Source organism: Solea solea, chromosome 8 (assembly GCF_958295425.1).
Source record: "Solea solea chromosome 8, fSolSol10.1, whole genome shotgun sequence".
NCBI classification, from domain to species: Eukaryota; Metazoa; Chordata; class Actinopteri; order Pleuronectiformes; family Soleidae; genus Solea; species Solea solea.
The window spans coordinates 17,041,442-17,185,376 of record NC_081141.1 but is presented as its reverse complement, the minus strand read 5'-3'; the positions used below and the strand labels follow the sequence as shown (position 1 = coordinate 17,185,376).

General features: G+C 38.9%; 3 protein-coding genes across 4 annotated transcripts; 2 read left to right on the top strand and 1 right to left on the bottom strand.

Annotated features, from left to right (window-relative positions):
• Positions 1-6,568: 6,568 nt before the first annotated feature.
• Positions 6,569-19,828, top strand: ercc6l2 (excision repair cross-complementation group 6-like 2). Of its 2 annotated transcripts, XM_058636774.1 has the most exons (20): positions 6,569-6,845; positions 7,457-7,893; positions 7,999-8,115; positions 8,290-8,483; positions 8,719-8,812; positions 8,963-9,030; positions 9,156-9,363; positions 9,481-9,621; positions 10,052-10,168; positions 10,307-10,426; positions 10,506-10,577; positions 11,272-11,417; positions 11,619-11,714; positions 11,922-12,021; positions 12,151-12,303; positions 12,887-12,970; positions 14,794-15,742; positions 15,830-15,984; positions 16,603-16,760; positions 17,901-19,828. In XM_058636774.1, exons 1-20 carry the CDS (start codon positions 6,818-6,820, stop codon positions 19,195-19,197), a joined length of 4,734 nt encoding a protein of 1,577 aa, XP_058492757.1. In that variant the 5' UTR covers positions 6,569-6,817; the 3' UTR covers positions 19,198-19,828. The 2 variants fall into 2 exon arrangements, 1 of the variants encoding a protein (XP_058492757.1); XR_009241163.1 differs by lacking the exons at positions 15,830-15,984; positions 16,603-16,760; positions 17,901-19,828 and adding an exon at positions 13,051-14,355 and having other exon boundaries at positions 14,794-14,862.
• A 7,911-nt stretch (positions 19,829-27,739) lies between these two features.
• Positions 27,740-37,191, bottom strand: hsd17b3 (hydroxysteroid (17-beta) dehydrogenase 3). Its single transcript, XM_058636532.1, has 11 exons — positions 36,971-37,191; positions 31,697-31,743; positions 31,534-31,609; positions 31,304-31,411; positions 31,121-31,188; positions 30,175-30,219; positions 29,893-29,927; positions 29,701-29,782; positions 29,546-29,611; positions 29,305-29,454; positions 27,740-29,216 (listed from the first exon to the last, which is right to left on the bottom strand). Exons 1-11 carry the CDS (start codon positions 37,188-37,190, stop codon positions 29,067-29,069), a joined length of 1,047 nt encoding a protein of 348 aa, XP_058492515.1. The 5' UTR covers position 37,191; the 3' UTR covers positions 27,740-29,066.
• A 1,584-nt stretch (positions 37,192-38,775) lies between these two features.
• On the top strand, positions 38,776-127,788 carry ipo11 (importin 11). Its single transcript, XM_058636403.1, has 30 exons — positions 38,776-38,881; positions 43,209-43,358; positions 45,800-45,900; positions 47,797-47,869; positions 50,304-50,507; positions 55,524-55,656; positions 56,151-56,209; positions 60,358-60,406; positions 63,793-63,863; positions 64,008-64,200; positions 65,332-65,472; positions 66,214-66,257; positions 68,177-68,267; positions 69,018-69,065; positions 71,094-71,199; positions 77,749-77,875; positions 83,087-83,120; positions 84,430-84,470; positions 84,601-84,717; positions 86,356-86,469; positions 91,152-91,267; positions 93,199-93,275; positions 102,848-102,927; positions 103,049-103,129; positions 104,405-104,500; positions 104,910-105,023; positions 105,532-105,653; positions 107,886-107,981; positions 109,789-109,873; positions 125,812-127,788. The coding sequence occupies exons 2-30, from the start codon at positions 43,221-43,223 to the stop codon at positions 125,974-125,976; spliced, it is 2,916 nt and encodes a 971-aa protein (XP_058492386.1). The 5' UTR covers positions 38,776-38,881; positions 43,209-43,220; the 3' UTR covers positions 125,977-127,788.
• The last annotated feature ends 16,147 nt before the right edge of the window (positions 127,789-143,935 follow it).

Sequence of the window (143,935 nt, the reverse complement as noted above, 5' to 3'; positions counted from 1 at the left end):
ATCTTTCAAATGCATAGATATAGAGCATAATGAGACCCACAAGCCACTTCAAAATAGTCCACCAGACTCACAATGTGTGAGCACACACCAGTAATTGCAAATCAAAGTGAGTGGGTCTTGTCTTTCTGTGTAAGTAAAAAGAGTTCATTAAAGCCTCTTGGAGGAGGTTTAAAGGCATAAATGGCCTTGACCCAGTTGGTCTGACATGGTAGCTGATACTGTGGATAAGGAGGACTGAGCATCGCGCTGGGTGGCACCGTGTGTGCGCTGGGGATTTACAGCGTCTCCAGACCACACACAGACAGAGTGGAAGAGGGAGGGAGGCAGGATATGGAGATGTAACAGAAAAGGGGAGATAGATGGGGAAGTTATGGGTAGCTCGTATTATTAAGTCATTGTGGGCACTGAGGTGCTGTGACTGTCCATGCAGTCACTGTGATGATAGTGCTTGTTCACATGCATGTGTGGTCGAGGTATTGTTTGTTTTGGATCTTAAACTGTTAACATAGTCAGATAACTAGGAGCGTGTCCTCCTTATGGAACAAGAGACAAATCTCCATAATGAAGACACGCTAAGGTCCAGGTAAAGGTTAGGGTGAGGTGAGCAGTTATAATTTATGATTTGTCCATGTAATTTAATGTATTTGATCACACTAACAAAATCTGTGTTCTAAATTGTGGCGTAAAAAGGAGTTATTGAAGCTCCAAGTTTAAGCTCCAATGTCTGTTTTAATGGTCTCTGATGCTGTGTCTATAACATAAATGGCTTCCTTTACACCTGGCATTAGAATGTGATGGGATAGCGCTTCACCACATGCATTTACACTAACGTGCATCCAGGAAATTTTGAGCTGCGTGGTGCAGTGAACAGCAGCAGGTGACAGGCTCTTTTGGTGCCTTCTTTTGGTGGAGAACACATTTTCAATATCGGACAATTACATACATTTTATCCTGAGAAACCAAAATTATGATTGTGATTCAAATACGATTGTTACTGAATGTACAGATTTTAAGTAGTGGAATCCACTTTGAAAACCTGTCATGCGCACTTCTTTCCATTTTCAGCCATTGGCCAGTTGTATGCAGCTGTCTTCCTTTACTAGCGCTATGTAGCTGTTGTGTTTCCACCTACCTTACTGAAGCAGTGTGAGAATGTCACTGGGTGACATGAGAACAAAACACAGGGAAAAACAGAGAGTTCTGTGGCGTTGATAGGCTTAACAAGCATGGTGCGAGCTCATTTGACAATGTTTTAATGTAGCAGACATTTATTTATATTTAAAAGTTACACACTACAGCTTTAATGTTAAAGCAGGTTCTTCTTCTGATTTTCATCATCTGATGTGCTCTCTCTTTTCACTTCTCAGCTGATTTTGTCGATCATGAGTTTGCAAAGAGAGCAATAATCTGGACAAAAACTGTTGTAGATGAATGGTGCATTCATCAAATGCTGTGTACTATGATGCCATAGCCGGCTGATCTTTACATTGTGAATTCAAAGAGTGTTTCTTCCACATTGGTTATTCCCAATTCCATATGAAAAGTTCTAAACAGTTTTTTTGCTTGATGGCCGAACAGTTTGAGTTTAGTTCATCAAAACAAATAATGGGAAATAATGACATACTTTAAATTTGGTATAAGGCCGTCCACACTGCAGTACCACTGACAGATTTAAAAAGATTTTATGCAACAGTATCAGAGTACTTACACAAGGGTGCATGGAAAAATACAGTACATAGAAAAATATGCCAGTAAATACAGATTTGTATATGCTTCAAGCTAGATCCCATTGTGCCTTGTGAGGCTTTTCTCTGTGTAAAATTTTCCATCTCTGACTTGTGTGTTAGAGGGAGTGCAGTGCAGCCATGAAGGAGAAAGCAATGTGTGCTAAATGGTCCATAAGCGTGGCTTGGCCTGGTCCTGCAAGCCCCTCTGGACCCCATATGGTGAATGTGTGAGTGCTACATGCTTGGATGCATGGCCTAGCCCTCAGCAGGACTGCTCCCCACCGGATAACATCCCATAAAACACTGACACACATACGCAAACACAGACACACATGAAAACTTTGTGGATTCCAGTATTTAAAAAGCTCCATATACATTGGTATTGTGTATGGCGTCTCTCAGACTATCTTCAGTTTTTCCCTAAAGTAGGTTACATGGAAATACACTTATGTTTGAATTGTGAGGTCAAATATAAATAAAATATCCGAAACATAAACAATAGCCATACTAAATGCGTATATATATTTATCCATGCACACAAGTGCCCATTCAACAACTTAGGAAAACAAAATCCATCCAATCAAGGCCCTTGTCTTCACATCTCCCTTCTCAGAGCTGAGCCACTACAGACACCGCGTTGTAGAGAGGACCATTATTGCATGCTTAAATGCCTGAGAATCGGACGTCCAGTTTTGATGAGTTGCTGATTTTTGTGTGGCCTCATTGTAGGGACGTGCAGTCATGCAGAACATTGAGTCCTGGTCAGTGTTCACGTTTGGGTAGCGGTGGTTCAGGCGAGTGGAAGAGAGGGAAATATTGTCTAGTGGCCAGATATTTTATTTCAAGACCAAGCACTTTGTGCCTGTTCACCAGGATTATAGTTGTGACCAAAACTGAGTAAAACCGAAAGAGAAATCACCGTCTCTTCTCTCTATCTGTTACATTTACATCACATGATCTAACAATGTCGTTGTCAGCCATTTAATCAGACGCTTTGAATGGCCTGTAAACTACACAGGAACACATCAAGCACAGACATGCATGGATGCCAAAGTCAGTTATACTTGCCGGTTGATGTGCTTAGAGTGGCTGAATTGGACAAACAAAAGGCTCTTCCATGGGCTTGCAGCATAATGAGAGGCGGTTTGAGTGTAAATATGTTTTCCATCTCACTGCAGGACAAAAGGGACGAGTCTTCAAATACAGGTCATGGGGAGCATCCATGTTGAAATCCAACCCACTTAACAGAATCGGTTACGTCGTCATGGCTGTCTCTGAGCATCAGAGGGAGCAGGATTCATGAAATCTGGTGGTTGCAGTTGCAGTGACAGCAGTGAGTAAGAACAAAGCAGTAATTAAGTGAATTCTTAAAATTCCCATCTCTGAATTGCTTGAACCTGTAGATCTCAGAAACTTTAACGTAGAAAAAGCCCATATATTTTTTTGATATTAACAAAAAAAAGGGCCTTTTTTGTTTTTGCATGTATTCCTCATGTCTTTCTCCAGTTTCTCAGTTTCCTCCCACAGTCCAAAAACATGCAGATTTGGGTATTAGGCAAATTGGACACTCGTAATTGACCACAATGATGAATGAATGAACTACACAATTGTCACATTTAAAATGCAAGTTAATCCATTATAATAATGGCCTATATCTACAGTACTGTGGTCTAGTTTGGTGGCAACTGAAACGAGAGGAGGGAAAAGTAGGCAAAGCATCATAACCAATACATTTCAGCCGTTTTGATTAAACTCAACATCAGCTGTGTTGACTTTAAACACGTGACATCGCATTAATCCAACAGACACATTGACAAATTCAATGTTAAAAAGTTAATGACATGGACAGGAAGACAAGTGAATGGGCAAGTGAAAGAAGTCAAGTGAGAATAAAAGAGAAAAGCATGAGTTATCAACCCAATTTTCCATCTCTGCAATCAGTGCATATGAAGCTGAAACTGTCATTGTTGGCATGGTGGTAATTACTTTTGGCCCACGGCAAACCCTGACTCGTGCGTGCGTGTGTGTGTGTGTGTGTGTGTGTAAGAGAGAAAGGGAGAGGAAGAGGTGGTGGAACACAGATGGACTGTTTCAAAAGCTGCTGTGAGTGAGGCAAGACCTCCATTCAGGTTTTTCCTCTCCAAACTCTGATTATGACCAATAACAGAAATTTAGCAAGCGCCTCATCCAAAACAATATTTTATTCAAATCAAATCGTTTCAGCCAAATTAATCTGACGGAGATGAAAGCTATGTCTGCAGAGAAATACATTTGCCTAAGTCAACGCAGGTGGGTTTCAGGAAAGCCAGTGGGGAAATGTTACGGTGAATGCAAGAGAGTTTACCCTCCTGAAATGATTATAATACATTATTAATTAGTTCCCATCCCGAGTATTAAGAGATATCATACAAAAGAGGCATCTAAAGAAACAAAAAACAACCAACCAAATAAAAAAAGCTTACGTAGATGTTTAATGCACAACAGTGACGGTAGTGGATATTTGGCTAAGTTACTCAAGTGCTTACTGCTTTATCCCACAAGTGTTTGGAACACTTGTGGGATAAAGCTTGAGTGTGCTTGTTTGTGCCAGAGTGACCAACACAACCACATTGGTTGGATTGTGACAAATGCAGGTTGAAGAATGGTTATGCCGTTATGCCGTGTGTGACCAAGCTGGTGACAAGTATGAGGAGGAGGTGCCAGGCTGTTGTGGCTGTGTATGGTTCTTCCACATGCTACTGGTGCCTCTGTTTGTAAATGAATAAATTGTTAAATTGCCAATATGTCTTATTACTTCAGACTTCAGTCATCCAATCCAATAAACAACACCAAACAAGAGTCAATAGCAGAATATGATGTTTGGCATTGGCAGATTTGGCAAGTTTTTCATGGGCGCAACCCACCTACTGAACTCTGCTGCTCAACCCACAAGTGCATTGTCCTTACGAATGTGGCACCATTTATAAATAAACAGGCTTTCCAACGGTATAAGATTTATTGCCAAGAAGTATTGTAACAACAAAGAAATAATCATCCAAACACAAATTTCCATTTATTTCTGTGCAATGAAATGGCTGAAAGTGATGTGATATGTCAACAGAAAATGTTTTCTGTCTTATGTGATATTGATTTTTAAAGTTTTTGACCACAATAAGGAAAAACACTGTTTTGTATGGGTGAAATGCTGAAGAGCAGTCACTGCAAATGTAAATACTTTCATAAAAATAAACATACATTGGACAAAACACAAAGCTACATTTAAGTATGAAAACTCAGCTCACACTTTGCTTCGGGAAAACAGAGTTGAAGCCGAACACAGTCCATTTGAGACCGTCACTCAACACAATCAACTAGTCATCTGTGACAATCACTGCTGATGAGAACTTGTTATCTGCAGCCAATGATCTAACTGTATCTGCTCGAGCAGTAATATATTATTGCAAATGAGGCCAGCGAAGGCCCTCGTGGTTCAGTGAGAGAACAAGTGTGTATGAGATCGAGTGCAGTATGTAAACCGTTTGACATCAGTGTTTGGACTTTCTTTATGAGAACATCTGTGGCAGCTGCCCTATAAATTCACAGTGTAGAGAAAACAGGAACAAAAAGCTCCTTTTTTGTATGGCAGCGTAGCATGGCGATAAGCGGACCTTGTCATGCCTCATCTGGAGCGCCACAGCCAACGTTTAGGGAAAGTCAAATCGGGGATGGAGAACTGAGACAGTGTTGCCGTGTGTTTAGAAATGTGTACCAAAGTTTAAAGTGAGCTTACTGATGGCCATCATATCAACCCCAGAGAAGAGAGAAACATAGACAAACTTTTTTACTTCTACAGACCACCAAGACTCAGGTCTCAGGTCACATGTGTTTTACTACTTCTTTTATTTTCACCTTCATATGCAATGAATGTGTGTTATTCTCCTGTCTGTGCTCCTCAAAGTCTCTCTACTCTCCATAATCTAGTACCTCAAACAGCTCTCTCTCCCTCTAATATAACAAGGTTTGAGGTAAATAAATTGACCAAATAATGGACATAGGAACTATGCACAAATGTCAACTGATATTATCTTATAAATCAAGAATAAATGTCTAACATAATCACATTCTTGGAGAGGCCTCCTGGCTTTAACACATTAGTACATGACATAAAGTTAATACTTATAATAACAAACAAACAAATAAACAAACAAACAAATAAATAAATAAATAAATAGATCAATAAATAAATGAAGATGTAACCTCATAGTGTAGCACTCCAAACAGCAACTGCACATGACATTCCAACTGTACTTTGAAGAAATGTATGTATGTATTATTATTGTTGTTATTATTATTATTATTATCATCATATTTACTGTTTTATTTGATTGTTTGTTTTTATTTCATTGTTTTACTATAGTGCTGATGTTACACTAAATTCTCCCTTCAAGAAAGGATTAAAGGATTATTTTTCTCTTCTCTTCTTAAATTACATGTTGATTAGTAAGTAATGAGTAACAATGAGCAACATAACAAAAGATAAATTAAGATAGTATTTGCCTTGAAATTCTTTCTTGTTTTCAAATTGTTGAAATGAGTAAATAACTGCCATATTTTCACACTTTGCTTCTGTGTAACAGGGCTTTGGTAAGGTCATTTAGATTCCACGCAGCACTTTCGTTGCAATGTTTTGACACCAGAAATATTTGACTTTACCATTTTTGACCCACTTGGACGTCAGTAAAGTAAAGAAAATATATCATAAAGTGTTTCGTTGTCTCTATTTTATTTAATTTAATTTAGCTTGAGTCGGTAAAATGAATGGAAAGTGCGGGCGCCGTTGTGAAGATTGATAAACACTCAGCTGAAGGCAGTGTGGCTGCTGCTGCTGCTGCTGTCGGTGTCTGAGGCTTTTTGAGTCTCACTGAACATAAACGGAGGATAAAGAATTAGCGTCTTACTTGTGAAGACATGACTTTTTACACGAGCTTTTTTTGTCTGTTCGCTTCTTTCTGTTGCATTTCCTTACAAGCAAGCTAAGCTAACCAAGCTAGCTAACAAGCTAAGCTCCCCCACAGGAGAAAGCAGAGAGGAGAGTGTTGTCATGTTTCCTGATGGCTTCAACTTCTACAGGTGAAAAAGGTTTGTAAGACGTCCTTTCATTCACTTATTCATCTCTGGTAGTTACGTTTCTAGTTTTTCAAAACGTGAAAACGTCTGCAGCTACTTTATATCTCATATGATTACCTACTCTCTACTCTAAATACTTAGCGACTAACGGATATATTATTCAGTATAATACATGGTAAAATTGTACACAGTTGGAGAATTGTGTCTTTGAAATGACTCAGCACAAATGTGTTGTTTACAGCTTCCTCGTTCATAATTGGTCTAAAATGACTGTATCAGGCTGTATCGGTATTGGTAGATACTCGGGTTTGTGATATCGGTATCAGTATCAGACACAAAAAAGTGGTATCGTCCCATCCCTAATTAGATAAGGGATGCACAATATTACAGGCATGATATTGGTATCAGCAGATATTAGCTTTAAAATGTATTATCGGATATCACCAAACACCAAGATCTGCCAATGTGACTAATGATCAGTATGCAAACTCTGATACATAAGGGTGTGCTGCATATTTAAGACGCAAATGAACAATTTAAAACAGATATTTTACCTTTTACTGTCATCTTACAGACAGAAATCTTTAATTAACATTGACACGATATCGACATTGTGTTCACAGCAAAGTGGCGTGAAGGTGACAGTTGTCTGGCTCCGAACCCAAGAGATGGCACTTTGCAAGAAGCAACCATCCAGAGACTGGAATCCAACTTTCACAGCAATGATTCCACAGCATGGGTGATATTTACTGACCAAAATAAAGATGCAGAGAAGGAGGAAGAGGAAGATGAGGAAATAGCTATACCGGTCTCTAAACTCTCAAGACCAGACTTGAATAACTTCAACCAGGAGAAACCAGTGTTTCCCAGCATCATCACAGACACCAGGCTATGTGTTTCATTAGAGCTGAGTGAAGCTGATGGACACAGAGTCCCTTACACCATCAACAGATACCTGAGGGATTATCAGAGGGAAGGTATACGGTTCATTTACAATAGCTACATCTGCTCCCGTGGATGTATCCTGGGTGACGACATGGGCCTTGGAAAAACTGTACAGGTAAGAAGAAGGCGGTTGCTAGCTGCAAAACATTTTAATAGTTTAAATGTCTGCATTTCTTCTTTATATTTGTTCTCTCTATGAATATTTTTGGCCTTGTCTTAGGTCATTGGTTTTCTTGCTGCTGTGTTGCACAAAACAGGCACATGGGAGGACACGAAGAGGAACAGGCCACAGTTTCTTCAGAGTCAGATCCCCTCGACACATAGTAAACCCAACAAAGTGGGTACTACTGCCATATATGTAACTTAAGATGAATGTTATGAATCGTAAAAATCATGTTCAGGATAGCAAATGCATATTTTTAAGTACCAAGTGCATTAAATCAAGTGCAGCAGTGGTTTAAGAAAATGTGAAAGCACTGAGTTGGATCACTGTGGTTTTTCTGTGATCCAGGTGTTCCTCATTGTGGCTCCTCTGTCAGTGCTTTATAACTGGAAAGATGAACTGGATGCGTGGGGTTATTTCCAGGCTGTGGTTGTCCATGGCCTGAGGAAAGAGGAGGAACTGGCTCGCATTAAGAAGGGACGCATTGAAATTGCTCTCACCACCTATGAGACTCTGCGACTTTGTCTGGATCAGTTTAATAAGTAAGAACCTTGATCAACACACACAAATGATGACATGGTAACATACATGGTTTTTCTGTATACACACATTTAAAAAAAGCGATAAATGTTCTTTGTATTTTCCTGATAATCCTCCTGCTGCCTTGTGTGGGTCAGTTTGACCTGCTCGGTTCAGAATGACACTGTTCCCCCTGGCTGTGGGATATGGAGGAAGCAGGAGGGTTTTAATGAAAATATACCTGTGGTCTGCCTGCAGTATCGACTGGTCTGCTGTGGTTGTAGATGAGGCCCACAAGATAAAGAATCCAAACTCTCAAATCACTCAGGCTATGAAGGAGCTGATATGTAAGGTTAGAAATCTTTTTTCAATGTGAGTGTTATTATTTAAGTATATCAGTGTTGTAACAAAGTTTTTTTAGATTAACAGAAATATTAACTGCTAAGTGAATGGTAAAGTTAGCCTAACATTTGGATTAAGATGTACCTATTTTCACCCTCAGATCAGAATTGGTCTCACTGGCACCATCTTACAGAACAACCTTGAGGAGCTGTGGTGTGTCATGGACTGGTATTTAAAGAGACATTTATATTAACACATTTCAGTCATTTGGTTCTGTGAAGTGCGATGTACATTTTTGCAATTGGCAAATTGTTGAAGAATATAGTCAGCTGTGTATATTATGTTCTGTGTAGGGCCAGACCTGGTTGTCTTGGCAGCTTGGGACATTTCAAGAACAAGTTTTCAGACCCAGTTGAGCAAGGGCAGCGGCACAGTGCAACAAAACGTGCCCTAGCGACAGGGAGGAAAGCTGTCAGAGCCCTGGTAAGGAAGATATCTCATTGCTTCCTCAGAAGGACGAAATCTCTTATCAGAGATCAGCTACCTAAGAAGAATGACAGGGTAAGACTGCTTATTGGTTTATAACGTTAATGACTTTGTGTTCTCCAGAAACTCACAGTCTACATTATGGTGTCTCAAAGCCCCCTCAAATATTTGCTGTGTTGTATTTTTCCGCAGGTGGTGTATTGCTCTCTGACAGACTTTCAGCAAACTGTGTATCAGACAGTGCTGGATACTGAAGATGTTACGTTACTGCTGAGGTCGTCAGAGAAATGTGACTGTGGAAGTGGGCGCACCCGTAGAAGATGCTGCTATGCAGTTAGTGTCCCCTTTTAACACCATGCAAGCTTCTATGCCAAGAAATGTTTTTATTCCTGCAGATTTTAATTTCTATTTCAGGGAATGTGTGAGTGTGAGATAATATCTTTGTTCAAATTATCAAATCTAGTCCACAAACATAGTTCATCACTTACTAATGGTGCTTTGAAGCTATGTTAACCCATTTTTTGTCTGTTAAGTAAACTGTAAAAAATATTTTGAATAATATAGGTAAACTTATTAAACAAGTCCTGGATTTCTGCATGAAATACAGGACTAAAATACAGTACACATTTGAAACTTAGAAGCTTCTTCAATCTGCCAGTTGATTGATAAGCACTTTGAATGCAAGGAGGAACCTTTGTGAACAAATATCAAACCAGTGTGGTTGAAAAAAAACATCCATTATTTACATTTTCTTCTGTTACAGACAAACTCAGATGGCGTTCAAATTAGGGATCTTTATTTTAGTTACTTGGCCATACTGAGGAAGATTGCCAACCATGTGGCACTGCTTCAGTCCACTGCAGGAACCAGTAAGAAACAGGTACAAACACTTATCCCGTAACTGATTTAGCATGTATACTAACTTACGATGGCTATCTCCTGGACAAAGCCTCCAGACTCTATAAGTTCATACCACATTTTCCACATTTGTCTCACTAATTCAGTTCATTTCTTGTAGGAAAAGTATTTGACTGCAATTTGTCAGAAGGTTTTCCAAAAGTTTCCAGACTTTGTGCAAAGATGTAAGGATGAAGCGTTTGAGGCATTGTCGGACCCAATGTACAGTGGAAAAATGAAGGTATGCTTTAGGAACAAAGGCTAAATCACTATTACAGGCTGTTTCAGCTAACGTTAACATCTTTGCATTGTCCTCTCAGGTTTTGCAGAGGCTGCTTAAATATTATCTGCAGAAGAGAGATAAAGTACTGCTGTTTTCTCTGTCAACCAAGGTGAGAGCTCTCTCTCTCTCTCTCTGTTGGTGCCTAATGAATGCTGAAATCATTCATTCATCAAGTCTGTCGATGACTTTGCGAGATTTTTTCCTTTTACCAAAATTATTTCATCCCATGGTGATGTAATCAAAAGAGGTTTTAAATGGTGTCTGATTTGGAACACGCTGTTTTTAGAGATTCATGTCTCTGAGTCACATCCGTTCACCTTAAGTTTCAGCACAGCAAATTGCTTAAACACACTCTCTTAATTCGCAGTTGATGTGTTTACAGAAGAAACAGTTTCAGGAGGCATTGTTTTGTAATGGCACAGATTAATAAATAAGCCCTGGGTTTTATTTGGGAGTGAAATGAGACTTTAATTGACAATTAGACTGGATTGTCTAATGGTTGTGGTCACCTGAGACAGTAAGAAAACATATGTGAATGCCCTGAGGTCATGTTTTCATGTCCTTTGTTTGACTTTTTTATGGAATTAGAGACCATGCAGGGCCAGGCTCAGTATTATCCCTATAGTATATATATAAATATACAAGGGATATTGCTTTTTTTTCATCATGTTTATTTGTCTAGCATCTACATTTTCTCTCACACAGTTGCATTGTTATAGTAGATTTAGAGTTAGACACTGTCTGTAATGTATTGTTGTAAACATTGCTCTTTCGATCGCCTCTTGTATTATCAACGTTTTAAGCTATTAGATGTGCTGGAGAGCTACTGCATGGCAGAGGGACTGGACTACAGCAGATTGGACGGCACCACCAAGTCCAAAGAGAGACTTCAGATTGTCAAAGAATTCAACAGCTCCTCTCACATCAACCTCTGCCTGGTTTCCACCATGTTAGTAGCACACTAAATATTATATAGAGAAGATGTGGTTTGTTTTATTATACTTGTTAACACAGATCGCCTTTTGAGAATGTACTAATGAGAACATTCAGTATCGTGTTTGCGTCTGCTATTTTGATACCAGCATGTGTTATTAATGTATATTTTAGGGTAAACATTCTAAACCTTGTATGTGTTGATTTCTTTTGTCAGGGCCGGTGGTCTTGGCCTTAACTTTGTAGGAGCCAATGTTGTAGTGCTATTTGACCCTACTTGGAACCCAGCAAATGACCTTCAGGCTATTGACAGGTACGTTGGAGCCACAGCTTGACAGACAACTAAAATTTTACACTGTATTTTAGCAGCAGTTGTTGTCACTTTCCCTAGTAGGACTAAAGAAAACCTAGTTATATTCTGTGCTGATTAATGTAACACAAATTCTGGACCAATGTGTATGCTTGTGGATTTGTATATATATGCCCGTGTATGGTGCGTGTGTGTGTTTTCCCCCTTCAGGGCATATCGTATTGGCCAGTGCAGAGATGTGACTGTTCTCAGACTTATCTCACTAGGAACAGTGGAGGAAGTTATCTACCTGAGACAAGTTTACAAACAGGTACCACACAATTATGACCACATGTCCATCATTTAAAGATACTTTCTCTGATAACTTTTATTTTCCACATACAAGTCACTTCAGTGCTTCAATTTTGATACATTTTTAATATTTCCTTTTTTGTTCCAGCAATTGCAGTCCTCTGTTGTTGAGAAAGCAAGCTCCCGGCGTTATTTTGAGGCCGTGCAGGGACATGGTGTCCATAAAGGGGAGCTGTTTGGAATAAACAACCTCTTCAGGCTGCAGATTCAAGGAACATGTCTCACACGCAAGATACTACAGGTTAGCTTGCTCTGCTGTAACGCACTGCCTCAATTTACCTCGTCCCTAATATGTAGTTTGATACTAACTTAATATCAGCAGCATGATAGGTCTGTATTTATATATCGCATTTCTAGTCTTGATGAGCGCTCAAAGCTGCTTTACACTACAGTTTTGCCATTCACCCATTTACACACATTCATACATGAGCTATGTGCAGCGTGTTTTCTATCGCACATATTTCATACCCATTTACACTCTCCCACCACAGCCGCCAGGACCAATGTGGGGTTAAGTATGAGCTGTAGCAGAGCAGGTTGAACCTACAACCTTCAAGGTCAAAACCGCCACAGTTCAATCTGATAGTGGGGTTTTAGAGCACCCTTTGCTGCTGGATCACAAGCTAAACTAAATTAAGCATTCAGTTTTTTAATTTTAGCCTTAAGGTTACAGCTTTTTCCCCCGCATGTTTGAATTTCAAATAAAAAGTGACCTCTCTTTTATTGTTCAATTTTATGTCTACTAAAACTGAAGAGTAATAGTCCAATGTTGATGAGTGGTACCATGCCAAACTGATGTTGGACAATGTGTGTGTCTCTCTCAGCGAGAAGGACAAGTGGAGGCTGGAGTAATGACAACCAGCACACACACAGACGAAGAGAAGGCGGAGGCCAGGAAAGGAGTTAGCGTGAGTAACTCTGCCTTTCTCAGGGACCCCGAACATGGGGCATTCATCTTTCCCATCCCTCACTCCATCTTCTTTCCCAGGCAGCCCACTCATCCTTCTATTCCCATGTGAAAGGGGGATACCTCCTACAGGGATCTTCCTGTCTGTCAATCAACCAACCAACCCACAAATTCTAACTTTAAACTTTTCTTTTGATTTTGTCGTCTCTTTTTTTTTTTTTTTTCACAAAAAAAGGTTCTATACCCAATTAGAGGGATAATGTCTAGAGATGTCTATCTGTATGACTTTTTAGATGCTAAATAGAAATACCTCACTGCAGCTGTCGTTAAAGTACTATCCAGAAATGGACATACAACACTATGTGCCCTCCTGTATGCCACTGAAAAAACATCAGTGGCTGACTTCTACCGAAACAATGAATAAGCAAGTGAGTTGTTTTAGTTTTCGTTAATGGAGGCTGCTAATATCAAGCAACGACTAACTCCCAGCACTGCAACAGGAACCCTCAAAAGCATAAAAAAAAGCAAAAGATAGTTTTATTAAGAGCAGCCAGTCAGGCTGAACAGGGAAGTGACTGACGCCAAGCAAAGACGAGAATGTTGCTTTAGTTACCTCATCAGTGTCTATCTTGTTCATTGGTAATGTTTGGCCAGAGCCCAAGATGCTCGTCTGATCACGGCTGCAGTTCACTCACAGCCACACGTGTCAAAGAGAATTGTTTTTGAAACTTAAATTTAGCCTCAATCTCAAAATATTGAGTATTTGCTGCTTCTTATTATTTTGGCTTCTCCCTTTAGGGGCCTCCACAGTGGATCATGTGCCGCCATCTTGCCCTGTTCCTTGTGTCTAAATGTTAGTTTTTCTTTTTTTGCTATGAAAACTGTAGCAGACAATAAGCTCCTGTTCTCCGTATGTGTAAAAACTCCAAATTATATACAGAAAACTCTTGGGGCGTAAATATTTACTACTCTTAAAATGTTGTAGTTCAATGGATCTTGGGTTGAGTACCTCTTTAAGGCCTTGGCTCACAGAAAACTTTTTTACACTCTGTTCTTGGTAGTTCAGCGAAACTAGAGGATTGAGTTCTCTTTGTGTGCCTCTCACTTTCTCACTGATGCTGTGTGAAACAGCTGGATATAATTACTTGCTTGTCCTAATGGAAGGGGCAGACCACACCGAAGTCTATCATCTCCTCTTAGATATTTATTTACACAGTGATACCCCTTATCATCATGTTCCCAGCCAGGCCTTTGCTGTGCAGCACAGCACAGCACAGCACAGCACACTGTCCTTTGTACAAGACTGACTCTCCTCTGAGGGCTATTCAGATTCCTGCAGTGCTGAATACACTGGAGTTCCTAAACATGCACAGAATGGAGCTTTAGGTATGTAAGCTCTGCAGAAGACTTATTTGGTAACTTTTGTCAAACTGCAATCACAGTTGGTGGCCTTTCCAATAAAAGCCCATTCATATTACTTCAGGAAATGTTGTGACCCCCTTGTTTGCTTCATATTACATTATGATGGAGGGCATATGTTGCACTGATGTCTATTATTTTGATTTACTGTTGCAAACATCTGTTTCGCGTTACACAGTGAAATGTCACATGGGTTTGTCCACTGAAAGATGGCATAAACAAGGGTAGTAAAGCATTTACAGGCTTTTGGTGGAATTTTGTGGCCGTGTCTGTCTATTGCAGTGTATGCACGGTTTATTTACAATTTTTATGCCAGTTTCTTGTTCTCGTACTACCCACCCCAAACTACATGTTATGCTTAACACCCTCTTTTTTAATCTGTTTGTTTCAACTGTTTCATTTCAGGAACCTGGAGATTCTACACTGAATTGTGAAGCTATCAAGGAGAACAGAGATGCATCAAAGGTCTCTAGAGGGTTGCTGGATTTTAGTAGTGGGAGTGAGGAGGATGGTGATGGACAGCTATTTCAGAGGAAGGTCTCAAGCTCAAGCGCAGAGGATGGGAACAGGGGTGGGAATGCTGCCATCGGTGCTGGCCAAATGAATCTCCTCCAGCATGGTTTCTCCAGATTCTTGGAAAGGGTGAAAGGAACACCAGAGGTCGAAGGTGACAGTAGTTCTGATGAAGAAATCCTCTCTGACACAGGTGCTGGGATTCCTGAGAAACTGGAAACAAATGACTGCATGTACAAGAGCTCCAAAACAGAGAATAGTTCAGGCTGTCTCTCCAAAGTTGGGACAAAACCCTTGAACGTCTCCAGGGATGCAGACAGAGACGATGAAGACAATGGAGCCAGGACGCGACAAGAGAATGATGAAGCTGTAAAAAAGCGACAGGGTCTGAAAGGGTGGAGAGATAAGAAAAATGCAATAGATTGGGAGAGTGATGAAAACTCTTCCAACAAGCCCAAAACCACAGGGCACTGCTTTGAGGGTTACTCTGAAGAATCTGAAGATTTTGACCTGGAGAAAATAGCATGCTCCAAGAAAGGAGCCTTGAATTCACAGAGAAAAGGTCAAGATAGAGGGAGAGTCACTTTTGAGTTAAACGAAGTTAAACGAAAAAGACAAACGACTAGTGCAAGGAACCAGGCCAGATCCAAGTACACTGAGTCCATAGAGACATACGCATCTTCAGAGGATGAACACACTCCTAAAAAGAAAGGGAGGTTCACGGGAGGTCACTTCACATCTCCACGCACAGAACAATCGAGAGTAGATGGAAAAAGATCTGCAACAAGTATGAAAAGTCCGACATCTCAAGGGAAATATGGAACAATTGATAGTGTCCTAGGTCAGATTCAACGTCCATTTCATATGCCTTTTAACAACTTTTAACAAATAGAATTTTAAAATGAATGATGCCTGTTTCTGTCTGAAGGAGGCGTGCAGGAGGTGGTGTATACCCACTCCAACCAGCGTGTGGTGGGTGGGAGCAAAGCCGAGGAGCTGATCAGCAGAGCTGCAGTACGAGACGTGTTTGAACGCAAGATGTACTCTCAGCTCCCAGCCAATCAACTTCTAGGAACCCAAGAGGTACACAAAGCTGAAACACTGGTCTAGCTCTTCATGTAACAAACATTGAGAAATTCTTTCTTCCAAACTCTGTGTGGCAACTGCATGTTAGCATGCACGCACAACAAGGCTATCTGCACTATCCTGTGATCACGAGAGTGGATGTAAACACATAATATTTAAAGATCGACTATAGACAGCTGGTGAGCAAACTGATTTTTCCATTAAAGTTGAGTCGTGATGCAAATCACATGTCGCTGCCGAACTCTGCCATACAGTGGACTTCTTCAAATTGAGCATGTTTTCAGATAATATGGCTGGGACAATCCCTTAAAAGCTGGGGTAGGCAACGCTGTCTTCTGCCGTGGGGAAATTTAGATAGGATACGGATAAAGAGAGTCGGACAATAAACACAATAAAACGTGTCAGTCTTACAGATTGGGAGATTGACTCAGGTCATCTGATGACGCTGTAGATGTTCATTTCAGTACAGAGAACATTGGTACCTATTGACCTGGGAAAGAGCCTCTTTTCTACTTTTCTAGTTACCCTGTTTTTACTGCAAAAACAAGCCGAGATATGAGCAGGTCACTCACTACTGCCTAAGTACATAACTTCTTTCTTGTGTGATTGTACCAGAGCCTGTCATCAAGCCCGCCAGACAGTCCACCATACTCTGCCACTGTCAGGCTGGAGAGGCCCAGTGTGGACCATCCAGTCACCTTCACCAGCAAGAGTGTGCACCACACCAGACACACCACTGTCATCATTGGAGAGACTCCTCAGGCCATATGCAGGTACTGGAAGCAATGAACAGGGATAACAGCAGTTAATAAAGATGTATACATTGGGAAAAAAAAAACCTTATAATTTGACTTACCATGAGAGAAATACAAGCGTAAAAGAGCTCATAGGCACATCATGAGAAAAAGACCAGTAAAGGGAGCCTTCAACAAGAGGAGAAAAGGAGATAGGAGTAATGAAGGCAAGTTGATGGATGGCGTTATGGGGCAGTGATAAAAAATGAGTAAAGTAAGAAATTCCTGGCAGTGTAGGGAGGTAAGCCAAAACCTGCGTGGATACAGTGTTGAGCGCCCCCTCTTGCCCTCAGGGAATGTGTGTGTGTGCATGTGTGTTTAGCAAGGGACCACCACTGAGCTCTTCCTACCTATTTCCCTGCACCACGCTGAAGATTGCGAGTGCAGCAGTTTTCCCCGCCTTAACCACTCCGCCTCCTGAGGTGAACCAAAAATGATCACCTTCTCTATATGTATGTATGTATGTATATATATACATATATGTATGTGCATATATTTGTTCTACTGCCTCACTTCCACCCTCTGCCTTTTAAACACTCGCTCCCCAAGGGGAAGTTAGTATTTTTGCCCAGAGGCTCACCAGGAAGTGAAAATGCACACTAGTTATATTGATTTCCCCACAATTAACCTTGCTGTTTAATGATTTGAATCCACATGCACGTCGTGTTTTACTGCCATTGCGTTTATTTATTGTTTTTCCAGTGAAAGCCACAAACGGTAATAACACCTTTGTAATGCTGCTCTACCACCACTGACTTTGAAGTATGGCTGTGCCCGATTCTGGTTAGACGAAAAATTTAATGACTGCCTCGGAGCTCAGGAAAAACACCCCAATACTGCACGGCTGTCTGGATATGAGCATGAATACATGGAGAACTATTCATCATAGCCTGCTGGGCCTGATGGAGCCGCAGAAAGTTTGATTAATAGTATATGTTTTATGTGTTATTTAAGTTGCACTGCAGTGGGCACACATCATACAGTGACTGTACCCATGTTAATATGATGTCCATTCACAGGAAACTGGCAGAAACTATTTCAAAACATATTTGATTTAACACATTTTTGTACAAGGATGTTTTCGTTTTGTTTTTACACAGTTGTGTGTTTTGTTTGCAGGCAGCACCTGGAGGAAATGGCAAATAAATTCAACTTTCCCTCCGTTCGTCAGTTTGCAGTGGAGGTTCTGAGAAGAGACTCGAGCCAGAGACTGGGTTGGCTGCGACAGTATTACACTTCACTGAACCAGCCTGACCTCGCTAATATAGTCGCAAAGAATTTCCCGCAGTCTGATTCAGCACCAACCTCCTCCACTTCCACAGCAACTACCTCCTCAACAGCCACCAGAACTGCTATAACAAAATCCTGCACAGAAACCTTAACCAGAACCCCACAAAAGGAATTTTCAAATACTCCCCAGAAGCGTAAATACACTAAAAAGAGTCGAGGGCCCAAGACTGATCCTGAAATCCCACAAAACAATGTTTCTGCACCACAAAAAAAGTCCAGACTTCGCCAAAATGATATTCCAGATCCACAGAGAAATCCCAAAAACCCACAACGCACTGTTCTAGAACCCCAGAAAACGCAAAAGGTCTCACAACAGAATGTTCTAGAACCTCTAGGTAACATTACAAGCCATGAGTCAGAGGAGCAGGAGGAAACGGTTTCCAGTGCCAAAGGACACAGGAGGACAAAAAGGGGTAGTGTTTCTTGTTCTGGAGCTCACAGAGCCGGTGGTGGTCTTGGCGTGGATCATGCCGGCAGCAGTGGTCTGGGGTCTGGGAAGCCTGCTGCTGTCCTGAACCGCACAGACAGAGATACCCCTTCTTCCCCGGACCTCAGCCATGGCAGGTCCGCCATGTTATCCAAACCCACAGCACAGGAAAGGGAGCGAGAGCAGAAATCATCATCAAGGACTAGAGAAACCGATCAAGGACGGAGAGAAAATTCCCAGTCTGCTTCCCCTCCTCAACAGGCCCCTTCTGCCTTAAGTAATCACTCCCTCCTCACAGATCTGATAGGAGACACTTCAATCCTCGACGATTTATTAAAACCCAAACCAAGGGGTGCCCAGCAGAGAGGCCCCCCAAAAACACCACCACCTATGCTCTCACGGTCAGAAAACGCTTGTCTGACCTCCCCTTCTTCATCCAGAATCGCCCTCAGTTCTGATTCTGCTTCAACACGACCATCTCCTGGTGCACTCGTGCAGGTTACAAGAGGCAGTCGCAAAGACTTCTGGGACATCCTCAACGAGGGTAACGAGGAGAGTATTAACAGGTTAACGGACTTGGCAGAAGTGCAGAGAGTCTGTGTCAACACGAAACTTTCAGCGAGAAGTCGATCTGGAGAGGAGGAGGAGGAGAGCAAGAGTCTGTGGAAGACTAATGAAAAGTTCCTATGGAAGAAATAATACAGAGGAGACATTGTTGTATTGTGTTTTAAGTTCTCAAATTAATTGAAGCAAATGCTTTTTACATACACTATTTTATTATTTTAAAGTTACATATCTTTTTCTTTTTTTAAAAAAACTAGTCTTATTTACTGTACTGTAAAAAAATCAGGTTTGTTAAATCAGTGAGTTTCCAACAAAATGACCGCTGATTTAAAATTAAATTGTGTTAATGCCTTATATTCATCTCGTCACCTCTGCTTTATTGCTGTTTTCATCTTAAATGAATCTTAATGAAATATTACTATTAATTCATTATCTTAGTAGTTTCAGATTTATCGCCTGTGGATCAAATACTTTTTTTCAAATCCAATGTTCTATTAATACATAGTGGAAGCTGTTTCACTATTAGTGCATAACAGTCTTTAATTGCTTTTTCTTCTTGTGTTGGAAATGATTAGAAGAAGAAAAGGAAGCAGTGAAAGATGGTGAAGCTGTCCGAGGCAGACTGATCCCACTGATCTAAAGAATGGGCAATATATGAGTTAATTATGCATTAAAATAATATGTATCATGATTAAAAGCACTCCGTAAGGAGTTCATGATGTATTTCCATTATCAAAATGTTTCATTAATGAGAAAAATAATGCTGTCTTTCTAGTCCTAGTGATTTGTCATAAAGGGCATTTGCATTTTCCCATTCATTCCAGGACCTCATTATTTATAATTATCATATTCAGATTCTTGTTTTTCACTGTAAAATGTTCAGTAAGAAATAGGGATGGGTATCGGTATCAGTCCGATACTGGTCAAAATGATTTGAATCGGATGTCTGAATCCGAAACTCCATTTTAGCATTTTAGCTGAGGCATGTTTCTTCTTTTTGTTGATCACTATGATTGTTAACAGTTTCATAGTTCAGCAATAGTCCAAAATGACCATCTCACTAATACCGCCATCGCTAGATACTCGAGTTTGTGATATCGTATCGGCATTGAACACGAAAAAACTAAAAAGTGGTATTGTCCCATCGCTAGTAAGAAATATGTATCTATCATGATGAAAAAAACCAAACCAAAAAACCTCTGTAAAATGTAAGAGTTATTTTACTGCCATTTTAATACCATAAATTGTTGCCAACTCTCATTCATCCCTTCACTGTTGGTTGATATGTGTGTCAAAATGAACCATCGTGATGCGCCACTCCCCGAAACAAAACATTTTTTATTTTACTTTTACAAACAGAGTTTAGTTATATGCACATAAACACATTCTTGTGAGTGTGCATGCACAGCTGTGTTTAACCTCTCTCTCTCTCACTCGGCCGCCGCACTGCAGTGAATAGAAAAGCCAAAGAGAGCTGTTCTGTGCAAGTGTTGTGTTTTCTTAAACAAGAAATGAGAAAGTGCTGATAGCTATCAATAAACAGGAGAGAACGCTACGTGCCTCAACAGAGCATGCAGCTCGGTAAATAGCATGTGTGGGAGTGTACACATGTCGACCTTGTGGGTGGTAGACCTTAAGTATCTACACACACACACACACACACACACTGTGAGACCACACATCAGTCACACCTGTTCAAATCAGAGAGAGAATAAAAAGCTCTTTCTCTTATCCAAACCCCAAAACCCTTCCCCGTCTACTTGTCTCTGTCTGTTTCAGCCACAACTGAGATTTGGAGATTCCAATCTGTCTTTTTGTTGTCACAGTCTGGTTGAAGTGAGACAGCAGACAGGCTTCAGTGTGTCACTGACAGTAGGAAGAAAGAAAAGCTCACCTATACTGACTGACTGACAAGGGTTGGAGGCGGCTAATGGAGGCCAGCGAACACGGCTCAGTGGCACACAAAGGTCTCTTATCCTCAGTGCTAACTAAAGTGGGTCATACATTCACAGTGAGTGATGAGTGACATGTCTTAAATTAGTCTGATTATTGTATTTCTGTTTTATTGCATGCTTATGCTGTTCAATTTCCCGTCCCACGAGGAGCGACGGGCTCTTAATTCCACTTCCTCAGTCTCGTCTCCTTGTGTCAAAGTGAGGGTTGAAAAGTCTGTTTATATGTCCTGACACTTAATATGTGACTCTGTTATACACTAGACAGAGACACGGCGACAGAGGAACAGCTCGGGCCGTGCAGGTTTATTTGCAGAAATCAGGCTGCGACACCTAGTTTGATTTGATTATTGAAAAGCTGCGAATGAGCGTTGACCCGCGGCGACCTGGGCCTCCGGGCTCAGGTTTCTAGTCATTCACTCAGCGTCGTGTTGTGAAGGTTCTACACACACCGGTGCTGATTAAGAACTGGCTCTGGTACAAATGCATTAAAGGTTAAAGTCGTGGAAAAACCTCGGTTTCGGAGTTTATTTTCAAATTTGTCTACAAGAAGCCCGTCCGTGATTAGGAACAAGAAAAGTTCGACAAATAAAAGTTTAATTTCTTTCTTACTGTAAATATATATATCTATATACTGTATATATATACTGTACATATACATATATATATACTGTATATATATGTATATGTATATGTATAAAAACACAGACAGGACACTTACTGTAGCTTGTTGGTTGAGCCGTGTTGTAACGCAGTTGATCAGAAGAAACTGATTCTCATATCTTAATCAATCAGCAAAACTTCCAAAGACTTTGGTTGAGATCTGTTTGATTCATCTTCTCTTATTTTGCCCTTTCTAAATAATAATAGTAAGCAACAGATAGAGAGAAAGACTTTGACTTTTAAACGCACACTTTAATGTTCGTGGAAGATGAACAGATATGCTCCCAAACTGACAGTTTAGTGTGTGTAATTTAGAGGGATCTACATTAAATGTAGTATTTAGTCATTTATTATCACCTGAAAATTAAAACTGATGTTGTATTTTCATTACCATAGAATGAGCAGTTTACATTACATAGGAGCAGTTCCTTTTCAATTGAGGTGAGGACTAGAAAGACAAAAGTTCAAGTTGTTGCAATACGCAACTTCACCCCTAGATGTCACTAAATCCTACACATGGGTCCTTTAAGGCTCAAGAACTCACATTTTATTATTAGGGTCTGAGTGCACAAGGTGCGGGGGACCCTATTGTAACTGAAGGAGCTATTCCACTATTTTTATTCTTCTTTAAGATGAATACTTTGGTGTTTGTTTGTGTAAATGTAACATAGCCATTGTTGTTTGGTCTGTTTCTAACCAGTGCTTGAAGTGGGCCAGTACTACTTCTCCATTTTACTACATTGCATTAAAAAGTATTGTTCAAGAAGAACAATATCTATCAGATGTGTTGTTGTGTTCTGGTATCTTTTATTCACTTTAAATCTCACAAAGGTTTTCTTGGTTATTCAAGAAACATTGTGTATAAATATCTTCATGTTGACTGTCATTGCATAACCATCATAGGTGTTGGAACATGTATGGCCCACAAAATAAACTTTTAGATGAGTCAGCAAACAAACAGCTATGTAGTGCGGGGGTACAGTGTCCTTCGGGTTGTTACGGTAACAGTCTAAGGAGGTCTCTAAATGTAAAAAAAAAAAAAAAAAGAAGAACCCCCCCTTCATTAAGAAATTACGCACCATTTGCCCCTCATTCCTACCCAGTTACCCAGGCAACTGGAAGCTGTAATTTGGGTTATTTCACTGGCTCCCGGGCCCTTCCGTTCCCCATTGTGCCCCATCATAAAAGCCATATACCACAGATGCACACACACACACAGAGAAAGTTTCTTAGGGCAGTAATACTCTCAGTAAGAGAGATTAATCCTCATTTTCTTTGCTTCTCCTCAACATGGCCAGACACAGGCCCGTGCATGTGAATATCAATGAGCGGCACTGAAGGAGCGTGCTGTGCCACACTAAACGTAAATGTATTCATCCCCAAACACCTGTATGGCGCTCCAGCGATGACTAAGTGATTAAATCCCAGACAGAGTCGTCTCACTCCCAAAGTTTGCACAAAAAGACACTTGTCCTCTCAGACCCTGTCCTGTCCTGAAAGTGGGAGGGACAGAGACGGGCAGGGCTGGGGGGTTGGGAGGTTGGGGTCTCCTCTTTTGCTCCCTACAGGACAAAAGGAATGGAAAATTGTGTGTTTTCCCAAGGGGTAAATATTGAGAGAGGAGCGATATAAACGTAAGGAGGAAAGACATCTCTCTGACCCGCCTGCGTCTCTGTTGCGCTGCCAAGGGCCTGTGCGTCACTTGATCCATTGTTTAGTGTACAGAATTCTCGGGTAAGCAAGCGGCTGCCTCCCCGCTCCAGCTGCAGCCTCTCCACTGTTTATGTTTGCAGGGCCCATCGCCTTGAAGTGAGGCTATACAAGCAAAGCCTGGCCATATGTGAGCACTGGGCTGTCAGAGAAGTCACTGGCCTTTTCTTTTCCCCTTCCCATACTGTCTCTCCCTCTCTTCAACTCTTCCTTTTTCTTCTTCCTGACCATTTACTCTCTTTTATCCTCTGTTCCTCTTCTGTAATCTTGTTTGCTTTCCCATGCTGACAGTGCAGCCTGGCCCTGACAAGCACACTCTCTTTTTGTGTGGGGGGGATGAAGGGTTGGAATTAACTTCTTGGGTTTCAAAGACCTCCATCCTGGACAGGGGAGAAGTGGTAGGTATTAGTCGTCCTGTGAGAAATAATTACCCGTACAACTCCTCGGTAAGAAGGTATATCTGTGTGCTCAGCAACATCGCCGGAGAGACAAGGTGGTAATTATGTCACAGAAATATTTCAAGTAGTATAATCATCATCTAGTGTAAATATTCAAACATTTATGCTGGGGTGTCACGCTGGCAAGCGCGGCACATTCAGGGGATGGAAAACACGCAGGGAGAAAGCCACTGAAGGAAACATGGAGTCAAGGAATGCACACTGTATGTAATTGACTATTGAGGTTTTAATATCTTTCCAATAATTATCCAGAGTTGGGCTATCTTAACTTACACTTACTTACATGTTTGACTGGATGGTGTGGTGTGTTTTTTTTTTTTTTAATCATCATTATTATTATTTTTTCCAAGCATGACCGTGAATGAGTTTCAGTTTTAATCTAAATGTCCAGGTTCGACCTGGAAAAGGATTTGTGTGTGTGTATTGTGTTGAGTTGAGTTGAGTTGTGTGTCTGCAGGTTAGTGGTCCTGACCTTGGCTCCTGGGTGGGCTGCAGTGCCTGCGTGCTTGTCTTGGACCGTCGCTGGACCCTTCTGTTTACTGAAACAACAAGCAAGCAGTGTCCAGGGAGGAGAGGGGAATCATACAGGGAGCATCCTCAAAGACAGCACCTCTCCCCCCCCCCTCTCTCACTCTACACACACACACACACTGCACATAGAGATCATCCTCTGAGTCCCGACCACCCACACGAGGAGCAGACAGCCACTGAAATTAAAACAATGACTTTCCGCTGACCTCCTCCTTAATGAGTCTCTCATCTGTTTGAGGTGTTGAGGCCACTTTCACCTCATATTTGGGCTAAAATATGATCCCACCGATGGTAAAACCATTACTGTGCACATGCAGAAGAAAAGCTCTCCCACTCTGGTGCTGTGTGAAGTGAAGAGCGCCGCCTCGGCTCTCCCACACAACCTGCTATTATCAGAGTGCAGTGCTGACATATCCATACGAGAGCCTCATTTGATGTTCGAGAGACTTTGAAAGTGGCAAGTTAAAAGTGGTCTGTGAAGTGTTTTCACTGCTAAATTGCACAGCACCTCGGGTGAGGAAAGTCCCAGCTCTTGAGCAATTACCGGTAAACAACTTTTCATTTCTGCAGCGGGTGAAGGAACAAACACACACACACACACACACACACACACACACACACACACACACACAGACAACACAGCTCCTGGAAATCCCAAATGTTGCAAAGTAGTCACGTTAGATTGAATCACTCCAGTCGTGTGTGTGTGTGTGTGTGTGTGCCGAAAAACATTTAGATACAAATGCATTTTGATGATTTGTGATAAGAATTGGGAATGTTGTGCGACATTCATCAGTTTATTGAAGCAGTTGTGTGCAGCGGTATCTCTTTGCTGTAGTTCCACAATGTTGCCTGACATAATTAGTCACAGTTCTGGCTCTTTTGATAGACTTTGGGCTTTCATCACCTCATCAACCTCCCTCTTTCTCTGTGTGTGTGTGTGTGTGTGTGTCTTCTGCAGCAGATGCACAGAGAAAAGCACACAGAAAAGCACTATGAAACTGTTGTGCCCTCTAGTGACTGTATTGGATGCTGCTATTAGGTAGAACGGAGTATTTCAGAAACTGCTGATCAACTGTAATACTTTAACAAATACTTTGTTACTGTACTGAAGTACAACATTCACACATCTGTACTTTACTTCGCTATTTGTATTCATTCCTTTTCCTCTTACTATCTTTGTTACTTGTTAATACCAAATAAAATCAGAAGAAGAAGAGTTGGTAATGGTCTGTGTGACAAGGAAAAAAAAACAAAAACCTTTTTTTTAGTAAATAACATCCAGGTTTGCATCATTCAATTATTTCAGAAAGAAAAAGGGAGAACAGTTTTTCAGGTTTACATGTTGGTTTAACGGTCTGTAATTATATAGAGCTTTTCTGGTCTTGATGAGCTTTACACTATAGTTTTGCCATTCACCCATTCACACACTGCGACATGGGCGACAAGTAAATGTCATATACTTTAAGACTTTTACTTAAGTAATATTATAAGAGGTGACTTGAACTTCTACCAAAGTCATTTTCTGGTAAGGTACTTTTACTTTTACTCAAGTGTCACTTTTAGATACTTTGTACAAGACTGATTTCCACACACTATCATCTCTGGTGTTTAGAGAGAGCAGCAGTTCTCTGGGTGAAAAATACCTTGTTGATGCCACAGGTCTGAGGAAAATGACCAGACTGGTTCAAAATGATAGAAAGGCAACAATAATTCTAATAATCACTTGTTACAACCAAGGTTTAAAGAAGATAATGCGGAACACACCAAACCTTGAAGCAGGTAAACTACAGAAGAAGAGCAGACCACATATAATAGAAGTGTATTTCTCTCAGTACATTGTAATATATCCTCATAAATCTTGTTTTGATGACTGTAGCCTCTTCAGCGGTCGAAGAATATAAATGATGTGTTGAAAAGAGATTATCCGCGAACACTCTGACCAAGCAGAGATGAAATGTCTGCGTGATTAAGGTGAAATGGATTTTCTTTTTTAATTATAGCTGTAAATAACAGAAACCATACCAGCTGTGGGTCATTAAAGTCTATAAAAACAGAGCTGACACTATTACAGTCTATACACTGCATTTTAATGGACTCTGGAATCATTGATTTGCTCAAGCACTTCAGTGATTAAGGAATAGTTTAGTCTCGGGCCGTTCATTTACGATATAATTAGGGTAAATGAGTCGCATATAAAACGAGAGTCTTTGCCACCTGACCCCATAATCTCATTCTCAGTCAGTATGAATACATGCTGTACAGCCGTACCCTCCTCAATGAGCTTAATGTTTCCAAAAACATATACTGTACATGTTTAAAATGGTGCAAAAAGAATTATATACTGTATGTACTTTAGGCATGGGCCCAATTTTCTACAAGAAGATCAAGCGTTTCTCAGTGGAAACCGAGGTTGGGATGCACAATTTTTCAAAAACACTAGCCCTGTTCTAGTAATACACAGCTAAATGCAAACCGGTGAAGTATTCCTTTAAGATCAATAGAAAGAACAGACACTGTGCCATGATGCTGAGTCAGTTGAAGCCAGAGATGCAGGATTACTGCACAATCGTGGTTCACACGGCGGAGTAGTGGCTAATACTGTTGTCTCAGAGCAAGAAGGTCACCGGCTCAAATCCCTATTCGACCAAGGACCTTTCTGAGTGGAGTCTGCATGTTCTCCCGCGTGTGTGAATGTGAGCGTGAATGTTTTGTGTGTTTTCTCCGTGATGAACTGGCGACCTGTCCAGGGTGTCACCTGGGATTGGCGCCAGCAACCCTGCGACCCTCATGTACAAGATAAAGCAGTAGACAGTGAGTGAGTGAGGGTTTACAGTAGATAGTGGATTGCCTTAAAGTTGTGTATAGCTGTCAGTAATCATCAGATAAAGTAAGACGTCCATTCATATGTGACCAGTCTCCGTCCAGGCATGAATCATCTAAGCTCAGGGTCACTCTGACCTCCTCGCTCTCTCTCTCTCTTTCTCTTTCTCAAGCTGTGTTTCCCTCTGCCTGAACTATCTCTCATGGGGAGGATCATTCATCACGGGTGTCAAAACAGCCTGGTCGCCCTGTGATTAGTGGCTCTTTTAGGTCAAACATCACGGTAGCACACACTAACTCAAACAGCCGTGTGTGTTTGCGTCTGCATGTGTGCGTGCACAGATAGGGAAACGTTTGTAAGCATAAAAAAGGCTGTACATCATCCTGTGAGGGGCAGGATATCAAATCCAGCTCTTCTGTGTATTCCAGTTCCTCAGGGACCAGGGAGAGGCTTCCACCTCCGACTGGTTTTGTGGAGATTACAAACTGTGACTGACACCATAGCGAAGACGCCTGGTGGTGTACTCATCTGATCAAATGTTTCCTCCATCTCACAGGGGCAAGAGTGGCTGTTAATGGCATTAGCAGGTGTGTTTCTGTGTGAGCGTGCCTTACAACCGAGGATCAGGCTCCAGACTCATTAATACTCATTCTCTTCTGCAAGATTCATGACTGCAGGGAGCTGGGCACACGCACATTGTGATTAATCCCATTCATCCAAGAACAGTATTTTCATTTAAACACCTGAATTAATATTAATGTTATTGTAAATGCAGTGTTAAATCATGATCTCATGTATTAGGTGTACATGCTTATTTACACATGTAGTACATCAGAATATGATTTGGAGGTGTTTGGTGATTTTGTCTATACTGGAAAATGGATAACGCGTGCACCATTAATTCATCAGCAGCTTGCAGTTACAGTGGAACTCATATTTCCTATGGTACTCATTTTACATTTACACTGACAGACAGCATGTGAAAGGAAACACACACAAATATAGGCGAGAAATGATATACAGTATATAATAGTTCACTCACACACACGTGTAAAACTGGCAAAACAAGGAAATAATCAGAATAAAATTGAGGGAAATGTACAAATCATCACTTCCTTGGCGACATGATACTCCATAATAAGAATAAATTATGTTTCATATAAACAGGTTTTAAACTCCCTGTACATTAAGAATAAAAAAAATACATCATCAAACATCAACATCAAGATCCTGGGGTGCATTACTTATAATGTGTCCTGAAATTTAGACAATACTTGTCATGAAATAATATTTTAACAAGCAAATAAAGTAGTAAATAAAAAAAAAACGTGTCAAAGAATAATTGATAAAATTGAGTGAGCTTCACGGAAACCCAGATTATAGCGTTAGTGGAATCTCAAGACACAGACCAGGTCGGTATTTGCTTTGACTTTTAACGTGCACCTACTTTCTATTGTCGAGGGTTAATATCTGACGTGATCCCTGTCACCAAACAGCCGCTTACACCGGAGCGTGTCGAGAATCTTCTGGGAGACGTTTAGCCAGAGATGTTTCAAGGGACTTTAGGGGCTCCAGGCACCTGGGAGTCCCAACATCGAACCAAAGCAACTCCTTAACTGATTTACTGACAAACTAGATATTGCTAGCACTGAATTGACTACATGCACGGACCATGGTCTCTTCCTGGTATTCAATAAACTATTTTTGGGTTAAGATTAGATGTATGCAACGCCCCTGGATCTATCTACAATGTTACAATGGCTCCTAGCATCGCTAATGATAATAACAAAACTACTCTAAGAAGTTACAACATATATATTCTATTTATTTATCATTTACTTGCCAAATTGCAACTAAATTTCCTGTTTATTTCTTTCTACCATTCTCAAAAGTTGCACTTGGACTCGCAACGATGGACGCTGCAAGTGCGGTTTTCTTCTTGACGTAGTCTCGTAGGTTGTGTAACATAGACTCTGCATGGAGGATCTTCAGAGGAATAGACTGCAGTAACCATCCCTGTTGATGTGCACACACACACACATGTTAGTCAGTCTCCGATGACACTAAGCATTATGGGACATTATGAGATGTTGTTGAGTGTTACCATGATTGCGTGACAGACGCTGCCGTGTGTCTTGTCTCCAGCTCTGAGGTACTGCAGGGAGCTCTTCACAAAGTCTTCTGGTGACAAAGTCACGATATTGGTTTGCTGGTAAGCGGCCATGCGAGTGGAGACGCCAAATGGGGCGACTGTCTGGGGAAACGAGAGGGGGGAAAGAAAATCACTTTAAAAATAAATAACTCGCTCTCTCTTTTGTTGATTCAAAGGTGGATGCTCATATCACCTGTATAATAATCCCTTTATCTCTGTATTCGGCATGAAGACCTTGAGAAAATCTTTCCACAAACACCTACAGGAACACACATTTTCAAAAAAGGATGAGTGATCATACATCATAATTTATGAGGATTAGAGCTCTACCAGTGATACCACACTCACCTTGGAGGCAGAATATAGAGTGTACAGGGGAAATGGAATACAGGCAACTCCAGACGAAACATTCACGATCACCCCTCTCCCCCTGTTGAGGGCAGAAATCAGTTGAAACAGTTGAAACACGTCGTTAATCAATATGTTTTGTTTTTATTGTATTATACATTACATCTAATGAAGAAAACATGGGTAGGAAACCTGTTCTCCATGCCCGGAAGGATTATTTTGCACATCTGGGGGAAAAATGAAAATACTTTCAGAGGGTTGTCTGTGAGGAATACAGAGCAGTTCATGTTTCATTAACCATCTTTCAGCCCTGACAAGTATGATGAATATACATGTTCGGCCTGATGGAGCTCTGAGGGCTGAGTGGGTGCAGATGGTGCAGGGTTATTTGTTCATACACGCCTTTCAAATTCAAATATTATATTGCACAAGAGCCGATTGATAAAATATGAAAAGAGCTCATTGTTTTCTTACCTTGGCCAAAGTCTTCACATTGCAGTTTATCACCTTTGTAATTGTCTGAAAGATTGAGAAATTTGGTTTGGTTTTCTGTGAGACAAATAATTTGGTGAGGACATACGATGTGAAACTTGTTTATCGATCACACAAGTGATGATATAATACAAAAAGGACAAGTGGTGTAAAGCTAGTGTAGCTACGGAGTGTCTTATAGTTGTGTTTATCTTGTCCATGTGGGTCTCACACCATTACACCGATGCAGGAGGCAGAAACAGGTTATGAGATGCATCAACGTGTGACATCCTGAGTAGTCTTGTGTTCTGTTTCCTGTTTTATTTTGAAATAATTACCATTGCCTCTCATTTCAGAGCCTGCTTCCTGTAAAGTTTCCCTCCTCTGTGATTACCTGATGTGTTTCACCTGTTCATCGTTATCCCTCCACCTGTGTATTTAGCCTGTGCCTTTCGCCAGTTTGTCTTGTCTGCTGACCAGTAAGTGTCCTTATCAGTTACTAGTAGCCTTTTGACCTGTTTTGTGATGTTGTATTGTTTTGTTGCCTTGTGCTCTTGTAGACCACTAAAAGGTGTTTTTTCCTTCACACTTCACACTGTGCCTGAGTTGTGCTTTACACCTGCTTACACCTGAACATGGCTGCAAACAATGCTGGAGTTAGTTTAGAGAAATTGTCTTTGCAAATATTTGACGGGGGGAAATGCATTTAGTGTATTTTCTACAGCACAAGGTGCCAAGTAAGACTGACTGTAAGGTTATTTGTTGTTCATCCATCCATCTTCTATGGCTTTATTCTCCACATGAGGGCCTCAGGCGGCACTGGTGTCAATCCCAGCTGACATACAGTAAGGCGAAAGGACGCCAGTCTATCACAGGGCCGCATAGATTTTCATTTTCATGAAAACCCCAAAAGGGTTCCATAAAGTAAAGTAGTTGAGGCAGTACTGACCTTCTCCAGCTCTGCACACTCGAGGAACCTGCTGGGAACGTAGCTGGGCAGCATGCCCACGTTATTGACTGTGGAAAGACACAAGGCAATAATCCAGTATGTGATAACTGTATTTCATTCATTTGGTTTGTGTGGCATATTGCTAGTATTTTTGAACATGGAGGAATAAAAACAATGTCCAACCTAAAACCCCAATGTCGAGGTCCCTGAGCTGATCCTCGATTTCACTGAAGACATTCTCCTTTGTGAAGTCTGCCACTATCACTTTCACCTTCTGCCCTGTTTTATCACCTATGAAGCGTGAAAACACCAGGTCAGTAATATATTATGAACTCTCACAGATGACAAACGGCACACACTGTATGTACTGTAGATCAGAGTAAAATGGATGAACACAGAAGGCATTGCTTTACCTATTTCCTTGGCAACTTGGTCCAGTCTCACTTTGGTTCTACTCATGATAACCACACTCATCCCTTGCTCAGCCAGCTGGACAGGAGGGGGACATAATGATATGTGTTAAAACAACATATTGTGCAACAGGTATCAATAAATGTTCATAAATCAGTCACTTACCGCAAATGCATATGCTCTGCCTATGCCCTCTGAAGCACCGGTCACCACTGAAACATAGATGCAGCCATGAGCTGTAGAAAAGCTGTCCATCACTTACTTCTCCTGCAGTTAACGTTCTAACCACTAGAGACACTGTGAACCAGCACTGCACGGCCTTATCTCCCTTCCTCTGCTGCCACACAGAGGAAGAGAGTTGTGTGTTAGTATTTACATGACACCCAACCCATGCTGTTCTAACAGGCTGTACAAATACAGCATGTTCTCCAACGTCTGATAAAGAGAACAAACTGGACCTGCTTGTTTCTGAGAGCTCGCGACTCTCCCCATTCACTCCCAACCTGGGTTACCAAGATCGTGGGCTTCTTTTCTTTCAGTATTATTAGTCATGAAGTGATTAGCATCACTATTTACCCCAGGCCTGTTCCATGTTGGAGATTAAATGTTATGTAAAAACCTAGATGACTTCAAATGAGACTGATACTGCTTCAAGCAGCAATTTAACACTTTTTCTTACACTATGGCTAATCAGCTAGATAAAGAGACTCCTGACACACACGTGCACACACGCTGTGGCTTTAAAACTTGTTTCTCACATATTGAGAATCAATTTCAAAAATCTTTCTTTGAACATTTTTGTCTCGAAAGTTAAAAACGTGATGTTCCTCTGGGAGACCGTAATTAGCTCTGGCACATTACCCTCTCCTCACTTTGGCAATGTAATGTTTCACAAGTCTTCAAAATTCAATTGACCTTTGTGATCTGGAACATCTCTCAGTTCATTTTTAATTTCCTATCAGCAGCAGCAGCAGCAGCAGCAAACCAAAGTTACTACAACCAACCAGACCAATAAAACAGTTTTATCAGAGCATAAATACTTAACATGGATTATGTGACAATTTGTCTTCTTGGCAAAATATGATGCGACATTAATAGAAACCCTTATTCTGAATATAACAATGCACTAAGAGAAGGTTGTTTTTTATATTTAAGTTATGGTTGCACCTATGGGCTTGGAAGAAGAGACAGGTGAGAGAACTTAGTCGTTTGCCAATTGCAAACCTTCAGCTGCTGAATAACTGTTTTTTTTTAGTAGTAAAATTGACATCTTTTGTGTTTTCAGTCATAAAAACTTAAAAGAAAAACACTTCCTGTGTGCAGAGCAGTGATGTCGCCATGCGACACAAGATCCAAACACTGCAAAGAGTGGGGCTGATCATAATTAATGAACACTGTGTGAACTCATTTGACAATTGCTTTTTTATTTATGTGAAACCGTTGCACAAAGGTCTGTACAGGCTCCGCAAGAACAGAGAAGTGTGTTCTCTCTCCCAGGGCTGTAAGAAAAGGATGACATCATTATTGTCTTGCAGCACTTGTTTGGGAGTTCTTGCAGCTTGTTCTTGACCCATCATCTGGGCAGAACTTGTTTCTTGCGTGGTGTTCAACAATGAATGCGTATGAATGAGTATGTACAGGCCTTTACACATCAGGTGCATATTAAGCCTGAAGAAATCTGGTTTGATCCAGCATTCCTTCAAAATACAATGTTCCAATACACTCTGTACCAAACTTTATTGTTAAGTTGCCAAACAGCTGGAAGATAAGCACTTGAGAAGTGAAGATTTAATGAAAAGTATTCCTTAAAGCTTTATCTCTCTGTTTGGCACCAGCAAACTATCGCACCTGCCATCTCCTGTGTTATAACCGCAGTAAATGTAGGCTAATATTTTTAGACTTGACTGTTGCCTGCATTTTTCATGTCCCCCGCCCGTCTCCCTGCTCTGTTGTCACTATTTTTAGCATGAGACACAGTATCATTGATGACCATGGCGATGCATCATTATTGATAATGATGTTGTTCTACATGGCGTCATTAAACTGTGACCTTCTGAAACAACTGGGGCAGTTTTGTAGTGTGTGGAGAAGTTGCTCAGTGAACCTCCAGGTCCAAACAGCTTGTCCTCAATCACTCTTATAAATGAAGGAGCTCAAGAATTTCTGGGTCTTGCCTAAAAATAAGGCTTGTGCTGATACTTGTTCTGCCGTTGGGAAGGACTGGACTGCTATAGTGAGGGGGAAAGTGATTCTAAAATCATTTAATTTACTTGTCGGTCCATGTTACAACATACACCAATGATCAGAAACTCTGGCTATGTAACTAATAGAAGGAATAATGTGCTCCTCTGTCCAGGACTCACCTGAAAGCTCAGAGAGAGGACGTTAGATAATCAAAAATAACTGCTGCTCTATCACATGAGCAGCAGTTAATGAGATTATCTGTTTAGGCAAATCCAGCTGGGATGAAATGTGCAACTCCCATGACACGAAGGAGGGATTTGCATGTTCCATCTTACCTACTGCTACTGCTAGTTGATTTCTGATGATTTCTTGAGTCTTTATATCGGAAACTTACTTTAACATTACTTTTACATTACATGCAGGGCCTAGTTCTGGCTGTTTGAGTTACTGTGTCTCCCATTTACCTTTTTTACAGCACTGAGATTTTGATATCTTTTATCAGGAAGAGCCACAAGGTGATTTACTGACAACAATAACAATGGCTCGGTTCAGTTCATGTAAGTCAGGAAAGTGAGATAATTTGCATTTGTGCATTTCCTATACTGTGACCTGTCAACATGTCTGATGAGATAAATTATGATCCACACTTGAGACAGTGTTTAAGCTTATATTGTGCCAATACAGAGTTTCAAGTGTAAAGTGGAAATCAAAGAGGCACCATTATCACATGTCCATCTGTCCATCTATCCATCCATTTTCTACCACTTTTTCCTCCCCACGAGGGTCGCAGGGGGTGCTGTGCCAATCTCAGCTGACATAGGGTGGTACACCGTGGACAGTTCGCCATTATCACATGTAAACTATCAATTATTTAAAAGTTGTTCTTTTATTTTTAGGTAATTAAGGTAGTGTCACTTATTCTGTATTCCTGATCTTGTTGGATGATATGCTAACATGAAATAGTTCAAAGATGACAGCAAACACAGCTCTGAACCCCTGTGACCCCTGTTTGCCCGTTATGATTACATGTTAGAGCAGAGGTGTCAGAACTGGCGGACCGTAGGCCACATGCCTGTGATTTCCTCTTCCTTTGAACACAGCATGTGTGACTGAGACACAGCTGCCAGTGAGGTGATAGAATATTTATAATAAGATATTATCACATTATTAAATGTATTACATTCAACATTAAATGATATAAGCTTCTTTAGTGTTTTATTACACTTGTTATTTACTTAATTTTAGATTTAGTCGTAAATAATGTTTTTATTGTGAAGTGTACGCCATTCCTTATCAGAACAAACCAAACATTTTTACTTTGCAATTCTGTGAAAAATCATCATGAATATCTTAATTATGATATCAAGATGGAATATTGTGTAATAATAGTGAGGTCATATTGCCCACCTGATGCTGAACAGCCGTTTTTTCACCCACTTTTTCCTTTAGGCCGGCCTAGAGGCGAGGCGAGATGCTCATTGGCACCCAGGACATTTGAGTTTGACACTCATTTCAATTATTCAAGGTTCAATATGTAGAGATTCACCAAGCACTGAAGACAAAGGTCTTCAGCTGCTTCCATTTGCTATAATAATGTCATGATGCATAACAATAATCACAGCTAATCCCATACAATGCTGGTCTTGGGCGCCAAAACACCGGGTTGGAAAACCTCTCATTGTCAGTGCGCTTGTAAAAAATTTAATTATTACAGGAACTCATGTGACATTGAATAACTAAAGATTGGGATGTTTTAGAAATTGGACACTCTAAATTGACTGTAGGTGTGAGTGTGAGAGTGGATTGTTTGTTTCTACGTTTGTCCCTGCGACCCTCATGTGGAGGATAAAGCGGTAGAAGAGGTATGGATGGGCTGTTTCAGTCTCAGTGTGAGGGTGAGGGTGAGTTAAATGAACAATAGGAAAATAATAATCTGACCATATCCAGGAGTCTGGGACATGACTCACCCATGTCCATTTATGCAAATTAGTTCAACAAACTTCAAAGACAAAGTGGATGCAATTATCAAAATCCTATTGGTCAGTCAGTGTTGCATAACCCCCGAAAATGGCGCTATCAATGCCTATTGTGTGTCCTAATTACAAGCCCATGGTAGTTAGTGCAGTTTGTCGGTTCCAGCGATACGGTATATCAATGACACATCATTAAAATCCATATGGTATTTCATCTGAAATCATCATCATTAAGAGAATGAACTACTTTATTTAATATTCCTTGCACAAGTCCTGTGCACTGCTCCTATACACTATTCCTTAGATGACCCATTAACCCACACAATGCATCTTAAGCTCCTTGAGCTGAAGAAAGGAGACAAAAATTTATGCAAACATGTTTTGACGTTGTCAGGAGAGAAATGAATGCAAAGGGACGTGGTTCATACAGCCTGGAACACACTGTTCTGATGGCTGTTTTTCTTGTGCTGGAATAGAATCAAAGTGGGCTTTGGGGAAGAAAGGAGAGATTCTTTTCTCCTTTTTTCTTTTGCATGAGGCTTCTTTTAGCACTGTGGGAGACTGAGCAAATCCCTTTGGAAGATGCCAAAGGAAATCTTGCAAGTTGATGAGACTTCTGTGGGACTTGCAGAGGAATGTCTGTGTGTAATTACTGGGAGATGGTCTGGTGGTAAGTCAGAGTGTCCTCACTTTTTATTTCGGTTACAATGCGACGAGGTGATTTTCAAGTTTGCTGGAAGTTTGCTTTCCTTGTATAAACTTATTATCTTGCATTGCAAACTGTGATAGGAGGGCAGTTTAAACCGTCACCAGTGACACTAATTTTAATGAGTGAGTGAGTGAGTGAGTGAGTGAATGAATTGTGCATCCTGTAGGACAAAACACAATGGATTAGAATATCAGGGTGTCATGAGACCACATCATGACATCACATTGGGGTATGTATTATCCATGTAACAATCCAATGCAAACTACAAATAGCACTTTATAAAATGAACTGATCCCACTGACCATTGCATTGAGTACCCAAATACCCAAAAAAAAAAATTTCCGCGTGAGTCTAACTAACACGTTGTCTTTCCATTACCTCTTCTGCTCCTTCTCTCATCGTAGATAGAACTTTATTGTCCAGTCAGAGTAGGAAAATTTTCTCTCTCTCTCTGTCTCTCTTCCTCTCTCTCTCTCTGTCTCTCTTCCTCTCTCTCTCTCTCTCTCTCTCTCTCTCTCTCTCTCTCTCTCCCTCTCTCTCACACACACATGCACACACACACACAGCGCTCACCTGCCCACTCTCCCGTGGATGTGAGGAATGTCTTTGCCAGCGGAAACCACACTTTTGGAAAAAGTATCCTATTGAAAAGCAGCAGTTTCACTCCATAGTAGACGGCAACTGCCGCACCAAGACAAATTAAAACCGGTTCAGTTAAATCCATGATGTCTGACTTAACTTCTCTGTGTTTGTGTCTGCTCTGAGAGAAGGTGTTTTTGGTCCAGAGAGTCATTCAAAAATAAGGACTGACAGCAAGTGGGAATGACCCTTCTAGAAGACACTCCCATTTCAACAACAACACTCTCAGTCTACCTCTGACTTGGATGCGAACTCACGTAAAAAAAAACTTGTTTTGAATCATAATATTTAAATGCCGATCTTCTGAGTTTCCGTGTTCATACATGCTAAGAGCAAAATGTTGGAAACTGATCAGCAAAAGCAAATACCAGATCCCACATGACTACTGAATAAACCTTTGGCTTGTGGAATAGTTTTTATATTTTGGATTAGAAAGAATGAGTCATCATATTTATGGCATAATATGATTACACACTATCCTATATACTGTATGTACCTCATATACCGTACATTCTTTATTATCGGCCCTGCTTTATTAACCCACATATTAATCCCAACCAATGACAACTGTCATATTCAACAGATTAACAGGCAATGAAGTAATTGGCACTTTGGTCAAATAATACATGTTATTAGTCACTCACTCAATAAATAAATAATAGAAGTGTGTGTCTAAAAAAATAAGATCTAAAATGAGAGCTAGAATGTGCTGGGGTCGGCTGACTAAGGAGGTGACCTTCTTTTTTTACTCGTTTCTCCCAGAGCAACGACAAATCTTTTAGCCTGACTCCAATGGTCTTGGAGCAGGTCTTTGTATTGCACACGTGTGCATAGAGTATAACATATGCAAATGTGCATATGTTATCAGAATGAAATGTGCTCTACAAGAAGAAATTGTTTACTATTTTATCTGATGATTTATTAGTTTTAATAACTGAAAATAAACATTTTTAAAATATGTCTGTCTGTCTGATGATGTGGTATCAGAATACATTGATATAAGCAGTGTTTTAATCTAACAAAGTACAAATACAATGTTTCTGTCCTTAAGTACAAAATTCACACGTGTACTTTACTTTATTTATATTTCTAGCAACTTTTTCTTTTACTCCACTACATTTCCTAAATAAATTGTGTACCTTTACTCCACTATATTTCCTCTAACTATCTTGTTATTCTGTTATTCGTGACTGCTAAATAAAATCAGAAGAAAAAGTATTGGTCTGTATTTATATAGCACTTTTCTAGTCTTGATGAGCTGCTTTACACTATAGATTTGCCATTCACCCATTCACCCAATTACACACTGCAACATGGGGTTAAGTGTCTTGCACATTAGCAGAGCCAGGAATTGAACCCAAAGCTTTCCAGTTGAAAGACAACTTGTCCTACCACTGAGCTGCCATAGATCAATCCTAAATCCTCACTTTTTAATACTTTTACTTCTAAAACTTAAGTATATTTTATATCAGAAAATTACTTTTGATACTTAAGTACAGTAAATGTCATATACTTTAAGACTTAAGTAATATTATAAAAAGTGACTTCAACTTCTACCAAAGTAATTTTTAGTACTGATACTTGTACTTTTACTCAAGTGTCACTTTTAGGTACTTTATACACGACTGGATAGAAGTGCAATATAAAACAATTCTTATTATACTAAGTGACGTCTAAAGGTACCAAAAAAGACTATCTGCAGCTGGCTACGTCATCATTACGCGACTCCAGTCGTGCTCGCGCCATTCCCACAAGCGTGTGTTTCCATCTCTTATTACACTACACAGGCAGAGCTTCAGCGGCCACAGTTGTAAACATTCTACTCTACCGTCGTCACGCTACAAGGTGAGTCCATGTTTTTGTATATATTTTGCTCTGTTATCAGAATATATGCATTATTCCACTTAATATGCGTTGTCGGCCCTTGGTTTCCCGTTTAATAAGTTTAGCTCGCTAGCTAGCCCAAAGTTAGCGTTGCTCTAATTTAGGTTATGTACGATTTGGGAAGTCGGTGTCACTCGTTTCCACTCGCAATTTGACAGGTGTCGTGTTCAGATAACACATGGTGACCATAAACCATGTGGACAACTTGTGAACATTTCGGACGTTAAGTGATATTAATGCGACACAGCTGCTGCACGGCTATAGCTCTCACTACGAAGTTTGTTTTGGTTCTGCGTCCTTTTAATAACAAACTCCCATGCTTCATAGATGCGCGGACCAGCACATGTGATTGTAGCCGCGATGAGGAAACCGTCACAGCAACGTTTTCTGGTAGTGTTAGCAGCAGAGTAGCGTACCTAGCTGCACTTGTTTAACGTCAGGCAGTTTTTAGTAAAACTACCCCAGTAGCATCGTATTAATAGATTACGCTTTACGTAGTAGCACATCAGCCTTTAGTGTTCAATTGCTGTTTAAGTTATATGTCAGCGTATAACCACCATCAGCAAATGTTACAAATGTTAGCAATTGAGGCCGTTATTCTGCCGAGTTTTGCAGCTCTATCGAAAAATGCTACCGTATGGATTTTCATTGATAACTTATCGTGTTGTGACATCTGTACTTGTATGTGTGGGTTACAAACGGAGATAAATGTGGCGTAAGAATACGGGGAGCATGTTTTATATACTCTATTATTATTTTGATAAAGTTTAAGGGAGCATACTGTATCTCGATAGGCCAATATCCCCTATCAAATAATCACATTGTATGACAGCACTACTCATTGCATGGGCATTGTGAGAATATAGGGAACATGTTTTGATACTCTATATAACATGTTGAAAGCACTAACGTGAGCTGGCTATAACGTATCCCATCATGACGTGTTTTTTTGACATGTTCCTTCATTCAGGAAGGACACAGCGACTCTAAATTATCTGTATGACTCCTTTATTTGAGCAAGTAACCTTTTAAATGGTTCACGTATTTGGTCAGTAGACTGATGCATCACATTGACCACACCTACGTCTCTTGTCATAGCTTGCATTTCTCTACATTTAAATTGCATATGTATAACAGGTTACAGGCATTTTTTCACTTCATTGTAAAAAGCCTCAGTCTAAATGATGGCAGCATTCCATTTGGCTGCTCCTTTTTTTTTTCCCTTTTTTTTTTTTTAGAATTATTAGGTGTGTTAGGTATTTATTTAAACAAGTCAGACTGTCTGCAGTGAAAGAGGCCCATGATGGTGCAAATTAAACAGAGAAGCTGTGTCAATAACAACTTGCCACATTTCCACTCTATATGGATATTGGGCATTCCTCCCTCAATTCTAGCTGCATGTCTTGCATTGTTTGGACTCCTCAAAGAAATTGTCTTTGAAAGCAGAGGAAGAAGTCGTCTTTGACAGAAAACCGACAAAGGCAGAGGAGTTTTGTCGCAAATGTATCAGAGACTCATTGCATTAACACTTCTGTTCAGTATGGTCACAATGCATCTCCGCCACCTCCCAAAGTGGTTTGGCAGATCAATCCACTCTCGGTTGTATTTACACCTCTACTTACAAGTGGTCAGGCGCTATCCGATTGCGAACCAATTACAGAAAACAGGGGGCCTATTTGACTCTGAGTTTGTCATTTGGCTCCCGAACAATGAGACCAGCAACTGCCTGGCTGATCATTGATATGTGTGTGAAGTAGTATAAGGAGTCCTGCCAACCTGATATATTTAGATTTATATTTACAGTTATCAAATTTAGAAGACATGTCTACACACATCAAGTCATATACATTGAGTATCAGATGGTGGTATGTGTTCAATCCTCCAAATAACAGTTGTTGTGTTTTAAAAGGCTGTCTAAATTACCCAGTGACAAATTGCTTTATCGTGCTTCTATTGATTCGGTTTGATCTTTTTTGTCTGGTGTTATGTTTTGGAGACTTGTCTCAATAACTGGAACAGTAGGCTGATTGGTGAGCGATGCCCTATGCTTGACCCAGTTCTCCCAGATTCAAGATGGTTAAAGCAGGAAACAACTTCAATTTTAAACAAAGATTTGCCCCTCTGTGAATTGTTGAGTTTGTTCCCTCTGGATGAAGATTTAGTTGTAAGGGAAAAAAAAGATTTAAATATAGCTTTGTTCCAGCAGCACTCAACCAAATAACATTGCACAGATTCAGCAGACCCATCATCCATTTGAAGTTTTTTTTCCCCACCATATCTCTATTACTTCAAGCATCGTCTGCGTGTCAGCCAGCCTGTCAGCCTGGTGCCCTCTGTCCGTCTGTTAACTGTGGCTTACTTAGGGCACCAGTGTGTGTGCAGTCAGTGTGGTAGAAATGTGTGCTAAATGAGCCACTTCTGCATGCCTAAAAACAGTTGTGCCTTAGAGAATACTCAAGGCAATGTGCCATGCACTTGATGCCGGAAATCATACTTTCTTCGGACAACACAGCAACCACCAGGGTTAGGGTTAGCATGCTTGTATCCCGGTTAACATGTAGCGCATGTACGATACACACAGAACCACTTCACGATCCATCTCACTGCTTTATCTCGAGAGTTGGCTCCACCTGCGGAGTCAGTGCGTGGCCTATAAATTGATTTTGTGTATACTCGAACTCTGCAACTTGTCCGATTAGCTGTCTTACTCGCACTACAGCCTTAGCTTGATTAAACTGTGAATGTAAATGTACAGAGTGTTTTAATATAAATCGCATATTAATCAATTTTATTGTATTTTATAGGTGTATCTCTACTCTAAATACAGCTCATATTTTACGCATATGGATGAATTATTTTCTAAATTTGTGGTTTAGAACTCTTGCACACACTTTTATACATTTATACATTAGTATACATTAATCTCTGCAAACATTGACTCCTCTAGATTCTATTATTTCTGTTCTGGGTTAACTTTAGTTACAGATGGGCCTAGGTGTGTTTTTCTTCACTTTTTCCTCTGGCTTGACCAGTTACATGGGATTTACATGTAATGTGTTAATTTGTTTGGCAATGATAAAAGATGAATTGAACGTGCATCTGCAAATTTGGCAAGTCCTCCAACAGTAAGCATATTCTGCATGTCTAAGACCTTAGTATGGTGATTTTTCTATTTGGAAAATGATCATAGCATTGTTACTGAATAAATAATTCATGGATTCAAGGATGGGTTGTTCATTACAATATTCAGTATCCACAATGTGATTGTGTTTGTAACACTGGTCAATGTGCACATGCTACAACTACACACATTGGATCAATGTGCTGAATATTTGTTTCTGGGCTGTAGGTGGCAGCCTTGCTCTATACGTCTGTTATTACTAGTGGTGGCTTACTTTCACCACAAACTCCTTGTTTCATAGCCAACAGTTCTCCAGTTAGTCAGTTACTTGAGATGATTATTTACCATTAACATGACAACATGTTACCTTGTTGTGTTTTTGTTCCTGAAATTAACTGTTAATATTTGTTTCTTTTGCATCTCAGCAGGGCTGCAACTAATGATTATTTTCCTAAAAATAATGACATTCTCAAATCACGAACCAAAATGAATCAGGTTGAATGATTTTTGTTATTCACATTTAAGCAGCTGAAAACTCAGATTGTTTTAATTAAAAACAGATATAATCGGTTATCATAATAGTTGACAATTAATTTATTAATCAATAAATAATTGATTAATCAACAATACTTTGCAGCCCTACAGTATGGTAGTATGCTCAGAGCTGACTGAAAGAGTTGGGTGTTTTGTAGTTAGGGAATTAACAACCTCAAGAGACCAAAGTAGGTGTTGTTCGGCAGTAGTTTAATCTGACAATCTTTTTTAAAGGCACAACTGACAGCCTGAGGTTCTGACTGAGGTACCGAAACTGAAAAAACATCTCTGGACTTGTGTGTTACTTGCAGTTACTAAGTTAAGTACTTACGTGTTTGTACTTTTCTCTATTTGGAAGGATTTGTTTCTCCCTAATGATGGTTGGCAGTGATATCTGTACTGCTTGATCTGTAATAGAATGAAGTAGCAAAATATAAAACCAGACAAGGCAAAAAAAACAACAAAATAACAGCAACTTGTTATTCTGACATTTGCACATCGTGTTTGACTCCCATAGCTTTCAATAAATGTTTTATCCCGCAGGTGCAACTATTTATGTTTTTTGTGTTCTAAACTTTTAAAGGTTTTCATAACAAAAGCAAATTAAATTCTTGTGTCTGTTTTATCCTGCAGGTATATCCAGCTATGGATATAGACAGTGCCAGTTCAGTGGTGCTGCAGGCCTTGACCCAAGCTACCAGTCAGGACACAGCTGTGCTGAAGCCCGCGGAGGAGCAGCTCCGACAGTGGGAGACCCAGCCAGGCTTCTACTCGGTCCTTCTGGTGAGGGGTGATTGCAAATAAGTGGAATAAGTCTAACCAATGTTGAGGTTTATTAATCAATGTGGTGCATGTAGCAGAAAGCTTGGTCGATATTAATTACCTCCACCAAGGAGATTATGTTTTAGCTGCCTCCTGTCCATCTATGAGCCGGATTAAGTAAATACTATGGAACACATTTTCTTTAGACTTGGTGGTAGGGAACACATCTGAAAAAGGATTAAGTGTGGATCCAGGATCCTTTTTTTTTTTTTCTCTTCAATACATTTTGTGACAATTTTTCTATACAACCGATCAGTCTCAAACCCACCAGCAAACATCTTGGCGACATCCACTAGTTATTCCCAAACAAAAATGTTGTTCTGCATTAAGGTTTGGCACAGTGATGGATCAGTTCATGGTTATAGTCATCCTGGGGGTACAGGGAACTATCCAAGTAACTGTTTGATAAGCTTGGTGATGTGCATCTTATTGTCCTCAAATGTTGACAACTGAGGCTATGTTTACATCACCAGCCACATTGTTCCAATTCAATTTTTATTCAAAACTGATCAGATTTCATGGTTCACATTCTTAACTTCAATTGTCTTGCATCTGACTTTCATGTGAACATGCTTGTTCTCTGAAATGGCACATGTGCACGCTGTCCTTTGTTAGTTGTCTTTGACATGGTTTTGGTGCTGGAGAGTAACAATAATGCTCTTCTCGTGGTTGTTGGCTGACTGTGCTTCAGTGAAGGTCACTGAAAACAACACTTGGTGCGCATCTTCTTCCTCTTTCGGCTTCTCCCTTTTGGGGCCGCCACAGTGGACCATCTTCCTCCATCTTGCCCTGTCCCTTGTGTCCTCTTACACAAATTGTCCTCATGCCCTCCTTCACAACATCCATGAATCTTCTGTGTGGTCTTCCTCTTTTCCTCCTACCCAGCAGCTCTTACTTTATTTCCATGCTGTTCACCCTTAACTGTTCCTCAAATATGCTAATTCTTAATCCTGTCCATCCTGGTCACTCCCAAGGAAAATCTCAGCATTTTTAGCTCTGCTACCTTCAGCTCTGTCTCCTGTCTTTTATGGTGTGTTTCCATCATGGTATGGTTCAATTTGGTACAGGACAGTATGGTTTGGAATGGTGAAGCCTTGGGTCAGGCTTGCGTATTGACTGAGCAGCACTTTTACTTGGTAGGCGGATGTTGGCTGTGCCTCCTACCAGTATGACGACAACATTGAACACGACACAACAGACAACAATTGATTCATTCCAGCAGCTTGTTTTTTCTTGCTAGGTTTGTGGCTGTGTGTCTCAACAAGATGTCAAGCTTTGTATGAGTCTGCAGGTGTTGAAGATACACCTGTTTCAAGGGAGTGACATTCTTTGTCGCCCAATAGGTAGGCTGACTAGTGTGTCAGTTTCCTGTTGACCTTTTACATCACAGAAAAAAACATAACGGTGTGATGGATCGTGCTATGTTTCTGTATGTTTCGTACCTGCTGTACATGTTAATCTCGCTCTGTAAAGGTCTGGTACAAACTCAGACATTTCTGATAATGCTGTTGCTATGTTTGGCGTATGAATTGTCTTCATGCTTTATCTTGTGTAGCTGCCTGTGATGTCATGGTCCAGAGCACATCATTATCTCTCAAGGTGCACACTGTACCCTTTTTCATTTAGTTTAGGAGAATTATGACTGCGTGCCTCACTACAGAGATGGCACAGGAGGGACAGCATATAAGGAAATCAAATTTCAGCCAGGCCAACAAATCTCCACTTCCACTGATGCATACAATAATCATTTTGTGGCAATGGACTGATTTGCACTCAAGCAAATAGTTACACTATTTATCTCTAATAATAGCATTTCATTCCCTTGATTAGGAGCTGAAAGGAAAAAAAATACACAGGAACATGGACTCGGAAAAAGAAAAATACAACTTCTTTTTTATTTAACTCAAGTTTGTTACCACACCCCCTAAACCTGCAAATGTGAGAGCCAAGAATCCAGTTTCTGATATTATTACGCTTCCCTTTATGGAGCTTTTGTCCTTGCAGTCAATAGGAGAATGACTTTGAGAACACAGTAGCAGCACTCAGCCAGATTTTTTTCAGAGTAATGGTGGCAACATTTTGCTGATTGAGGTGAAGGCTCTCTTGGGATGACAGGCCACCCCTCCCCATCCAGACGGCACGTGGGGTCACTGAATGTTTTTATGAGTAGGAAAATTATGTGAATCGAATGTTTTGACCTTTGCTATTGGACATTTTGGAATGTGTTAGATGGCCCTCTCTACCCCAACAGTGGATATCTTTAAAAAGAATAGTTTTATCACTTTATTCTGTATATTACCTGCCATTTGTAATATCAATACCAAGGCATATTAAATCTGTTCTGGTGGCAAGTGATGGCATAACAGCTGCCTTAACTTTTGTCTAACTTTTTTTCCTCACAGAATATCTTCAATAACCAAATGCTGGATGTGAACGTAAGGTGGCTGGCTGTGCTGTACTTCAAAAATGGCATTGACAGATACTGGAGGAGAGTAGCCCCTCAGTAAGTGCATACTTGTCTTTGCCCCTCTTTTCCTTATTTGTGTTCATCTTTTCTTTCACTTAACCATCCAAGGCTTTTTCCCTCTTCCTATGTTCTGTTGCTCATCTTTATTTCCTTTTTCATTTTCTCATTCATTCTCACTCTTTTAATCAGCGCTTTTTTCAGCGTCCACCTTTCTCTCCAGATCTCTTGTCACAGGTTAGATTTTGTAAGTTAAATTTCACATTGTGTTAATTTTTCCATTGTCTCTCTTTTACCAATTTTAGCTTACCTGTGCAGTTTTGTCTCCACCATATTTCACAGCCTTCTTGTTTCTTCTTTGTACCATTAATCCTGACAATTCATATCATTGTACTCTGATTTTATATGTAGTTATTTTTTTGTGTCTCTTATCCATGCTTACACTCTATGGAACCTGTATTGAACTGAACATTTGCTCTTAAACTTGTAGGACAATAGCTGTCCAGATATAATCAGTTCTGCTGCCAACTCTGTGGCAATTTATGTGACTTCTTTACATTATTGCTATTTTAGTCTTTCATAAGTTTTCTCCTCTCACCAAAGTTTTACTCATGTCAGTAGTTCAGTAAATGGAATTTCATTTGCTAGAGTGCTGTGCAAGCGGTTTTGGTCCTCGGTTTATTTATGTGATTGCCCTTGAATTGTTGCCATTAATCCAGGATACTTTGTGGGATGGCACAATGCATGACACAATATTATACCAAGTGTAGGTGAAATTACATAGCATACATTACATTTCATAGCAACAGCAATACAAACCCTAATACTCTGTTTACTGTGTTTGAAAAATAACCCATCCAAAAATTGATTGTCACAACACCTATTTTAGCTATATGAAAAATGCTAATGATTTCTGGTTTATTTACTAACATGCCAGAACAGTTATATAGCAAGAAATTCAGATACACTTTTAAGATATTCCAGGATAGTATCCATCGCTAGATAATGTGATGTATGTTGACATCAGCAAACCACTGGGTTGGTGTACTGGGTCACTTGAGTGTAATGATACTGCCATTATTGTTAGTAATTCTACCTGCATTTTCCCTGATAAGTTCAAAGTTTTCTCATTACAATAAAGCATGTAAAAAACATCAGACCATGTTGCGGGTTCTAGACCCACAGACAGACTTTAGAACATTTAGTATGTTTTTGTTTTGAATTCTGTGTATTTAAAATATAACAATATAACAAATATATTTACAATTGTGTGGCCTTAACATAGCATGAGTTTCAGGGGTTATATTTCTAATCTTTTATTTTTTTTTCATCGCATATTTATGTGAAGCCCATAATAATAAAAATCATCAGACAGTATACGTTTTGATTTTTTGCCGGGATTGTCCTGATGAACACGTGGACTTACCCTTTTTGTTAAAACTCCTATTGCTGATTTCAACACACAAGTTGGAGTAGACCACAGGGTTTATCCAAAGCTTACTTGTTAAATCAAGCTGCTGGCATATCCTGTACTATAGAGATTATGCAGGGATTTAATTGATCCCATAACAACATGGCAGATTGATATCATATTCATATCATCACCGTATTAAAGTTTGCGGTTTGCATGTGTAGAATATAAAATGAAATTGTAATGAGTCACTTAGGATAAGAGCTGCATTCAACAATGCCAAGGCAGTTGGCACTCTGTTAAAATATGACAGGGTGGATTAGTGGTTTGTACTCTTGCCATCTGCAAAGAGGTCCAGAGTTAAATAGTTGGCTTTTTTGAAAAATATGAATGCCCCTGCCTCTTATGTTTTTGCTCCAAAGTATGCACTCATGTAGACACTGCATGGTTTGAAAAGTGTGCTTATTTGTTATATTTTCCTCACCAGAATCACCCAGAATGTATTTTGGTTGTGTTTTTCACAGTGCTTTATCAGAAGAAGAGAAGACATCGTTGCGTGCAGGTCTCATCACAAATTTCAACGAGCCTGTCAATCAGGTTAGTGGTGAAAGAATTTGATGTACTATGAGTAGTAACATGGCAGAATAAAACTCAGTGAATTCCTTTCATGTGATAATTAATAGATTGAAAGCCTTTTGCCTCTTATGTTATATTCCATTATTCATGGTTAACATGTTTCTGTATTATTCATGGTTCACTTTTTGCTTTGTCATTCTCATCACATTAGAGATGATATCAAGCATTAATACTACTTAAAGCTTTAAATTAGTGTGAAATGCATTTCACACTAATGCATTATAGTGAATATGGTAAATGGTCTGTATTTATGTATATATAGTGCTTTTCTGACCACTCAAAGCTGCTTTATTCTACAGTTTCCTAGCACAGTGTGTTTTCTATCACACATCTTTGATAACCATTTACATGCTGCTGGCACAGCCGTCAGGAGCAACGTGGGGTTAACGTGTCTTGCCCAAGGACACTTTTGAAGTTGGCTTTTTGTTGGACTGATCGGAGATCTGCTGTCATGACCCTTTACTGTAGATGCAGGGCTTTCAACATTTATCTTTCTATCTATCTAGATCAGTGGTTCCCAAACTTCACTGTCCCGTTCAGACAATTGACCTGTTAACTCAGAGCCGGTTCTCGTTAAAAGGATAAAACGTTCTTGTTAAAAATGACAAGCTCTGGTTTCTTGATTGATTATTGCATGGTGTTTACATCAGGGAGGTATGAGTTTGAAGGTGGAGATGCTCTCTTTGCTCTGAGGTTCACAGCCAGAACAGGAACTCTCCCACTCCTCAGTTTCTCAGTCTGTTCCTTTTGTAGCTGGAACGTGTACAGAGTGTCTCCATTAGTATGAGTGAGTTAATGCATTCTGATTATTGTGATTGATCACTGCAGACGTTTACAGTATAATTTTGCACACTTCGCTTCAGCAATGACGCGCTAAAATGCACAGCTGAAGAATTCAGACTACAACTGCCTGCTGAAAACAGTGTGCCATTGCTGCAGAGAAGTACTTGTTAAAACGGCGCACAAAGTCCCAGCAGGAAAATACATTTTCCTTAAGCAAAGTAAGTAAGGCTTAGAACATAATGTTGGCATTAATAGAGCTTTATTATACAAAATATAATTCGGAATAATCCCAGTCACACAGTATATACCAGTTCTGCGTTTATGTAATTTTGATTTTACTGTGCACTGGGAACATTTAAAATAATGATAGCAGCACCACACACTATCCTGTTTTACAGTATGCCAGCACAGTGACTCATACGTATTGAACTAAGTAGATTCTGTGTGCATAAAATAGATAAGCATTTGCATATTTTGCATTTAAAGCTCATGACTGCTAAATAACATTGTCGGTGTTAAGAGCAAGTATTTCCAATGCTGTGATTGGTTATTGCCAGAGCCACCAAATTTAAATTTATTTTATAGGTTTTAGTGATTGGGCAGTTGATATGTTGTATATTTTGTCAGCAGTTGATATATTGTATATTTAGCCAAAGTTTAAATGGTTTCATTAAAAACAACAATAAAGGTTCAGTAAATAAATGTAACACAATAAAATGTTGGAAAGGATCATTGAAGGTACTGATGGGGGGGGGGGGGTTATACTCAAGGGTCAACAAGTTTCTTGATCAGCCATTTATTTTATAGATCTCCGGAGAATGCTGACACAAACAAATAATTCAGGAATCATACAGAGTGTAATGCATCTGACTGAGGGAACATGTGAGGTGGCCCTGAATGTTAGCCATCCATTCATCCATCCATTTCTTCTACAGCTTCTATGTCCCTGAGGGAAAGCCTATCAACCTCACGACTGATAGGGTCCATATGGCAAGCAGTAAATGTCATTTAAACACCATTTGTCCCTCCAGTCAATAACCGGTGCTTGTCAGAACATTACTCCAGAATGTGCTGTACACGTTGCTTTGGACACTTCCAAGTTTTATAATTCAAGTTCATTTTATGAACTGGCTTACCTTTCTTTGAAAAAGGACTTTACTCTGTTGCAATTTCAACAGTACAGTATCTGACTTAAGAAATTACTAAATTGAAATAATGGTATTCTCCAAAAATACAAATGCTCATGAATTATGTTTTAAGACATGCTAGACATGCACTGTGATTTTGAGCTGATTTTTCACTCAAGTTTTCACTCGAATTTCAGATAAATCCTGCATCGCGTACTATACATGGGGTAACGAGGACTGATAAACCCCTCACGACCAGACTCCTGATTGTCAATTGTATAGCCGGATGAAAATCAAACTTGTTTGAAAATCATTTGTTTGTGAATTATTTTAAGACACTTTTAAATGCTGATAAGTGACCCTGGAAGTTGTGATATTGTCTACCTAATGTGTCCTGTGGCATTACCTTCTGCTGTGGTTATTCTGTGCCGCTGGTATCTTTTTATCCATGTGACTTTCTTGTTTCTTTTGTTTTTTCCAAACAGATAGCCACCCAGATTGCAGTTCTTATAGCCAAGGTGGCCCGTCTGGACTGCCCCAGGCAATGGCCAGAGCTCATCCCCATTCTGCTGGAGTCTGTGAAGGGTCAAGATGGCCTGCAGCAGCACAGAGCACTGCTAACCTTCTATCATGTCACCAAAACACTAGCATCCAAACGTCTGGCACAGGACAGGCGGCTTTTTCAGGATGTAAGTTGACAGTTTTGGCTAGTTTTCAGTATTTTTTTATTCACTAGTCTTTGTTTGTCATTGTTAGTGATTCAGTATCCTGCTCAGCATTTTTGTGTTTGAGAAGTAGCTTTGTGGACCTGAACACAAGGTGTCTGTAGGTTATCATATAAAGAAACATAACAGATTTTGTAGTTTGCTCTCTATTTTCAACTATTGGTGTCTGCTTTCTTACCTTGTAATATTGTTCTCTTTGTGTAAAATTTTTCCCCTGTAAATATTTTTAGATGAAAAGTAGGATCTTTGATGTTGCAGGTGTTCTAATTTTATAATTTGCCTCTAGGAGATGCTGTTTAGCTATAGAAGAAATATAGCAGCCAGATTTTCTGTGCATACATTTGGGGCCGTTTTCATGCATGACTCCAGTATGATTGACGTGTTTGGGAATATATTTGCCCTTGTTGCAGGTTGTATGTGAGAGAAACTGTGTGAATTAATGTTTCATTCAAAGAGGCAGAGAGTCGGAGCGGGATGATCATTTTTTTTCCATCTGAGGTTTTAAAGAACATGGGACTTAAACAGAGAGAGTCCGAATGAGAAGTTTTAGTATAACAAAATGATCAAATCAGGAGAAACAGTGACAGAGACAGATCAGTGGACATCAGTGGCAGTAACTGAGACCAAATAGTTGGACATCATGCAGAGGCACACACTGTGCCAAAATGTGTGCCCCACGGCGAAACAAGGAACACAGGCAGACTGAGCCCCATTAAACAGTGTGGGTTTTTAAATGACGCACTGATGACTTTGAAGCTAAATGATCTGTGCAATTCGCTCTCTCGCCTTTCATGACATAGCTGGCTTTGTGGACACTGCATGTACACACTATAGACCTTCTATATGGGGCCCACTTTTTAAAGATGGCAAATTTTTGTGACCCAAAGCCCAATATAGATCTTGACAAGAGCCAATTTATATAAAAACAACCCCATATAACCTAACTAAAAGTTTGGGAAAATTCAACAAATTTGATTAGGGACACCAAAACCCCCATCTGTTGATCCCAACCCAGGCTTTGAGAGCTGCCACTATAGAGTTTTTTTGGAAGAGGTGACACTATCAGAATAATGCAACACTGTTCATTCTGATGGCATACTCCATCCTTTGAGTCCTCACTGATTTAATTTGGGTTATTTGATTTCACCCCTGCACCTGTAAATGCTGTCTCTTGTGGTACGACTCAGTCACCATCTCAAACAGCACACCTTATTAGATCTTGGGCTGAACAGTAGCAGGGGAAGCTAATTATGACCCTACACAACCTTCATTGTTTTCATTACCTAAGTGAGACTTTTAAACTCTTAAGCAAGGAAGACTGTAATTATATAGTGGGTTGTACTTCCTTGCTTCCCCGGACATAACTAATGCTGTTTTTTTTACAGAAATGCATGCCTTCTAAACTCACCTGTTGACTTTCCCAGTTGGTGGTGTTTTGTTTCACTCTATTTCTGACATGAGGTTTGCAGTGAAAGTACCGAAATGTTTGCGAGGATGGTTGATCATCTTTTTGTCCTCCATTGAGTGTTTGCACTTCTCTGGTCCTTGTTTATGTGTTTGAGACTGACTGCATCATGTATGTTGATGAGGCACTGTAAATAACACATGATATTCTTTACTGGTCCACTTCAGTTGTGCACCTCTAAACTTTGCCTGAGGCAGTGCCTAAATAGAGCATGAAATAAAAATGGAAGGAGGGAGTAATACATTTTTGAGGTGTGCATGTGTAGGGGAAGAAGTGATTGAAAAGGCTGCTGGTGACAGGTCATGTATAAAAAAGTTATGGAGATAATGTAAAGATAAATTTGGGGTTGTGTTCAAAGAGAAGCAGGATGAGATTGGGACATTTAAGTGATCTATGTCCCCCAACTTTTAGAAATGTAATTTAAGAAAAGAAAGGGAGGAAGTTAGAACTCTACAAATTGGACAGGTTCACTGCCAAGTGTGCATGTAAGTAGTTCTTCATAAATCTAACAGACATCCTAAACAATAGTTAATTGCAGTCCTGTTTTTGTTTTATATTTATGACTGGTGTATGTGTTCATGTGAAGGAATTTCAGATGAAGGAAATTGTTTCCATGTACATCTTGATCCTTCAAGTTATTGTTTTTTTTTGGCTACATGAAAGCACCTTAGTTGTGGAGAAAGTAAGTGATCCTTGGATTCATGGAAATTCTCTCTTGAATGGTTAAGCAGCAATGAACCATCAGCATTACAAGTTCTGAGTTTGGGAAATTTCTGCTTTCTCTTTTAATTGGTGTTCGTAATTTTTTCATTTATTGACAAGTTTAAATGAATGAACAGACTGCACTGTATACAACTGTGCTAATTGCCCAGAATTTCCTGAATGAAGGATGTTTTTTGAAAAACAGGTAACAATTATTACAAAAACAATTCTCAATATTGCTGCTTACTTCGAACAAAACTTAGAGGTGAATGTGAAGGTTCTCAAATAAATAAAAAGTAAGTATAATGATAAAATGGCAGACATGCACACAACGGAATCCCATTTCGGTTCTGCTCTGCAAAATATATGCATGTACTGAAAATTAATTTGAGTTGTCTTTTGAAATATTTAAGTATGAGTATTATTTTTCCACTTTAAAAAAAAGCAACTGCCCTGTAGCACAGACGGTCTTGTTTTCCCATCCTTTTTCATTTTTATATTTTCTGTAAATTTATGTTGTGAAAGACTCTGGTGGCAACGTTGAAGGAGGCTCTGTCTGCCTGGTTGCCTTCTTGAAGTCCAGTGCAGATCTACCTTTTGTTCTTATATTTATCCCGTGGACTTTAGATCTTCTCGACATAACCCCATTCATTAAACAAGTGCCAACCTCTCACAACACAACACAGGCACACTCAATTCTCTATATTCTCCTTTGGGGAATAAGCACTATTTCTATTTTTAACTTCCTGCACATGTCGAGACAGCCAGTCATGAGCACTGTTAGATCCCGGTCAAAACAGCATGCTGATGAGATTAACTTTTTAGGTATGGAAATTTGGTGTAAAACGGCAACATCTTTCAGTATAAGGTAATACAGAGAAAGTTCAATGCAACGGGATTGAAATTTGATACCCAGTCCGAGTTCTCAGTCCAAGCTGTCAGACCACTGCAATGAAGCTATTTGATGGTGATGTAATCTATTGTCAGTGGACTACAGTGTTTGTAGTGAAGGGTACTTTTTTTTTTTTTTTTCTTTTTAAAGCTCTTATTAAGTTTCATAATCCATTTCAGTGCTGTGTGGTTGTGCCTTTTGGGTTGTAAAATTTATTGCAGTCTGGGCCAGCCATTGAAAAGCGCTACCTTTCGTGATGTTGTCCTTTTACAGTGGTTTAAAAAAAGTGAGCTGATTTGTCTATGATACCAAAAGAAGGCGTAATTGGTTGCCTTGTCAAAATATTGGTTGTTTTTTCATAGTTCCTTTTAAGTAATGCTAATATTAACACAACCAGAACATATGTGTGTGTTGAACAATAGCCGGGAGAAATGTATATTCCATTGGTTCAGCGTATATCTGTCGTATGTTCACATATATAACATAATGATCTGATGCAGCTCCATGTTTTGCTCTTATGTGGAGGAAACAGAAGTTTTCCTGCATTAACCAACAGATGAGCGAGTTTCCTTGTTCATTGTTCTCCTTCAGTAATTCTTGATGCAGCGCTGCCTCAGGCGAGGAGGGGAATATGTTATTCAAGAGGTTTGTTTTGTTTCACTAAAATGCAGTGTGAAAGCAAACTCGGACTGAATGTTGCAACCCCCAATTGAGTCCCCAATTGTACCGAGTCTAACGGACTATTAGGTGTAAATACGACCTTATTGTCTTCATCAGTCTTCTTCAGACTTGTAGATTAATTTGCTCAAGGGCAAAGTTGGACTAGTGAGTTAGTCCAACACAAGCTGTTATAAACATGTTTTCAATAACAGGACAAAAGTTGTTGTAGAGGTTATTTAAAGCAGCTTGTGTTGGTTGAGCTATAATTACACTCTGTGGTTGGATGATGACTGTAATTTTATTCTGCAAGTGACAGTTATGAAATGCATTGAAGTCTATTTTGCTTTATATACTAATTCATATGTTCAATATGGTCAATATTGAGAAAATGCAGAAGCCAATATAAGAATTTACTGTGATTCGTCACTTTTATGTTTCATATGCTGGATAGTTTGGGATCTGAGGAATGGAAAGTGGCGATCCCCAGAGAAATCTTTCCAAAGAAGAATCTTGCCAGCTCTGCAGTTTTCTATAAAGAATCTATCAAAGTCTGTGCTGTGCTATCAAAGCAGGGATTTTTCTTTTCGCAGTCATATGTCACCAATGTAACCACTGGTTCCTACCTGGCACATCAGTATTACCCACTGCATTTTGTGTTGAAGACTTGTTAACTTCCTTTTCTGGCAATTCTGAAACTTTTCAGACTAAATGAAGACTATCTCGGAGTGTAGTTGCATTAAGATTGAGCAACTGTGTTTGAGATGTGTGGTCACATTGTCTCTGTTTGTATCCTTTTTATGAACAAAGCTCATTACTGTTTCTTTTCAGGTTTATTATATTCTCTGAGCTACTGGACCAGAGTATATGTGACATGGCTGATGGAACTGAGAGTACTTTTGTCTGCCTCCTTTAATGATCTTGTTTTCCTCTCTGCAGGAGAATGCCTAAAAAAAGATTTTTTTTGGGTGTAAATAATTCTATGGCAGTGACTGTAATATTATGTCCATTCAGGGCTATATTAGACCCATAATTCAGAGGTCACTCTGTGTTTTTTACTATGAGTGTATTATGGGCACAGTATTCACTCAGTCATCAATGTAACTTGCAGAGGTGACATTTGCGTTTACACTTGGTGTGCGTAAACATCTGTGATTAAGGCTTTCACCAAAATGAACTTGTGCGGCTTTTGCTGAATGTGAACTGTGATCCAGGGTAGTTTTATTCGTTTGTGACTGACTCTACTCTTGGTGTATGTTGGCAGCTGGCGTCTGGCATCTACAGCTTTGCCTGCTCCCTGTGGAGTCATCACACCGACTGCTTCCTCCAGCAGATCTATGCCAGAGATGAGGCTGCAGCACTTGGCTCACTAGAGAGGACACTGCTCTCTCTTAAAGGTAGTAACATATGCAGACATGCAAACTCACACATGGCCATACAGGCAACACACACACACACACACACACACACACATCACAACTGCAATCTCATGCTAAATCAAGGTGCAGTGATCTACAAAGTCATTTTTATGTTATGGCCCTGAATAACTGATAACACTAGTATATGGTTGGATCATATGTTATTATTGTTCAGAATTGAGATCTGTTATGGAATTGATAAAAAAAAAAACATTTTCTTATCTCTCACTCAATATAACTATGAATTAATGAAGGGATTTGTATTTTAAAGTAATAATAAATCATTATAATCCATTGTTCTGTGTCCAAATGCACTATGAATTAAGTGTCAACTTAACAACCCCATACCTTTTTTTTTTTTAATATGAACTTTTTTTTTTTTAAATGTCAAGGACACTACAAAGAGATGTAAAGAGAAAAAAACAGTCTATATCACCCAAACATCGACATTTTTTCCTGTCTTTCCTTTTCAGTGCTTCGTAAGTTGACTGTCCATGGATTTCAAGAGCCACAACAAAATATGGAAGTGATGGTGAGTTATTTCGCCTCTGGCTGCAAAAGGATTGCTTGTACTTTGTTGATGATTGAAAGGGCCCTACGCCTTGTGTTGTTTCAAAGAGCCTTCTGTCTAAGATTTTCAAATCCATGAAATTGTTTAATCAAGTTAGTCAGACTTTTTTCAGATTAAAATAAAATCCTAAATGTGTGTCTGAGCCATGAGGAAACATTTCAGCAATAGAAACCTGTGTGCTTGTGTTGGGTATTGAAAATTGGTTGCACCCTTACACTTACAGTGTCTTGTGTTAACAGTGTGTCTTATCGTCACAGTCACTGTGTTGTCACCCTAGTAACCCTGCAGTGGAAGAGGAAAATGCATTCGGAGACACAACACATTTAGTATCAACTTAGCCAGTGTTTCCTCAAGTATTAAACACAGGTAGTTATAGTTAATATGTAACATTTCTGCAATAACATATTTAAATATGACAAGACTAGATTTTTTGTGTAGCCAAAACATTAGCCAGCATATTTTCACCACTCCTTAAATCCAAAGAAATTCATATTTCCATTGAAGGTCAGGGACTGTTTCATTCGGTGCCATTAAATGATATCTTTCTAATGATGTCTAATTGCCTTTTAATTGCGGTGCTTGTCCTTGTAAACGGGGATAAAAGAATGAAAACCGGGAACAGAAACACTTGACTGCTTTTTTAATTTGAAAAGAGTACAGGATGTATTGGGTTTGTGACACATATAGCAGATAAAGACATTTACCTGCTCTTGCTGTTGCCAGTGTTGCAGCAGTGTTATACTTTTTGGAAAAACAATTGTGTGCAACTTAAAAAAAAAAAAGAGGATCAGTCACTTAATCAGGAACTGAGCTGAAGCTCACAATACCATGCTTCTTCCCGAGTCCTAGAGATAATCAAACTAGAATGATTGATCGCATTCACTCTTAGAATAATGTTCATTTTATTTTATCCATAACCTTCATTGAAACTGTAAAACCTCAATATCTTAGTTCTGTGAATAATAAATCCTTGAGACAAATCTATTTCACAAGAAATAACATTTTTATATTTGTTGCAAAAGTTAAATCATGTTCCCAGCCCTAAAACTGTTTTACTAATCACATATCAAATATTAAACACATGGGTTAAGCTTAAAAATGGGACCTACTTGCTTTTTTTCCCACATCACTGCAAAACTGATTAGGATTTATTGTCTTGTTTTGACTAAATTTAAGTCACCGAAGCAATATTGCTTGGTATAAGTTGAGTTGTTTTTTTCAGTGTTGACATTTAAAGACTGAATAAAGCTCAAATAAAACAACAAGAGTTGTTGAATGAAAATAAACGTGAGTTGTCAAAAATGTAATTGTTCAACGTCAGTATAGTATTAATATTAGCAAGTTGTTTCTGTGTTACCTTTGTCTGTCTTTTCTCCAACAGTGTTTGTTCTTATTACTTTTCTTTTCCTTGTCTCGTAGAACAGAGATGACAGAGACACTTTATGGCAGAAAGAAATCAATACTCTAATATTCCACTAATGAGACAACTTTTTGCTTGCAGGCTGAGGGCTGGATGGTTAAGACATTCACATTAAAATGTAATTTGCCTTGAGCTGCGGCTTGTTATTCCAGCTCAGTGAGTAGATGCGGTGGTTTAGAGTTAATATTTCATGTTAAGATGTAAAAGCTGTTAATATCTCAGGCTCACTACTTGCAGCCTTTGCTGATTGATACCATTTTTCATGCTTGTTATTATTCAGTTAATGCTGAGTTGAGACAAAAAATATGCTCAGTGTGAAGCCATAGCCTTTCACAACACTCAGGCCATTGTTCCTAATATTTTAAAATGAAATTCATTTTTTGTGTGTGTATTTAATTCACAACAGGGAGTAAAATATTTTCAACAAGACTAAGATTGTGACAGTTTTATGTGTCCTTGTTTCTTGTACAGAAACAAATCGGTGACCTCATGTCGTCATGCACTAGCATCCAGTTGCTCGCCGATCTCCGAGTGACTTTATAGCTTACTTCATTTGTTTTGTTTTTATTCCTGTTGTCTCTTTACATCTCTGCACAGTGGAGTCTCACAGCCTCAAGATATGTTATTTTTCTGTTTGCCGAAATGGACAGATTTTCAGTTAAATGTGTGTGTCAGGTTTTATGATGGTGAAGAGAGTGAAAGAGAGTTTATTTTTGTAAAGAGAACAGGTGAGCTAAGTAAAACAGGGAAAATAGCAATGTCTGATAACTCGATTATCTGTTTGCTAAATTGCCACTGTTTATAGAAGCGGCTTGCAAGACGTTTATTGTAATGAGTCATAAAATTACCATGATATGTCATGATTGACTACAGAGACTTGTTAATTTGAGATAATAATTTCACTGATCACAGTTTATTCACAAATTAATTAATTAATTTACAGCTTGCAAAGTCAGTTTTTGTTTATATGTGGTCAAGGAGTGTTAGTGTAGTTCCTCCCAGATCCATCTTTCCGTTCTTGTAGGATTGGTTTCCTCAAACTGGCAACTTTGAGTACCATTGTACTGTAGTTGCATATCTTACATATGGCCCCATAAGGTTGTTGAATTTACAAATGTAAATCCTTTTTAAATATTTCCTGTGATAGAACATTTTATTAAGACATTACATACATGCATTCTAAGCGTATGTCAAGGTTGTTGAAAATGTTAGGCTAGTTAGTATTAGTTTTTTCTACCCATTGCATTACTTCCTTGTCTTTGTTCGGGCCACTGCTTTAAACTCCGATTTTTTCATGGTCCTGTGAAAATGGCTCATGTTATTCAAACTCACTCCCCTGCAAGGAACCAGTTTATATTGAAGATCTTCACACGTGACATGAACATTCTGGACAGATAAGACGTTTCTAATTACAACAGTGGCAGCACCACTGGAGAATAGCAGTGAGTTGAAAATTCTAACTTTAATAGTGAGTGAATCAGTCTCCATTGATATATTTTAAAACATTATTTGCCATTGAATTAAAGTAGTAGTAGTAGTAAAACAAATCCAGCACATGTTCAAAATCAAGATCAACATAATCATACAGCACTGAAACTTGGACCAAATTTTAGTCTTAAAATACCATAAGGATGCACGGTTATGGACCTTTTGACGATGTCTGATACGTTGCTGTATCGAGAGTGCTTGGGCCGATGAGCAATGCAGATAGTGATATTTTTACAGGTATACTTTTTTCCCTTGTATCCAAATGCATAGTGTTTTAGTCTCTTTTGTAGTGGATATAGTAGAAAAATAATAGTTGTAACGGGCACAAGCATAGATGTCAAGGAGGTAGCAGCCTGTTCAGCCTACTGTTTAGTCATTAGTCATAACCTGGATCTTGGTGTGTTTGGTGATAATCCGATAATACATCTTAAAGCCAAAACAGGCCGGATATCATGGATAATACGGATATCGTGCCAATGAAATGGTGCATTCCTAAAATGCCACCCACTGCTCTTTTCTTTGATCCCTTTTCAGATCCAACAAACATGCTCACCACTTTTCATCATTTAAGTAACATCTCAATTCATATTACTTGCATTCATTTACTTTTTAAAACATAGCCTTGTGTATTGTCACTGCTATGAGCCTAACTCCTTCTTTTGCGGTCCAACCTGTTGCATTATTAACTGATTCAGCTTCCTTTTACATTTGTCATTTCTAATTTCCTGCATGTTCTATGCAGGTATTTTCCTTCTCTTTTATGCTACTCACCTTGCCTCCTCTTTCTGTAAATGTCCTACAATCATCTTTAGAAATATCTGCCGCAAACCTTGTCGCTCAGCCTCCCACCCAGTTTCTTGTCCTTAGTGACCCGCTCATTCTCCACTCACTGTTTTCACGCTGCAGATGTTGGCTGAGCTGTCTCAACAGATTGTCCTTGTTTATCATTTAATTTCCTATGCTAAGCCACAGCTACACAATGATACAGAAAACGGACTCAATTTCATAATGTATAACTGGCATTTTTATACCCCTGAATACAATGACAAACATGTACGTGTGCCTCCTACTGATGCACACATACACATCACACTGAACCTATTTCCTCTGCTTCTGGATAATACTGATGAAGCAATCACCAGGGATTCAACTGCTATAATGTCACAGTGATTAAACTTTGTCTCACCCTTTTTGTTTTCAGGGTTTCCTGAATGCAGTGTTTGAAAGGCTAAAACAATTCTTGGAATGCCGTGAGTACTTGTCTCTTTCTCTTTCTTCAGTCTCTGATCCAAGGCTTTAGTAAACAGTCTGAGTTGCAGGAGCTCGATGCATGCAGAAGGTTGCTATTTAAAAGTCTTAAGATCCTCCATGATATGCAAATTCCAGATCTCATAATAGCATTATATGGGTGTCAAAATATGATTTCAAAATGACTTGAAAAGGTTAAGATTTATTTGAGGATTTCTCTTGTAAACCATTAGCAAACAGACAATATGCTTATGTATACAGTGTATACTCACTTCTCTTTTATTTAAAAATCATGATCTTTGTTGTTTCAGATCTTGAGAGCACAATTTAAAGATGCATTGTAATGGGTTATTTTGGATAATCATTCCTCATTGATGTTGATCTCATCTTGCACATATTGGTGTGAACATGAGATCTAATTATTGAAGCTCTCTGAAAAATTAAGTAAAGTAATCTCCCTTCCCTGTCCCAAATCAAATAGTGTTTGTGTTCTTCACCGGTCTTTAATTGGTTTATGTGTGAACTGATTTCTGACTGTCGTTCCACTTCCTAACATCTTCTTTTAACAGGAATTTTAAAACCACTAATACACACTTAAGATGTTTTCTTTTTCTTTTTATGAGCTGTATACTGTCCTTTTAGTTTTGGATGCAGTCTTCTTCTGTATTTACACACAGAGCTAACTGGAGGGATGTGTTAGTTGTTAACTTGAGGAAATAAAGGCATGACAAGTAGACTGCAATTTGACCAAAATATTTTGATTACCCTTTTTGGTAACCATCCTGAATGGCCTGGCCTCTTACAGATAATTTGGAGTGGAGCCTACTTGAGTAGCTTGTGAGCTCACCGTTAAATATAAATGGCTATGGTATGCAATAAAATAAAAATGCGAAGTTAATTTCGTAAATTAGATCAGTTAAATTACGTTAAACGTCTGACATAAAAATTCTACTCTTATTTTGACGAAATTTTGCATGTCAGATTACACGTTGTGACCAAGTTTCTTATTTTTCTTTCATAATCGGTTAATTCTTCCTTCCCCTGTTTGTCTCTGGAGTGTGTCTATTGCTCACTGACTGAAAAAAATGTTCAGTTAGTTCACTGACACGATTGGCTGAGTGCTGTCTTGGTCTGCATTTCCTCTGGTGGCATAAAGGTTTTAACAGTTGGGCCAGTTAAAATACCACAGCTCTGTAGTGTCTCTCTCTGGATGCAGACCTTCTGGTCTATGCTACGTTGGCCCACCGTCACTGTGTGATCTCGCGATCAATGATCCTTTTTCCTTTTCCATACAGGTTTGTCATAATAATGCTCAGTGAGTGAGATAAATCTCAGACACCGCTCCATGAGCTGTCATAGTGGCAGATGTTAGCAAAAAAATCATTTGAGATATCAGCAGCAGCTATCACTTCCAATATTTATTCTGCTGATGGCATCGGCGACAGTGTCAGGGTCCTGTTGGTATTTGGACCGGACAGATAGAGGAAACAGAGAGGCAGGTCACTGTCGGTCTGCGGAGAAATATCAGCTCTGCACAGTCTGATAAGGTCAGCTTTATAAACTGGTGTTTTTGGGACAGTCCTTGTGTCCTGTTCTGATGTCTGGCTCCTGCTGCTAGATGTTTATCCTCCATCCAAGGTCACATGTCTATTTCTGCAAGTCACTATGTTGTTGACAGCTTTTTTGCTCTGCTTAATGTGTCAGAAATAAGACCCCTCTTGTATCTGTGCTAGATTTTCACTTTCTATTGTTCTGTTTTCCTTATGTATCTCTGCCTCTGAATTTTATTTGTGTTTCAAATCTGCGCCCTCAGTTTGCTTTACATCACCATCATGCAAAAGTAAAAAAACAAATAAAATACAGTGGTGTTTTTATCTGTACAATGTGTTAGTAGCAAGACAAAAACTATTTTTTTTATTACTTACATACACCAAGATTTGCTGAAATAAATTTGTGGAGGAAACTTTGGCCATTCTCAAGTGACTAATTGTCTTTGCGGTTTTAAAAATGTGTATTTTTATGGAGCCAGCATTTACATTAGAGAGTGTCATAGTCATTTTTTGAAAAGCTTTTATTACCCCACTTTATTATATATTGCAAACATTGTAATGGGCCCATGTGACTGTCCCAAGGAAGTAGGATATAATGGACATTTAGCCTTGAAGGAGAAAACGTTTCCTGCAGTAAATAAATTCATGATGCAAGAGTTCAAATTAATCTCACGTTTTTGAAGACTTTCTCCTTCCTGTTTAGCAAAGATGAGCTCAGGCATCAGTCAAAGCAATTTTTTCATCTAATGCTCCCCGTCATACTTCATATGCTTCCGATGAATAATTTGTGAGGTTTGATCATCAAAATGAATGCACCTTTTTATTACAAATAATCAAACTGTGGCTCCGTGGCTTATACTAATTTTCTGTTTGTCAGGTTACACTTGTAGGTTCAAGAGACTATTCAAATTATTCACACACACTCACAATAGACACAATGTTTAATCATCCATTTATTCAAGTGACACTTTCACAATATAAAAAAAGAAATGGCTATTTATCTTTATGTATTAATGTGTAGAATTAAATGCTGTATAAATACGAAAAAAAAAGGGAAAATGAATAAATAAGTAAAAAATACCCATATTTTGAAAGCACACATCAAATTTCCTATGTATACAGAGGAAAAAACACAAAAGGATACTTGGAACTAGAGTACAGCAAGTATTAAGATAAAATAAATTTCTCCTACTTAGGAACTGTATTTATCCCAGAAGTTATTCAATCCCCTGGTTATCTGGTAAATCGAAAACTTGCTGTTTAACCCTTAGAATGTATGTCTAACCTTTGTAATGGAATGCCAGATAACATCTGTTTTGTCCACTGTGTCACACTTGGTTTGTGAATGTTTTTCCATAACAATGCGTTACTCTTTTTTTCCAAAGCAAGCTGAGATGTATAAAAGCTTGTTCCTTTTTTAACTATGATCCTGCTTCTCTGGACACAAGCCTAATGGAAGAACGTTGGGGATCGAATAAACACTTTGCTAAATACAGTGATTTTCTTTTTCCCCCTATAGTTTTATTATATTTTGCAATTATGTCTGGGATGTGTTTCTTATAGTGATGCTGATCTGCTGGTGTCCCAATCCACATTTATCAGTATACAGTTGAAGCTGTCTTTTTGTATATATACATGTCTTTTGTAGTATGTACTGTATATTGCACATTATGATATTGTAGTGATAATACATGTTTGATATATTGTGCAGCCTTAATTTACAGACTGAATTATTTATATTTTGGACTGTCTTTGCCAAATCATGATGCTTGATGATGTTTTGTTATTAGCATCCTGCTTCTAATTAAAATGGTGTGTGTTTTATTTTTGTGTTCTAGGCCGACAGGTTGGTCCGGATAGTACTTGCAGAGAAAAACTGGAGAAAACTATCATACTGTACACAAAAGTTGTGAGTGAAATGTTTATATGTATTAATGCACCACAAACATGTTTTTCATTATTAATCAACAGGTTGTATATATATTTGCAAAGAAACAACAGACTCATTTTGTTCTTCTGCTTTTCTTTTCTGTCATTCCTTCTGTCTATGTAGTTGTTGGACTTTTTGGAATATCATCCATGTGCATTCCTACCCCTAATCCAGTGCTCCCTGGAATTTGCCGTCAGCTATGTGTTCACACCTGCAGGGGAGGGAGTGACCTTTGAACGCTTCATTGTTCAGTGCATGAATCTCATCAAGATGATTGTTAAGAATGATGCCTACAAACCTTCAAAGAACATGGAAGGTAGGTCACAAGGTCTTTGACATATTGGGGTGCTGAAGGGTGGAGAATAAAGGATTAATGAAGTGATAATACAAGGGATGAAAAACATGGTAGATGAGTGAAGCATGAGGAAAAATTGAAATGAAAGCAGGACTGCAAAAGGAATTTCAGGTGACTCCTAGTCTAAAAGAAAATGCCACGAGCTCTTCAAAGTTGTTCTCTGAGAGTGTTTGGAAAAGCACAGTGCTGTAATGCCATCAACGTCACTCGCCCTGGCTCATGTTTATTTCAAGCTGCAAGAGGCCTCTAGTGCTTCATTAGTCATAGAGCACAAAGCTCAGTCTTTGTTCTGCAAGGCACTGTGGTATCTTCCTCCTAAGCAATGCTTAGTTGACAGTGAAAGGAGACCACATTTTCGTGGGTGTGTTCATACCTTGGTTTCAATCAAATGCTTGAATGTGTGACACCCATCCTCAGCTTTGCCTTCCATTTCCCGTTCCCAAAGGGGGAAACAAAGTCTTTTATGTCACAAAGTTACTTTCCGTGGATTGAGCTCACAGGTGTTTTCTTTTTGTATTCGGTCAATGCTGTGTCACATTTGAGTGTATTAGAAGAGGGTTATTAGTGAGCACAGGTAGTGACATTTGGGTCATACATGAAACGACGAGCAGCCTGTCAGATTGGATGTCAGTCTGGAACTATAGAATGTTTGTTTTAGGACAGGATTAACTCTTGCAGTAAAATTCTTTGTAAAAATAAGAATTATTAAACTATGATATGTAGAGTCGTTGCACTACATTTGCTCATTACAACTTACAACTGAGAGACAATGCTAAAGCTTTAATACAGCAGGACGTAAGAGCATTGAGAGACACAATGGAGGAAAGCAGGTAGAAGTATATGTCAGGGATTAGATTACATTGGCTAATTCTGAGTAATATACATATAAATATGACTTCTTACATCCTTGGCTGAGGTTAGAAGTGAAGAAGCAATTTTGATTCTTGGGCCCATTTGTATAATAAGAGCGTTAACCTATTATTAAGCATTTTGAGCATGCATTCTTTTTTTAAATTTAGAAAAACCCTGTATACTAATTTTAGCACTTACATATATTTTCATCCCTCTGTTTTCTCTTTCATTCCCCCCCAGAGAATCTGGAGGCTCACAAGATCAAGACAGCATTCTTCACTCACCCCACACTGACGGAGATTGGACGCCGGCTAGTCTCACACTATTTCCTTCTCACTGAAGAAGAGCTGGCAATGTGGGAAGAGGACCCAGAGAGCTTTGGTAATAGCACATCTCCAGATACACAGGCTAAATCCACCGTTGGGGCTTATCTAGCCTTGCAGGCTGGTTGAGTTAACTGGTATCTTCTCTGAAGGTTCAGGACAGTAAGGGTTAGTCGGTTCTACAATTCATGAAGTGGCTTTGGCTGTACGCATCAGCAAAACGTATTTTATTTAAATATGTGGTCATGAAGTTGTGATGTACATAGACATATCTACATAGACACTACATTGACAGTTGGAGAATGTGTCAATGTCACCGCCACCTTGGGAGAGAGGCATTGAGAGCGAGAGTGATGGCCCACTCTTGCTGCTTGGGGCAGTACATTTTGCTGCACTTTTCAAGCAATATCCATATTATATACAACAATTGTCTATACTCTTCTCTCATGGAGTATGAAATGAATATAAATAACTAAAAAATGCTTTGTCAAAATCAGTTGTATGTCAGAATCAGTTTGTTTTATTCTGAAAAACCAGTTTCCACATCTAATTGTATTGGTTTACAGGACAGATTAGCCCACACCAAGATGCCGGACACTGCTGTATTACCTATAGCTGTGACCACTCAGCCAAGACTGTTTGTAAAGCTAAAATAACTGCTCAGTTGTTCAGTCGCTCATCACTGAACTGACAACAGTACTTTTACAAAGTAATATACAATGCATTTGTACTGGCACAGTCATTCATGGTGTCTAAATCAGCATTTTCTAATGGAGAACCATTTCACATTATTTTTCAGCCGTTGAAGAAACAGGTGGAGACTCTTGGAAGTACAGTCTGCGGGTACGTTAAAACACACAAATGTGCACACAGGCAAACCCACACAGACACATGAATCACAAACAATGATTCTGTTGCTCCTTAGCAACACAAGAAGGATGTTAAATAGTACATAAGTACATACGTTCCTGGTGATGAGGGTGCATCACTGGTGTGATTACTTTAATATTGTCACAAACTGTTGTGGTATTTAAAAAAAAAAAAAAAAAAAAAAATCAAAGCAGCATTTCATGTGGATGCACTGAGCAAAATGTAAACATTTCAGCCTTATAAGTGAGTCAACAGTCCCCAGGGCTTTATAGCGTATCTCCTTGCCTATGTCTAGTTGGCAGGGGTTTATCTTTAGCATCAGCCATGACATCATTTCTCATCCACTGTCTTTTTTTTTTGTCTACCCCTACTTACTCTTCTTTTCCTGCTCTCTGTTGAACCCAATTCTATTTCATTTTATCTCTTTAGATGACAAACTTGTATCTTGCTGTTTCTTTGAATAACACTAAGATGTTGTTGAAGATTGTCATACATTGAAGCAAAAACTGTAGCAGTAGAAATCTGATAATACAGTTCTTACAATTAAATTGTAAATAGCTGATATCATTAATACGAGAATTTCAAACACCACTCTCTCCTGGGAGGGGAAGAGAGTTTACAGATGGTTACAGATTACAGACGATTATTAGCTCATGCAAAGGATTCAAAGATGAAATGTCTTTATTGTCATTCCAATGCATTAAAAAAGGACACCACAGTAATCCCATAAAATACTGATAGTATGTGAATGCACATTAATTCTGGTTTGTTCATGTATAACTCTTGATTCACACATTGGCACGCTGTCATACTCTGGTTCATGGATCAAATGTCACTATCCATTTATTCAATATTCTACCTATCTATAACCTTCCCAGCTGAACAAGGGTTTTGTGTTTGCCTTGATGTCATTGATAGAGATTGGCTTTTTTAGAGTGTCATGTGACCTCTACCCTGTCGCCAACAAGGTGGAAGGGTTGCATGTTATTACCTGTCACTGGTTCATGCATATTTCTATATATAAGTTCACAGAATGTACCCCCCTGTGAATAGATTGCTTACACCTATATTCAATGTTTTTATTTATAAAAAAAAAAAAAAAAAAAAACATTACCACATTTATTATGACAAAAAACACGGAGGGAAAAACACTCAAATAAATAATAGAAATAAAAATAGAACAAAAATTGCACTCGGGCCATTTAATTATTCACCTCCTTTCCTCAAAGGCAATCCAACTTCTCATTTTAAAACCTTACCTTGCCCTGACTGGCAGCAGTTCTCTTTTCTATCTGATATTGATTACAAACTGCATTTTTTAAAAGTAGCTCAAATTCAAGGATGTTGTCCTTTCAGCTTTTTAGAAATTAAACATTTTACCTTTCAATAATTTCCTTCCAAATTGAATATTGTTTTTTTGTTGCGTGACAATGTGATGGACAGACTAAATAAAGTGTTATCCCTTACAGTTGATACCTTACCCTAACCTTAACCTAAACACAATTTGAATCTCAGCCATAGACTTAACCAGTTCGTCAGAAATTAGGTCCTGCACTCTTGGGACCAGGTTTTTGTTTCCATTGGGGCTGCTGGTCCTGTCGATACAAGTACATATACACACACAGTTGCACATAGATGGAAATATCCTGACAATGTCACATAGACCTTACATTAAAGTGGGAGCTCAATACATTTGCTGTTTGCTTCCATGTTTGTCATGCCCTTTATCTTTTTTTTCTTTGTGTTGACAGAGGATACATACTAAGAATATGGCGTACTTGGATAAATGCTAATGAATCCTGCTGACGACCTCTGCACACTTTGAGAGCATGTGTGAAACCTGTATTCTGTTACTTAACTGTGTTTGTTTTGTCCCTTGTTCTTCTGTTTAGCCTTGTACAGAAGTATTATTCCTGGATATCTTTCACAACTACAGCCAGACACTGACGCCAGTATTGCTTGATATGGTTCAGAATCTTCAGGGTGAGATAAGTGTTAATTCAAACATTATTACATGCCAAAAATACAGTCTGTTTAAGTGTATTATTTAATTATTTATTAAAAAAAATTGCAATAATTTGCCAATTTTACACCCACCTAAACTATAATGCTGTCTAATACTGCCCTGCAATAAATCCCAAGATGATAAAGGTTATAAAGTTGTGGGAGGTGTGCTGCTGGGTTTTATTGTTCTACTAAAATGTTGGGTCTTTTTTTATGTATTATGTCTTATTTGGGAATTCTTTGTTTTTCAATGCATTTATGCATTGCGTATGCTTAGTACTTTGTATTAGCTCCGTGTTTTATTGCTATAAAGTTAAAATCACCCTGCCTTGGACACATTGTACCTTATATATCCCTCGTAACACAGAGTGGGCTTCAGATCTCTGACCCTATTTCCAACTATATTTTGTGTGGAATGGGTGACATGCCTGGTAACAGCCTCCATCACTACAATCACCCTCAAATGTTTTTCACAGAAAGGTTGTATCCATGGCAGTAACTGACGTGGTGTTGTCAGAATAATGGGTATTGATTGAACACATATGCCGTTTTCCTTCATAAACACCTGGGTGATGGATACAACAGGAAAGCAGGTGTTTAGTACAGATCCTGCTGAGAAATGTGTGCTTCTGCAGGAAGCACTAACCCTAACACTGAAATTACTGATGAAATGCTGAGCAAGCACTCCGGCTTTTTTACTTAATTAACATTGTGGAAGTATCTTTCCAGGCCCCACCAACGTGGAAGACCCCGTCCAGCTGCTAATGAAGGATGCAGGTGAGTCAAAGGCTTCATCTATTTGCTGATTCCAGAACCTCTGTCATGCCAGGAATCAAACAAATCCATTGCATAGTTTACTGACATTATTATTAAATGTTTAGTGTGTACTCTGAAGCCTGGCAGAGTTTGTTATTGTTATTTTACCACAATCCCAAAAAATGCAAAATACATGGATACAAGGATAACCAGGGTCAGTTTTCCCGTCTCACATCTCGCTCTCTACCTTCTTGTAGTGTTTATGACAGTTTGACAGGTCAGGGCTGGTTTTATGGCACACACGACTAAATCACAGAGTTAGGATAACCTGTTAGGGGTGGGGGGAAAACTCTGATGAATCGTTTTTCTCTCCTGAAAGATTATGAATCAATGTGGAAAAATCCATCATCGGAAATAGTAATAAAAAAAAGGACTGAACTTGCAGAGTGGAAAATACAGTTTAAATTTATTAATATCTTTCCGTCATAATGTTCTGGCGGACTTGCAGAGATCTGCTTTAGCGTCTCTCACTCTCTCTCACTGGCTGCTCCTTTCAGCAGGACTGTGCTGTATGGTCTATGGGTTCCAGTCTCAGCCAGTCATTTTGTTTTTCTCAATATTTTTGTAGATGCATAGAGCAGAGCAGAGTTGAAGAAATTATTGAACTTAAACGAAACAACCAAAAAAACTCATTTGGAGGCACAGCCAATTGCTGCATTGTCTTCGTCTCTCTCTCCCCCTTTGTTTTAGACAGCATGGCTCTCTCAGCCAATATTTATGTTCTCAATTTTTTTTATAGCTACCTAAACCTTTATAGAAAGATATATGTATGTCACACTGTAAATTATGTAGTTTAATACTGTTGTTAGAGACACAATCCTATTTATTTTCCTTGTTTCCTTGCTGAATATAATGTTCAAGTATTTTCCTCTCCACTGTATAATGTAAACATTAATAAAATAAAAATTGTTTATGGATCATTGCCCCATATTTTTTCAAAGAAAAAGTGATTTTCTGAAAAGCTAGATGTCTGTAGAGATCTCATCACTTTACTGACAGTATTGATAATATATCAAACATTACAGAATGATGAAGCTGTGCTGTGGTTGCAGCAGCACTGGCACATAATCTGTGTTTGTGAGAGCTATAACTGTTTGAAGAGCTAGATGGGCACTAAATCATTGCAGGTTCTCTTTTACCCAAGAACATAAATGATTCAGTAATTATAATAGGACATTGAGAAAGGCTTCCATTCTGCTGCTTTAAAAAAGATGGTCAAGTGTTTTCCTGAGTGCACAACCCAACATTATATGTCCAGGTTTTCTTCAGTGAGTTGTATAATGGAATAGGTACTCCATTCTCTGTGCTATAGAGACATTAATAAAGACATGTATTTCTGTTTTTTTAACCTTTGTCCATTTTTTGGTTGTTTCCTCAAGAGAGGGAGAAGCCGTAAAATATTGTTAGCTGGAAAATATAAAACGTGTTTGGGTACAAAATCATAAATGTATGGTCTCTGTGTAGCCATATGCTTTGTTAAGTACCTTTCTTGTTGGCATATGTATTTGTTGGTGCTGCTAAGTAATGACCATATTTGCTGCGAAACCATGACACGGGCTTTGGCTCAGTCTGCTGACAAATGCTGCTTTCTGGCAGTCAACCATGCTGCTTATGATGGTATTTTTATTGTTGCAGACATTCATGAGGTGTATACATATTTTTCTTTCCGTTGTAATGCCATCACATTGATCCTTTTTGTCCTGAGTAAATATATTTTAGTACACCATTAGCGCATTTGGAAATGTGTCACATATTGTAGTGCAATTAAAAATTATTCTGTAGAATTGAGAGTAATTTACTCAGTCGTCACAAAAATGAACGTTTTAATGTTCTACACCTATTTTCTGGACCATAAACCTGCACCATAAGATTAACTGTATGTCATCCTAACTTCTTAAAGTTTCTTCTTGTGAGTTTAATATCCTCAGTGCTGTTGTGAGTATTGCGACTGGTTTATTTACTGATTTTCTGACTGTGTTTTGTCTGCAGTATACAATGCTGTGGGTCTGGCTGCCTATGAACTCTTTGATAATGTGGACTTTGACCAGTGGTTCAAGAATCAGCTTCTTGGGGAGCTGCAAGTCCGTCATCACAGGTAATGTGACATGAGCAGTTGTTTTGACATTTCTGAGCATCTTTGTTTCTTTTCCCTCATGTTTTGTTTTATATAACAAGTAACAAAGGGCATGAAATACATTAGAACCATGCCATTTATAATTAAAGTTGGAAAATGTGGAAACTTCATTTGGACACTTGACAATCTAATTAGGCTTGTATTGTTTGCAATAAAAATTGCAGTTAAACCCCCCCCAAAAAGCAGGAAAACTAGCTGTAACCACAACAACTGCTTGTCAGGGACAGAGATACACTAATTTAAGCATAAATTGTCTCAGGCTTTGGTCAAGTCCAGTCACAAAGAAACTGTGCCTTTCAGGATTCAGCTTGGGTTTAGTACAGACTCTCATATCTTGGGTGGGATATGGACAGAGAAACCTCAAGCATCAAACTTGTGACATCCTGTGACAAGGCTCCTCTATGGCTGCACAGTAGCACCTAGCTCAGTCTCACAGTGTTGCAGCCAACTTTACCTTCCCCTGTGCAGAATGGAAGTTTTGATTTCATATCTGTTTTGCAGGGTTCATGTATTTTTTTCTTACACCAATGATATGTGGTGGTAAATGTAATCCCTCGGCTCAAAAGTAAATTTAAAAAAGGTGTTTTGTTTATACAGTGTTTCACTTGCAGATTAAAGTGGCGCCTGATACGTTGCATAGACGACGTTCCCGTCAGCGCAAGCTGATTTGCTATTAACCTCTGTCTAGCCATTGATTTTTCATAAATAGCCAACTGATGCTTGTATTCGATGCCTGTGGCAGTTATAATCACAAGGGCTCCTTCTACTTTCACAAGCTGCAGACAAACTTGTCATAACATGAGCACTCAAGCAGACTAATAAAACTAGAAAAACCTTGTAACAGCCTGAGAGGGAAGTTGATCAAGTGGGCGACAGTCACTCGGCTGCATTAACAATAAGCAGTGAGGTGATAGATTAATAAATTTCAAAAGTGACAGGTAAGAGAGTATGGCTAGAGGCAAGGTGGTGTGCATAATAGCAAGAACACTGGCCTGCACACACAGACCCCAAGACAAACACAAAATAAATGCCCACAGCACTTCAAAACATCAGCCTTTCATTCTGTCAATGTGCAGACCTGCTGATTTCAACATGACTCTGTTTCCATATGGTGCAGGTGTGAAAAAACACCTGCACTTTTACCCAAGGTTCCTTTTCTTTGATCTTTTTATTTTTTTGTAAATTCACTTTACATCCACAGTAGTGTGATTCAAAGAAAGACTTAGTGAGGAAGTGAATAAAACAGATAAAGCTGCAGCTCTGAGGAGACATGATACAGTGATACATTGTTCTGCTGTTCAGAAGAGCAGTCACAGAATCACTCTGTGTGTATTATTTTAGACTTTTGCATACTGTATGTCAGCACTGCAGCCGAGTTTGTTCATCTGCCCAACCGTAATACATAGCAGGTATAGTTCAATTATTTTGTCTCAATCAAGATACCCTGGTAAAAGTTGCTTTACATTGTTAATATGGTCTTTTAAAAGTGTTGTAAATTGCAAATTGAATATGAATCTTTATAAAAATCATATTTATCTTGATTAACTTTATAACGTTTGATTCTTTCTTAATCGCAATTACTTGCAATCATTTAACTGCCCAAGATACACTGGATTTGTTGACAACAATAAAGAAATTTCAACCAGTTCAGTTTTCAGTTCAATTTTCAGTTCAGTTCAGTGTGCAGCCCCATGGTTAATGGTTGTATGCAGAATATCTTAATTGTTGATGTAGTCAGTAAAATAATGTACAAGTATGAGGTAAAAATAATGAACAAGGTATCTCTGCCCAAATGTCTTTGATACATGATATGTGAATTTTTCCACCAAGATAATTACAATTTTGCATTTACTCAGATAACCCTTTCAACTATAATTGATTTCATTTTACTTGGGTGATAAATAAAGCAGGTTTATCAGATTTTAGATGTTCCCACAGTCATATCAGGATGTTGTAGAGTCAGTGTGGATATAAAAACAGGAACATGTTTGATCTCCCTCACTAATCTTGTGATTTTCCCTGGCATACGTTTGCAGACTTATATGAATGTATATTTGCTGAAGCAACTATATTATAATGATATTTTACATCCTGTCACAATTCTGAATCTGTTTACAATATCCCAGGGGAAAACGCTGGTATATGACAATGCTTGCTTCCTGTTGGATATGTTGGGGCGGAACAAATCCACATTGTGTCAAGCTTTAAACATTGAGAAATGTTGAACAAATGTATACAGAGGATCACAAACTTCCTCATTATCTAGGTGTCTCTGTCGATGTATGTGATTTTTTTTTTTTGTGCAAACCCTTAATGCAGCATTTACAGTTATCAAATAATAGTGAGTGGCACTGGCCTACTTTTGTGCATGTGCAGTTTATTTTAAAAATGTATCCATATTTTTTGTAGAAACTATAGAATTAGTAAGTAATCCATGTTGACTGCGTAAAATCATTTTGCATCCTTGTGAGATTATGAAGAATGACATATTCCACAAAGCAGAGTTTGTGCATGTTTGCTGCTCTTACCAGAGCATTTGTTTTACCTGCCATCCATAGCTCTCTGGCTACCGACTGTTAGAGCAAAATACAATGACAAGAATGTGCTTGGTAACAGATAAATAATTAAAATGATGAATTAATTTAATTCAGTGCAGCTCAATGAATGCTGTCCATGGCTGTCTCTGGGGTTTGGAATTAAAACCTGCACCCTCTTGCTCTCACACCTGCTGGAATTTAACTTGCCTGTTTTGCCCCTGGCTCATTATTCGTCTGTGCCAGTTAACATGCCGCTTTCATGAGGATATGGCATTAGTTGCATTTCATTGTTTCTGAGCTGACTCATGCATATTTGCTCCTGGATCAATTCCTTGGACATTTTAGTTTTTTCCTCAGTTTTGCATCTGCATATTTACCTCTGTGTGGAACTAGAAGCAAGTCTGCTCCAGCTAGATGTCAATAAATGACAATAACGTAATCTTGATCTTGAGTCTCTTGAGCAGCCATAACCGGATGAACACCTGCCTGGTATTGTGCATGTCCCACTTTTGCCAATAAAATGGCTCTAACCGATTTCGGCATGGTAGTCCTGTGTGTTGTGGTTTTTGGCTATAGGTTGTGAGTTTGGGCCTCTGTCATTTTCAAACTTTTGTCCAGCACATCCCACAGATGGCTTGATTATATCGAGATGTATTATGAGCTCGTTTTGCTCCACAAACATTTCCGAGCCATTTTTCTTATTTATTTCAATGTACCTCCCTGTGGGGGTGTGCTAATTGTGCTTGGTCTCCAGCAATATGTAGATTGTAAAAGTACTGATACTAAAGATGCAGCCCCCATTGGATTTGTCACACAGCTTGGGTTCTGATCTAATGCTTTGCTGCCAGATCATTCCCTTTAGATGGACTTTTTCAGATTCCTCTGATTTCTTATGCATTGTTTGAATCTGCCCCCATCATGGCTCACACCATCTTTCACCTGGTGTTTAATATCATTAAGCAAATACACTTGGATCCCAGTTACTTTTACGGGCATTTACTCTAAGTGCTTAAATTGTCCTCAAATCTGGTAGAAAACTTGTTAAAAACTTGTTTCAATGAGCTTTGATGTCATTAAAAAAATATATTATTGTTAAATAGTGCACATTTTAACCTCCTCAACATATATTCCTCAATGATTGATTATTTACAATCCAGAAGAAATATATCATATCTCCCTTTCTGTGTGTGTGTGTTCTTCTATTTGTTGATTTTAGAGGACCATAAATCATATAAACTGGAGAGTGAGGAGATTTTGGTAAATGGAGGACATTTTGGCTGGACCTCACATTCATTCATTCATTCATTCATTCATTCATTCATTCATTCAGGGTTAAGACCTGGTTTTAGTTGTGATGGTTAAGGTAAGGGAATGCATGACTATGACTACTGTTTGAATGCTGCACAAACGTGTGTGTGTGTGTGTGAGGGAGGCAGCTCTCTCACTTAGTGCCCCACTCACCGGAGCTGATGCGCATGGAGCCTCTTTCCTGTTTTATTTAAGAATGTGGACTTTCATTTTGAGAGCATTATTGCTTCACTTCATATTGATATTTTTTTGGAGTGATTTATTTTTCTTTCAAATGGGACTTGATCAAGCATATATTGTCTCTGCTCCGAAGTGTTTGTTTGCACTTATCATACTGTTACGCATTGTTACACTGTGGTTCAGTTTAAGTCCATCGCATACTTTGGATGCTTTTAATAGCTTGCAAAACTTAGTTTCTCAGATTTCTGCTCTTGCTGGTGGATTTTCAATAGAATTGGATTTTCTTTCCTCAATAGAATGCTATAACATTGCTCAGTGATATGGTCACTGCTAGGTGTGTCTCCTTCTAAAGCCTCCCTTGTGGGCAATTACTTCGTCTGATTATGATTTGTTTGAGAGCGATGTACCTTTGTCATTTTATAGGATGATTTTGAGACTTGATGTTCCAACTTACAAAGATCACCAGTCTCCCTGTATTCTGTTCTAATTTGTATGCATCAGCCAAATGAAATCAGAGCCATTCGCAAAGGTGTTAAACTTATTTCCAATAGGCCAGAGTGGTGTACATATATATATATATATATACACATATATATATATATATATATATATATATATACATATGTGTATATATATATATATATATACACATATGTATATATACACACAAATATATATATATATATATATATATATATTGATTAGAAGTGGAGCACCAATCCAGGTTCCTCTCCAAAAACCCATGATAGCCAGCTTCTAATTAAGTGCAGCATGTATTGGGTTTTCCTTTCTGCATGTTACTGATAGCGGCCTTAATGTTTTTTTATTTAAGAGGGAAAAGCTATTGTTCTTGTAATTTTAGAAGCTGCCTTTTTCAGCTTGCTTAGATCTTACCTGATAGTAACTAACCCTCTTAGAGATGATAGAATATCTGCTATTGAATCCTCTGCATCAATGGCCTCAAAGTCAGTCGTTGGTTGTTGGAGTTATTTTTATGGTTTGGTTGCCATTGATGTGATGTGAATTTAAGCAAATGCAGGATCTCAGCTGAACCATAAAATCCTGTCTTAACCGTCAAACAGCCATTTGATTTTTACCAGCCAAAATGGCCTCACAGTAAAAGTTTTAAACTGCAATTTCTCTAGACAACCATAGAAAGCCATTTACACACACATGGTCACACACACACACATACACACACTATTGTTTGCCATCTGCAAGTCCTGAGTCATGCTGTTTAGTGTCTTCTGGCTGTTGGCCCAAACCTCACTTTCTGGCTCCCTGTGGATATGTGACAAGAAGCCAACAAGAGTCTTACCTCTTAAACCCCCCCCCCCCCCCCCATCCGCTCAATTCTGTTGAGGCGGTCCTCGGACACAATTTCTGCCACAGATACAAACAAGGGCAAATGCCGAGGGACACCTCTTGCCTGCCCAACCAACTGTTGAAAAACCAACAATCAGTTCCACACAGTAGGTAAAAGTAGATTGCATTTTAATTCATATCACATACTACTCTAGCCCCAGTGGCTTTTTGGCCATTTTAGTTTTCTTACCAGGCTCTTTCACTGCGTCTTTAGACAGCGGTATCATTGTCCTTCAGGCTCTTTGTCATTTTCTCACTGGTGTTCCTTTAAAGGTTTATACACATTGTATACACATTACTTATATACTCTTTATATATATATGTATATATGTATGTGTATATATATATATGTGTGTGTGTGTGTGTGTGTATGTATGTATGTATGTATGTATGTATGTATGTACTGTATGTATGTATATATACGTGTGTGTGTATATATATATATGTATGTGTGTGTGTGTGTATGTATATATATATATGTATATGTATATATATATGTGTATATGTATATATATGTGTATGTGTATATGTATATATATGTGTATGTATATATGTATGTATATATATCTGTATATGTGTGTGTATATATATATGTGTGTGTGTATATGTGTATATATATGTATATATGTATATTCATCTTTACCCTTTTTTCTTTTGCCTCATTTTGTCCCTTGGGTTTTTGAGTCACCAATATCTGGTGTGAGTGTCTCTGCCTCTCTCTTTTCCGTGCAGAAATATGCAGTGCGGGCTAAATTAAACAGTCTAAGAGGTGGATATGCATATGAGAGGGACAATGATATGGGTCTCTCCCTCGGTCTCCCCAAATTATATTGCAGTCTTCGGCTTATGCAAGCCTCTGATAGAAGTAATTTAATGTTGAGTCATAAGCAGAGTCACTCCTGATCATTCAAATAGTGGGGTGAGTTATTTCTAATAGTTTCATTAGTACAGCTACAATGTGGACATAAGATTAGAGAGACATTAATTTTTCAAATTATTACTTGAATATATATTCTTCTTCTTTCAGCTTCTCCCTTCAGGGGTCACATATACAAATATATGCAGAAAGCCTGTTAAAGTATTTCTCTTCAACCACAACTTATGTCTCTTCTCTTCTCAGGTACAAGTTGATACGTCGACGAGTCATCTGGCTGATAGGACAGTGGATCTCTGTCAAGTTCAAATCCGACCTTCGCCCTTTATTGTACGAGGTCATCTTGAGCCTCATGCAGGATCCTGACTTGGTGGTAAGGCGGCTCTCAGCATGAGTAGATGTATACATAGATTTCCTTTGGTAAACTACTTTTTTTGAACCCATGCATAGTTGTTCAGGGACTACAAATAGGTTTTGTCATCAGATATTTTCAATGTGCTATTTTAGATTTTTTATATTGTTTAATTAAAAATAATTCAGTCATACATTTAATAACACACTGAAGGTGTTGTGGAAAAGTGGCTCTTATGCTCCAGTCTTATTCAATTTGTGTTGCATTTAGCAACTTTTCTCCACCGACTTTGTGTTTTATTTTAAAATAATTTATAGTTAGATTTTGTGCTGGGCAGTATACTGATTCATACTGAAAACTGGTATTTGTTATGAATCTATGCTCCAAGACCGCTATAAAAAAGTGGACCACACTTGCTATGGGCTTGCTATGGGCTGAAGAAGTAACTGTGGCAGTAATTGCAGGAATGATCCGTTTACTACACCACCTTAGCAGAAAACACTTTAGAGAGGACTAAGAATGTATACAGTTATGTTAACAGACACAGACTGCTGCATCGCTCCCTCTCGCTCGACCACTCGCTCAATACACGCACACATACACACTCACACTCCACTGCGCCTCTCTCCCTTGCTGGAGCACTCGCTCATGCTTAAAAAATTAAAAATACAGCTGTATAGCCATCTCTGCAACACAACTATTAGCATTTATTTGCGCGTTATTTCTTTCTTGTTTTGTCTCTGATTATTCAAGATTATCTCGTTATTAGCACTCCACCTTTCGGAACAACTGGGTTGCATCATTGTGTATCTAATTAGCTTCTCCCTGAATAATTTATCCCTCTGTCACAAACTTTTCGATGTTTGTTTATTTGTATTCCTTATTTGTATTAGATGCGGTACTCGCATAATATGATTATAATGCAATTAAGGCTATGATATAATTAAGATAATAATATACATAGGGTGATGCCTACACATACACCATGCTCTGATTATACTAATGCGATATAATTAACATTTGTTCAGCTCTCTAAAATTAATTGTGGTTTCCCATCTATGACACACGATCAGGGTTTGGGGCTTTAATTGAATAAAGAATGAGAGAAATGAAGAGAAGCACATGTGTTTACAATATTATGTGAAACATTTAAAGACCCGCTCTGTAGCACCCTACTCTTGTTGGCCCAAACAAGTCCCTTCCAACATTTTCTAACCACAAAGTCAATTCCTTTGTTTTGCTGGTGTATGGTTTCTTTGCATTTTCTCATCTTCAAGATCTTGAATCTTGAATCTTGAAAAAAACTTATCTCATCTAGATGTAAATAACGGTATGTAAGAAGCTGAGATTCAGAACTCTTATTATCATAAACCCAAATGTCATCCGTGCATTACAAAAACAAAATAATTACCTGTAAAATTATTTACCTGGTTATTTTGTTGCATGTTTATTAGCAGTGGGCATACATTTGACATATGTCCTGGGGATATGATTTAGTTTATTTTAATCCATTTTGTCAATTTTTTAGATAACAATATACATCTTTTAGGTCTTCCATTTCACATATCCCCAAGTCAATGCAAATGGATTATCTTCTGCTCTAAATAGGAAATTGCCTTAAGGTTTATATGGCAACTGATTCATCTCGTCTTTTTTTCCAGCTACTCCAGACAAGCTTGCTATTGCATTACCTATTCTAATCATTTTTTTTTTTTTTTTTTTTAATCAATTTCCTGAGCCAATTAATGCCTTGGAGTAGAAAGAAATATTGAACATATACTTTTAATTGACTAATGGGAAAAATACTTATATACACTTGTCAATCAGCCCAATTGGTTATCAATATTTCTTTGTAGGTTTGTGATCCTTGTTGAGATGGACACTGACTCACTCACAATAACGGTTGAGAGTGATATTTCAATTTCTGCACTTTGTTTAAAGGAGTAGTAATAGATGAGAGAGCCTCATATTTGCTCCTGTGAGGCAGGCTTCATCACTTAGGCTTGGAACAGCTTTGCTTTTGTGTGAAATGCCAGATATACTGTAACTGATGAGTGGATGAGTACAGTGGCTGAAGCAATCTCTTGGGTTATGTAGCCTTGTTATAAATTTGCAGAGTATACAATACATTTTGGGGCCACACGGTGCTTTAGTGGTTAGCACTCTCGCCTTGCAGCGAGAAGACCCGGGTTGGAACAAGGGCCTTTCTGCATGGAGTTTGCATGTTCTCCCCGTGTGTGCGTGTGTTCTCTCCGGGTTCTCCGGCTTCCTCCCACAGTCCAAAAACATGCAATGTGGCGATTAGGTAAATTGGACACTCTAAATTGACCATAGGAGTGAGTGTGAGAGTGAAGGGTTGTTTGTCTCTATCTGTGTGTGGCCCTGCGATGGACTGGCGAACTGTCCAGTGTGTACCCCGCCTATCGCCCGATGTAGCTGAGATTGGCACAGCACCCCCCTCGACCCTCTGGTAGAGGATAAAGCGGTAGATGATGACTGACTGACTGACAATACATTTTCTATAGAAGTTTATCAAGATGAGTAGCATGCGTTTCGCCTTCGGGATGTGTAGATAAAATATAACATTGCACACTGGGAGTTTTTTATTATTATTATCTATGCATGCATAAAGACACATACAATGTCGAACAAGAAACAACCAAACCAACAACCTGAAAAAAAAATAAGTTTACTTTTGAGTAAACAAGTTGATAAGTGCTGGCTTCCAGGTATTTAACAAATTGTCCCTGTATCTTGAAAAAGTCTGTTTTCCCTTTTGTCACAAAGGTTAGTTTTTCCATGGTTAAAAGGTTGGATAAGAAGCTTTTAAACTAGTGTCCAGTGGCTGGTGCCTCAGTGCTCTTTAAAGTGGTCGCGATGCACTGTTTTGGAAGTGAGCATAATCATTGACATGCACCGAATTGAAGATCAAAGATGCCTGTTGCTTACAGCTTACCATTGTGCCTGTTTTTCTCTCTAAAAACATTTTCCACTGCTTTCTAACTGCTGCATTTGCATTTGTCTTTGCTGTTTACTCGCACATACTAAGGCCTAAAAATAATCTTGGTTGCAAGTTTCAGCTCCTTATGTTTTCAGGCCATTTGCAGTCCCAGTGGGAGGTAATGATGTTTTTTAGACTTTGCTGTTGAGTCAGCTTTGATGACATCAAACTCTGACATTTTAGTCAACAGTTTGTCCCATTTCTGCTCACTTTTCCTCGACTCCATGAAGGATCTGAAGCTTTTCTAATATGGATTTGTGCCTCTAAATTATAATCCTATTATGTTTGTGGTGACTTCACAGAAAAGAAAGTCTACCTGAGTAATGTTTTTTAGCCACAAATTATGACTGGATAAATACCAAGAGAGAACATCACAAACAGGATTAAACTGTAATGGAATCAGAACTTTTACCTGTAGTTGGTATGCTCATCTTGTGGATAAAATGCATGTATCTTTAAGTCAGGGTAGGATTTTGCATCTCTTTTACCTTGAAAGTATTCTACAGTGGTTTTCTGTCTTTTTTAAAATGTGAAGATACTGAACAATTATTGTATGATGTCATTCACAATGACATGAAATAACTTTTGATATCTGTCTGAATGCATTGGCAGTATGGCACCCTTTTAAGAGTATGTAATGTAAATGTATTTTCTTTAAAAAAATATATATGCTTCATCTACAGATCTTATAGCTACATTTATGTCACGAACTTCACTGGTAATGTCACAATATCAAGTCACTGTTGTTGATATGAAGGCCATTTAACTTCAAAAGCATCCGTGAGTGCTCTGACTTGGATATTTTTTATGCAAATGCAATTTTTTGGCATCAGGTGTACATTTGTTTTGGTAGTATCCCCCTCCAAGAGCACCTGTTGTTTGATGGACACCAGCGGCGCTCCTGCCAACTCTCTCCTTAATCTCATAGTCCGCCACAAAAGGTACCAATGTCTTTGTGTAAAGCTACAAAGAAATAATTTTGCCGCACATCCTGTGTGGCAGTGACAAGAGGTGATTATTTTTTTGTGGGAGGCTTAAAAGGTTGCTGCTTATTCAAATTGGTCAGTTCTAAACAGAAAATGCAGCAGCTTGGTATGTGTGATCCTACTATTGATTTGATGCCCAAATATACATGCACAGTGCAAAAAAAAGTAACTTATTGAAAACCTGAGGTTACCTTTGGACTTCAAGTGAACTGATTACTGAGAACTGGCATTAATAAAACAAAATGTATCGAGCCTGAAGTGAGACTTCGCCCACGTCATTGGAATATGCTTTGAGAGTCTGTCACAAATATGTACATATGAATGATATATGAACTGAAAACTAAAATATTTATTTTTATGCTGTCCTCCAAAAAGAAGAAAGTCTTGCATTTGTTATTTTTATTGATGTGAAAACATGCACATAGCGTAAACAAGGACTCACACACTGTAACTTCTAGTAGAAATACTTGGGATGATTCAGGGTGGGAATAAATGGGGAAAAAAAGATAAGCTTATGGCAAGTCCATGATTCAGCACACAGAAGAATATAGACCTGCTTTATTAGAATGTTTACTACAATCATGGAAATAAAAGCACACGCTCGAAACCGAGGTGAAAACGCACAGCAGAATACCTGACAGATTCTTTTGAAAAAGCATTGGAATTACATTGTAAACACTAGTTAAATGGAATGAGGACGGTAGCTGTGTTTAGTAATATACTGAAAGCTCTATGGATGAAACTTGCACAGGCATACACGGCGTCACTTTCACAAATGCCTTTGCCTTTTGTACTTAAAATATGTTGTGAAATTTTAGAGAACAAAGTCTGACTGTAAATGAGTCCTTATTCCCTTGCCTACCTCTTCACTCATTTTCCTTCTTGAAACTTCTTTTCCACTACCTGATGACTTTCTCCCTGGTGGACAGTGCCACCTCCATAACTTTACCACTGCCAGTTTACAGTGCTGAAGTCTGTAAGATCACAGGGGATGCTCCATTTCATAACAATAGACAGCCTGTATTTTACTAGTGGGACACACAGTGTTATGAAAAGCTTTTGTTATTCTGAGAGCTGGTTGTTGTGGTCTTTTATGTGCTTCCATTAAAGGACGATGCACTTATGTTTTGTTTTTTTTGCTTGCTTTCAAAGCTGAATGTGCAGCCAATATGGAGGGAAATGTATGATCCCTAATTTCCTTTTTACAATAAATGTATGGTTATCTTTTCTTTTTTCCTCATAAAGGTGCGGATTGAGACGGCTACAACCCTGAAGCTCAATATCCTTGCAGTACTTACAGGTATGATACTGTGATGCAGATACCATTATCAAGCAGATACCATGTCTTTTTTCATCGTACTCGCAAAGCAACTCCAATACAACCGCATTTGGTACGGCAGTGTTTCCCCTACATTCATTATCCGAATTTTCTACTGTCTTTGATATTGGCTAGCCAAGTGTTTCGACTGCCATTCATTTTGGGGCAGCACTAGTTTAATTCAGTTTGTTATGCACACAAGCGCACAGACACACACACACACGCACAGACACACACACACAGAGCTGCTGCACAGAGTGATGGAGAGTGTAGCAGTAAAGGGCGAATTTGGTCTGTTACATGTAATAAAAGCTTATCCAAACTGAAGGTGGACAAACATCAACCCCAGCATGAAAACCATACACCCTGCTGCGGCTACTGCATGAGAGGCTGCATCCCTGAATAGCACTGCTGTGGGGATATTTAGTTGTGCTTTTATGCAAATATTGCTTTGGCCAGTCTGAGCTGCCAGAGAGGAAATACTCTTGCTAGCTCTACAGCAGGGAATTAGGTATGGTTTGGTTTTAAAGTAAGTAAAATGTGGTCCTACAATTAGGGCTTGGCAGCAATTCAATCACAATATATTTTGCAATGTTATCGTCTCTAATAGGAATACACAGAGGTTCAGTTGATATCAGTATAATGTGTATGCATTGCACATGCATGTTTACCCCAGATATGTGAATCATTTTTGTATTTAAATACATTTTTGTAAAATACCCAAAACAATTTTCTTTCACTCAAAAGCAAAAATCAGTCTTCACTTACTTCAATTGCATGATATTTATTTTTTGACAGATCACTTCCTACAATGACCGTATATACTGTTTTCTGTTGCTTTCAGACCACAGTTACATTCAAAGCAAGGTTAAGAAGAGATGGAATATAGATAGAAAAGAATACTTATCTTATTTGTATTGGCATAATCAGAACATTTCAGAATTTCTTTTAACATATAAGTTGATGTATTATTGCATATACTGTGTGTGTGTATATATATGTATATATGTAACGTTTAATGCATGTAGGTTAATTTTAATATCTGTATTTGATAGATTTAGAGACTAATTTTTCATCATGCTGGCATAACATTATTTACTACTCATACTCGTCGGTTCATCCCTACTCCCAGGCATAATTTTTATTACAAATCAATTGGTGTACACGTCTGATCAGTCCTTAGCTATGGTAACACTGAAGAATGTTTTAATGTTTAACCACTGTCATATTTATCACAAGCAACTTGATTTCATCCTTAACTCACACCCACCTGTTGATGATTTCGAGTTCCGGACCGAGCAGTTTCTCCCTGTGAGTAAATGCATAACTTTTTTTGAAATGTATTGAAGATTGAACAAGTGTTTCATCATAATTGTTTTTTAATTCCCTTTTAGCTGTCTATTTTTGTCTAATAAACAAACTCTTCTGTCTCTTTGTTTAGTACTTGGAGTCTATCTTCGGGCTGCTCTTCCAGTTGTTGCAGCAGGTGACGCAATGTGACACTAAAATGCAGGTGCTCCATGTCATCTCCTGTGTCATTGAGAGAGTGAACATCCAGGTGAGATTTGAGATATCAAAGCAGTGTTTGTGATATTGTTCATATAGTACTGTTCTTATTGTTTCCCTGCCATTATGTAAGGTAAACCTGAGCCAAACTCTAAAATGTCATCTAAAGAGTCCTTGTGTTTGACAGCGGGGGAGCTGAATTCTGCTGCTGCTTCGTGAAGAATAGCTCTACACAAATTGTAGTCATTGACCTTACCTCTGCAGGGGACACGTAAAGCTATTAAAAACATTATAACTCTGATACAAAACATCCGTCACCCCATACTAGCCTCAGACTACAGGTAAGCCAAGGTAAAGCAACCGCCTGTCCTCAAAGATAGCTTGACATTAATGATTTGTTAAGACCAATTCTTGACACTTTGTAAATCATGAGGCCTCAAGCACCCCCCTGTCTGCTCTCATTCACCATGACGATACAGTCTCTCCTGCTGCCGCAGTGTTTTTGTGGCCATATGGATTTTCTTTTTAATCTCAGGACCCACTAAGTCATTCTAATCCACTTAAATGCCTGCCCCTTAAAAAAAGTGACCTTCCTCTTGACCCCCTGTGGCTCTTTTTAGAACCTTTTTAAGCTTGATTCCTTAAACAATCTTTTGACTTAAATCGGTTTTAGAAGTGCCTTTCATTCTTGTGAGCTGTCAGTCTGGGTAAGTCTTCCCCTGTCACTGGTCCCCGGCTCAACATCCAAAGGCTGAGGAAGTCCCATTAATATTCTAACCCCTCTCACAAGGGATTTTGAAAACCCAAAGAGTGACGGTCACTAAGAAAGCTATGCAATGACACCATGAATGCAGCTTCAGTTGAAATAGAGATGATGACATACTGTTACTGTATATGATGAGATTAAACTCCTGTCTCTGCTGGCCTGTCATTCTCATTATTGTTGCCCTCGGCTGGTTTGTGTGTCTTATTCACCCATTATATTTATTTTTTGCTCAAGGCTGTATGTGACAATTGAATTTTAGTGTTCCCTGGACTCACAGCAAGCTACTTATGAAGGTGTAATTGAGCAAATATTCCCAGTGCAGGTTCTGCATCTCAGCCACATAGCTGCTACAGGGGATGTGAATGTCTAGCAAAAGTCGGCACAGTGAAGTAAAAGAAAACTTTATCAAGTCTGTAATTCGGCAGCATACTCGGGTGTCTTACAATTACAGTGTTCTATCATATTGTCTAGTTGCACCAGGGAAGCAGATCGATGGCATCCACTTGGGATCTAAACACAGATCTATCTATTGTTTTTTTTTTTTTCAAGAGATTTAAACGAAAAAAAATACATTTATTAAATTTTATGTGACTTTGAACATAGAGAAGTTGCTATATACTGCACATGCTCTGACTGTGGTGGCTATAGCACAGGTTTTGATAAAGTGAGGTTGGGTAAAATCAACTGTCAGCATGGGTGTCACGTTTTTTGTTATGAATTGCACAGTTTTATTCGCAGCAGAGAAAACAAATGTAAAATGTTAGCTTATCCATTTGTCACCCCCTTAATAAGCCACTAACATATATTTGCTCAATGTGTGTTCCAGCAAGCACAGCATGAACAGGCTAATGTGTGTAGCTGGTATGTTTTCAGAAGAATCTGTTGCTTTACATGTCATTGCCATTTAATTTCCTTCTGTTTCAGATACGGCCATATGTAGGCTGCCTGGTTCAATACCTCCCTTTGCTCTGGAAGCAGTCTGAAGAACACAACATGCTGCGATGTGCCATACTCACCACCCTCATCCACTTGGTCCAGGTATGGTGATTCTTTAGCTCCCATTCATTTTCCCATTACTTTAAAAATGTTTGTTTTATGTTACGTAGAGAGGGGGTATGATATGACATGTGCAATATGACAGAAGCAATTGTGCACACTTGACACCACATGTGGGTACATTGGTAAATGAAAATACCGTGGACATTGTTGTTTTACAATAAATGAACAGGTATCAACTATAGTTGAAATGCCATTCTGTTAAAGCTTGTAACACCAAATAAGTTGATGTATTCTTTTCTTTCTATTCATTGGTTAAGGGTGCACACTTTTGCTGTGACTGAGCTGCTCAAACCCAGGTGTTAGTTGGTAATTATCTTTTCAAATGCTACAGAGTTAAAGTTGACTGAAAAACAGGTTTTTGCCCCGATTTAACTATGTAGATGCTCCTTTGATTGAGATAAAAGTTAACTGCCTGAATGAGCAACTTTCCCAAATGTGTTACTCTCATGATTTCAATCCACAGCACAGATTGGCTGGCTCATTTCACTTTTGCAGCCAGCCGACTCTTGTCTCTTTTCCAGGATCATAAGAAAGGAGCCCATTAACAAAATTGTTGGAATTAAAATAAATGTAAAAGTAACAAAAAACTCTTGCCAAGAATAATGCTGAGGATTTACTTAATTTATGGCTAAGGGGTTAGATGGCTGCTTCAATTGAAAGTACATTGTTATTTTTCAGTAGAATTACCACGTCCTGCAGCTTGACAGGTGGTACTGTTCAGCGAATTTGACAATAAGTGTGGTTTTACTTGTCTGCCCACATGCTGCTGAGACTGATTTACAAAATTGTCTGATAGGGAGACCTACATTTAGATGCTGTTCCCCAAACTCGCTGGGTTTCTTGGCATGGCATGGAATAAAAAATCTATTGGGTTTGTGAGGCAAGTTTTATACTGTTTTTTCAAGCACTTGCATCAATGTCAATCAGGTTTATCACTAAATGAAGACAAGGAAAACAGTCTGAGACAGATGCTTTATTACTCTTAGCACTAAGGCACCCATCAGCAAGATTTGGCCTCCTGTGTGGCTGCTACTGCATTACTTCACAGTAGGAGTCGAAACACTCAGCGATAGATACAGTCCTTTTGAGAAAGTTAACACGAGTGCACATATGGAAAGCTGCACGGTGCTAAGGGAGTGTACTGCTAAAGGGGCTAAGATAAGTCAACTGTGCAGCTGCATACTAATTGAAATTTTAATATATACTCTTCGATATAATGCTGATGTTAAAAAAGAAAAAAAGTAAGGTTGTTTTTTTTCATTTCTACTCGCTGCTCAGTTCAGACTCTGTATATGACTACTTGCACAGTAGTCATATACAAAGCAGTGGATCTTGACGATGAAATAAATGATACAAAAGAGCACAGCGTACTATATGAAAGCTATTGTCTGAAATTTGTTTCTGAAACACTTAAATCCTATTTGCTGAACTCCTTCATGTCATAGCCATCAGTAAATAAAGTTTTCTGAAAAGAAAGGTACCTGTATCCCTCCCAATACTCTAATAAACACAACACATGCATTTGCAATGATTCACTGGCGCTCCAGACTTTCCGACGTAAGTTTTTAACCAGAAACACTCATTTTGTCGTAGGGCTGTCACAGTAACCGCAGAAATGAAAAAACAGTGGTGACTTTAAATACAGTGGAGACTATCACAGAGGAAGACGAGATACAGCACATGACGTCACCTCGTATTAAGGCTGCTTCTGGCAGAAACAATGGCCACTTGTACCAGTGGATAAACAGGTGCTGTGTCATTTTAAGAGTAAAAGTAAAATGCGAGTAACTTTAGCTTTTAATTGCTATGACTATCGATCCACTGGAAATAGGCTCATTTTGTTTAATTTAACACAGCCGTCACCATCTTTTAGTGAGACTCGGGCTGATACACTGTGTTTTATGTAAATGCACTTATCCTTATCCTAGCCTAGAAGATAGCTTAGCAGTGATGGCTACTTGTTCTCCCTCAGTCTTGTGGGTAATTCAAACACAACTGTGAAAGTGAACATAAACACCTTACAGCCACTGTTACACTATCACACTGTTGAAGATATTTGAGAGGAAGGATAGAAGGAGAAAAAAGTGACTCCTGACACACCACTACAGGGTAGATCTCTGGAGCTGCTCTGTGTGTGTGTGTAATTTATTGTGGTGAAAATTCCTTTGACATGTCAGTCGTACGACTGGGAAATATGGACAAAAAATTTATTGTATCCCGGTAGCGATATACCTTAAATCTGTGTGTGGCTTTAATGTATAATTATGTTATTGTATAATCTGTTTGAAAATATAGCGATATAATGTAGAAACTTGGATTATTGCCCAGCCCTCAGCACTTAATGTCTTAAGTGGCATATTCTGGGAAACGCCACACCCCTAAACCATCTTTTGTGCATGGAGAACTTGGCAGTGCTGTGGAACAGTGGGGAACTGACCTAATCATAGAAGGATAGAGATGAACCCCTGTTGGAACTGGCTTCAACCAGCCATGCCTGTGAAAGATCAGACGGCATTAAAAGAGGTTTTATGCTCATACGAGCCTGCATATTTGATCGCTCGTTTTCAAACACTGAAAATAAATTCTCCCTCCTAGAAAGTAGTTACTTGTTGCCTGTGATAGGAAACAGGGTGGTGCCAACTGGGAAATGAGCCTGGCTTCCCTTCCACATAGACACAAGGCGAGCATATTTAGACCAAATTAATGGCATGCCATCATTCAAACAATGTGGACAGTTCTGCTACACAACTTTGAATCATCTGTGCCTTTAGACAGATCAGTTCCTTTGGTACACACCCACATGCACACAAGCATGGTTTCCTCATTACTCTTTCCAACATTTTCATGTGGGTTCTTTCAGTGAATACACAAAGTGGCCAAGTTAAACTCAAAGTGATGGGGTGCTTTGAAAGGGCATGGTGTCAGACAGTGTTTAAGTTTTTATATGTGAAGAGTTTGAGAGAATATGTGAAGAAGATGGAAGTGATTTTTCAAGGGGAATAACTTTTCAGAGGGCATAATTCATAAGCTAGGCTAAACATGACAGTTGATGGTACAGTTGGTAAGTCTTTTCAATGTGTGTATTTGTGTTTGCCTTTGTTGTCAGTTGCTGTATTGACACTTTAGCCTCAGGGTAGGTTATGTGAAGTACACTCCAAAAGTTTTCATGGGAAGTCAGTCATGGTTAATGATCTAGGCTATTCCATAGTATATGATAACATAAATAACAAAAACAAACTTGGATTGGAAATTAATAGTGGTTGAACTAATATACAGAGGAAAGTAGAATATGATGTGCTTTGTTGTGCACAAAACAGCTTTGTGTGGTTTAAATTATGGTCCAGTCTTCCAGATGACATTGGATGAGAGGCAGGGGACACCCCAGGCAGCTCTTCAGTCTTACCACTGGGCTGACACGTAAATACAACTTTTCAAGCCCACATTCACACCTGCATGCAATTTCGAGCCACCAGTTAATCTAATCTTCATGTTTTTGAACTCTGGGTGGAAACTAGAGGAAGCCCACATAAAACAAAATACATACATCACTAAAAATGTATGTATTTTGACCATTCAGTGACCCACAGTCAGTGAAAGCCCCACCTTGCTGGTACATTTGAACCAAAACTGTATTGCTGAGGCACCACCATGCAGTCCACTATTGCTCATGTACATATAAATGTATATCCCAGTTATTTCTACATCCATGCTACTACATTTTCATTTAGAAATTGCATTATCAGAATAAAAAGATCCAGATGAGCATTCTGCAGCCATACCAAATCTTAAAAATGTACATCATGTGACCCTTCAGTATGAGCATGCCAGTATAAACAAGAGGTTGATTCTCTCTTTTGGGAAAACGATGATGTCATAGTCCCACCTCTCTCTTGCGCTGGCATTCACTGTCCCTATTTTTTTCGTCATTGACGTCTGCCGTCTCTTCTGTTTGGAGATTGTTTGGAGTGCGTCAAATAGCGTCAAAGTTGGCAACACTGTTGTTTGGTCTGTTTGCTTTATGATAACTATCATTTTCTTTCTTTTATTTCCCTTCCTTGGTCCATTATGTGTCTGTTTCTGTGATAGATTGTAATGTGTATAACGTCGTCATCTCCGTTTACAGCACCACTTACAGGTCTAGTATATGTGCGACAGCATTTTCAGTCGTTTTTGGGGGGTTTTGTGTGGATAGAGACATTTCCTAAAACAATGCCATGTTTACTGGTATCTTTTTTTCAAAGAAAAAGATTGTTTCTGTGTGGATAGGGTCCTGGTGGAGTGAGGATGACAGATTAGTAAAGTATGTGGATGAAAGATGGATAGATAGAAGTGTCCTGTAAATCACATAATCTGTATTGGCAAATGTGCCTGCACACAATATACAAATACATTCAATAAATAAATAAATAAACAAACAAACAGATAAAAGGATGTCAAGACAGAGTAGTGTGGGTGTAGCCTTAGAGCTACGTGTGTATATAGATCTTAGACCTGATCTTTTTTTTTTATTTTTCATCTACTGCAAATAAATGGGTTGTGGGCCATAAAATAAACATAAAAATATTCTTGGAATATTTATAGCCTGAGATAATGGTTTTTTAGTTTGGTAAGTTTTTTTTTTTTAATTGGCTTTAACTTTCTGAATTCCTATGTACTCACAGGGCCTTGGCGCAGAGAGTAAGAACCTGTACCCTTTCCTTCTGCCTGTCATTCAGCTGAGTACTGATGTTTCCCAGCCACCACATGTGTATTTGCTGGAGGATGGACTGGAGCTTTGGTAAGGACACACGATATTTCAAACACCTTGCATTGTGGTGTTCCATTTTTTTCTCCAGTTCATAATATTAGATGATATTTAGCTTTATACACACAGTGACTTACAACTCTATGGTTTTTCTATGGAAGCTCTTTTTACAAAACCATGGCAGTGATAATGTGTACCGTAGATGATGTATACATAAATTAAAGTTGACTTTATATCTATCTTATCTTATATTGTCTTATAACCATGGTAGGTTGTTAGTTATATTTTGGCAATCTTTTATGTAAGACATGAAAGATGCAGATATGTAGAAATTATATTGATAACCATTAACTAAGAGTGGTTAATAAGAGAATTTGACTCCCTGAATGCAGCTCCACTACAACTGTGTGCTAATGGGTGGATCTACGAGTGTCTTTTCACATGTGATTAACCCCTGATTTTAATCATCCATCTATCCAATCATGAAATTAAATGACACACCTAATTTACCTAACGTTAATGCTTTGTAAGACTGGCGTAAAACAGCATCCGAGGTAATCCTGGTCAGCACAAATCACTGCATCGCCTATAACCCACTGTACCACACTTCAAGATGTTCTGCTACTTTTAAGTGTAATCCATTATATCTAATTTTAAGCTATTCTCCTATTAATGATTAAGTCCATTTACATAACAAAAGTTGTGTTCTTTTATATTAAAAATGTTGCATAAAATCTTAGCCGACTATGCCTCCTGAGATATTATGCTTGTCATGCATGGTAACAAACTGACTGATGTTGCTGTGATGATCAGGTAATTAACTTTTATGGCAGATTATGGCAACTTCTTTGATCCTCTTAGGTTGTCTGCTGTATCATTTAGTGTTTTCCTCATGTCTAATTATCTCACATGATGATAATGTTAGTTTCTAATTGTAGGAAACTTGAGCATTATGTCTGCCAATTAACACGTTTTGTGCACAACTAGTGCTAATTAGGCTGACAGTGACAAACACTTTAGATGGGTTATGAATCTGCTTATTTGCGATATAGCTCAATGTCTTTTTGTCATTGTTCTGGACACTTATTATAATAAAGCTATACCAAGGATATCCTGCAAAATTATGTTATCTCTAGTGGATGCAGAAAAAAGGTTTGCTTCAGGTGAACAGAATTGGCTGGGGTTACCTTTTGTTCTGTTCCAATCATCTCTGCTTTTTAACTCCCTTCTTAATCTCTTCTTATTCTGTCTGTCCCTGCGGAGAGTTGCACTGTTCAGCATGCAGTGTGTGTATAGCACAAAGCCACAATCTTATATCTCTTCCCTGCCTTTCATCCTGCCTGATAAACAGCCATGTCCTAAATGTTTGCTTTCTTTGTTTAGAAAGTCAATGTCATTCTCTCTTCCTTTTATAGGTTGTTTTTTTCTGTTTCTATGCCATTTACTTGTATATTCTCCTTTTCCCTAATAAATTGTGGATAATGCATCAAAACATGCACGTGAAATCCAGCATATTTGCTGAATGAATATGGGCAGTGCTGCAGAGAAGAGTACAAAAAAGACGATGAATTAAGGTCATATTTTGAATTAGATGTACAGTTATCTTTCTTTTCAAATGACTGACTGACTTCCCAAGTACAGTGGCCAAAATGCTCCAAAATGTAATTTGCTTTTCTTGATTTAGGAATACAATACTCGCCCTGTTTCATCAAGCAAATGTTGTAACATTGTTCCCTTTTTATCAAATGTATTCTTACTATGATGTTGCTTTCCTCTGCCTCTTTCCTTTTCCTTTCTTCTTTGACATCCACTCAAGCATGTATTCCCCCACTTTTGTGATGCCCATGCTTTCTCCCTCTGTCTGACTCGGTAATTTGTCCTGCTGTATTTTTTCCTCAATATTCTTTTGCCACCTCTCATCTATAACCTCTACACTCATCTCTCACCCCCGTACGATCATACAGGTTGGTGACTTTGGAGAACAGCCCAGCTGTCACACCAGAGCTACTCAGAATTTTCCAGAACATGTCGGCATTGTTGGGTGAGCTTATTGAATATTCCTTGTCTGTGTCTTTCTACTTCCATAAATGTATATATTTAATAGGGTGAGGTCACAATTCCCTTACAAATAATACAACTGTATAACATACTGGATTGTTTGATTAAATTAAATATTGGCTTCCTGTGAAGTAGGGATTCATGTTTTAGTGTGGGTTTAGTATTTCTCGAAGCCTGAGACAAAGAGAAGCTTTCCAACTGAAAAACCAGCGGTTTATGATCAAATATTTTTGAGTCACAGAGAGAATATGTGGAAAGGAAGTTGATGCAATCTATGGACATGGACTTAATTTTCATAATTTTATCATTTTGGGCTCTTGTAGCCTGCGAAGATCACAGTTGTGGATTTGCTGTTGCCTCGAGCCACTTCTTTGGGTCTGTAGGCAGCTTTGAGTGGTAGCAGATTGAATGGAAGTGGCTGGGTGATTTATCACAGGCCTGGAGCACTGGGACACTTCACTTGTTGTAGTGTGTAGAGGTGAGTGTGTGTGCGCGTTTGTGTGTGTGGCCTTCAGTGCGATGTGGAACAGCATTGATTAGGTGCTTTTGCACATAACGAGCGAGTGGGACTAAAATGAACACTAGTGTGGCCTGATAGGTTTAGTGGAGCATTTGATAATTTATAGCATGTATGTGGGATTCAGGAGATACAGAAGAGCAAAGGGGCTCAGGAGGATGGTCACGGATGGATGAAATGGAGGAGGAAGGAATTAAAAAGTATCAAGAAATGTGGTGAAATGTCACAAGGAGGAGGTGGAGGATGAAAATTAATGATTTAAGAAGTGATGCAGGGAAATTAATGATAGAGTTACATGGTGTTACATTGAAGGTGTTCTCTGAGGAACTTTGACATGAAATATTGAAAAGATTAGAGACTGGCTTTTTCATCTTATTTAGCACTGGTAAAAATAAGGTAAACTGAAGCAATTCCAAAGCAGCACAACCAGGCTTTTCAAATTTTAGACTAATCAGAGACATTTACACAGACTGAGCTGAGCAGTTTCTGCATGATAGAGGCCTGATCTATGGTCATGGGGTAGAACAAATCACACCATTGTAATTGTGTGTTGTTTTTAAAGAGGAACATTTCAATATTCAAGGTTGAGATGGTTTGGTCTCAGAGGAGGGATAGTGATTATATTGGACAAAGGATGTTGAAGATGGATCTGCTGGCCAGGAGGAAAAGAGGAAGACCACAGAGAAGGTTCGTGAATGTTGTGTTTGGTATAACAGCAGAAGACACAAGCGATAGGGAATGATGGAGGCAGATGATCTGCTGTGGAAATCAAGTTTTTTTTTCCCCCTGTCCATGACACTTTTGTGTCAAAATTTGGTCAGTCATCATCTTTGGCTGATTTCCTCCAGAACAACCGTTGCTGGTTCATTTAGTTGGCACATGGAGAGCAGAGGAGGGATGTGGGCCATTGAGAGTATCTGGCTCAGTATGGTGTCACAGTTTGCCAGGTATGTGGCCTGGCCTGCCTGATAAAGTGCCTCGCTTCATAATTGCTAAACTGGAGCAGCAAATTCTCTAATTAGAATGTCTGGGGGTTTGCCTTGGCTAAATTGTGAGACTAGTACTATGACCTGTATTACTGCCACCACTCTCTGACCTAGGACACATGTCAGCTGTACATGGTGTTGCATGTGACCAGTTATGATGGAGAATCAGCTTATGCATTTTAAGCATTTTTATTAATTAATTTATAAAAGTGATAAACGTTAATTTCCATTTAATTTCCATGCTGTTTCATTGTACCTGCTATTTTTCGAAATGTCTAGACAGTCTACAGTAGCAGACTGAACATAATTTCTCTTGGTTAAACCTTCAAACCTCTAGTGTCTGCAATAAGGAAGGAGGCACATTTCCCTGGTGTCTTGGCAGAAGGGGTGATGGCATACTAACTTTCAGATCTTGTATAAGATTACTTATCTCTGTAGGATTATTGTTTTTATGTCATAATTGTTAGGTTATCAGGTGTGCATGGCTTAAGTAAAGGGTGCTTGACTTAGATACCCTTCACCCTCTAAAACAATTGGTTACAACTACATTATCTGTTAAAACACAAGAGGTCTTGTAATGGTAATAAATGGATAGCTCTTAATTTGGCACTGGCTTACGAATGTGTCTTAAAATTGAAATTAAATCTAATTCTTATCATCATGTAATAATGAAATATTTTGAGTACATGCTACAACATGCTCCCAGGTCTCATTTATTCAGATCTCTATCTGGTGCTCCACCATCTGCTGTTAGGGATTTTAGAGCTAGAACATCATCTCCCGTAGGTGTTGAGTTGTTAGATAACATACTAATGAACTATGGGAAAGGTCATGAGGTGCCTGTGTATTACTCTATAATGGATATCAACCTGACACTGGTTAAGAAGTGTAACCCTTTTAACCTTTCTAATGGCATCCCTCTGGATTATAGAGACGTGCCTAATTGTTGGTGATCTAAGTCCAAGGAAAGACAACCAAGGACATTTATGGGGGGTTCAGGGTTTGAGTGTGTATTAAGTCATGCATTTTATGTTGCACATTTTATGTTAAATAACAAAATAGTCTGGCCACCAATCCAAATTAGTAAAATAAAATGTATATGAATGATGGCAATTTAGCTTGATAAATGATGATGCAAATTATAATAGCTGGTTATTTATTTTCAAGTAATTGTCCCTCAACTAATGACCTGTCTCTGCATTTTACGGTAAATAAATCACAAAAAAAAGCTGCAACGTGACCTTTCTGATGTGGTTTTAAAGCAGTTAACTGAGCTGTGCAATGCACTACTTGATGAACGTTCTATCGTTTAGCAACTGCTGCATCCAGATAAGTGTCAGACCATTCCCACAAGATCAATGATATTCTATTGAAAGCAGTTTCTGCCTCATCTTTTTCATGTGAAAGCTCTGCTGGAGGATCTCTAACATTCTTCACTGTTTAGACTCACAGTTAACTGCCCAGATAATGTGCTTCATGGATCAATTAGGACATGAGAACACAACCTCTTTATCACAGTCTCCCCAATTTAAAGTGCTGGGTAAAATTACAGCTCTTTAAGAAGTGGGACTTATTTGGCAACATTTAATACAAATCATCTTTTCTGTTATTTTATTAAGTTAAGTTTGATATAGTCCTTCACAACCATTATCTCTTTTTGGTGTAAAAAACACATTAGATTATACACAATGCTGGGATGTTTGTACTTCCTCACCTTTGTTATCATATCTTTAACCGGGGGTCTCACTGTAAAGTTGAGATCGGCCACTTCATTGAATCTCTTGCTAAGCTTTTCTCGCCTCTGTCAAGCGTGAATACTATTCCAAACCTTGGATGAGACGTCTCTGTAGTACAGCAGGTACTTTGTTACCCATAATAAACATGTTTAAGGAGGGGTAACAAGCTATCAAATGCACTCTACAATAAAACTTGATTTCACCTTTAATTTATGCATTTTTAATTGCCTTTAAAACTCCCAGTCCTCTTCTCGATTGAAAGTTTGTGGAGCTGGCTGCATTCAATAATATTTGTAACCCCATCACGTAATGTAAAGCTAAACCAGGTTTTGGGAGATAACCAAACATTTTTAGCAGTGTCCCCAACAATCATTAGAGGCTGTTATCACAGTCAGACGTGAGGCTCATTTTCCCGGTTATTGTTGACAACCGAAGTGGATTGTGCAGCATATGCCCAGGGCTAGGAAGGACGTACACACTACAGCTTAATCAGTGCTGTAACAGCTGTTATTGTGACTATTTGATTATAGCCAGGGCGTCTGTTTTTGCGGACCTTCTGTTGCTTTCTAAAAATGTAATTGCTTTTATATTATTGATCTGGCAAAACAGCCTATTCTATTTAAGACTAATTTTCACTTGGACTTTCCAATATTTTCTTCACAGGCTTTTACATGCACAGGAGAAGAAAATATTACATTTCAACATAATTCAGTCCCTTTCACATTCAATTATAACCTCAAAGCCTATCATGATCTTGTAACTTCACTAACAGTCTCTAGTCACTAACAGAACAAATTGACCAAAACCATGTTCTTAGCAAAAGCAACAACATTGCAGTAACTTTTAATCTTTTTGGGCTTGGCCTCAACGGTGAAGGCAACTCTTTAACTGCATATTACTTTCAGGTCAAGCTTCAGCTTTCTTCTGTAGAAGACAGTTAACAGTTTTGTCCCGTGAGAGAGAGGCACATCTCTCACCTTTAAGCTGTTAAGTGAGTGGCAGAGCTACTGTGTGCAATGTGACAGACTAAGTAAAAAGGGTTCTGTCACTTCTCACACTACATCGTTTTATATAGAACATCAAAGTAACCTTCACATCATCACTTGTTTGGTGCGTAAAATATCTGAAAATAAATGAATACATCTAATGGGTTGATCCTTTTTTCATAGACCTCAAAATGTTGTCCTCAATGTATTTTCCCCCCTGATTTTCTGTTGACTGTCATGTAGTAGTAAAGGAACAAGAAAATATTCACATATAAGCTAAAATTAGAGAACTTTTCTTTCAAACACTCAAACAAAGAACTGATTTAGAAAATAGCTGACCAATATTTAGCAGTTGATTGTTAATGAATTAATTGGGACACTGTTTATTTGTATTTACATGTATTGGCTGCTGGGTTATCTAAGGTCACACAATTGTAATATTTGTATTAATACAATATTATCTTTCACTTGTAAAAATGAAAAGGCCAGTCACAAGAGATTATTAAGACTTTATCAGGCTCTGTTTAGAAGGTGAGAATGATTATGTGGAAGTTTAGGTGAGTTGTATTAGACCCACCGTCCTGTTTTTCCCTGTAATATTGGGCTCACTCAGAAAAAGTAGAGTAATGATATGTGGAAATGTGAGTGCATTTGCTTCCAATAACCAGATGCATTGTTATTTTGTCAGGCTTTTGTATTCATACATGGACATTTGGGTGCCTCGGGTTCATTCGCGATAGTGATGGGAGGAGAGATGATGAAAGTCTTATGAAGTCTGGGGCTTAGTGCTCTGAGCTCCATGACCTACCTCCAGCCCAGGATGAAAATTCAATTCATTTTCTTCCTCTTGTATATGAATACTTGTACCTGTCCCTCCTCTTGTATGATATTCATACACAACTCTCCTTCAGAGGATATTGCTACAGTGTGTGCACAGCTTATCAGCAAGGCAAGTAATGACTGTGCTTGTGGTGGCAGCATTATGGAGGAGCAGATCAGGTCTGTGTTTACCTCAGGTTTTGTGTTTGTAATAAACATAAATAGAGCATGGGTACTCTTTCCTCTGATGTGATAAAATGAATTTTAACAGGCACAGAGTGGAGGATCATAATTCTTTGCTTCCTAGCTCTTAAGCAGCAGAGCCCACTATTACCTACAAGGCTGTTTTTGGTGTACTCCTCTTTCTCGTCTGACATAGTCAGGTTGAGCCATTTTCTTGTGTTCTGCAGCACCCTGATTGACATGCCCATTCCTGTGGGCTGAATAGCCCAGTGCTGCACACACGTCTGCAATATAGTTATTTCATCACTCATTGAAGACTCAGGAGTATTCACCAAGTTGTCAAAAAGTTCTCCTTGATAAGCTGTCAACATGGATTTGTTACTCTCTGTTAAGGCAGCTGCCTTGTATGCCCTATGTCATGGTGGACTGGAATTTGATTGGGTTTCAAAATATGGACTTGCAGGAGACTCGCTCACTCGCTGGCAATAACATGCAGGAAAAGTGCAGTTTGATTCATAATTATTATGCCATGTTTTTAGACAGACCTTCACGTCTGGAATGACAGCAAACATTTTTGTATATCAGCCTCATGTTTGCTTGTTAGCTCACAGTCAAACAGAAAAAGAAAAATGAATGGCTTATCCTGATCACAGGAGAACAGAGTAAATACCTTAAACACTACCCTGGCAAAAAAATCTCATGCACTTAAGATTTGTTTTGTTTTGGACATTTCAATCTGCGGTTGTCTTAATTTTTCAATGTGATTTATATCTTCTATAATTATGTATACCCAAACATTCTCCCATGCGGTTTATGTCTGGACTGTGGCAGCCAATACATATGTTAAAATGATGTCTTGTGCTTCCTGAAGCTTTTCTTTACAGATTAATATTGACATTTTCATCATGGAATATGTCAGACAAACCCTGGTCAATCGCTATATTTAGGTAGTCAGCTGACATCAAATTTTAAGGCACATTACTTTGATCAGACAGACCAACTGAGACAAGAGCAGATCATAACATTGCCCCATGGGGCTAAGCCATGTATTAGGTGTAGTTGACTCAAAGGGAGGGTATTTTTATTTATTTATTTTTTTTAAGTAATCCTGTCTACATACTAGGTTCTCAAAAATATCTTCAAATATCGTCTACATAAAAACATAACCTGTTTCATAAAGTCAAAAGCGTGCCAAGTCAACAGGTGGCGATATAATTGTAAAGTCTTGTTGGCCAATCAGAAGACAGACAGCTAAAGCCTCACTGCTTGTTACAGTAGGCAAACAACAATGGCACACTATGAAGATAATGAAGTTGAGCTTTTCCTTAACATCACACTGGAATACAAAGTAAACAAAACACTTAAATACATTGACTGGGAGTCGTGCCAGTCCAAGTACACTGACATTCTTGGACCTTTCCATGTTGTGTTCTACATTGGCATTCGGGGGCTTTGTTTTCTCTTGGGAAGGGGTCATGTGACACGAGTTTGAGGAATCAGCAAAGCTGACGGTGTGACCAATAAGAACAGATTGGTTCTAAAGGTCTCCATTGTTGCCCGTCCATACTAAAATACACTTCTGGAGTTTTCAAATAACAAGCAACATTTTTACACCTTTTTTTTTGGACTCAAAAATGCCGGAGTAGTCACAAACATAATTTACATCTTAGTGTGGATAGTGGAGCGTATGAGACATGAATGTATATTAAATATTTTTGGTTCATATGTTTTTGAGATAACAAAAATCCATATCAAATCTGACCATGCTGACCATACTCATGTAGATGTATGCAGTCTGTTTTGGGAAGCCATCTGCTGGCTATAGTGAGGGAATGAGAAAAATGAATGCTGCCATCTGCTCTCAGTGCTGGTACGCGGGGACCTATTTAGTCAGCACTTTAGCTTACATCCACAGTGTAGACACAGCATGATACTAAACGAATGCAAGGTGAACATATATCAAGACATGTTGAAGAGACCATGATTTTTAGAATAAATCGGCTTCAGATACAAGACAGTCACTTTGTTACTTTTTGTGAGAGAAGTAACTGCTGTTGTGGATGTTAGAATTAGCTATCCTGTCAACTTGTATAAAGTAAACAGCTACTCCAGGTGTTGGAGTGAACTACCCTGTCGGCTTGTGTTACTTTCAAACGCTTCATGCAGATTTTAGCTGCAGTGAACTGGAGGAATGACTGTTGGGGGCGATTGTGTTGGCATGCAGGTGCCGGAGGGAGGGAGGGAGTGTTTTTTCTTTCTCTCCGTCTGTCTTCGTGATGAACCATTTTTATCTGTCCTCTTTTCGTGTCCGTCACTCACCTGTCTCCATGTATATTGTGTGTTTGTACCTGTATGTCTGTTTCCAAGAGGTTATTTAATTTGTTAGGGTCTGTTCCCATGCCAGGTTATGTTACTGTCAAACAGATGTGTATGTTCTTCCGTTTAGTGGTGAATGTTACTCTCAAAAATATTGTAATAATATCCTGTTATGTGGGCCACATCTCACTGCTTCTTGTGAGACCAGTCTCATCATTTATTGTGTGTGCTATTTTCCAGCTGGACTTTGCCCATGTTTAAAACTCCTCTCTTGATGATACTATATCCGTTTCCTTTTCTACTCCTCTGTCATTTGTGAAACTCTACATGTAAAACAGTTTGAAGTACTTTGCCTCAGCTTCCAGTGCAGTCTCTCTACCTTCCCAACTCATTTGATTATATGACCTTAAATTCACCTTGCATTCTGTGTATAGTATATTACATTTTAAAGGGTTAGTTATTGTCTATTTGTGGTGGCCACTTGGTTAATGTTTATGCCCGCTGCTGCCATATCCACCCAGTCAATTCTGCGACATATTTAGACAAACTGACAGTTTCGGATTGCACTGTTGCCTTACAGCAAAAAGACCCGGGTTTGCGGCATGGTCTGTGTGCATGGAATTTGTTTCCCGGGTACTTTAGTTCCCTCCCATGCAACACTCAAAATTGCTCAGCGGTCTGTCTGTGAGAGTAATTGATTGTTTGTCTGTGTATGTTGCCAGTTTTCAAATGTACTCTCCTGACAGTCCTGACAGCTACATGCATGTTTCATTTGCATGACCTAACACGTATACAGAGGGGTTCACCCTGAAGGACATTGTTATCCTCCATATTATGTATTCTTTTGTGGAAAAAATCAGAATAATATGATTTATTCTTGTGTATTTCCTTTTGTCAAATAAATACACAAAAGTTCCTTTTTGTGTATTTATGAATTGTCTCTTGGACTAGATTGAATTTTCACACAGACTGCGTGTGTCAGGGTGGAGACAGCCTTTGAACATCTCTTGGCGTGTTGCCAGTCAGTTAATATCAAGTTGTTTTTGGGCAAAGGGCCAGTCCTGATCCTTGAAATAAATTATTCCCTCATCCCTACCTTGGCTCTCCCTTCTGACTTCATATTTTAAGGTATATACCTGCTATATATTGTATAATATGCTGCATGTAATCATCCAAGTCATGCATCAGTTTGTGTCTATGGTCAGGTAAAGTATATTTACAGCTGAGTTAATGGTGAGATGGTAGTCCTTGTTCTTACATTCTCTTTATCACTTGCATTAGTGCAGGCAGTTAAGCAGCCACTCTTGTAGACACATAATGCTGAAGTATTCATTTGCTGCGTCATTGACGTCTTAAACTGTGGTTAAAAACGTATGCTCACAAGTCATTAAATATCTTTTAATCACTGATCATTATGTTTTGATTATTTTTTGTTTTGTTAAATTTGGTTTTGACATGTTGCCCTTGCACCACATGCATTAGTAAAGTGAAGAAATAGCATAGTTGTACATATTTGGTGAGCTTATTCTGTCATCTTGTCACTTTGCCGGCCAAAGAAGGATTAACTTGGTTTAAAGTGTCTGGTTTATCATCTTCTGCACTCATATTAAAATCAAAGACTAGCTGATTAACTCCCCATGAACCTCTTGTGTGTGTATTATATTTTTAAGCCAGTCTTTAAATCTCCTAATATTTAACAATTCTTAGCCGACATTAACCGATTTAAACACTGAACATTTGTGAAATGAGTGAAACGCATGCTTATTGATTTCTCTCAATTAAAAGTAGCTTGTAAGATCATCCATCCAGTCTGCAATACAATAAGAGAATGTTAAGATGATTACACAGCTCCGTCTAGCAGGATCACTTGTCATGCAGTACCTTCATACTCCCTCTTTTTTGTCTTTTTCTTTGTTTCTGCCTTTTCAAACATTAAAAGTTTTTTTTTCTTTCTTTTTTTAAAGCCATTTTTGGTTACATCTAACATCTGTTGCTCTGTTGCTCTGTTTCAGAGTTGAGCTCCGAGAACCTGCGCACCTGCTTTCACATCGTTAATGCCTACATATACTTGTCTGCCACAGAGTTCTTGCAGGTGAGACACTCACACATGTTAAGTGTCAAGTAAAACACAACAAAGAAACAAAGATGTCACAGCTTGTTCAGTGTATATATATACAGTATATAGCAAAACCTCTTTTTGTATGTCTTTCCAGAATTATGCAGAGTCTTTGTGTCGCTCCTTCTGTGATTTGCTCAAAGACATCACAAATGAGGGACAGGTCCAAGTGCTCAAGGTATGCGCTTTGCACACACACACACCAGCTTTGCACAGCTATTCTTCTCAGAACATGGCACAGTTGAAATAAAGCATTATCCCTAACCTTAACCACAATCAGTTAATGCAAAGCTCTAACCATACCACAATTCACATTTTGCCTTAAGTTTCACCAATTCCTTATTAGGACCAGATTCTGGTCTCTGTGAGGAGTACTGGTCCTGAGAAGGTCACTGTTGAGCTGATGCAGTGAAAGTTGACAGATGCTGTACACACAGATACACCAATGCTTGTGGCTAACTTCTGCAACGTTCTGCATGTGTGTTTGTTATATCAATAGGTGTGATACAAAATGGGTTTAATGTAATGGAATATTTTTTTTCAAATTTCTAATTTCTTGGTGTGCTGTCTTTACAGATGTCTGATATGCAGAGTAGCCATGAGATCATAGAGGTTTAGCTCAGTAAAGCCTCCTGATTTGACTGCACATCTGGCTCCTGCTAATCCTTTGTTCTGGAGAGAGGACTATAAAGCCAGCAGACAATAAACCTGTCAGCCTACATGACAGCTTATGGCATGTTGACTCACGATCATATGCATACATCCCTAAAAAAGACCCTATAAATTCTCAATTCAAATTGACAAAAACACAAGTAATTAATGTTTCAAGTGATTATATCATTTGACAGTGTTAAGTTTAAGCAGCCTGGATTTATGTTGTACGCTAATTGTGGGAAGCGTAACGAGGATGGAAATCCTGTCTTTTCAGCTAAATTTAAATATTATATGTTCCACAGCTCAAGCTCATTAAGTGACTGCCAAGTGCATGTGTGTATATACAGTACAGCTCTGTATTTGTGAAGACACATGCACACTGCATCTGTCACTCTGTCTTTTTCTTAATGTTGTGGCTTTGTTTTCCTTTGATGCTTGTAAGCTGTTGATTTTTTTTAAGTATTTTTATGTCCGCTTTAGTGCCTGAGAGTTACATTTCTTGGCATCTAAATCTTAATCTATTTGCTGCATAATGTAGGTCAGACCCACAATTAAAAATAGGATTATTTACACTTAACAGTTTCTCTCTAAAAGGAAGTCCTCTTTGCCTCTCAATGCCCTTCCAAAATTTGATTCATTCTTAACATCATCCTGTGTTTTTTTGCACACTCCGTATTTTCCCTCCTTTACTGGTCTCCCTTCCGAGTTCTCCCTGTATGCTCTTCATGCAATTTCCCCTTCCACTACTTTTCCTCACTCCTCTCTATCTCCCGCTCTCCCTCTCTCCGTCCCTCTGCAGGTGGTTGAGATAGCTTTAAAGGTTAGCCCCATACTGGGAGCCCACATGTTCCAGCCCCTGCTGCCAGGTGTCTTCAGAGGTATTGTGGACGGTGAGGTAAGTTTTGCATCAACTTTTTGCAAGGAACTATATACATAAATAAATCTGTAAAGATAAATCCTTGTGACATTGTTACATGTTCAATAACTATATTATTATATAATATATAAAATCTTATTTAATATAAAGAAAAAGTCAAAATAAACTGTTATGTGTTCTTCCAGTGTGTCCTTGTGTCGCATACAACTTTTTTTTTTTTTTTTTTTTTTTTTTTTTTTTTAATGAAGGCAGTAGTGACATACTATATTGGTCAGCCTTGATGAAGGTAGATAGTTTGCCTTTTCACATTTCTGCTGTTAGTGGCTCCATCAATTTCCTCTTATGCTTAAATCTGTGCCTCTTGTAAAATAATTTCTACATGGCTATGTTTGTGCATTCACGGATAGTTGGACATTGTGTTGCACAGAGATATCCTGTGGTGATGTCTACTTACCTTGGCATCATGGGCCGTGTCCTGCTCCAGAACTCGGGTTTCTTCTACGCTTTGTTCACTCAAATGGCCGCTGAGTCCAACCAGGAGGTGAGGCTCTATCTCTGTTCTTTATTTCAGTCGTCTCAGCTCAGTTCCTTTTGAATTTTTGTGTGAGAACTGCGATGACTGTTCAAAGGAAATTATTCTGAACAAGGCTGAAAGTAATGAGCCTGAAAACAGGGAATTTCAAAAAGTGATATTAAAGCCCTTGACTTACACCTTTTCTCTTGAAACTGTGGTTTTATTGTGACCCAGAGCAAAATTCATTTGTCTTGTTTTCATCATTGCTGTCTTAATCTAAGTATGTGACAGTTCCAGAGTTGTTGCTCTGGGTTGTCTCTCCATCAAGCCATAGTCCTCTGTTTGATAATAGAGGACAAGGTAGGGGGGTAAATGAGGCGAGACAAACAGGGAAGGTCAGTTTTGCTCAATGTTAAACCATTTTTTGAGCCATTAAAACAGACATCCATCAGTTTACTGTGTCATTAGTTGTCAAACACTGCTTGTGTCACTGCACTCTCCCATCTCTGTTTTTTTAACCTTTTCTCTTCATTAGATGGAGCAGCTGCTGGGCAGTGTTATAGATATGTGGGTCGACCGCATGGACAACATCACTCAGCCTGAAAGGAGGAAGCTGTCCTCTCTGGCTTTGCTCTCTCTTCTACCATCTGACAATAGGTGAGAGTCACATCCACCCTGTCTGTCACATAGTGGAATCTGAAGAGACATGTGACAAATTTTGTTTTCAGCTCTTGTCTTTCTTCATGTGGTTTTCAATCACATGGTGTTCAACTTAGACTTGAATCAGTAAATCCAGTTTTACCAATATCATGAGGAGTTACATATGTGTGTCCTGTGCATCTGTGATTTAAATGTATGTGACCATAGCTAATTGTAGGAGACACTGTTTCAACCAGCATCTCCTACAATTTGACTGAAGAATAGAACACGCTAACACATACAAAAGTAAAGCCATCGTTGGCCAAATCTAAAATGATTGTTGGTTTAATATCAGGTTTGAAGGCTGTGTCGGCAGTGCTGGAATGGTTGAACCCAAACTGATGCTTTTCCTAGCAAATATTCATGATATGGCATGATATGAAGGGTAAATCTAAGGTTAGATGCAGCAAGGGAATACAAGTGTTAATGGTATACTACTATTTTTTTGTTTAGTAGTACAAACAAGATCATAAGTCTGTTGTGGTCGAGTAAAACGACACCCCCGCGAGCTCTCTAGCTATCCTCTCCCGTGTGCTGTTGTACATGTGAGGAAAGGCAACTTCGGCAAAATACTTGCAGCTTGCTAGCACATACCTGGGGTCAAAAGTTTTCAGCATGTGGATAAACCCCAACTTTTCAACTGTAAATCGTATGAATGTATTATAGCTTTCCACCAGGTTGCTTTCTTGTCGTACGGGACACAATGTGAAAATGACTCGCCTACTGAAGACTGTTTTTAGCCAATGTTTGTGGGCTATGGTCCTTTATCGCCCACAGAGAGCGTTTTTTCTCCCACTCTCCCAGCTTCATGCTGCTGTCTGAGGTGCTGGAACACATTTGTTGTGCTGCTCCCTTTGGTTGTAACAGCTTTCAAACAAACCTTGCAGTGGGTTGTGGTTTGTTCGTGATCTGATACCACAAAACCAAAATAAATCCAAATGACCGACAACACGCTACCCTTCCCTTCTTGCTAACATGCTGTGTTTATCTAAGGAGAAGGGGGGGAGTTGGGGGGGGAGTTGTCAGCTCACTTGGTGGTGGCAGTTGAAGAGGAAATTTGGATTTTCCGATTTTCATGAAAAAGAAATCACCCTTCAATTAATTGATAAAACTGATTTATCACCCAGCCCTACGTACACCAAAAAAGATTGGCGTTTATTAATGTGGACTATGCTTCTCTGTACTTTCTGTTCTTATATTTTGTGCTTTTTTGGTGTACGCACATTTGATAAATGAGGGCCAATATGAGCATGTTTGACTCCTTTACACGGAAAGCATTGCCATGCATAAGACAAAAACACAGCTATGTGAATTTGCTGCATATGTGCCTCTTATACATTTTTTTTTCTCACTTTTCTTTCTCCAACCTTCATGCTCTGAATTCAGTGAGCTGCTTGCATCTAAGCCAAATACCTGAAATGACAACGTTTGATGCACCAGTGCATATATGAATACATACTCAGTCTTTGTGTCTTCTCCTTATCCACCTTTTATTCGTATTGTCAAGGGAAACCCCACTACCATTGCAGTTGTGATGATTCAAATAACTAATCAATGACTGCTTCTTGTGTCAAGTCTCAGGTGGTGGATGTTGTAAGTGGGCATATTTTAAAGATCTCAGTTTTTGCAGGCAGCAGGGCAGGACTGAACAATTTATAGTTTCTGAAAAAGTTTCCACAATGTCTTTGGAAAAACTAGGCTTTCAACGCGCAAGTGTGTTGGCTCCTAAAGACAATAAGACCTCAATCTTTTTTTTTAAACTAGAATATTTCTAAAACAACAAAGCTGCCTTTACAGCTGGGGAAAAATGCTTTTTTTGTCAGATCATAAATAATAGAGAAATGTTTTTACTGCACGTTATTATATGGGCTATTTTGTTAACCCTTCCACCAGATTTTGTAGCAAAATTCTTCTTTCCAAAAGCCAAAGGTGAAATGGTGACAGCGATGCATAAGCTGGATGTGGGTGCTGTGATGCCTTGTGGATGGATTGAATCTCTTTCCTCAGGAGGCCCTTGTGTTTTGTTGACAGCCACTTTATCAAGATTTAGGCGGGTCAGTTGTTATGTGTTGTGATGCTGCTCTCAATGACTGTTTGTCTCACCTCTTTGGACAAACACTCACCTTTTTATATTGCCATGAATGAATGATTTCATGTCTAATTAGTCTTGTCTTGTCTGTGTGTTTTTAGTGTGATCCAGGACAAGTTCTGTGGCATCATCAACATCTGCGTTGAGGCACTGCATGACGTAATGACAGAAGATCCAGATACAGGCACTCTCAAAGAGTAAGTACACATGGAGAGAAAATAAAGAAAAACTTCCCTATTGATTATAAAATACGGTTGAAATATTTGTTTTGAAAGAGTTTAAAGAACTCGCTTAAAAAAGGTTATAGAAGGCATTTAAAAACAAGCTTTTAATTCCTTATTAAATTGACTCTGCTAAAGGAGACATAGTGTTGGTGTTGGACACATTTCTTTAAAATATAATGTCCTCTTAAATGGCCCAGTAAAACAATATTTAAAAACACTGACACACGCCACTACTGAATCTTTCCCATCTCTCCCCCCCATCCACTGTAGAATCTTTTTAAGTAGATGTTAACCTCCATGCAGATACCCCCTCTCCCTGTTTTCAAAAATACTCGAAACACTCAGCACCCTGCTAAGATGTGCCACTGTGAAATGAACTGTAAAGTTGTGTAGAAAGGTTAGTGTAAGTGTTTCTTTATTTGCCAGTGATGTGTTGAAACTTTGTCTCCCTGCTGTGCTTCATAACAAAAACAACTCTGGGTGCTTGTTTCCTCTGAGTTGAATTCACTATTCGTAAAAGCAATTGACTGAGACGAGTTGCAGCGGGAATTGTAATTATTTTGCCTGTATTTAGAAATTAATCAAAGTCTACAGACTTTCCATGTATTTCTCTGTTGTCAAAGGTGACATGTAATTGTTCTTGTATGGTCTGGGGTAAGAATAATAGTCACAGCTGCCATGCAAATAAAGCTGACACACAATGGCACTTCAGGGTTATTGAAAATGTCATTCCTCTGCACTGTTCTGAACTGTCCAGAGCCAATATTTAACATTTGAATGGGATTAATATAAAATGGGGTGATGGAGTTATAGTAGTGCAAAGTTTTATTGAGGGGAAAATGATTTATGAATGTTATTTTTTGGCAGAGTGTGAAAAGTAATCTTGTTGTTTTATTTTATTTTATATATTCATTTATTTATCTTGTTTTGCTTTTAGATTTATGTTGCCTACAAAGTATATTTTGCAGCTTTTGTAGTTTTCTCTTTAGTTTGTGGGGAAAGTGTTGCAGCAAGTAGCATATTATTGATATTTAGAGGGTTTTTTTCTTCGCTGAAAATAAAACCGATGCCTGCTGTGACTGAAGCCACTTTATGAGTGCCATGAGACTGAACAATAACACTGACGTTTGTCTGCAAGCTAAAAAGGAGCTGAAATTCACTTCCCCATAGAACAGAAATGAGCTGCAGATTTGGCTGATAGAGAGACCGCCTCCACATTTTCACATTGTCATTTCATACTGTTATGATTATTATTGTGTTCAGTGGATTGTTCTAACAAGGCCATTTGTCTTGAAAATTCAAACTTTTCTTTTTTTTATACCTAATTTAGTCACATTCATTATAGTTTCATTAGTTCGTATTTAGAGCGAATTTAGTTACAATATCTGATCCTACATTATTAAGTGCATGCATGTCAAAGCCTGGTAACTGGGGTAGTCCGTGGCCAAGTGGAAAGGGAACTTGACTTGTAACTGGAGGGTTGCCGGTTCAAATCCCCACCCGGGACTTTAACGTTAACGTGACACTCAAGATCCCCCATCTATCTGTTCTCACAATAAGGAATTTAAAGACCATACACAGACCTTGGACTGAGCACAAAGGTTTCTTTTGTAAAACACTGCATGCATATGAACCAATATGAACACCATTCAGCATTGCATATAAAAGTGCCAAAGGGTTCAGTCTTGTGTGTGTGTGTCTGCCTGTTCTGTGATTGTCTCCTACCGTGCGGGTTTATATGTGCTTATTAATTTTGAGTGGAATATTATTGCCTTTGCAGCTGCATGCTGATGAGTCATTTCGAGGAGCCCAAGCTAAGTGATGATGAAGAGCCACCGACCGAACAGGACAAGAGGAAGAAACTGGTGAGTCCAACACACACACGATTGTGCATACACTGCTCAATCAAATGACCAAAACATCACAATGACCTTCCTGTTCGGTTTTAGATTCTTTAAAATACATCTTCAGTAATGTTATGCGTTCTGTTAATTTTGATGTGTTTTTTTTTTTCTCCACATAATCTGAAGATGTACATTTACATTTATTCTGCTCAGGCATAAATCAAGCTTAAAATGCTCAACTAATACAAGCTATATATGTTACAGCCCAGAGCCGATGTATTAGCATTGAGAAAAGTGGTCAGAGACCAATACACAGCCACATTTCTGCATCAACAGCTGCTACAGCTTTTCAGTTAGAGCCCCATTTCCATGAAGTTTTTCAGTGACGCAGGGATGTGATGATGTTAGGTATGTGCTCTGCGTGAGGGATGAACAGTTAATCCAAATTTGACCAAAATCCCAATACAGCCTACTGCGATTTTCAAATCACAAGAGGCTCAATATTTTTTTTAAAGTCAAAATATCATTTTAGATTAATAATTGTCTTCATCTATACACATCTTATTCTACAGACTGATGAGAACATCTTTGTTTCTCACAGATCTGCACAAATATCACACAGGAATAAAAAAAAAAAAAAAAATATATATATATATATATATATATATATATATATATATATATATATATATATAAATAAAACATGTTTAGGGATCAAGATGTTGGTGTATCTTCTTGTCTGGCCTTCACCAAATGAGTAAATTTATATACAAATTAGATTTCATATGGTTTGGTTTATTTCCCTTGTGTGACTTTGACTTTTTCCTCTGTAAGTATGTGTGTGTATATGCTGGGCAGTATGCCACTGTACTTATCACCTCAGCCCAGACCCCGACTTTTTGCTCTAGGGAAGAGAGAAGAGGAAAGTTAAAGTCCTACCTCCCTCAGCCTCCTAATGCGTGTGCTTTTGAGGACGTGCTTGAAACGTTGTGTGCAAGTGGCGGGTGTACTGTGTGAGATGGTTTTGAGTTAGAGGAGAATGTTAATGAGGAAAGAGACCCTTGACATTTATTGACTCCAGCTGTCTCATGGCTTCTGTCCTTGGCAGGTGTGTGCATATTTGTGTGTGTGTGTGTATATGTATATATATATATATATATATATATATATATATATGTACATTGTGCATCAAAATATGTTTGTGTTGGTCTGAAAGACCCAGTGAAAGGCTTTTATATTAAACACTAACTGTTGTGTTTCTGCATCAATGCCTTTCTTTGATTAATCTATTCAGACAGTGGACTGCCTATGCATCTTACATGAATAAATTGAATGCTGCTGCATACGCATTGCTTAATTATGTTTTAGGTGTGCTTGCACTCTATGGCAATCAACTTTGTTTAGTCAGCTCTCATCAGGAACAGCCTTGTAGGTCCACCATCTCCAGGGTTAGCTGTAGGGGTCTGGTGCATTGCCAGTCAGGCAGCAAGTAAAGGCATGAGGTGTGGCTGTGAGAACTGGAACTTGAGATGTGAAATGTCACATCTCTGGGGGATGGCTGGGTTTGAGGTAGTGAAGGAGGTGAAGCAGGTGAAGCAATGCCAAAGGCACCATAGTGGGACTGATTTCTATACTCTGTGGTGTTCCTAGATATTTCCCAGATAGTGACTAGACTTTGTAGACTTTGTAGACTTCTGTTCCAGACATGTGTGCATGTATAATCACAATTCACTTGCAAAGTGCTTTTATATTTGGGTTTCCTTTTTTCATGCACTGCACATGGATAATAAACCACACTATAGAAAGCATATGAATCTAGCAAGCCTAATACCTAGGCTGTCCAGTGTAATGACCAGCACAATTTTTTACACATGTATACATATTGGTTTGTATGTCGCAGCCTGATCCCTGCAATTACTGGAACCTTAGTGGTAGTTACCTTGCATGACTATGACTCGCATGAGACAAAAAATAAATAAATCATGACTTTGCCTCAGTACTGTGCTCACTTTCATCTGAGTATTCCAAGCAAGTAGAAAAGACTAACTGACTGTGTTTGGGCCTCAGCACATAATGTATCATTTGATTCTTGTGCTTCATGTACAAGGTCAGCACCATCAAACAAGAAGAGGGATCAAAGACTTTCTCTGAGTACTAATAACATCTGCTCTGATTGTTGTGCCATATTAGCACACAGCCTCTTGAGTGTATTTCTTTTCCTTTTACTACACATTAAGGTACAAGCACAATACACATCAGGGTTTTTTATGCTGCATTCATCTGAGTAGTTGCCAGTGAGTGATTAGAGATCTAAAAACTGGACAAAGTATCTTTATTAAAGACATTTATGTGGGAAAAGCTGGGATATGATGAGATGCCATGTCGAGCTAGAAGTTGATTGGGGAGATTTAAAACAAGAAATGCAGTCTCTCTCACAACTTAGGTGATGCCTACCGCAGCCTGTAAAGATAGTTTAGTTTTTTTCAGTTCCTGAATTATTTAAATACTGACCTTCAAAACTTGGCACCCTTATCCATCATCCACATTCATCATGACATATGTGGAAAAAGGCATTCTGTTTGTGGTGCACACACCATCAATCACATGTAAAATTCATAATTTCAGAAGTTGTGAATCCAGATTTCCCTTACATTATTTAAACAAAAGTTGTAGGTTATCCTGTGTAAACAAAGTGTTTGTGAAAGCTCATTGTTGTCGGGTATTTGCTGTCACTGTCCAATTTTTCTTAATCAATCATTTGTCATGGCTTGATCTCTGTGACCAAGATGTTTAGCCCAGTTTACATGTAACTGTTTCTATACAATAACACAGAAGTTGAGAAGGGACTGATATCACAGTGACACACAACAACCTGATGACAAAAAATGTTAAATAAGTTAACCACACTTGCCTCATCTTTGCAAACGGACACATTATTCTGTGTGTTTAATTCTGTCACAGCTGTTTTTCCAGCATCTGAAGTGCACACCCTCATTTTCAAAGTCCCATTTTGTGCCCTCTGTTTATTGTTTAATATAGTTTAATTTTATTTGAACAGAATGTTTTGTTTAGTCATTAATAGCACTTGCTTAGGATGTGTAACTGATGAGGTTTTTGTTCCAGGCTATTAGGCTAATGAGTTGGGTTTGACTGCATTCTTCTCCTAATAGTATTGGCAATAGTCGGATATGGTAGTATAATAAACATTGTGTTCACAGCTAGAGTAGTTGCTTTCAGATACACAGGCCGTGCAATTTTTTAATTTTACAAAAAGAAACCGATTATGATTTTTACAATACAAGTTGGTTGCAGCTCAGGCCAAATGATGTTTTAGACAGCGTTATTGAAAGGACTGTGTTTGTCTAATAGAGATGCTGGGTCAGGTTGTTTCACATCACATTCATCAATGTTCTTAAGAAAGCTAGAGGTACCAGACATGTTTTTCCTATTAGTGTAGCTTTTGATGTGGTGACAAACAAATAGGACAGTGAATATTACATTTTGAATTTTTAACACTCACAAAAAGTAAGAGAATATCATTTGCACAAATATCTACAAGACCCACATCGAGTGTAGAAGAGAGTGACAAATCTTGTCGCCCACCTGCTTCTAATCCAAATCAATCTGAAGTTTAAATTGCAATTAAAAGACCTCCTCCAGTAAAATGTTCAATACAGAGAGATTTACTTTATTGGCTTGGCTGTTTTTGCTTAAAGGGAATGGAAATCATTTTTCCAGCACTTATTAATTAGTCATTAAATTCCTTTAATTCTTGTGATTTAATGTAGATTAGCAATCACTTATTTAGTTGGCTTTAATGGAAATCCCATTCAAATCTGAATGTTTAATGACAAAAAATTATACCTTTTGCATTATTTCCCAATAGCAGTCATTGCTCAGAGTTAAACAGAACAGTTTTTAGCTTTGATCATTTACCAATAAATCATATAATATTTTGTTTTTCTATTCAGCAGTTTATCATTTTAATGAGTAATTAAATTGACTCCAGAGGTCCTAAAGGTATATATTTATAGGAAATGAGTTTCAGTGTGTTATCAGTTCAGTCTAGTCCACACAAAGCGTAAGTAATGAAGACTTACCCAGTCTCAGGCAGACCATCATTGTCAGCATAATTTGGTTTTGTTGAATAACAGAGCCTTTGACAGTGTTATTTTGCAGTGCAAGATATAAAGATTCTCTTTTGTGCTGCCTAAGGCACACTGAGATATCCAAATTAGTTTCCATCTCTGTCACTTCTCTAATTTAAAGCCATTTATTGTTGAGACAACAGAAAATTGTTTGCTCTCAGGATGGCAGGGTTGCAAATACTATGTTGCAGTTAAGCATGTATTGAATTCACTGTAACGTTAAGTACTTTAGGAAGAGATTAAGCATACAAGTAGACTTTCTCATAGTGATACAGTACATCATGTAGACAGACTTTGAAGGTTCTTTTTTAATCTTTATAAATTGCATAAATGGCACTAGCTACACCCTGAAGACGAGCAGAGATACAGAAATGTGTGTGGAAACTGAATTGATGAAAATAACATTTCATTCAGTTAAGGGATATGGAAGCAGGCACTGAATGTCAGTACAATACTGGCAGTCATGATCAACCTTTTAAATTATGGCCTTTACACCCCTATAAACCTGTGGCTTAATACTGTTAAGATCATGGCAATCTTTATAAATCCTGAAAGTTTTTGTGCCAAAATGTAATGTATGGTTTTAGCTACAAAATCCTAGTCCAATATTCTACACTTTGTAATAGATGTTTTGACAACAACCAAAATTTCAGAAACTATATTCAACTGATTGCTTTAGAGCACATCTCTAATCCCCTCAATCTGTTGGAAAAACAACTAATTCTGCCTAATTCCATGGTTTATTTGAGCTAAATTCACGATTCAATCACAGTTTCTGCTCATCTTTAGTTTGGGAAATAGCTGACTTTTATCATTCATTCTTGCTGCTGGTGTCTGGTGTTGTTGTTCCTGCATAACATTGCTCGTCTTTAACCTGAGCAAAGGTCTAACGAGCCAGAATAAATCACGACATCTCTGTGGTTGTGAGAGAGACCTTAAAGCGTTCTAAGAAGAATGTCCTTAACATCTATCATTAGTGTTGCCATACTGATTAAGCTGTTCCGTGGTAGCGTCTCATCAAGACTGTAGCCCGCTGTTATAAAAGGCATCCAGATATTAAATTGTTGAGCATGCACCACAGGGAATGCTCAAATCATCTACCCACTTGTGTCTGTGTCAGTCTTTTTGTTAGTGTTGCAGCTGTGCCGATCGTGCACATGATGATACAGTCACAAGTGAGTGTAGTATTTTCACCTGTCAGCTCTTCGGATTTATTGGGAGTTAATTAGTTTGATTTAAATGATGATGATAATCCATATTGGATGTGACAAGTCACCGTTGTTAAACTGATCATAATACATCTTAATTACCAGAGTGAAGCCTTTTCATTCAGCATGTGGCTCATTATAACCAGTCACTGTTTTTGATTGAGCGGTGGGAGAGCCAGAAAATCTGATCCTTCCAATTCACACTGCTGCTCACCTTTCGTCAAGTAAAGGCCTGTTACACAAGAGGTACAATTACTGTGTTTTTTTTTTAATCCTTTCTCGGAACAGGTAGACACATTAAATAATTAAATTAAGTAGTGTTCTTGATTCATTTTAAGAAAAAGTTCTTTTACTGGCATATAGTTGGCAGTTAAACTGTATTGTCTTGAGGAATACCAAACATTCAGTGCATTCTTGTTGCTGTTTGTGAATTCACGGGTGGAAGCTGGGAACTTAACTGAATTAATAATATAACTATTTTAATGAGCTAAAAAATTAAAGCTGGCATCTGCACAACATATGCTGTTAAAGAAGAAAGCCCACAGAGTGTGAGTTGCCTGGCTCAATACAGCAATAACAAACAGAACAGTTTGTAGATTACTTATCGGCATTCACTTTAATGCATTGATTTTTTTTCAAACTTGGAATTGAACTGTACCTAAAGCACTGTGTTATGTTATGTTAAGCAAAGATATTACAGTAAATAAAAACAAATAAAACGGACACAACTGACTTCATTAAATTGTTATTATTTTTGCGGACTTAACTGCCCCCACTGCTGAAAAACATCTCGGAGGAAACTCTTAAATACATTGAGTCCAAGAAAATGAGCTGGCAAAATATGAAGGAAGATGTAATAAAGGAGGGGACTCAAAATGTCCAACAATAATAGAATATTGTGACCCCGATCAGTTTTGACCAATCATTCCACAGCCAGTATACTCATTTTTATCAGCATTAACAAATGACATGTAAAGCAGGAAATTTGAGCTCAATTTGTCGTTTTAAATTAGTACCTGTGATTGTTACAGTATCTGGTGTTCATAGCTGTTTTTACACTGTGTGAAAATCTACGTTTTTTTAAACACTGCAGCCATCTGAAGGCAGCGGGACAAAATGTTTATTAATCTGTACTAGTTTTGACAAATTCTGCCCCACAATGCTAATCCTAACCCACTGTGTTAACCATCGCCACACTTGCATAGAAATGACCTAATGCTGCTGCAAAATTATGGTCATGCAATACTATATCAGACTAGGTCTTGTATGACTCAGCCCTCTTCTGATAAGTGGAGCAGAGGTTTGATTTCAGCTGCTCATTTATCATCTGTGCAGTCTACTCCTTCAAAAGTAGCTTTTTATGTCCCTAAAATCCATTGCAGTGGAAATGCTGTGTCACCTTTTGGTGTCATTATGTAAGTTTTTATGACTTGCTGCTGCTGCTACTGTAGAATGTCTTTGTGTTCAGATTATGCCGCCCATCCAGACAATAGGCTGCTGCCATCATGTGTCACTGTGAATGGTACAACTGTTTTTGATGAGACCAGTGATGTGACCGACTGAAGGTTAATTTATAAACCAACACACCAGCTTTTTTTATGATTTACCTCACCCACTCGCTTCCTTTTTTTTTTTACTGTCTTGTCGCTTTTGGACCTACAGTACTTGAACCAAAACTGCATGTGTACGTGGAGTGTGCCCAAAACCTCCCACTTTTTTCAGTCTTAAAATAATTTAACACACTCTGAATTTTACCTGACTTGTAAAAGACACTATTGTTGGAAAGCTTTAAACCACAAGCGTGCATTAAATTTATCATAGAAAGAATTGGAAAATATATCTTGATATTTATGATACTTTTTTTTTGTCTCATTATGTCATTGAAAAAATCCCAAACTTCAAACACACGCTAGCTGAATTCTTCCTCTGAAAGTCTAATCTTACAAAAGCAGGAAATAGTCTTTCTAAGAACCTTTCAAGTGGTAAAGCATGTTGCTTGTCACTGTTTGACCCAGCTTGTCACTCACTTGCAAGAGTTCCAGCCAAAATGTTTTTATTTATTTATTTATTTAACTTTTGTTTAACCAGGAAGATATGCGATTGAAATAAAGATCGTTATTTCAGAGGGAGACCTGGCCAAAGCAGCTGCACAAGTAAAAAACAAACAACAAAGTTGCAGACATTAATGACAGCGGATGGGAAAACATTTGAAGACTTCAACTTGATAAGTAGTTAAACTAAAAACAGGATAATCCTTATCCAGTTCTTTAATCTGAGTTCAAGGGTTAGGGTTGAGTTTCAAGTTCTTCTGCAGCTCATTCGTACTGCAGGTGTAGAATATGCAAAGGCCATCCTCCCCCAATCCTCAATCCACCACAGCATTGTGAAGGTTTGTGTCAAAGAGAGTTGTTTTAAACTACCAGAATGATTTATAGGACATCGACATGATGTGTATGTATGTATGTATGTATGTATATATATATATGTATATATGTGTATGCATTCAGTTTTAAACAACACTGAGGACTAAATATTTATTTCAGCACACAATCTGTACACTGATGCACAGTAGAGAGTGGATATCCCCATGACCCCATGCCTGGATGCCTTTTTTGAAATTATATTCTGGCCTAGCCTGTTTTACATGCTGTTTTAATATGTGAAACTAATGGATATTTTGTCCATTTTGGCTGAATCTTGCTCAGTGGCAGGGTTATTTGTTATTTTAGTGACAGTATATGTTCAAACTCAGTCAGGTTTGAATACCTTTCAGAAACAAACATGGGTACATTGGCACTGCAACCTGAAGCAGCCTTTTTCTTGATCATGTCTTGAGTGGTAACTTTCCGCACTACAGCCCATGTATTTGGTCATATGCACCCTAGTGACAAATGGCTACAGGGCTCTAACATTTACGCCCTCTAGTATAATACTAATTATGGTATTACATCGTGCCGCCTCATTGAATGAGGAAATAGCTGCAATCAAGCTCTAATGTTCTAATACTCCCTCTAAGTCAAGAGACCATGGGAAAGAGAGGGGGGGTTTCTCTCTCTCTCTCCCTCTCTCTCCCTCCCTCGCTCGGGAGATTCAGGGTGACATTGACAAATGTTATAATGTTGTTCTTATGTTACTTACTGCTTACTGTTTCTCTGTGTCTCTTATATGTGGTCTGTGTAGCTTAAAATCCATATATGTAGTTGCTGTTTGTGTATATGAATTTAGATTTAGCTCAATGTTTACACAGTACTGTGCAAAAGTCTAGGGCCAATTTCACATCCTCAAAGGTGCAAGGTTACACATTTTTAGAATACTGACATTTGCAGACCATAAACCATTTTGCTCTAATAATGAATCAAATCTGAGTTTAACTTCGCCATGTAGCTACATGACACGTTTGTAGGGCACATTCAGGGCAGAGCATGTGGGGACAACAGTAGATAACTGGTGTCTGCAGGAGTTGGAGTAGGAGAAGCTTGAGGTAACAGGATTAATGTCAGACTCAGCAGGTCCAGTCTCAGCAGGTCAGTGCAGCTGTTCCAACACATACACATTTGAACCAGACATTCTCCCTCATTTATAGTACAGTTTCACATGTCCTCACTATTTTCTTAAACGCATACAATCTCTTGCCCTCAAATGATTGATTGCATAACAACACTGGCCATGGGAAAATGGTAGGGTCCAAAAGAGGTTACCACATTTTTTCTTGTGGCATTTTCCAAGAGATATATAAGAGGATAGATTTACTTCTGTGGACACAGCATGGTGGTCATAATCATCATGGTCATAATCAGAGATTTTTCCTCTCACCTACTTCTGTATTCTGTTTATTCTGCAAGCTCCTCCATCATCCTCCGTACACTAGGAATCTGCCAAACCCCTTGCACTTTCTTTACATGTAATCCTTCTCTGTCTTTTCATCCTGCCTCTCATTTATCTTCTACTTTCTTTGAGGCATGAACACCATTGCTTCTGTATCTTAGTCACAGCAGGTCACTCCCTCTACGCTTCTCTCTCATCCGGAATCCATTTCTCTTTCATATTTTTTCTTACCTTTCCTAAGCCTGCATTGGCCTTATATTACGTATTCCTGAGTTTTACCTTGACAGTAATATCAGATTGGTTGTACTCGCATATTATTAATGCACATTCAGATCTTCACCTCTTTTTTTTTTTTCCCCTTTCGCTCATCTTTGCTCTACACACAGTGTAACTGGCTGCATTTCTCCACAGGCTCCACTTGTAGTGTAAACACACTGTTGTTTCAAGACATTTAGCCTTAACGGACTCACAGTGTGTAGATTAATTACTAATTTACATCACTCTGACACCCCTGTTGCTCCTGAATGGATGAGATAAATTACACCCCTGTTCTTATTGGCACATGGAAATAATGAATCAGTATAATTACTGACAACATTCTTCAAACCTTTATCCAGAACAGAGGGCAAATTAGCCAGGACAAGTGAACGCGTGAGTGCATGCTAAAATGAAGTGAAAACAGTAATAAACATCTAATTGATCAAATCTATTTAGGCTTTAGCAGCTTTTAAGGTGGTGTTGTGTATGATATTGGATAATATTATTGAGTATGATACTACACAGATTTACCTCAACTAGTGAAGTAGTGAAACTAGTGTTTTGGTCTTTTTTGTCTTTCTGTCAGTGAGCAAGCATTTCTCAAAAACATTAAGGACATATTCAACTTCAGGGAATATAGGTTAAGGCCAAATAAATTATTAGACTTTGGTAGTAGGTTACACAGATCTGCTCTATGCAGCCCTACCCCAACTCTCTTTCTGTCTCAGTGCACATTCACTCACAAGTTCAACATGGGGAGACGCATAGCGCTGGTCCTATCAAAGATTTCTACAGTATGATGTAAAGCTAGTGCATTTGTAGGTGCCACAGAATACTCAACATTGACAACTCTCTCTATCTCCCTCACTCTTGGTCTGCCTGTCTGCTTGTCTGTTTGACAAATAATGAATAGAAATAAAGTATAAAATTAAACAAATAATACAAATAAGGTCATCCACATGCCCTGCATGCAGGTAAAGACCTGCCCAACCTGTGTCGCAGTATCCGTGGTGTATGATGTAGACCTGTTTAAATGACTGTGGTAACCATGATATCCATGTGTGACAGCAGCGAGTTGTATAGGTCACAGTGTCTTTCAATTAGGCTATTGATTCATTCATTTGCGCATGAAAAAGTCAAGTAGACCATTTACAAACCTGTAATCCTGAACAATACAGATCAATCTCTGTAAGACATTATTGACTTCTGCATAGTCTGGAGTAACAGACCAAATATACATACATAATTGAGTGTTTGGAGAATTGTAAAAGCAAGAAAACCCCAAATATTCACATAAATAATTATTCTCTTTGACAACTCTAAAACAATAATCAGCACCACAGCGTTTTCCAGTTTTGTGCCAGTTTACATGAGTAATTATGATGGCACAGCCCTTATTAGTAGTAATCATATTAGATTATTCATTTTTGTCTTTGGTATCTTAATTGGCAGCTAAATTTAATGCTCGTTTGTGCGAGTTATGAGTGATAATCATTAGTGGCACACTTCTATTAATGGTTGTGTGAAATTTTAGCGCCGGTACTCAATTATCTTTTTTGTTTCATACAGTAAATTTGCCCTTTTGAGAACCATTAAAAAAATACCGTAGGCAATATTAAACTGCACTTGGATGAATTGTCTCATAGACTACTGTGTAATTCCATTCAGAGCATGCATTGAGGATCACTTGTCTGTCGTGAACATGTTTCTTAGAGTCTTATTTGACCACTTGAAAGCAGCTATGAAGTGTAGTCAGCAGGGGTGGCTTGTCAATAATCAACAATGTTTTTTTTCTGTTAAACACAAATAATTCAAAAATAATGATGACATTGAGATGACACTCACAGTGCATGGTGTGCACCGGGTTGTGCATTGTTGGTTGTATTTAATGAATTACTTTCGGTGTAAATATATACATTTCTAAGGCACGGGCGCCGGTAACATGAGAGTGTGTGTGCATGTGCTTCAACTTTAGATAGTCAGGTGACCTGGAGCTGCTCTCTCATTGGGTTCTGTCCTCTAGACATGCAGCTCACTGCCTTCCTGGCCAATCAAATGACACTGTCAAGGCTGTCATTCAAAATCACTCCCCTGATGTTCAATCCTGAAGCTAGGGGACGTGACTGCACATGAAGTATACCGATAATGCTCGCCTGTGACTCATGTCATTGTCATGTCATTATCCATGTAAGCATTACCCAAATAAGCCCTTATTCCGGCAATGAATTACCCTAATAAAATAGCTGTGTTATGCCAGTATTACCTGGAATGTTCCATCCATCCATCTCCTACCGCTTTATCCTCCACATGAGGGTCACAGTGGCCACATATAGAGACAAGCAACCATCCACTCTCACACTCACACCTACGGTCAATTTGCAGTGTCCAATTTACCGAATCCCCATACATGTAAACATCTATTCCGGTAACTCCCGGGGCATGCTCTTGTGTGCACCTGCAAATCTGGCTGCATCAGCGATGGCACACGTTTTCTCCACAGCAGGCAAAGTGGGTGGTGACTGAGTTGGTCATGTCTTTCTAGAGCATGTACACAAACTTCTTTACAGTACATACAGTATGTGCACGTCAAACTGGTTTGAAACAATACAATACTTGCCACAGCTCCCTAATTTTTGATGACCTCTTGCATAGCAAGAGGCAACACTCTCTCTCTCCCTCACAGCCCCGATCATTATATTTGATCATTTTTTATGTTATAAAATATGCCAGCAACGGCAAAGGTAAGATGTGTCAATACAATGATGAAGTTAACATTTACCTGCAGTGTAATCCACTCAACCAACACTGTCAGCATCTGATTAGACAATACATGTCTTGGTTTACACTTTAGTACATCATACACCCCACAGCTTATAACTGAGTGAGTGTGTGCCCTCTTTCTCTTGCTCCCGTCACACGGACACAAACTTGAACACTGTATATGTGTAGGTGGAATGGATGTGAAAATGACAGGAAGGTGGATAAAACTCTTGCATCTTTGACTTCACTATGCATTTGCCTGTGTGACCTATGCCTCCCACAGGCCAATTTCAGCAATCTAAATATCATTACAAAACACACTGTCCAACATGGATCTAATACACTTGGGTACAACATCAAGTATAACATACAGTATGTAGACTATACAGTGAGGACACCCATTGTATTATAGGTTATGATATAAATCATAGACTCACACACTGGAAGAAGGTCATCCTATATTTCAAACACTCAGAGAATTTTCGCAGGGTCTCAAGACCTTGACAACTGCCATCTTTAAACTTCACTCACAGTACGACATAGGGCCACTACCATTTAGAAGTCACTACCAGGGAAATGGCCACAATTTCTTTATGGTGGTCATCTTTCATCTTGGACAGCTTAACACGACTGGTCTCAGGTGATCCGATGTCATGTGATCAAGTGGACAGCTCTGGCTGGGTTCACCGTGCGTGTGTGCGTCTGGCATGGAATGTTTTGCACATGTTTGCACAAAGTGACCTCTTGGGAATAGAACTTGCCTACTTCAAACTCTCAAACCAAGAAGAAATGATAAAAATAATCTTTCTTCAGCGTTTCAGCATTTATATTTGTCGTAAATATGTACAAGATGCGCCGCTTCATACCAAAAAGTCATTATAAGAGTTATAAGTGTTTTTATCTCTCTCCCTTCCTCTCTGTCTGTCTGCTTGTCTGTTTGATCAATAATGAATAGAAATAAAATATACAAATAATAAATATAAAGTCACCCACATGCCCCAAATGCGGGTAAATACCTGCCCAAACTGTGGAAGTAGACCTGGAGAAATGACTGTGGTAACCATGGTATCCATGGTGTGACAGCAGCAACTTGTAAAGGTCACAGTGTCATTCAATTAGGCTATTGATTCATTGATTTCCGCATGACAAAGTCCATTCACAAAACTTAAACTATAATCCTGAACAACACAGATCAATCTCTGCAAAACATTACTGTTGTGTTTATTAGTGTTATAAGTGGGTTTTATGATTTTCAAAGGCAAGCCCTATGTTAAAAAAAAACAACCAACACATTTCCTGTGTGAACGACAGTTGTGTAAGATGTGCACATCACACACTGCACTTTCATCCAGTGTGCACTGGGCCTCAGAGTGACCAATTGTGATGTAATGATCACACTCCCATGCGTTACATGCAAAAACACACAAATGTCACTTCTGTTGGCAAAGACCAAGTAATGTTTTTTATAGCCAGATGATGACAGATGCATCCATCAAGTGTTTTTTTTCTGTCTTTGTGTGAAATGAATGTCTGTGTCATAGTAGCAGATGTTTCAAAACCCTGGCAGGCTGAATTTGAAACAGCACTGATGTTTTTCACAGTAATAATGTGGGATTTTTTATCTGATTGCTTGTTAAAGGGCAGCAGTAGTCTGGGGATTGCATTAGATATGAGGGTTTTCACAGGCCCCATCATTTCATCAGTCTAACTTCTTCTCTCTGTGCCTTTCACACTCCTCTCTTTCTTCTTCCACTATGTCCTGAACAGTGAGGTGACTGCTCACATATCATCTGCTTTGGGTCACTCACAGCGTCGTCATTCTAGTTTCCATTAACCTCTTGCAAAATAATGATCCTTCTCCTCTTGAATTCCTGTTTGCTTTTTTTTTTGCATTGTCCTAACTCCTTGTGTGTTTTTTTTCCTGCTTAGTAATATTCACATCTTCTGGCCTTGTGCCATTGTGTTTTTTTTCCACATTGTTTTGTATAGCCATCACTTTCAATTTGTGCACAGTTGTCATAGGTGTGTTGAGCTCTTTTTTCCTCATAGAAAATGGAAATGCACCTCTCGCTCTCTTTCCAATGTCACTCTCTCCCCCTCCCCTCAGTCAGTTGCACACACACACACACATGCAGTCACGCATACGCTTATATATTGAAACAGGTAGAGTAAAAATTTGTTTAAAAAAAATCTCATTTGGCATAACGATGTCTATACTGATAGTTGTGCACCTGCTAAAATGTGAGTTTTTTTTTGGTCCATATCGCCCAGCCCTATTAATATACACTATGTCTGTGCTCGTAATATGTGCATTATGATGTGCACTGTGTGCTTTAATTTGGATCATTGTTGCTGAGACACTGTACTTGCGCACTTTTAATTGCCTATAAACAAAGGCCTTGATATGTAGTGCTCGCAAAGGCAATTAAGGACAAGGTATTACACGCACACACACGCACCTCCGGCAGGTCTGTGTGCTAAAGGTAATTATGAAGGTGAGCTGACGGGTGTTCCGTTAAACCACTCGCTGACAGATGCTCTTTACTAGTTTAATTGCACTTAATGACAAGGATTCTTTTTAGCTGGTGGTTTGTGAAGATCTTCTAGGGCTGTTCAAGTAGGATGCACACACTGAATGCTTGAATGTCAAGTTTTTGTGTGTTAATGCAGGTGATTAAGAATATTCATTTGCTGAAGGAGCTTGTTCCTGTCTCGTTTGCTAAGCTGACCTGTGCAGAAAAGGTTCAATGAGAGGGCTCAGGCATAACGATAATTTATCCCGGGGGGAATCAAAGAAAATCTTAATGAGAGAAACGACCTGCTGGTGTACAGAGCACACACTACACATACATTTATATGCTGTAAATTAAATCAATCACTAACCAACGCATAAGTCATTAGTGTTTGGGCAATTCAAATGTAGCACAGCACAGAATGTGCTAATTAAGTTATAGTTGTTGTTTTTTTTAAAGTATGTTTGTATGAAGTATTTACACATCATCACGACTGAAGCCACAGAACACACTGCTGTCGATCCATGAACCAGTCTGGGACCTCAAGGGAGGAGACATATCTGCATGAGATTTGATGCAATTTTATTTATTGATGTTTTATAAGACATTCTATGAAAGTATCAGTTGACAAAAACACAATTTATTGTAGTTGGAGTCCAGTATGCACTACTAAAGTTACATTTCAACACCTGGGATTTTTGAACCTAGGTGAAGCCACTAAAAAACACCATTATCAGTGTCAGTAGTGGTCTTTTCACTCCTGCTTCACCCGTACATGAATTGGGACATGAACGCACAGCAAGCAAAACGAGTCAAAGGAAGAAAACAACGGAGCTCAGTGGCAATGTGACAGTTCAATCAATCATTCAATTTGATTAATGAAATAAAAATGTTTTAGTGCTGTCCTCCGAAGTTGTCAAAAAGTAAAATATTGCCACAAATATTTGAACCCAATGAACCGTTGGAAAATGAATTAGCATCACTGCATTGTGTCAAGAAGAAATAAGCGTGTTCACCTGGGTCTTACCCATACCAATGTGTTCAAAACCCGACATTCGTTGCGGAGTCATTTGTACCAGGACCATTTCTATTTCTGTGACCAGTGAGAATGGGATACTTTTTCCTGTCAGTAAATGTAATACCTGTGTAGCCCGTGGTCTTTCTCACACAAAGTTAACTTGCTGACACCTCCTCAGGCGACAAACTGCCAGTCTTCCCACTTTCCATTTTCTTTGTCCCCACTACAGTTGGCCCTGGAGGACCCAGTGCACAGTGTTTCTCTCCAGCAATTTGTCTACGAGAAGCTGAAGACACAGCAGACCCTGATGGGGGACCAGGGCTTCGGGGTCCTGATGGAGACTGTGGACACGGAGCTTGTCCGGCAGCTCCAGGAGTTCCTCCAAGGCCTCTGAATTACATCTACTGTCTGCCACGACCTTACACAAACACTTTTGCCTACCGCTAGTATCCCCCTCCCCTCTCTTCCCCAGGTTTTAAAATGTACTGGAAAGGCAACAATTTGCCCTACGTGCCAGAATCCAAACCTTCCCAACCTCTACTCATGCTATGCCTTATCTATAGACCTAGCCTTGTTGACTTCCCTCAGTTATAAAACCTTGTCTCTTTCTGTGTGAATTTCTTTTTTTTTTTTTAATCAATATGGTGTTTATGTGAGTGCTTAAAAATGTCAAAGTACCCACACCCACATATATCACCACACTAGAGCTTCCACTGATTTCCTGTAGTTTCTTCTCTTTCTATGTTTTCTATGTGAAATGTGTAGAAAATTGAAAGGATAGTATAACCATTAGGGGGGAGGTTGAGAAGAAAATAGCAACAAAAAAAAAAAATCATTTGCAGATGCCAGAGAACGAGCCTCGGACTATTTTCTATGGAAAAACATACAGATTGTAGCAGCAATGTGGACAAAATATACCTGAAGGACCTAAAGCAGTGTTTACAGACTTGATTCTAAAAGAAAAAAACATAAAAGAAATGTAATTTTGTATGTATGTAAAATATGGATGATATTCCGCATGACAAAATGTTACTTTTTAGTTTGTTTTTATGTTATGTTGATTTCTCCTTTGTTTTAAATAACTTTTGTCATAACCAGAGATGAAGTTGAAGTAACTACTGAGAGAACTCTGTTTTTTCTTTCTATTTGAGTTGGGTTAGAGGGAATGTGTCTGTAAAATGAGTGATTTTTAAATGGTTCACGATGCTAAACCACATTTATATGTGTATATATACATACAGCTGCTAATTGATGGTGTGTCAGAGCACTTTATAACCAAAAGACCTATTTCATATGTTTTTTTTCAATCTCACTAATGGTACATGTTCGCACATCACAAGGCCTTGGGGCAGTGCAGCAGGATTGTGCCAGTGAGGCTGTAGTTGCATTAAGACAGCATCTTGGTTTTGTCACAGTTTCATTTGAGGTTTTCAGATTTAAGTTGAACATTCACAAAATGAGCCACTGTGACTTTCTTCAGAGTCAATATATACATCACGGTTAGAAAGATGAGTGCATCTGTCCTGCTGCCCTGTTTTTTTTTCCTCTGCTTTGACCGATTTTCGTTTTTTGGTGATGTAGTGGTAGAAATAAAGTGTATTATTGATTTGGCAGGAAAGCACATTTTCTTCACCTGTTTTCGCAGAACAACTGATTGTGTGGAAGCTTTTCAAACTTGTATCATGATAAAGGAGTAATGGTAATGCACATCCGCACATTGGTGCTTCATTAAAAAAAAAAAAAGAGAATAATTTCATGTAGAATGTCGAAATATATTATAATTTGTTGTAATTTGAAACTCGTAAGGAGAAACCTGAACTTACCCTGCCTCCATAATCAGTTCTTCTGAAACGTATGGATTAATGTGGTTCATTAGGTCAGGCGTCCTCCCTGGAACGGAGATAATCCTTATACGAGCAATTTTGACACTGTGATGAGTAGCGGTCAGATCTACAGCCTTATGCTTTCAGCCTTACCTGTTATTAATACTCAAAAAGAGCTCTCTTTCTATCTTATTTTCCTGACTAGTTTAGAAGTAGATGTCTTTACTTAATAATTCATTAATTATGTCAATTTTTAAGTTTTGACACAACGCATAATAGTGAAGATTTTGATTTATATGTTCTGGTTATCTTTTGATGGGGTAAAAGAAAAAAAAAAACCTTGTTGCTTTTTCCAAAGCCTTCAATAAAATGCATAAATCAGGCATATTTGTGAAAAAAAATTTCTTATTTTGTTTGATGCTGAGGTGTGTAACTGAAAGTGTATTGTTTTTGATGTCCAAGTGTGTTTTGTTTTATTCAAGCAGTTCCAATCACCATGGCACTGACACAAACCTCAGGTTTGATAACTGACATGAAGACAGACGTGCCCTGGATACTGCAGCACTGAGGATCTGATCCATCAGTAGTTGGAGCAGAAATATTATGGTGAGTATATATTGTCGAGTAGAAGAAAAGGATAGGACTGTCTTTATTAATTCAGACTCCGGTTGTACACAGTTGCACTAAGAAAAATGCATTAACTTGCACTCTTGTGTGTAGCAAGACTAAAAAGACTGTGTTAAAAAACCTTTATTCCAGTGTCAACATTGAAGTTGAGGGTTTTTTTTTAATGTATCAGCTGTGATGCTTTGTAACTTCAATAAGTCTGCTACAGTTTTTGCACAAACTTTCAACTAAAAGTTTTCCTACAAAAATGCCTCTACTCGCCAAAGGACAAACAAAACGACGACCCTGGTCAGCATCAATCCATTTGTCTTAAGTGCTGAAAAATAAATGCGCCTCTGGCAGCTCGTCACTGCTGTGCTTCATTGAGTAAAAAGAGATGATTAGGAATTCTACACCCATATTCGCTTCCTGCACTTTTCTTCCTCCCCTGCACTATTAATCAAAGAGACTGTCATTCATCTTTGTTCTCCTGCACTTTCTCTACAGTACACCTCCACCTGTGTAGTCCTCATTGAGAATGATAAAGAAGACTATAGGTGAGGCTTTGTGTTCATTATCCCGTGGAGTGGGTGACGTTGAAGAGCAGTAGGATTAGTTCCCGTCTGTAACTTCTATTCTTCATTGTATCCATATTTGTTCATTTTTCCAGTTCCCAGAATGATGTTTGGATTATATTTTCAACTGGTAGAACCATGTTGCTATAATTATTAACATGAAACATCAAATTTGCTAAAAACAGCAAACACAAAAATAACTTTTTCAAATGTTTTGTTTTCATTGTCCTCTGCCTGACTGTCTTCAGACTTTCTCCAAAACTACAGAAGCAATTTCCATCAAATAAGAACAGAATGTGAACCAAGAAAGAGGAAAAATCATGACGTAAATGAGCCCTGCAGTCTTCATGATTTCGGTGGTTTCAAGAATTATTTATTTCACTAAGATAAATAGGTCTTTTGGACACAGCGGCGTATCCACTTTCTCCAAAAGTTACTCTTTTGCTTGACAAGTAAAAGCGCGACATCCTCACATTTATTGTATTGATGCTGATGAACATAATTGCTGATTGACATTTCGCTGGTCAACAACAAATGTTTTCCACCTTCAGAGGAACGTGACAATCACATTCACGGCAGCATTTCAGTCACGTAACAATTCCACTGAATCAATGCCATTGACTTTTAGCCAAATATTGGTGATAACCATACAAAGTGACAATAAATCCATTGTGTGCCCCTGACAGTGATTGAGGTTTTTTGACCTCTCATGCTGAACAACTGCAGTTGTCTCTTTCCGTTACATTCACAGCAATGTCCCCTCTCTTCAGTTTCAACAGTAGCAGCCTCCGTGTTGTCCATGGTTCACTCACACATAAGTAAAACATGAAGACATTACCATGACCATTAAAACTTTTTGCATCACAAAAGCTCTTTCTCTAAGAAAACTTGTCTTCCTCCCACAGTTTGACAGTATACCCGTCATTCCGACTCTGTGTGTGTGTGTGTGTGCGCGTGCGCTCACATGTCCATGTCTTTTTGTCTTTGTGAAGTGAAAGTGGCAGTTCTTGTCTGCCTGTGGAAGCCTGTAATTAAAACCTGAAGCTCCAGGCAGGTGTGATCATTACATGGCTGTACCACACGTCCCTGTGTGTCCTCATTGTGTGTGTGTGTGCGTGCGTGTGTGTAGCCCCTTTTCTGTGTTCGCCACTGTTGATCGGTAGAGAAAAGTTTGTTGATGAAAGTGTTGCACTGATAAATGAGTTTCACAGGATAAGGACTCTTGACGAACTCCTTGATCTATTTTTACTATTTTGACTGTTAATAAAAATGGTAGGGGAAGTGAAGTCCAGGAAGTGGGATGGAAATAACAGTTCGCCACCAGGGGGCAACAGTGCTGGTTGCAAAAAGAACTAAGCTTGAATGAAAAGAACAATTATATATACAGAATATATTTCCTTATTGTTCTTTTGGTTGAAGGTTGTTAACATTATTTACATTATTTGTCTTTCTTTCCTAACATGGTTTATTTCTTTTTAACATGAAAATTGAGAGGATGATTTGCTTATTTCTCGCTTACTGACTTTTGACTCGAACAACACTGCCATTTTGACCGTTTTTCTCACATACCAACTAAATCTGTATTCGACCTTGTAAATAATCATCATTTTCTCCCGCTTTATCCTCCTTATGAAGGTTTTGACCATCTGACATATGGGCCAAAAGGTGGGATGCATTCTGGACAGGTTGCCAGTCCATAGCAGAGACAAACTAATCACTCTCACGTTTACACATGTGATCACTTACGAATTAACTCAATCGGCATGTTTTTGGACTGTGGGAAGAAGCCGGAAAACCTGCACAAGGGGACTCATCAGATTTATCTGTGGTAAGATGAATCATTAATGCAGCCTTCACTTTGATGCAGTCAGGAATGTAAACCATCTTTAGCATTCTTTAGAAAGAAAATATGATGCTCATGAACTAAGTCTAGCCGGACCACTAAGCGCTTTCATGTACCGGCATCATTACAAGCGAAAAATGCTGTCACACCGATAGCATGGCAGCACAACTTCTTTAAAAAAGTGGACGGAATCCTAATCCTAAAACTACATTTCATCAGGAATGGAGATGTTCTCTGAACCAACGTTTGGAACGTTACTGTATTTATTATGCTACAGGCTGTGTAGAGTTGGGCAAATACTAATCGCAAAGCTGGACACTATGTGTTCCTCTGGTTACAATGTAATAATGTAGTCTGATCATGTCTCTCATCTCCTTCCTGCTCGTAAAATGTCATTGATGAAACTTGATGTTCTCATAGTTCTTAAAAGCCTCAGATTCAATATGTTTGTATTGAACGCATTCAAGCGAGCACAATATCAAACGTCTCATTATTCGAAAGAAGAAATTGTTCATTTTCATCTCACTGCAAGTGGTTTAAACGAAATCAAGTAGACTCAGTCATGTCGATCAGTGTGTGAAGTGGGGGGGGGAAGTGTCCCTTCTCCCCTGATCCATATGAGCTGTGTCTGTCAGTATAAATAAATAAATCATTTCACACTAAATAATGAAATGTTCTCGTTAAATAAAATATACCAGAAGATGTTAGTGATCTTCACAACGTGTATTTATTAAATATTCAGTTCATGTAAAACTAATTAAAAACTGGACTTACACGTTACACATTAGCCAACTTGCATATTTAGATTATCATTTATGATTTAAACTTCAAGCACACAGTCCATTTTATGTGGTGTCCTGTTGTTATGCTGCCATATGTGGCAAGAAGTAGGTGAATATAACTAAATATTAATGAACATTTTGTTAATAGATAGTGTTCTAGTTTAACAATAAAAAAAAAACAAATAAAGAAATATAGACACTTGAAACGAATGGGTGAATGTAATGTAGTGCGCCCTGGAAAATGATTATTCCCAGCCATAATAACGAATTGGACAGATAACCTAAAAAGAGAACCAGCATCTTGTGTGAAGTGCCAGTATTCAAATAAAAGTGCCGGTACTTATAATGGTAAAATTAAGAAGTGCCGGACAGTAGCGGCCCACTTCAAGCACTGATGTTGATACTTGAAGGCATTTTTTTTTTAACGTTATTTAATCATGATTCATTACATAAATCTGCAGGTAGAAATAAGAACTGTGTTTAGGGGCAGCATGTAAAGGTGTCCTGGACTCTGTGTCAGTGATCAATAGAATTGACCGTTGTATTGATAAGGGTTGAGTCTGCTGATTACTTATGGAATTGCTTATTTCCATCTGACAGCTGATGCCTTCAAGCCACTGATATTTGCTACCGGTAGTAGCAGTAGTAGTCCTTTGTACAGAATGCCATGTCTCATTTCATTTCAAACCGACTTACTTCCTGTCTTTCCTGTATTGTTTTTGTGCACCGGCAAGATCTCGGCTTCTTTTGTCCATGTGTGAACCTTTGTGAGTCACCGTAATGAGTCCTGTTGTAATGATTCTTGTTGCTCAGCTTTCACTGGACTGTATAAGATATTGACAAAATAGTCTCCTCTGTCGCTTGACAAGTCTTAATCCTATCAACTCCTTATGAGTAACAAACATGTATATCCCACACAAATGAAGCTATAAATAAACCTGTGATACACGTGAAAGAAGGGTAATATTTAGTTAAGGTTGAAGGATAAATGGAGCTTTTCCCCATTGCATAAAACCCCCCTTAAAATCCATGTGTATTGCTTTTTATTTATCCACTTTAATTTGACATTATTTGAAGTATAGAAAAAGTTAAGTTTGTAGATCGAGAATTTTGATGAAATATTTATAGTCAAGGTCATATTTCCAACTGTTTTCAAGTGAGGAAGCTAAATGGGCACCTGCACTTCTCCTACTGTGACCTGTCAAAATGTGTCAATACAACATTCATCTGGTCGATGCTTTAATGCTTAGCGGGACAACACAGTCGGTGCTGGGGAACAGATTTGAGTGATTCAGGAAAATGAAAACAACTGCCGCCTCACTCAGGACTTATTGAGTAACCTCATATGAAGTGCAGTAAACCAAAACAGCCATTATTTGCTCAAATGGCACTAATTCCCTCAGGTACAGAGTTTCTCAGTGTCTTCTTCTGTCTCTTCATGTGCTGCCAGACTGACTCCATGATGTCCGGGTCACAGTCATGCCCACAAATGCAGGGAGGCACCTGAAACGTATCACTGAGAACAAGTGGAGAGTCATTCACCAGTCAAAGTAAGTGAAACTTATACATTCATTTGTTTTGCTAAAAAAAACATTTCTCCAACTGTGATCACAATTTATATTCAATGTATTTGTGTTCAATACATCAGCTATACATTATGTGTAGAACTCAAACGACAGTTTATCTATCGCAAAACAATTTAGTCTGTGTCTTTTCCTGTTTAACGAAACACTTATGTTCCTGTATTCCTGTGACTTCACCTGTGTGGCCCCCTGACCTAACATACCAATGACAGATCATGAAAAATTGAAAGCGCATCTTTCTTATAGCAGCAACTAAAAGCATGTTGAGTGCTTCAGTACAACAACTCGTGTTGCCAGAAACCCCATAGCTGACACTCTGTGATGTCATGTACATGGTACTTGGGAAATTTTAATGGCTGAGTGCTTGCTTTGAGTGGAATTTATTGAATTTTCCTTTCCCACAAATAGACATTTCAGACTTGCCGGTGTTATATCGTCCCTGACATAATAGTGTAAACAGACGGAATTCCGGAAGCAAAAATAATCCTAAAGTAAATCTGGCCTAATCCCCTGAAATGTCTGGAAAGGAATCATTGATAAGCGGCGGCCATAAAGGCAAGTAGATAAGGCCTGTATCTAAAAAAGACTGCAACAGCCTCTTATCGGTCGTGTTATAAAACTAGAAAGTCCTCTTATCGTTTATTTTCTTTTTAAGTGCAAGGTGAATAAAGACAGAAACAGACACACAGAGGGCAGAGCAGACGCTACCCTCTGTGTGTGAAAGACGGAGGAAGGAACTCTGTGATTGTGTGCTGTCCATGGAGTGAGCTTATATGTTCGCCTGGGAAACACGTGCATGCAACACTGACATACGGTCATTAGGTAAGATAGTTTAATTAAAGTGTTTGCATTATTTAAATGTAAACCCCACAGGCAGTTGCAATTTTGCACATAATGAACCCCCTGGGACCTCTTCATAGAGCCCTCGGGGTCCCTAGACCTGCTGTTGATAACCATTGTTCAAACTACTACAAGAGTTTCTGTTCGGTGGGCTAACAGATATCAGATGTCACTGACAGCTAGATCGGGAAGGTGTTGGCCTATGTAAATGTGATGATACTGTCACTTGGCTCCCAGGAGGTGTAAATCTTTGAGGCTAAAATTCTCCTTAAACCTGTTTGAGGAGTGCCTACATTCAAATGGCCACATCTTCTCCATGTGTTAGACATAGAAACCACACTTTCAGAATATGTAATTAACTCAAAATACCCATTGGGAGACTTAATAATAATAAATTTTATTTGTAACACACTTTATATTCTAAAGAAAATCCCAAAGTGCACTTGTTCCTGCTTTTCCATAGCTGGGCATATTTATATGTATCAGGAATTTGTTGCCATGGGATTTATATGCTATATACATGTTAAATATATATATGTATATATAAAACATCTGCTGAACGGCACAGAAACGCCCAGGAGTGATGATAAATGCAGTGATGGAAACACTTTGAACATGTCTATGAATAATTTTCCTGTCACACTCACAGACATACTGTATGTCGTACGAGTTCACTCATATGTTAATGCAGTCTTATTAACATATTGACCAATGAGGCTAACAATTTACTGGGATCATTTCTTTGTGAATTGCGGCCCTTTCTGAATCTTTTATTTTCCCCTCACAGATGACGGTGCCCGCTCATGTTTTCAGTGATAGCTTTGGTTACTGTGACAGAAATATCTCACAAACTCAAATCTTCCTGGGAATATCGATGTCCCCATGAGATTAAATGTACACTTCTCAGGATATTCTCACATGGATGTGGTCTGCAGAGCTCTAGATTTAAATCTACCAGAGATGTTCCGGTTATTGGTCAGCAGAGGGATTGTGTTGCCACTACAGCCGTTGTGGAACAAAAACACATGTTTTTGTATTTCTTATACCAAGCACATCCTCCTTGGGTGGCACTCAGCCCAGGATGCAGCTATGGTGTCCTGCTAATTAGTGACAGGGAAAATCAGTGTGTACTACTCGTGTGTACCGTCATTAATACGGCTAATTCCTTGCCGAAAAATGCCACCGAGAATATTAACAGGTGCAGAGCAGAGGTTGCTGTTGTCATACCGCAGCAAAGTAATTTAAACAGTATAAGCCAGAAGCAGAAGAGGAGCAGAATTTTGTCTGAGTCATAACAGCAGCTTTCTAATTTCATTGGTTTCAAAGAGACTTTGATGACACAGTTTCTAATCATGGCTTAAACAGTATTTGCGGTCAAATAATGACTTTCCTTTACTTCCTTATCCCATGTGCTGTATGTGTTGATGTTCATTAACTGGATTTTGTCAAATAAAGCCGAGGATGAATTTGTCATTGATCAATTTCACGATTCCTAATGGGCTCCATGTTTAACTGTGACAGGACGGCGGCGGCGGCTGCGAGGATTTGTTTGATATGGCTCGAGATAATCACGCCGTCATCCTCTTGACACATGTTTGACAGTGTGATAACAGGTTCGCTGAAGCACCTGTAACCGGAGTGCGTGATCAGAGAGCAGAATGAATGGAGTGTAAACTCACCATGACTCGCACACAATTCAGTCCTATAATCCACCATCTCTGTCTCACTCTGCTGGTGGCTGATTAATATTGAATGAAAGAAATATCATTATTTTCCCTATGGAAATATATTATGAGGTTGCGCACGTAAATATTCTGCATTTGCTTCTCAATATACTGGAGGAGCCTATAAAAAAACCCCACGGTGCCTCAGTAAAATACGCCGGAACTCATGCATTACAACACCTGTCTAATCACTGCAGCTTGAAAAGAATAAATATGTTTACCGTGGTGTAACAACTCGCACTGTCACTGTCCAATTTTCTCCCGAGTAGAGTTAACAGCACTCCAAAAACTGCCGGCCGCCTCCAGCTCCCACATGTCAGTTGTCAGCCTCCCACAACAGGGAGGAATCCTCACCAGGACATTTATGGCTGCCCTGGAGGTCCACACACCTCGTTGGATTACCTGATCCCCTGTGGTTTCAGTTTTGTTTCACTTTGAAAGTTGAGAAAAGAATTTGATCAGAGCTAATAATATTATGGCTCTGCATGTTGCGGCCTGCCTTATCCTCCTTTTCACTGCATTCCTATTCCCTCTGTGTAAGTGGCGTTTATTTTGAAGCCTTTTGATAGCAGAAGTGTCACTTCTGCTTACAGCTCCTGGCCTCCCTGCTGCTGGCTGACTGTGTGTGACATGTTCTGAGGATTACTGCAGTGGAAATGTGGGGGGGAAAAAAGTAAACATTTTTAGCTTTTGTGCTGCTGAATTAAGAGTCACAAGTGTTGCCTCTGATTGCATTGTTTGCGTACTCCTACGGGCCATTTTGGAAAAAAATTAAATAGATTGTGTTCTTTGAATTTAAGGCATGAGGGCAAAGAAACGGGTTTGTAGATGATTCACTGATCATCTGTAATTATGTGGTGACACTGCGGGCAAAGGAATGTGGAGGGCTGACATCAGGGCAGAGAGAGACTCTCAAAAGTGAATACATTAAGAGCTGAGGCACTTTGATGAAAGTTGTTAGAAGCTATGCAATGCGTAACAGTGAATTTACAGTAGTTTGGCAGCTGCAAATATTTGTTCTGCTTATATGGAATCATAAACAGATAACTGTGACTTTATTTGGAGCTGTGATTCAATATTATGTGATTTAAAAGCAAGGCAGTTAACCCTCAGTTGCCATTTTGAGTGAAGTGATAAAGACAATTCCTGGCGAAGATACTGTTCCATAAAACTCCTTTTAAATCGCAGATTAACGGACGTAGACTCAACCGTGTCGAGCTCTGTGTCTGTGTAACGGCTGGTATCAGACTCGGCAATGTGGTCATCTGTGAAAACTACTTTCTCAGCAGCTCTGTCTCCCCTATTTTTCTTTCTCCCTCTGTCCTGCATCACTGATTTCCATTGATATGTTCCTAAACATATATGCACAGTGAATGGGAAACAGCAGGTGGTCTCGCTTGGATGGCACAGGGTCACATCAGCCAAAGAGGACTTAAGGAAACTGAGACTTCAGTCTACAGACTTGTCTTCTCTACTGGTTTTCCACCAAAGAGGTGAATTACTTGAGAGTCCTCGAAGTTTATGAAAGAAATTAATTCCAGCAAAATGTGGCTCAACATGTTTGCCAGACTGTGTGTGTGTGTGTGTGTGTGTGTGTCTCTAAACCTGGTGTGAAATATGATGATGATTTTGAATGGAGCATGTCTTGGGGTTGCTAGCTCATTATGGGGAAGTGAAATTTTCCATCATCGTGCCTCACAGGAGAGGAAACAAATGTACTGTTTGTCACACTCATACAGAGTTACTCTCTCGCACACACGTAAATATGTGTCGCACGAGCATACATACAATGAAATGTGATGTCAAGGATTTTTTCTAACACGGTGTGACCATTGAGAAATGTGTGCATCAGGGAACAGTAGTGTGACTTGTCGGTAGATCAGAACAATCATTTGTCGTTCTGTAAACCACAAAAGCTACTAGAGTTGCAAATCGTATGCCTCAACACTCCAGTAAAGACATGACGCGTATCAGCTACACCATGGTGCAATAAAAACCTCCTGAATTCAGACACAACTGAATTGACTGCTTACAAAGAAGAAGAGTTAATTTGCTGCTAAACATTGTCAGTTAGTTAGTTTTCCAGGTGTGAGATTGTATGTGATTGTTGTTGATGCAGTGAAATGGCAGCTTGTGTTAACTTAAATTTAATCTTCTAAGGTTCACCTATAGATTTTTTTTCTGCTGCTGCTGCTTCAAAGTATGACTTCCTTTGCCAATCTCTACAAGCAATAAAATGAAATGTATTGTGTGAATGTGGATAATAGACTGTACCAAGACCAGAAATGATCATCTCAGCTTGGGAAGGGAAACAATGTGCAAATCATCAAGGGATTCGATGTGAATCACAGGCTTAATATTTGTTAGCTTGGTATTTACTGCTGGCCTCTAGATGCAATATTGCTCCCTCTGGATTTCCTGTGAAAATAATCCCTTGCTTCCATGGGGACTACAGACAAAATTACTAAAAAATGTCAATTTCAGACTGTCCGCAGACACGGGTTATAATAATTCTGAGATAAACGGCACTGTTCTCTGGTAATGAATGTGGGCTTTTTTTGGCAGAAATGTGTCGTCTCATGAGGGTTTCTCTGCATTCAACAGTTTCACAGCCACACTGTCTCTGTGCTGAAGTAATACTTCTTCAAATAAATGTGGTTGCTTTAAAGTACCTCCGCGAATTATCACAAATATGGACAAGCACACAGCATGTTCATAAACTAGGTAACAGTATGAGAGCAGTTTTTAATGTTGTTGAGATAAAGCGGAGGCTTGTGTGTCACCGGTTTGATAAATGTGTGGCGAGAAAAGCATTTGGACAACAAGCCTATAGTATGTGAATATTTGATTAGTAACGGTGACGGGGACTTTAGGAGTTATCACGATGCAAGGGTGTAGGTTTGGTTTCAAGATTGGTAGGGACGCGCTTGACATATTACTGTACGACCATGTCCCGTGGTCTTCCTCAGAAGGGTCATGTGATGTTACATGTGACGTGACCTGCTTTCTGTTTTATACAGGTTTGTCAGACTATAACTACGCCCTTTTGCAGTCACATCCTGGACTGGGAAAAGGCCAAAGTAATCCGCTCTGAAAGTAACAAACACCACCGCTGGATTACGGAGGACATCAAGAGCCGGAAAGAGCCCCGAGGACCATCAACCAGGATGAGGGATTTTACATCCTATCACACACCTGGGATGCTGTCCTGAACAGGATGTCAGACAGATCATGTCGAAACATGTCAAGGTAATCAAAAAACTTTATTTTTTTTTGTCTGGCTGACCGAAACTTATGCTCATTGGTATGGACAATCTGGCTTGGACAGGTCCCCACTGTCCATGACGCCCTTGCCACAGTATTTGTATTCTTTTGAAAAAGGAAACTATGGTACAATTTGTCAGTGTCTTCAGTGCACTGGTTGAATAATTCACCTTTAAGCAGGAGTGTTATTTCAAGGGTTACAGGTGAAGCTCAAGACGGAAAACAGACCAATGTTTGATAACATGTGCGGCATGGGAACATAACCGCAAGATCTAAACACAGCGATACTGAGAAAATACAGAGTCATGTGAAGCAGTTTGGTCCAATCGGCATTTTGTGAACTCATTTGACAGTGGTTTATATCAAAATGACATTTGTTTATATTTAAAAATGATGCACTACAGTTTTAAATTGTATTTAACATTTGGATATTAACTTTTTGGTTGTTACAAGTCATGTAGGACAAATAGCCTCCCTCCTCTATGACTGTATGGTAAGAAGATCTTTGCCCTCTCTGTTCAATAACTCAGCTTCTTCTTTCACACACTGGGAGTCACAGTAATCACTGCACGCCTGTCCCCACCCCACTGCGGACTGAATTATGACCCTGTCTGGAGTCGAGGCATAGTGCAGCGTCTGGTACCTGTGACAGACCTGAGAGTAAGTATCTGATAATCTCCTCTAACAACAAACGCTGTTCATTTTAATTTCGAATAAGCAGATAAATATTGACATGGCTTGGTTATCTCAGCTCTGTTGTTGGTTGATCCTTCCATGAGAATGAATTGTCCTCTTGGTGTGTAGCCTTGTGTGACGGCAGGCGCGTACTGCATCATGATAGCAGGAGAGGGGCGGGCTTTGTAAATCCACTCAGTCTGTGTTTACTTCTTGTCTTCTTTCCCTTGGATGAAGGCGCCACCATTGGGACCCGGGGTTCAATTTGTTAACACAGTCTTCATGACGGATGGTAATGGAGAAGCTGGGCCTGTCATTATCATTATAAACATATAGCTGAGACCTTCTTTTAGTCAGAAATGCCTCACACCTCGATTTGACCTCTTCCCACTGAGCTGATTGAAGAGTTTGCTCACAATCAGAACGGGCAATTCCAGTCCACTGTGTTGTGTCACACTCTAAATACTGTCTGATAGATGGTGGCTATACATCACACGAAGGGTCCCCCCACCATTTGCAGCCAGGAGATGTTTTCTTCATGTTTCATGGTTGTGTTTTTATGGCCATGTGTAGCTCATGGAATGATGGAAGTGCTGTGCCACCTTTTTCTTTTTCAGAGCTCGTCAGGACACTGTAACACACCGGTGATGTGTCTGAATGTAGGACACTTTCTACAGGGTTCAGACATTTTATCACACTTGATAGGGCGATGTCGTTATGGACAGTTTCAGGAACCTTCCAGATAAACATGTGGACAGTGCTCATCTATCTCCCCTGGACTGTGAAACATGCAGCCATTCATCATCTGTGATGCAGAGTTCCTGCCTGATGCACTGTTTAAATGCTTGTGTGTGTGTTTGTGTGTGTGTGTGGAACTGCTGCCTTCAGACCTCAGGCTCTCTGGGTGCTGATCCATCTGAGTCACTGGCGTGCATATGCACACAAACACACTTTTGCACAGCTACTCTTCATGAGACACTGCATTGACTTCCTTTCATTTGTACTGCACAAGGTGTCCAAACTTTTTTTTTTAACGAGGACCAGATTTGATAATGTGAAGATTTCCGGGGGGCCAATGGTCACTTCAGACTTTTTTTTTTCTTTTTTTTTTAATTGTAACATTAACATACAAATTCACTGTTTTATAAAAAAAAATACAATTCCATTTTCACAATTATCATTTTTAAATGAAAATCTAACCAAATCCAAGCCACGCAGGAGGGAAAACATGAAGAAAAAAAAGTGCCTTTCTTTCACATCTGGAGTCAAATAACATAATGTGAGATGAGTGCACACATTTGTCTGTCACAGGTTGGTTTTGAACCCGGGACTCTGATCACTCTGACTTTGTCCAGGTCCCTCCCTGGCCATAAAAATTACATTATAAAACCAAAGCTGTGGGACATACAAAATCTCACAGAGGGCTGTGATTGGCCTGTAGGCCAGACTTTGGACTTGCATGGCCTAAGCAAAGAGTTATCCCTAACCATAACTATATACATTTTAGCCCTAAACTTAGCAAGTTCTGCCTCATTAGGACCAGGTTTTGGTCAGTGATCTAGTTTCTACTTGGTCATATTACCTTATGCAACGTAGGTAAGCTTCAAATGGCAAAGGTGCACAGCAGATTTCTCCAAAAATAACTTGACAGTGTTTTATCGTTAATGGTGTTTGTGATTTATTACATAATCTGAAGCATCCTTCTCTCGCAGGTTATCAGATGCCATCATATAGCAGCTGGCCACCTGCTGTCCCTAGCTGCTGACCACCCACTGCCCCCTTCACATCAAGACCTGTTATGTGTTCCTCATTTGAGGGTTTCCATGGAAATGGTTAAAGCAAGGACAGAAGCCCTGGTAAGGGAGGATGGAGAAAGAGAGAGAGAGGAAACATTGCTGCAATACCACGAGAGCCACAGAAATGTACAGTAAGTTCATGTTCATGACAAACAAATATCACTTTTCCTGGGGACAAATGCTAGCGGTGTTGACTCTCAGTGTACATCTGCATGGACCTGCAGGTTCTTCTCACTTTCAATATATTTACCCTGCTGAGAATTGTTCTGGCAGTTGCTATAACATATTGAATTACTGCTTTCCGTGAGAGACGTGATTGATTTTATACAACATTAAAAGGACTCTTATGACAGCCACTGACCTTAAAGTACAATAAAAAAAAGCTTTTGGTTTAGAACATAAACGTATTCCATTTCCTGCAGAATTTAATTTTTTATGTAGACCATCAGCACGCCAGCTTCAGTGATTTGTTTGCATTTTAATTGTTTTTCTATTACAGCTATATCTATGCTAATATATAAAAAACTCCCACATATATATTCCCCCAGTTAAATTATTTCATACGTCTTTAAGCAGTTTTAATTTGGTTCCCAGGCATTTCAAAACACTGAACCTCGATCATCAAGATTGCGTCTAATGGAGGTAATTTCTTCTTGATCTCTTTGTTTTCATTATTATACAAATGACATTAACGTTATCCATGAACCGTGAGCAAGTTTTATTCTTATGTCATATAGGCGGTTTTATGAAGTTTTATGAATTTGTTTGGTTCTCTTGAAACTGATCCTGGTGTATTTGTTTATTTTTGTAGGATTTTAGTGAAACCCAAGTTCATCCCAAACAACCCAACCAAGACAGCTTAATGTGAGTGTTTTAAGCTGAATAAACGCACACAAAAAAATGATGATGACACTTTACATCACATTACTATAACCACATGGTATTAATTATGAAATACAATCGTGATATTCTCTGTTTTCAAATGCATTTTTTCCAGTACTAAATGCTTAGTATTAACAATAATTATTTGGTTTAATACCATGTTATTTCCAAACTTCTTTCCTAATAATAGCTTGGTAATGATAATTACTACTATCAATGTAAGTGTTTGTGAATCATCTTTAAATGTGTATTTTATATATTTATATACTTTCCCGTTACAAATTATTACCATATTCTTTGCACACAGGAAAGTAATATAAAGATTTAAAATAAAATGAACAAATTTGGTTCATTTTACTTTAAATCTTTGATTTGTATGCTTTCCTATTACAAATTCTTACCATACACTCTTACCATATTGTTAGTGTACTGTCCTCAGTCAGCAGCCAAAGGGACACGGATTAAAAACGTTGTCAAGGCTTCTCGTTGTTGGTTCATGTCATGGACTTTCCGTTTGCACTCAGTAAAGAGGTGAATAAATTGGCCTCTCGGGTCTGTGGAAACATGCAGAGAATCCACATCTGACTGAAACTGATCCCCACTGATGTTTAACTAGAGCTTGTTATTATGTGAGCGAGAGGCATGGGGTGGATGAGATTTTAATAATGCCCCCTTGTAGTGCTTTGGGAGCTATGTGTGAAATGATTTGCAGTGTGGGTCAGTAAGAGAACAAACCTGTCAGTCACATCAAAGCTACATCTTCTTCTTCTCTGTTGGAATTTTGTGTGCTTTTACATTATTTTTTTTATGTATGCTGTATCATATCATATACCTGTCTCTTATTATGTATTCTCTTACAGTAGCCATTTATAATGTTCCTGCCAGTAGGGGCTGGTTGCTTGGTCCAGCATTAATCTATCTGGAGAGTGAGCCCAAGAAACTTCACAAAAATGTGCTGTAATGGGAAAATAGAGGGTGTATGAAGGTACAAGGCCCACTGGAGCTGGCAGAGAAATTAGTGAGTCATGTGTAATGTGTAGGTTTAGAAATGATGTGCCCATGATTTAAATACTGTGCCCTTGAATTCCTAGTCCCTGCCCTCGGATTCACCCCTGGATCCAGTTCACTCAAATGACTTGGTTTGCAAGCCCAGCACTATATGATTCCCAGTAAAACTTCCAATGCATGACAGAGTACTAAGAGGAGATATATGTAAAATGTCCTCCACAGTGACCTTCGGTGTTTACAGTTGTGTTTTATTGGTTTTATATTCTGTTTTTATGTTGCTTTTAATTGACATTGTTTCATATCCTGTCTGTTTTATGTATTTATACCATGTACAGCACTTTAGTCCACTCTGTTGTTTTTAAATGTGCTGTAGAAATCAATTTTGGTTTGGATTCAAAACACTGTAGAGTGTGGGCCACAGTAGCTCAGTGGTAGAGCGAGTCGTCTTTTAAGTTGTGGGTTCAAATCCCTGCGACGCTAGTCTCCATGCCTATGTGTCCTTGGGCAAGACACTGAACCCCCACGTCGCTCCTAACGGCTGTGCTGGCAGCGTGTGAATGGGTAAGAAATATGAGAGAGTGAAAAAAACTCCCTTCCAAAAGTGTGCAGCATCTGCCTCGACCGGTTGCGGTGAAAGAAACATGGGGAATGCGAGGTAGAGACAGAAGAGAGAGACCAGGAGCCGATAATATACATAACAGTTGTATCAAGTTCTAGGTTATACTAGACAGTTCTGAATCAGTTATGACATGTTCATAGTTCTGCAATCTCATTTATACCCACAGCAGCAGAGATTGTTGATAAGAAACAATACCGACATTGACTTTAATGACAATAATACAAATGCTAGTGATTATAATAATAATAATAATTATAGCCTCAAAACTGGATCTGGATCCTGCAGCCTGCAAGATGGGGACCGAGAGAGAGAGAGAGAGAGGACAGGAAGGAA

Bases quoted from the DNA above. Each gene is read 5' to 3' on its own strand.
- ercc6l2 (XM_058636774.1), top strand. From the start codon at position 6,818: ATGGCTTCAACTTCTACAGGTGAAAAAG. The intron at 6,846-7,456 runs GTTTGTAAGACG...TTGTGTTCACAG, and splicing joins AACTTCTACAGGTGAAAAAG to CAAAGTGGCGTGAAGGTGAC. The intron at 15,743-15,829 runs GTCAGATTCAAC...TTCTGTCTGAAG, and splicing joins AACAATTGATAGTGTCCTAG to GAGGCGTGCAGGAGGTGGTG.
- hsd17b3 (XM_058636532.1), bottom strand. From the start codon at position 37,190: ATGACTCTCTGGACCAAAAACACCTTCTCTCAGAGCAGACACAAACAC. The intron at 31,744-36,970 runs GTGAGCGCTGTG...TCTATGTTTCAG, and splicing joins ATCCACGGGAGAGTGGGCAG to TGGTGACCGGTGCTTCAGAG. The intron at 29,217-29,304 runs GTAACACTCAAC...GCACATCAACAG, and splicing joins GCGTCTGTCACGCAATCATG to GGATGGTTACTGCAGTCTAT.
- ipo11 (XM_058636403.1), top strand. From the start codon at position 43,221: ATGGATATAGACAGTGCCAGTTCAGTGGTGCTGCAGGCCTTGACCCAA. The intron at 56,210-60,357 runs GTGAGTTATTTC...TTTTGTTTTCAG, and splicing joins AACAAAATATGGAAGTGATG to GGTTTCCTGAATGCAGTGTT. The intron at 84,718-86,355 runs GTGAGATTTGAG...CTTCTGTTTCAG, and splicing joins TTGAGAGAGTGAACATCCAG to ATACGGCCATATGTAGGCTG.